The 144,179-nt window shown below is 45.0% G+C and overlaps 3 protein-coding genes, 1 long non-coding RNA gene and 1 pseudogene across 42 annotated transcripts; 1 reads left to right on the top strand and 4 right to left on the bottom strand.

Moving 5' to 3' along the window:
• Positions 1 to 22,778: 22,778 nt before the first annotated feature.
• Positions 22,779 to 31,150, bottom strand: CFAP298 (cilia and flagella associated protein 298). The gene is given in 7 exon segments (NM_001171500.1): positions 22,779 to 22,889; positions 23,045 to 23,140; positions 23,866 to 23,997; positions 24,539 to 24,697; positions 27,785 to 27,852; positions 29,299 to 29,466; positions 31,012 to 31,150. Coding segments are annotated over 7 exon segments (873 nt in total).
• A 349-nt stretch (positions 31,151 to 31,499) lies between these two features.
• Positions 31,500 to 32,812, top strand: LOC138849239 (uncharacterized). 2 transcript variants are annotated; one of them, XR_011387730.2, is made up of 2 exons: positions 31,500 to 31,709; positions 32,455 to 32,812. It is a non-coding gene; the product is annotated as an uncharacterized LOC138849239 (long non-coding RNA). The 2 variants fall into 2 exon arrangements; XR_016233052.1 differs by having other exon boundaries at positions 31,513 to 31,768.
• A 1,589-nt stretch (positions 32,813 to 34,401) lies between these two features.
• Positions 34,402 to 139,649, bottom strand: SYNJ1 (synaptojanin 1). Of its 38 annotated transcripts, none has more exons than XM_089330305.1 (33): positions 139,268 to 139,649; positions 138,198 to 138,343; positions 108,216 to 108,302; positions 106,199 to 106,466; positions 102,924 to 103,149; positions 102,290 to 102,373; positions 98,741 to 98,802; positions 96,653 to 96,749; positions 95,369 to 95,538; positions 87,174 to 87,255; positions 82,708 to 82,860; positions 79,836 to 80,001; positions 77,552 to 77,575; positions 73,253 to 73,444; positions 72,814 to 72,898; positions 69,379 to 69,519; positions 68,911 to 69,103; positions 68,422 to 68,580; positions 66,528 to 66,684; positions 64,452 to 64,569; positions 64,139 to 64,354; positions 60,566 to 60,644; positions 56,792 to 56,954; positions 53,019 to 53,228; positions 51,807 to 51,950; positions 51,160 to 51,198; positions 49,205 to 49,252; positions 47,607 to 47,645; positions 47,395 to 47,465; positions 44,902 to 45,010; positions 44,450 to 44,655; positions 40,936 to 40,959; positions 34,402 to 37,246 (listed from the first exon to the last, which is right to left on the bottom strand). In XM_089330305.1, the coding sequence occupies exons 1-32, from the start codon at positions 139,363 to 139,365 to the stop codon at positions 40,939 to 40,941; spliced, it is 4,053 nt and encodes a 1,350-aa protein (XP_089186431.1). In that variant the 5' UTR covers positions 139,366 to 139,649; the 3' UTR covers positions 34,402 to 37,246; positions 40,936 to 40,938.
• On the bottom strand, positions 54,122 to 54,598 carry LOC100339009 (ATP synthase peripheral stalk subunit F6, mitochondrial). Its single transcript, XM_002716808.6, has one exon. It carries the CDS (start codon positions 54,550 to 54,552, stop codon positions 54,226 to 54,228), a length of 327 nt encoding a protein of 108 aa, XP_002716854.4. The 5' UTR covers positions 54,553 to 54,598; the 3' UTR covers positions 54,122 to 54,225.
• On the bottom strand, positions 84,566 to 85,556 carry LOC149126910 (nucleophosmin pseudogene; annotated as a pseudogene).
• Positions 139,650 to 144,179: the final 4,530 nt, after the last annotated feature.

Raw genomic sequence — 144,179 nt, 5'->3', positions numbered from 1 at the left:
AGTCCCAGGTACGGCAACGTGGGAGCCCAGTCCCACTCTCCCCCTGCCTCTGCTCACCCTCCTGGGGCTGCACTCCGTGTATCTCCCCAGACCCCAAGCCCTGAAGTCCCAACGCACAGGCCCAGGGCCGGTGCTGCAGCCGCCCCTCTGTGGGTCCTGACACCCTGCAGAACTACAGCCCGGGGAGCTGCGTCCCCACTCCCCGACCCCCACGCCCACCCCTGCTCCCAGACCCCACACTGCCCGCAGCTCCCTTTGGCTCCTGGCCACTGGTCCTGCAGTAGCTGGGCCGCCATCATCGCTGCTCTGTGCATCCTGGTCGCTGCTGCTCATGCTGCTGCCTCTGCTCCCCGTGCCCCCTGGGAAGAGTGCGTGACCCCCAGGACCAGTCCAGGGAAACCTCAGCCGGACCCTTCTCACCATACACACTCCCCAGGGCACCCCCCCAGGCCCACCAGGCTCACACCTCCTGCCCTCCTCTCTCTCGCCTTCCCTTCCGGCCCTGCCGTGCCTTCCCTGAGCCCAGCAGTCGGCCTGTTTCTTTCTTTCTTTCTTTTTTTTTTTTTTTTAAGATTTATTTATTTATTTATTTCAAAGAGTTACATAGGAGAAGCAGAGAAAGAGAGGTCTTCCATCCACTGGTTCACTCCTTAAATGGCCCCAACAGCCAAAGCTAAGCTGATCCGAAGCCAGGAGCCAGGAGCTTCTTCCGGGTCTCCCACGTGGGTGCAGGGGCCCAAGGGCTTGGGCCATCTTCCACTGCTTTCCCAGGCCACAGCAGAGAGCTGGATCGGAAGAGGAGCAGCTGGGACTCGAACCGGCGCCCATATGGGATGCTGGCACTGCAGGCAGAGGCTTTACTTGCTATGTCACAGGTAAGACAACGTTCAGAACCAGTTGAGGGTTCACAGCCAAGATTGGGCTAGGCTGGCCTCAATCCTTGACCTTCTGTCTTGGGATACTAATTGCTCCTGATTTTTTTTTAATTATTTTTGAGAGCAAGAGATAGACAAAGCTCCCATCTCCAAATGCCCACAACCATCAGGGCTAGGCCAGGCCAGCACTGGGAGCTAGGAACCCAATCCAGGCCTCCACAGGAGTGGCAGGGACTCAACTACTTGAGCCATCGCCTGCTGCTTCCCGGCGTGTGTACTTAGCCGGGAGCTGACGGCAGGGGCTGGAGCTGGGCCAGACCCAGCCACTCCCGTGTGGGATGCAGGCTTCCTAAGTAGCATCTAAGGGCGTCTCCACTGCTGTGCCCAGTGCCCTCAGAGGGCTCCTGGCTGGAGGCTGCTGATCGCTGTCCTTAACCCTGGTATCCCGGAAATGACCATGTTACCCCTCAGTTCTGTCGGGGAATTAAAAGCATAAAGTTACAAGCTCTTAGGGAGCTATTCCGGTGACCGACTCCCACGGCTGCTGTAGGGTGCGGTTCCTAGCACGGCGTCAGGGCCTGGCAATTCTGTGTAGCGCAGCCCTGTTGCTGAAGGTTCCTGGTCCTTGCTTGGGAGATGGCTCCCCACCTAATTGCATCGCCTTCACACGGGCCCCACGGAAAATCCAATTGAGAATTTATCTGGAGGTGACAATGCCGCCTGCCTGCTTTTAGGCGGAGGGCCTGAGTTAACCCAGCTGTGGAACAAAGAGAGGAAAGCTGCTGGCTTCCGACTGGGGGCACAGATCAACCCCCCCCCTTCTCTGCCCTGCACACGCGTGCACGCGCACACACAGACTCTGTGGACTGAGTCCTTTCAAGGGAAAAAAACGGAGCTTGTCATTTCCTATTGTTTCGAGGACGGAACCAGCCTGGGAACGGCTAAGCAGGGGTCTCCTGCTCCGGTGACTAAGCGGCTGACCCGGGACAGAGTGCCGAGGAAGGGCGGGAGCACCGGTGACAGGCTTGCGGCAAATCCCGGCATGACCTCACTCACTGGGAGAGGAAGGCAGTCCCCACTCGCTAACAATGCACCGGCCAGAAAATGCATTACGAATCCACGGAGAATTTACAAACGCAGGGGAGTTGCCTCCCAGCTCTGAGCTCCTGAACTTCCTTCCCTAGAACTTGACCTTGGACCCTGGGAGAGTGAGGCGAGTGCCCACACCAGCCCAGGATCTTTCTGTCCCAGGCTGGCCTCTGGCACTGGGCTCACGCATGGGGCTTGGTTCTTATCGCAGGTGTCTGGGAAGAATTCCGGTACTCTAAAACAACGATGATAAGGAAGATGCGTTGTGTTGTGTTTTTAAATGAGGTACAGTGCTATGTACTGCATGAAAAGTTTTGAAATCATTAAATAAGCTCATGATGTAAAATAACACCTAGATTACGACACCATGGATGTTAAAAAAAGACTCACAACATAGCAATATTTTTCATATGTGTATATAGAAACCTGTAGGACTGCCCTTAACATTTGCAGGGTCTGAGAGAAGAGATGCAGGCTCACATACCACACAGCTAAGTATGAAAAAGTGACCCATAAACCCAAAAGTTACCTAAGAGGTGGGTGTTTGGCATAGAAGTTAAAACTCTAGGGGCTGGCACGGTGGCATAGCGGGTAAAGCTGCCACCTGCAGTGCCGGTATCCCACGTGGGTGCCGGTTTGAGTCCCAGCTGCTCTGCTTCCAATCCAGCTCTCTGCTATGGCCTGGGAAGGCAGTGGAAGATGGCCAAGTCCTTGGGCACCTGCACCCACGTGGGAGACCTGGAGGAGGTTCCTGGCTCCTGGCTTTGGATCGGCACAGTTCCAGCCGTTGTAGCCAACTGAGGAGTGAACCAGTGGATGGAAGACCTCTCTCTCTCTGCCTCTCCTTCTCTCTCTGTGTAACTCTTTCAAATAAATAAATAAATCTTGAAGAAAAAAAAAAAAACAACTCTGCTTGGGATGCCGTAGCCCACACCAGAATGCCTGGGTTCAAGTCCCGGCTCCACTTCCTATTCCAGCTTCCTGCTAATACCCACCCTGGGCGGCCACAGATGACACATCCCTGGCACCCACAACACAAGCAAAACCAGGATTGAGTTCTAGGCTCCTGGCTTTGGTCTGTCTGTTGTGGATATTTGGGGAATGAACCCAAGCATAGGGGATTGATCTCTCTCTCTTTAAAATAATGTTTTGTTTTTTTAAAAGAGATTTATTTATTTGAAAGTCAGAGTTACAGAGAGAGGGGAGAGAGAGAGAGAGCGAGAGAGAGAGAGAGAGAGAGTCTTCCATCCGCTGGTTCTTTCCCCAATTGGCTGCAATGATTGAGGCTGGGCCAAGCTGAAGCCAGGAGCCAGGAGCTTCTTTCGGGCCGCCCACGGGGGTGTGTCAGGTAGGGGGTTAAGAATCAGCCCCTGTGCCTGTGAGAGGGCCCGCAGCAACCAGCACCTGCCCTGGAGGCCCCGAGAGCCCAGCATCTTGCACTTCAACGCCCTGCCCAGACCCTGAAACCCTCCAGGTGCTCCCAGCACTGCCCCCAGGGAAAGCTCCTGGAGAACTCTCTCTCCTCAGGACCAAGTGAGTTACCTGACCTGATGACATGGGGCCATAAAACCTTCTCAGACGCCCTAAGGGAAGCCCCTCTGCTCTGCCAGGGCCAGCAAATCTGAGAAGGAATTTGCTAATTTTCACCCAACAAACTCTTCCACTAGGGCTCCCCCATCCTTGTTCTGGAGGAGAGTAGGGGGTAAAGGACTCCCTTAAAAACCTAGGGAGTCCAAACTCAGCTCCCTGCTCTGGGCTGAGCCGCCCGCCTGGCCTGCCCAGGTGAATTCTCTCCATTCAACCATGGACTCTCACTCTCCCCATGTAAGCTTGCTCTATGTGTCCCTTCTGTTCTGACGGATGCCCTATCCCTAATAAAACCTTATTACTTCACTCTCTGTCTCAAACCTGAATTCTTTCTTGCATGAAGACAAGAACCCCATGGATTCCACAGCTGTTTTCGTGGGTGACAGGTGCAGGGGCCCCAGCCCTTGAGCCATCTTCCACTGCTTTCCCAGGAGCACTGGCAGGGAGTTGGATCAGAAGTGGAGCAACTGGGACTTGAACCAGAACCCATATGGGATACCATTGCTGCAGGCCATGGCTTAACCTGCTACACCACAACACTGGCCCCACAAATAATATGTTTTAAAGTCACGTAAAATATGTTCTTTTCTCTTATCTTACAATATACCTCGAAGGCCAAGTTCACAGAATCCTTGGGCTTCTCAGCATTTGGGGTTCAAATCTGACTCTAGGAGGCAGGGAGGGAGGCAGCCTCAGCCTCTGGCCCCAGGCCTGTGCCTCCGGTGAATGGCCTCACGTACTCGTGTGTGGAGTGGGTGACATGGCCTGTGTGTCCACTCTTCCCCCCAGACACCTGCCACCCCTTTGCCACTGCTGGGACCCGGGACGTGCACACCAGCATCAAGGCTCACCCTTCGCTGGGAGGGGCCCAGGCTAGCCCAGGAAGCGATGCCCCAGACACCTGAGCACCTGCCCTCCCAGAACAGCAACGAACCCTTCTTTAAATCTATGCAGAGTTTTATTGGCCTCTGGAAGGAACCCAGGGGCAAAACCCATTGCTGAGCCCAATGGGGCCTGCAAATCGAAGCTCCTGGAAGACTGCTGGCTGGAAGCAGAGCCCTGAGTTCCGTCTCCCCCCATCCAGCTCTCACTACTGTGACCCTGGGGCAAGGTTTTTTTTTTTTTGACAGGCAGAGTGGACAGTGAGAGAGAGAGACAGAGAGAAAGGTCTTCCTTTGCCGTTGGTTCACCCTCCAATGGCCGCCGCAGCCGGCGCACCGCGCTGATCCGATGGCAGGAGCCAGGAGCCAGGTGCTTTTCCTGGTCTCCCATGGGGTGCAGGGCCCAAGCACCTGGGCCATCCTCCACTGCACTCCCTGGCCACAGCAGAGGGCTGGCCTGGAAGAGGGGCAACCGGGACAGAATCCGGCGTGGGGCAAGGTTTTAACCGCACACAGCTTCCCCACCAGTGAAATGAAGTCCATGACTGCACCTGCGTCTTAAGGTTGTTGGGAAGCATCAGAAATGAGAAGCTGTTGAAATTCAACATGAGACAGGGAAGGAAGGGAAGGGGGAGGAGGAGTTTTCAAAGAAGTTCAAGGTCAAGGATGTGGTCAAAGACAGAAGGAATAGAAATTAATGGGAAGTTTTTGAACAAGGTGTTCTCTCCCCAGCTGGAAGATCCCAGAGGTGTTTCTGCGTTGAGAAATTTTGAGCATTCTTTTTCCCTTGAACATTTCTGGGCATCATGTCCACATCCACCCTTCTTTTTCACCCGCAAATCTCCCATCCATCACTGCCAGACAGATGCCCACCAGCCCTGACCCCCTAGCGGGCCTGTGGTGTGTCCTCCTTGGAATTCTGACATGGGCTTCTCTGGATTTTTCATGGGGCAGCACCAGGGCACCAAGTCAGGCATTCGGAATTCAAAGAATAGGACAGATCGCTGCCCTCAGGGAGTTCACAGTCCCAGACACAGCAGGCAAGTGCATTAGAGTTGGGAAAACATGCAGTGGAAATCAACAAGAAAGGAGGAGGAGGAAGGAGGGGGAAGGTGGAAGGGGAAAAAGCAAAATCACCTTTGAGAAGCAGTCACTTGGAACAGCCCTTGTCTGCACTGCTGAGGGACACTCCTCTTAGTGTTCTCATTTCATTTTATTTTTTGTCTCTCTTTTTTTTCTTTCTTTTTCTTTTTCTTTCTCGGACTAAACGGGAAAGGGAATAGGAAGAGGGGTGGAAGGGTGGGTATGGTGAGAAGAATCACTATGTTCCAAATGATGTATTTAGGAGATACATGAAAATAATAATAATAATAAAAATAATAATAATAATAAAACATAGGGGACCCTTACTGGGCTCTGACAACGTGCCTGGAACTCTGCTCTCATTGCACCTCATTAGTCACCAGCAAAGCCCTCTGAGCCTGGGCTTTTCTTTGTAGACGCCTTTAAGCTACATAATTCAATGTCTTTACTTGGTATACGTCTATTCCAATTTTCTGTTTCTCTTTGCAAGAGTTTTGGTGCTTTGTATCTGTCCATAGACTCGGTCATTTCACCTGTGCTCTCTAATTGATTACCATATCAGGGGTCATTACATTCTCTTTTGATCTTTGTTGTTGTTGTCAGGTCATTCCTGATCCGTCATTTGAGTCTTCTGTCTTCTTGGTTGATCTACCTATTGGTTTCCCAATTCTGTTCATCTTGCCAAAGAATCAACTTTTGATTCTATTCATTTTATCTGTTGCTTTTCTATTATATATTTTATTTATTGATACTTTAATCCGTAGTATTTCTCTTTTTCTTATTGCTTTGGGTTAGCTTGTACTTCTCTTAGTAGATTCCTAAGGTTTAAGGTTAGGAATTTGAGATCTTTCTTTTCTTAATGTTTGCTTATTTATTTCCATCTACTTGAGAACGAGAGCGAGAGCGAGAGAGAAAGAGATCTATCTATCTTCCATCTCTCGCTTCACTCTCCAATTGTTCACAAAGCCAGGATCCGGGAACCCCATCCAGGTCTCCCACATGAGTGACAGGAATCCAATTACTGAGCCATGATACGCTGCCTCCAGGACGCATTAGCCGGAAACTGATTCGGAAGCAGAGTAGCTGGGACTAGAACCGGGCACTCTGATATGGGATGTAGGCATCCCGAGTGGTGGCTTAACCCACTGCACCACAATGCCCATCCCTGAGATCGATCGATCTATCTATCTATCTATCTATAAGTTTCCTTCTAAGCACTTTCAGCTGCACCCCACGGTTTTGAAATTTTTGCTTTGCTTTGCTCATATCAAGTATTTTCCTATTCCCCTTGTACTCTCCCCTTCAATCCATTGGTTATATAAGAATCTGCTGATAACCTTTACATATCTATGAACTTCCCAAAATTCCTTCTGCTGTAGACTTCTCATGAAGTTCCATTGTGCTCAGAGGATGTAGTTATATGATATAAATTCTCAGAAATTTATGAAGGCCTTTTTTATAGCTTACATATATTCTATTATGGGGAGTATTCCAACCACAGTTGAAAAAATACTAATGTGCATTCCATTCCATTGGTGAGTGAAGTGTTACACAGATGTCTGTTAAATCTCTTTGACTTACAGCAGTTTCAAGTCTCCCGCGTTCATGTGAATTTTCTGCCTACTTATTCTATGCATAATTGAAGGGGAGTAATAAAACTCCCAACTGGGCCGGCGCCGTGGCTCACTAGGCTAATCCTCCACCTTGTGGCGCCGGCACACCAGGTTCTAGTCCCTACTGGGGTGCCGGGTTCTGTCCCGGTTGCCCCTCTTCCAGTCCAGCTCTCTGCTGTGGCCCGGGAAGGCAGTGGAGGATGGCCCAAGAGCTTGGACCCTGCACCCGCATGGGAGACCAGGAGGAAGCACCTGGCTCCTGGCTTCAGATCAGCACAGCGCGCCGGCCATAGCAGCCATTTAGAGGGTGAACCAATGGAAAAGGAAGACCTTTCTCTCTGTCTCTCTGTCTCTCTCTCTCTCTTTCTGTCTCTTTAACTGCCTGCCAAAAAAAAAAAAAAAAACCTGCCAACTATTGGTGCTGAATTCTGTATTTCTCCCTTCAATTCTCTCAGATTTATCTCCATATTTTGGAGCTCTGTTTGCAGCTGCATGTATGTTTATAGTTACGCCTTCCTGCTCAGCTAACCCCTTTATCATTGCAAGGTTTCCCTCTTTACCCCTAGCAATAGTCTTTATCTTAAAGCCCGTTTTGTTTTATGTTGCTATTCTGTTTAAATCTTTATTTTTTTTTTCATGTATTTTGGGAACTGGAGAAAGCTCTCCTCTGCTGGTAGACTGCCCTAGAATGCCCACAACAGCCTAGACTTGTCTGGCTCGAATTTGGGACCTCAATGGCAGGGGTCCAATATTTGAGCCGCCACTGTTGCCTCGCAGGTCGTCGTTAGCAGATGGTCGGAGTCAGGAACGGACTGTTTGTTGCTCAGGCACTCTGATATGGGTGCAAGCAGGCTCCAGCCCCAACCCCATCCCCTCCGAGAGCCCCCTCTGTGAACACCATCGCAGTGCGGATCAGAGCTTCCACGCACGCTCTGGGGAGCAGGGGACATCACGCAGCCCACAGCAGTTCTCTCCCTTTCTCCCTGTGATTCCCATCAAGGCGCCATCATTGCTCGCTGCCGCCCGCCTCTGTTCCCCTCGTCTCCTTCGTGTTTCTGTTGGCAAATGTGTTCCTTGCATGAATGGTCTAGCCCCATGACACCATTTTACTGGTCTTCCTAAAATGTGCATTTATCTGAAAAGCAGAGCAACAGGTAGAGAGGGAGACACACAGAGAGAGAGATCCTCTACCCACTGGTTCACTCCCCAGATGGCTGCAAAACTCAGGCCTGGGCCACAGGTGAGCTGGGTTGAGAACATTCTGGACCTGTGACTGCGATAGACCCTTTGTTCCCTGAAAGGGAGGAGATGGGAGAAGGGGGCCCCAGGCCTCTCAGTCACACGTCCCCAGAATAGCACCATTCACGCTGGATGAGAGGTGCTGGCAGCCTGCCCTGCCTGGGGAGCCCGAGACCAGGGCGTGGGGCAGAAGGAGCCCCTGTCTTCTTGGCCTCAAACACCCAGAATAGAGCTTCAGTCCCCTGGCGTGGGGAGGGGCCGGGAGCCGGTGCTGCCCATTGAAATGTACACAGTCTCGCTGTCCACACTGATATCTGCAGTTTTTCTTAAAGAAGTATTTTTCCACCTGCTGTATGCCCTTAGAACAATTTCCAGAGACTGTAGCTGGAGGTTTTGTTTGCTTCTTATTTCACATAATTGTCAATAGGGTCCCCGGGGCTCTGTTGCTCTCCCCCTTCCGGAAACCCAGGCGCACTGAGCCGCACACAGCTGCCCCTGATGGAGCTCTGAGCAAGGTACTGCTTCACTTCCGATCCGCCCACGGAGCCAGCGCAGCTGGGGGCAAGCCTCCTCCCTGCACACCCCTGGGCCACGAGAAGCTGCATCGTCCACGTGTCCTCCCCGCACTGTGATGAACTCACAGACTTGCGGGCTCCACACCGACGCCCTCGTCTAAACTCAAGTGGAACCCACGTCTGCCATGGTTTGGACGTGTCTGTCCCCTGGAACTCACACAGATATTTAATCCCCAACGTCGTCTATTAGAGCATTAGGAGAGTGGAACTGAATCCGACCATGGTGTCCGGGGTGGAGACCTCAGGATTGAATCCTGGTGGCTTTATAAACAGAGGGTAAGACACACAGACACAGACACATTCTCCCGAGCCAGCAGGTGCATCCCCTTGACCTTGCACCTCCAGAACTATAACCCAAATCAACCTCTTTTCTTTATAAACTAGACTGCCTTGGGTATTTTGTTGTAGTAACCAAAAAAAAAAGGACCAATACCGTGTCCTATGAAATCCAGGGAGCTCATGGTGGCAGCTACCGAGAGGATGGAAGGGAAGAAAATGGAAATGTTTCTTTTTTTCTTTTTTTTTTAAGGATTTATTTATTTACTTGAAAGTCAGAGTTACATAAAGAGAGAAGGAGAGGCAGAGAGAGAGCGCTTCCATCTGCTGGTTCACTCCCCAGTTGGCCACAATGGCTGGAGCCAGGAGCTTCTTGCGGGTCTCCCACGTGGGTGCAGGGGCCCAAGCACTTGGGCCATCTTCCACTGCTTTCCCAGGCCACAGCAGAGAGCTGGATCGGAAGTGGAGCAGCCAGGACACCCATATGGGATGCCAGCACTGCAAGCAGTAGCTTTACCCGCTACACACAGAGCGCCGGCCCCCAGAAATATTTCTAATGTCTCTAACAAAGGAGCTTAGAGGTCGCTGGGCCCATTACGATTTTTCTGTCCAGCACATGCAATGTTGACAAGAACACAGGGGCAGGAGCTTTCTCTCTCCCCCACCCCTCCCCTCACAGCACTCAATCCCAGAAACCTAGGGGCCAAGCAAGGTGACAGACGGGGGAGTCCAAGGGTGTCGATGGCTTCTTGTGGGGGGTGTTGTCCACAGGTGACCTCCAGCTGTTTCCACACCACCCGGCAGAGACCCTGCACGTCAACCCATCGTAAGGCACAGCTTCTACGATCTCACCCTGGTATGAAGGGCCGGCAGGGAGCTACGGGTGTCCCCAGTTAACGGGCCCCATGAGCACTATGAAGACGTGGAATCTGTGTGCACGTGAGGACAGTACTCCGGGGCTCCTGGCAGTGAAGAGGTGGGCGCTGCAGCTGGTTTGGACGAATCCCGCCCCGGCACGCACCTGCCCACTCCTCCGTGACTTGCGCTCAGCTGCAGACGCTGGGATCAGAGCTCAGGTGCAAGTTGATTTAAACCAACAGGGGATTTGATCATGAGCCAGGACGCCCAGCCACTCCCAGATTCCACCGCAGCCTCCTGAATCCGCAGGAGACTGGCCCCTGCCCTCGCTGACTCGCCTTTGCCTGAGCCTGCGTCCGCCCATATTCTGTCAATTCATTCATTCGTTTACTCATTCATTTATTTCTGCTGCAGATTGGCACTGAGCCCACTCTGGCTAGACCCTGGGAATTCCCTGGAGAACAACGGGGCCTGAAACGTGGCTCCTGCCTTCCGGGAGCCTCAATGAAAGCAGGAAGACGCACAAGCAGCAGCGTGGGAAGTCTGTGAGGAAAGACACCAGACACCCCAAGAAGGCTGGGGAGGCGCCGGTGTTTTGCAGCAAGTAAAGCCACCGCCTGTGACACCTGCATCCCATAGGGGCACCAGTTCGAGTCCTGGCTGCTCCACTTCTGATCCAGCTCCCTGCGAATGCACCTGGGAAAGCAGCAGAAAATGGCCCAAGTGCTTGTTCCCGCTACCACCTGCTTGGGAGCCCCAGAAGAAGCTCCTGGATCCTCCTGTCTTGTGGCCATCTAGGGAGAGAACCAGTGGATAGAAGACTCTCTCTCTCCTCTCTCTCTCTCTCTAACTCTGACTTTCAAATAAATAACTCCTTAAAATTAAAAAATAAAGTTAGACAACCTTGACAACCACATTCATTTAAAACATACGCAAAGAATGCTTGGGAGAGGGTCCCACTGGGAGTGGTGTCCCCAGGGAGAACACCCCAATAGGTGATTTCAATGCACTCTATCCCAGCCCCCACCCACCACCTTGGCATTGGCTGTGGGAAGCCGGGGCCACCCCTGAGGTCGTGAAAGAACCATCACTCTGTGCTCTGAGCACAGCTCTTCTGCAGGAGGGACATGATTGGCTTGTTTGGGGGTCAGACCCAAGGTCATGGCCTTGGAACCTGACTCCTCATGAAGAAAGATGAAGGGGGTGTCATAGGGAATGGACACGTGGGAGACAGCCTGCCCTCCTAGGTGCCGGGAGAAGAAGGCAGCCCAGGAGAGAAGCTCTGCCTGCAGAACCGTGGGCCCACCCAGTGGCCTGGATGCCTTTGGCACTGTGGGGCTTGGGGTGGCATCTGGGAGCAGGTACCCTGACACCCTGCACGCGGCAGCTCAGCTCCCCCCCATGGCTGGAAGCTGGGCTCAGTTCTCTCAGCCCCGGCCAAGGCTCCCTGCCTGCCACGCTGCCCCTGTACCAGCCCCCAGACCAAAGGCTGGTGAGTGGGATAGGCGGAGCATGGGAGGCAGGCCCTGGGGGAGGGGGAAGGAGCCTGGTCCGGGCACAGGACCTCGAACTTGAGGACCCCCCCGCAGCTCCTCCGAGGCGGCTGCTGGGTGTGGCCCTGCCTGCCTCTGAGCTCTTGTCCCAGGGCCCTCTGCGTGTGCTCAGCCCAGCATCTCACAGGCTCCCTGTACAGACATCCACGGCCACCCTCTCTGGGTTAGCTCAGCTTTCTGATCTCCTCTGGGCCAAGGCCCCATCCTGGCCCCCAGCCAAGGCTACCTACAGCCCCCGCCCAGGTCTGTCCAACGCTGGTTCAAGATATCCACGAAGATGGGCTTCAGACCCCACCCAGAGGCGCTAGAACCTCAGGGCGTGGGACCCAGGAGGCTGCATTCCTCACGCAAGCTCCCTGGGGGTCCTGCCAGACAGGCAGCCGAGAGCCTGGCCTGGTCCCCACCTGGGCTGCTAGGACCCTGCCCACCGCCTGCTCCCTCTCCACAGGCCTACGGCTCCTGCCACTGGGTTATGGGACAGAAACACTCCCTGCACTGCCTGATCCACCCCGCCCCCTCCGCCAGGCCATCATGCCAGTCATGCCGTCTGCTTTCTCGCTGCTTTCCCCTCGGCTTCCCCTCCCGGGGGGCGTGACCTCTCAGGGCACCCCTGATGCCCTTCCAAACAGCAGTGAACCCCAGCGTCAGCTCTGGCAACACCCAGGGGCTTGGCGGATATATTCTTATCCTGGCAAGGCTGGAGGAGGTGAGTGGACAGCTCCGTGTCAGCAGCAGTCCCGCAGCTTCTGTGTAAGGTGACAGAGAAGAGGCCGACGGCAGAGGTGTGGGGCTGCCTAGAACACAGGGAGAAGGTGAAGGAGAGAGTCAGGGTCGGGGTGTGGGTGGGGAGCAGGGCTGCTGCTGTGTGCAAAGCAGTTGGAAAAAGGAAGTGACAAATGCACGCAGGTGGAACCCTCCTGCTCGCTGGCTGTGCCTGGCATCGGCCGCCCTCGGGGTTCTCGTTCACCGCCTTTGAGAACAGCAGTGCCTGCGGTGTTTGCCATGGGGTGCAGGGGCGGGTTGCATTGGCTCCACCAGAGCCTTGGAATGTGGCCTGGTCGGGAGATAGGGTCTTCGTAGACGAGAGAATGATCCATGAGGACCAGATCGGGTTCTGAGTGCGATGATTGGGGTCTGAGATCTGTTGTCGTTGGGAGAGGAAGAGGAAATTTTTACACACTCAGGAGAGGGCCATGGGGCGGCAGAGGCAGAGATGGGAGGCAGGAAGCTACAGGCACGAAGTGCCAGGGAAAGTCAGCAGCCACCAGGGCGGGCAGAGGCGGCAAGGTTCTCCCCAGAGCCTTCAGATAGAGCGGGGCACTCTCTCAATTCCAGACTTCTTTCCTTTTTTTTAAGATTGATTTTTATTTATTTGAAAGACAGAGTTAGAGAGAGGTCTTCCATCTGCTGGTTCACTCCCTAGATGGCCACAACAGCCAGGGCTGGGCCAGGCTGAAGCCAGGAGCCAGGAGCTTCTTCTGGGTCTCCCATGAGGGTGTAGGGGCCCAAGCACTTGCGCCATCCTGTGCTGCTTTCCCAGGCGCATTAGCAGGGAGCTGGATTGGAAGTGGAGCAGCCAGGACTCCAACCGGCACCCACATGGGGATGCTGGCATTGCAGGTAGAGGCTTTACCCACTACGCATGGCACCAGCCCTCATTTCAGACTTCTGGCCTCCAACGCTGTGAGACGATGAGTTTCTGTTGTTTTGAGCCACCCGGTTTGTGGTTGTTGGTTAGAGCAGCCACAGGAAGCTAACACAGATTCTTGTGGGTCATTCCCAGGAGCTGGAGCAGCAGGCCGTGAAGTGTGGACTGTCCCAGCGATCTTGGCAGGAAGCTGGATCAACTCGGAGAACTTTATCTACAAAGCGAGCTGAGCCTCGTTCCGTGCAGGACACCAGGCTGAGCTGAGGTCAGCGGTGCTGGGAACTGTGGGACCACCTACAAGCGGAGCGAGGAAGAAGTCCCGTCTGTAGCACCCGCTGGTTTCTGTGGTGTCAGCACCCTCCCCTGGGCCCAGGCCACCCACCAAGTGACGTCACAGGCTGCAGAGCAGGGAAGAGACGCCCTGTGGCATTCCATCCTAGAGTGCGTGTGCCTTCCAGATACAACCGGTGTCAACAACTCAAGAGCCCAGGGAACAGAAGTGAGAAGTAACTAGGCAGAGATGAGCTTGGAGCGTGTACTGCCTTTGTGTCTAATAGGACTAAGTGTGTTATTTAACTTCCAATGGGGACTGTGTTTCACACCTGGCTTGCAAAGCTCTCGCCAGCCAGTGCAGCACACAGCGGTCAAGAGGGGGAACTGTGGTGGAGAAGGTGGGCTCAGCAAATACATCAGCCTCCCGGCGACAGATAACTCAGGGGTCCAGCTCCTGGGACATCCGTGCCTCTGATGGCCGCTGCAACATCACCCAGGGCAAATGGGCCCCGTGGAGCAGCTTCTGCTTTCAGCTCTCCACTAGCCGGTCCAGCACGACCGTCAGGGGAAGAATGTTAACTGTGCTCGCCAGAACAGCCGAAATCTGTGATGCAGACCTGTTGATCAGCAAGTCCCTAGAGACGGCACGAGGGGGCAGGGAGAGGGTGGGTGCCCAGGCATGCACGAGCACACAGATGCACACACACGGCATACACACATGCACACACACATGTGTGCATCCACACTCCTGTGTGCATTTTCACCATGACCGCTCCCTCCAGTCCAGCAGCCACTCGTGGAGAACCCATCCGTGGCAGGCACTGGGAATACTGAGACAGAGAAGGCACAGCCCCTGCCTTCCAGAAGTTCACGATCAGGTGAGAGGCCCGCGGGCACCCACAGCGGCCTGTGTCTCCTCTGGGGGCTGATCTAACAGGTGCTCTGTCTCCTCGCGCCTTAGCCGCGGTCTCCACTGTCAGCTTCTCATTCCTCCAGGGGCTGAGAACTCTCGAGTGGGAAATGCTGAAGCCCTCGCAAATGCCTGCATCTCGCACTGCGCATGGTGACAGGTGCAATGTGACGTTGAGCTGGCCAGGAGTTCGGTCCCCCGGGGTGGCTTGAGCGGGGTTTTCTGAGTGCTTCTCACGAGGCTAGGACTCTCAGCTGGGGTTGGCCAAGCATCCGTGTTTACTCAGCACATCCAGGGCTACAAAGAAGAGGCCCATCCCGGGGCACACCCATTCTCGTCTCCCTCCTGACCTCCCAGCTTTGGAGACCCACCCTGGCAAGGACATTTATCTCACATTGCAATAAACAGCCTGCAGACTCTACATCTCCTTTTCCTCACATTCGTTTCTCTAAGAAATCTTATAGCGCTTGCGCCTTTTCATTTTCTGAGACATGTTGAAAAGTGGCCATTCACGTCCAAATCCCTCTTGTCAGCCACTTTTAATATTCCTTGAAAAAAAAAAAAAGAAAGAGAAACCACTCTGGGACTGAAACTTCACAGACTTGGACTAAACCCAAAGGCGCGTATTTATTTCAGCAAAATTCACTCAGGGGCTTGAGAGTCAAGTGCACGAACAGCCTGGGGTGCTGGGCTTTCCTGCGCTGGGATGGCTGCATGCGCAACGGCAGGCTGATGTCTCCTGTGCCCCCGGGAATGTAGCCCTGGAGAGAGGCAAGGGGCGTGGATGCCTGTGGAGACCGCTGGCCCCTGCCCAGGCTGCCCGGGCCCTCGCCAGCCTGGCTTCCGGCAGGGTTTGCCCGTCCGCTGCCACCTGACATCCCACCGTCACTCTTCCTGCTCGTGGCTCCTGGGGTGCACAGCCTGGGGAGGAGGGCTGGAGAGATTCTCCCTTGCTCGCCGGCTGTCCGGAGCTTCAGCCGCGGCCCCTCGAGCTGGGTCTGAGTCTCTCACAGGAAGCTTTCCCGGGGCGGGATGAGGAGGATCCCCGTGGACGCCTTCCGAGTCCAGCGCTTGTCTGGGCGGGATCAGGGCTGTAAAATCGGGGCTTTCATCCTCACTCACCTGTTGCTCCCATCAGCACCATCAGCTGTGCGTCCCTGTGTGTGCACACACATGTACATGCATGTGCACTTGTACATGTGTGTGTGCTCTTCCCTTCTGTCTTTTCTTAAAGACGTATTTATTTATTTGAAAACCAGAGAGAGAGAGACATCTTCCATCCACTGATTCACTCCCTGAATGGCCTCAACAGTAGGGCTTGAGCCCGGCCAAGACCAGGAGCCTGGAACTTCATCTGGGTCTCCCATGTGGGTGGCAAGGGCCCAAGCATTTTTCCAGGCCATTAGCAGGGAGCTGGATGGGAAGTGCAGCAGCTGGGACTCAAACCAGTGTCTTATGGGATGCTGGCACTGCAGGCGGCGGCTTAACCTGCAGCACCACAACACAGGCCCTTCCTTCAGTCCTGAAAGCCTCATTGCTGGGGTTGGCGCTGTGGCGGAGTGGGTAAAGCCACCACCTGCAGTGCTGGCATCCCATATGGGCGCCGGTTCAAGTCCCGGCTGCTCCACTTCTGATCCAGCTCTCTGCTAATGGGAAAGCAGAAGAAGATGGCCCAAGTGCTTGGGCCCCTGCACCCATGTGGGAGACCCGGAAGAAGCTCCTGGCTCCTGGCTTCAGGTCGGCCCAGCTCTGGCCATTGCGGCCATTTGGGGAGTGAACCAGCAGATGGAAGACCTCTCTCTCTTTCTTTCTATAACTCTGCTCTCTCAAATAGATAAATAAATCTAAAAAAATACCCCACATTTCCGGGATGTGGGGTGGTGCTGTCACTCCTCAGGTTGCTGCAGGTGGTGTGAATGGGCCAGAAGGGTGGGTGCCGGCTTCAGCCGCCCTGGGTTCCGGTCGTGGCCCCTCCGAGCCTCCATTTGCCCATCTGTGGCATGGACATCCCGGCAATGCTCCTGCAGTGGGATGTGAGGTCAGCAGTGTGGTGCTCACCCGGGGCCTGGGCCTCCCAGCACCTGGTTACTCCGAGAGGAGTCCCCGGTGGCCCCAGTCCAGACAGACGCCTCCCTGTCACACTCTCTACTTGCTGACAAAGGGGGGCTTTGCTTGACTGAGTGCAAGGTCTTCCTGTCTTGGGCCACCGGTAGGCGGCTCACTCATAGCATTCAAGGCAGTTTGCCAGCTGTAATGAAGGAAGCCAGGAAGCAGGTGGAAGATGGCAGGGGTAGAGGGAAGCAGCTCTGGGCACACCTGGCCAGGCCCTGGGCTCACGAGCCTCTCTCCCGGGAGAAGGCACAGCTCAGCTCGGGCGCCAAGAACGATTTGTCCAGGGTCCACACGGCAAGCAGAGAAGTCACACAGAGACAAGCCAGGAAGCAAGACTCGGCAGGGTGTATGCTGGCTCTTTCCTAACCCATCCTCACCAGAACCGACCCCCCTTGCAAGACCCAACACCCTCCAGGAAGCAGTAACCCCTTCGCAGTGGTGCCAGTGGCCTGGTTCTCTTCTGCTGTGTGTGGTCCCTGAAAGAACCTGCACTTCCTGATGCCACCACACGGGGGACCCAGCCCCCAGCACCTGACACTGTGGGTGGCCAACCACAGGCAAGCCGCAACAGATGGTCACTTTCGTGTTATGTGTCTTCTACGACAATCAATGAAGCAGGTGCACCCATATGTGCATAAACATTGATGTTCATACTTGCAAAGAGAACTGTTGACAGTGTGAACCCAAGCCCGTGTGTGAGGCTGCCCGGGGCTGGCCCAGGTCTGGCCCAGACGCCCTCAGCCCTACTGTGAGCGCATCCTGCAGGACGAAGCCTCTGTGTGAGAACCCACCGGGCCGAGACCTCCCGCGGGGAGCGGATGTGACTGAGCGAGGTGGGAGTTGCTGGCTGTGAGGGAACAGGGGGCCGCGTGCTGGGTGTGTGGACAGGACTTTGAGGCTAAAAAACCTGCACAAGGTCCTTGCAAAATCAAAAAGTGTCCTAGTTTATTAAATCATCTCCCATTATTATTCACTCAATACATATTTTTTATTTGTCATCTGTTTAACTTATTTGATGAGGTATCTATTTCATCGGGTTATTTTCTTATTTTTGAATTTCTGGGGCTCTTCAATTTTTTGTTTTCAGTTTTGATTTTTAAAGATTTATTTTATTTATTTGAAAGGCAGAGGGACAGAGCTCCATCCAGGTCTCCCACATGGGTGCAGGGCCCCCAGCGCTTGGGCCGTCCTCCGCTGCTTTCCCAGGCCGTTAGCAGGGAGCTGGATTGGAAGTGGAGCAGCTGGGTTTGAAGCCACCGCGCCACAACCCTGGCCCCTTTATAACCTCGGATCCCAGTGCTTTACTTGGTGTGGATTTCTGTCTCACTGGAGTTGTGCCCCATGCCAGGGGCAGCCCCAGGAAGTGAACAGAGGCACGGAGGGCATGAGAGTTCCTTTCTATAGGGATAGGTAGGCAAGGCCCTGATAGGACAGCAGTGTGCAGAAGGGAGCAAGCCGGGAGCCGAGGGGAGCGGGTCCAGGGAGAGGAACGGCGAGGGCAGAGGCCCCGGGCTGCCGTCAGGAGGCTGCTGGGGGGGCTTGGTGCCCTTGTGAACTCTGACCACGGGCTCTTGTCTTCCCGGGCTGCTGGGGTGACTGAGTGGTTTAACACAGAACTACAAGTGCGTCTTCCCGCAGTTCTGGACGCGAGCGTCTGAAGCACAGCTGGGAGCAGGCGGAGCTCCTTCCTCGCCTCTTCCTTCGCTGCGGCTCTGCGTCTCCCTTGGGTGCGGCTGCCTCACCCAGTCTTTGCCGACTTCTCCCTCTTCTCTGTGTGGCTCCCCCCGGGTGTCTCCTCCTCCTCTCCTTCTTAGGTTTATTTGAGAGAGAGAGAGAGAGAGAGCGAGAGAGAGAGAGAGATCAACCATCCACTGGTTCACTCCCCGGATGGCTGTGATGATGAGAGCTGGGCCAGGCTGAAGCCAGGCTCCTGGAACTCCATCTGGGTCTCCCACATGGGTGCAGGGCTCCAAGCGCTTGGGCCATCCTCTGCTGCTTTCCCAGGCCATTAGCAGGGAAAGTGGATTGGAAGTGGAATAGTCAGGACTTGAACTGGCGCCCATACGGGATGCCGGCGCTGCAGGCGGCAGCTTAACCTATTGTGCCACGGCAAGGCCCACTTAATCACATCTTCAAAGACTCTGTCTCCAAATGCACTCACATTCCCAGGCACAGGGATTACGGCTTCAACAATCGAGGAGGAAAACATTTCAGTCCGCAGCAGTTGGATAGCTGCTTCAGAGTGCGCCTCGGGACCCCGAAATCCCCCCACACCGGTAGCTTAGGCCGGCCAAAGGTCCCTTCCCTCTTCCGCCATCTCAGCTCGACGTGAACTGTCCAACAGAGATGGCTTCAGTCAAACATTCGCAGGCCCAACTCCACTTGCTAAGGCAGCTTACGGCACTCATTCTCCAGCCAAGTTCGCCCATTTGGCTTACACCAACTGGAACCTCACAACCGATAGCCCAAGTCAGATTGGCTTCCCCGGGAAACATCGAGAGCTACACGGCTCAAACACTCCCCCTGCAGGTGGATGCAAACCGCCTGCCGAAGCGCCAGGAGCGGAGCTGGACCTGTGCTCCAGTCCAGTGAGACCGCTTTGCGGTGTCCCGCGGTCAAGGTCAGAGCGGCTCTCAGCCTTATTTCCCGCGCTTTCAACTTCATAAGCGATTTCGCCACGGCACGGGATTCTGATGGCAAGAGCTGTGGGTGCATTCATGTTCTGCTTGTTCGTCATTCATGCGCACGACTGCCCTGAGCCTGTGAGATGCACCCCGCCATTGCAAACGGGACCAGAGAGATGAGGGCCCTCCAGGGTAAAGCCGCTGCTGCACCTGCCCGCTTCGTTTTGGACAGGGGACGGGGGCAGCGTGCAGGCTGAGTGGGGAAGGGGCGGGGGGCGCGGATGACATTCACACACCACAGTCACGCACCTGGGCCGCTCCCACCGTGTTGTGACGGAGGCAGGGGCAGAGCGAGAGGCACCTTGCACCCCGGGCACAGCACAGCCCCACCACTCAGCAAGCACCACTCCGACGGCTGCCTGATGGGGGGTTGGAGAATTCAGCAGAGCGCAGCCCCCCCACCCCCACCCCAGGGCCCGGCGCTGCACACGGGCGCTGGTGAATTTCAAGCTGAATGGCACGCTCTCCACGCAGCAGCTGCCAGAGAACAGGGTGGTCTTGTGCCAGAAGCACGGCCCGGTGCTGTCAGCGTCAAAGCTGTCGCCATGAAGTAACCCCAGGCGGAGAGAAGTTAGGTCAGGGCGCCGAGCACGCAGCAGCACTTCCGTTTCCTTTCCGTACTGATCTAACCGTGAACCGGTTTAAGCAAGAATACCCCAGGACCACGCACTGAAGCTGATCACAGCCTGCCCGGGAAGACGACTCCTGCTCATAAATGGAGTTCTTGGCAAGCCGTGGATGTGGGGCCCTGCGTCCCGCTCACCGCCTACAGGCTGGATGCCAAGTGAACCCACACACACGCTCGGTGAGCACAGCACACGCTGGCGGCTGCCCGTCTCCTTCCAGGCGCCGGACAGACAGCCCGCGGGGAGCTCCGGGACAGAGGAGGACGGGGTGTGGGGGGGCGACGATGCTTCCTCCCACAGGAGAACAGTGTGATTTCTCGACTCCACAGTGCATGACCTGCTAAGCCCTGCTGATGAGATGAAGCAATGAGAACTACCACAGGGCGGCGCTGTGGCGTACAAGGCTAAGCCTCTGTCTATAGCGCCGGCATCCCACACGGGCGCCAGTTCCAGTCCGGGCTGCTCCACTTCTGATCCAGCTCCCTGGGAAAGCAGCGGAGGGTGGTCCAAGTGCTTGGGCCCCTGCACCCACAAGGGAGGGCACTCACATGGGAGACCCAGATGAAGCTCCTGGCTCCTAGCTTTGGTCTGGCCCAGCCCTGGCTGTTAAGGCCATTTGGGAAGTGAACCAATGGATGGGAGATCTATCTCTGGCTTTGAAATAAATAAATAAATATTAAAAAAAAAAAAAAAAACACAAAAAAAAACTACCACAGCTCCACAGCCACTTAGAGTCCTCCTGCCCGACAGGGTCAGGAATTCCCAATGACACCAAGTGGTGCTGGGAAGCAGATCGGCTGTCGCCACCCGGCTGGACTAGCCTGTGCCCAAGTCTGAGCAGGAGTTCAGGGCACTGACAAGGGCAGAATGCTCCTCACACGCCGCCACGGCATCCTGTGGCTTCACGCCACCGAAGACCGGACTCTCCGTGAAGATGTTTGAAATTACAATCAAGGCGCCGGCACTGTGGCGCAGTGGGTAAAGCAGCTGCCTGCAGTGCTGGCATCCCATATGGGCGCCGGTTCGAGTCCCAGTTGCTCCACTTCTGATCCAGCTCTCTGCTATGGCCTGGGAAAGCAGTAGAAGATGGCCCAAGTGCTTGGGCCCCTGCACCCATGTGAGAGACCTGGAAGAAGCTCCTGGCTTTAGATTGGCACAGCTCTGGCCAGTGCAGCCATCTAGGGAGTGAACCAGCAGATGGAAGACCTCTCTCTCTGCCTCTCTGTAACTCTACCTTTCAAATAAAATAAATCTTTAAAACATATATAATCATTTTTCTTTAAAAGGAAACAGATGCAAATCCAGTTTTATAAAATTTGACAACCAACGCAGGGAATACCAAGGCACAGCTGAGATGCAGAGCCAGCTGCACCCCACGTGAGAAGAGTTTTGCGAGCTTCGTAATTCCCACAGCCATGGGGGCCGCGGCTGCCACCGCCGCTGCTTCTGCAGGAGCCCGTGTTGTTCCCCGGAGGCTGGAGCAGGGTCTCAGCAAGTCTTACTGCTGCGCCCCATTCTACCTCTGACCCCTGGGGCTGGGCCGGGGTGAGGGATCCCTCTTGGCAGGTGCACACTCACCCCAGGCACCCTCCACTGGCTCCCACAGTTCCTCGCCCTTGTGGTTCCTATAACCAGGAAACACCGTCCTTGAGGCTGGGAGAACCTTCTAGAACACCCGGGCGCCGCGGTGCAGGACTTGCAGGCGCCTTGCATGGCTGACGGGGATGCCGCCGTGCAGTATCTAAGACCAAAGGGGCCCAGGAAGCCCCGTCAGGGTGGTGGGTGACGAGGCATCTTGAGGCGGTCACAGCAGCAGTCCCGGCGCCATCGGTCCCCTAGCGCCCTCGGCAGGCAGCGCCGCCCTCTGGCGGCACCTGCACTCGTCTTCAGGATCTGTTCCGGTGCAGGAGGCTCGGGAATTAGAATTTAAGCGTCGAGGGTGGACTGGTGCAGCTACCCAGCTCCCGCGGGCGGCGGGGCAGCCTGTGCTCCCCGCGGTCAAGGCTGGAGGGCTCCAGCCATGAGGCTGCAGGTGCAGGCCGGCGGCCCACGCTTCAGCGGGATTACAGAATCTCAACTGAGATGAGAATTCCGCTTCCAATCGGACGGCACTTCAAAAAGCTCACGGGAAATGGGATTAAAAGATGAATTTGATAGAAAAACTGAAGTCCAGGCAGTTCTTTCACCCCAGGCATCGCCACAAACTTTCTGAAAATCCCTTGGATGACAGTACTTCAAAAAACACTCCTGTAAAATTAGAATCAAAAAACAACCTTGTGGAAGCATCTTCCCCCAGCTGAGGCTCAAAAGGAAGCGGGGCAGGGGCTGGCGCCCCCTAGCGGCCCCTGACGGTCAGGTTTCACATCAGACCAGACCCGGCCGGCCCTTTCCTCCCACGGGAATCAGAGGCGGGCGCCCTGTGCCTGGTTCCAGGCCCCGCGACTCTGCTTTGGCTCCAGCTTCCTGCTAATGCGTCCTGGGAGGCAGCAGACGGTTCAAACGCTTGGGCCCCTGCCGCCTGCGTGGAAGGCCCAGATGGGGCTCCTGGCTCCTGGCTCCGGCCTGGCCCAGCCCCAGGGCTGCCGCCCGCATTTGAGGAGTGAACACATCGGGGAGTATGTGTTCTGAGATGAAAACAAACAGAAAACCCAAAGAAATCAGGAAGATGCAGAAAGTCCCTACTTCCATCTTTAGTATTTTATTAACGAAAACCCCAAGAAACTAAATATTTGTCCTGGAACAAAATAATGTGTACACCTTCGTGTGAGGATGTATCTATTTGGTTCTAGAAGACCGAGTGGCTGCTACTGTAGGAATTCAAACCAAAGGAGAACCGGAACTCCGCCCTGCCCGGGGAGGACAGCGGGGAGCGAGCCCCTGCAGCTTCGTGCCGCGCTCACCGCGGCCTCCACTTGATGTCCTTCACCCCGTGGAAGTGTCTCTTCAAGGCAGTGCTGTCCGCCCAGGGGGAATTTAAACAGGAGTCGTCGTCGTCTTCTTCCAACCTCTGGAAAGCAAGTGTGTTTTCCTTAGGAAGGCGTCCCCAGCACACGGGGAGAGGGCCCCCGCCTGCCGCGCCCCGCCGCGGCGGACACAGCAGAGACGCCTCCCCCGCGCACCTGCCCCCGCGCCCGCGCCCGCGGCGCCCGCCCTGCCCGGTACCTTGAGCTCCTCCTGCCTTCTGTGATAATACAGCATGAGCTGCTTCTGCTCCTCACTGCTGATGATGGGCTCGCGGGCGGGGGCGCCCTGTCCCCTCTGCAAGACCAGGGCGGGAGCGCAGGCTGGGTTAGGGCACTGCTGGGGCAACCCAGGAAGTTACGGCCCCCGTTTCACCCCCGCCTTGGCTGGGCGCCAAAGCTGCGCAGGTCACTGCTCTCATCACGTGAGCTCAGTAGCGCCCGCACCCTGCATCAGGGGGCCGGGGGCCAGAGGCTGTGCAGCGTCACCTCTGTCCTGGCCACGCCTGCGGCGTGCAGAGCCACGGGCTCTGGCTACAGGAAACGGGGAGGGAACCGTCTCCCCCAAACTACGGAGAGATGCAGCAGCAGAGGAAGCCACGGCCGGTAGGTGACACTCGGAAGGCCCCTGAGCCCCCACGCACCGCGCCTCTGTCTGTCACCTGCGAGTCCCTTGTGGCGCTGCTGCCGCACCCGTATTTTCTTCCAACCGCGACTGTGCGCAGATACGTTCAGCCCGGGCCCGCGGGACTGCAGCAGCAGCCCAGGGCCAGCAGGGGGCGCAGCGGGCAAGCCACGCGTCAGTCACTGCCGCGTCCCGCACAGGGACACCAGCTTCCGCCGGCCCCCGCCCGCCACACGGGAGCCCTGGACGCGGCTCTGGCTCCTCGTTCGACCTGGCCCGGCCCCAGCTGTCGTGGCCACGCGGGGAGTGAGCCAGCGCGCGCAGTCTTTTAGGTCCATGGTGAATCTTCATCAGCTTGATGGCGAATCAAATACCCGCCACGTGAGCACGGCACGCACCTGCTGGATCTTGACGATGATTTTGGTTTTCTCGTTCTTCCCCACGTAGTCGGAAAGCTTCTTGCTCCTGCGGAGCTCCTTGGCCGCCCACCACAGCTGTGCCTCGGACTCCTTGATGACGTTCAGTCCCGCCTGGGGCCGATCAAAGACCAGCTTTAAGGGCTGCGGGAACTGTCCCGGATGTGGGTGCAGCGGGCAGGCTCCCAGCAGCTGGCCTGCCCCGACACCGCCAGGGGGCGCCCTCACTCAGCTAGCTTCCTGCTGGGGAGGGGCAGTGTCCTGCTCACGCACACCTCACCCACAAGGAAAGGCCTCCTTCCACGGGTCTGTGGCTACTTCCCTGGTTCTGAATGGAGGCCCAGTGGGCTCACAGTCCACCCATTTAAGGTGGCTCAGAGCAGCGTTCGATCCAAAGGGAAACGGGGCACACGGGTAAGAAAATAACACGCAGCGAGAGCGGAGGCCGTGCACCGGGTGGAAACGGGCGCAACGAGGCTCCGCTTCTCAGCAGCCCCGAGCCCGGGCTCTCATGTGTCCAGCTGCTCCCCAGGGCGCCTCACAAGCCTCCTCGCGGCACCACCCTCTCGGGGCCTGCCCGCACCCAGAACTCCGCTCGCGCAAAGCAGCCTGGGAAGCACCACCTCTGGGCCCGGGGCCGTGAGCGACCCCGTACCTGAGTTCCCGACAGGTCTTCCTTATCTTCGAACTCCATCCGGATGGGATCGTAGGGCGGCAACCCCATGGGGTACACAATCATCACGGCGCCGCGGAGCTGGTCCAAGGCGTCTTTCAGCATCTCCGTGGTCACGCAGACGCCGGCCTCCACCTGCCTCTGAGTGGACAGGCATCATGACCTCATCAGCTCCATAGCTACTAGAAGACGCTGCCGGACACTGCCGCGCCACAGGAGGCAGCCGGGCAGCTCCTGTTCCCGGAGGGACTGCCGGGGTTTCAGAGGCCGAGCCGAGTCCAGACGGCACAGCAGGCTCTGGGCAGCCCCGAGAGAGGTGCTTGCGGGGCAGGAACCCAGGGCGGCAGTGCAGCCGGGAGAGCCAGCACCAGAGGGGCGGCTCACGTGCGCCTCGAGGCCCTTCACCTGCAGGGCCTGTGTTAACCCTGCCTGCTTTCAGAATTGAGCCGAGCTGCAAACACCCGGTTGGTGTTGGGATGCAGAGGCTACAGGTGTATGGGGCCAGCACCATGGCACAGGATGTAAAGCCACTGCCTGCAGTGCCGGCATCCCATGTGGGCCCTGGTTCAAGTCCCGGCAGCTCCTCTTCCGATCCAGCTCTCTGCTGTGGCCTGGGAAAGCACCTGCATGGGAGACCCGGAAGAAGCTCCTGGCTTCAGACAGGCCCAGCTCTGGCCGTTGTGGCCATTTAGGGAGTCAACCAGAGGATGGAAGAAGATTTCTCTTTTTCTTCCTCTCAAATAAATTAATCTAATCTAAAAAAAAAAAAAAAAAAAAAAAGAAAAAGAAAAAAGGCGGCTGCAGGTGGAGCTTTAAATAAAGTGGCAGCTGTGGCCATGAGAGGAGGAGGTGGACTCCACGCTTCCACGCTGCATCTGAGGCGCCAGGAAATGGCAGGAGGCCCGCTGGCACTGAGGATGGCGGGGCCCACAGCCTACGGAAGGTCCCGGACAGGCCCCCCGGTGGGTCTGGTGGAAGGAAGCGTGCAGGATGTGCCGCATCCTGGGTACAGAACAGAGGCGGCGAGTGAGGGAACAGCGAGTTCAGTGGTCCAACCCCGTGTCTGAAGGGCTGGCTGGTGTGCAGGCAGAACCACCCGGAGCCAGCTGGGGGCGCCAGTTCCCAGTTAGAGAAGGTGCCAGGGTGGAGGAGAGGGGCTCTGCGTTATCTGCCGAAGGCTACAATCTGCACTGGACAGGAGATGACAAGCGGAGGGAAAACGAGGGCCAAGAGTGAAGCGCTGACAAGCACACGCTCCGAGAAGCCACGGAAGCAGCAGGAGGGTTCTTCAGAGAGGGCTGGGGTAAAGGGGGAGCAAGGGGACTCCAAAACGTCTGTGCCAAAATGGAATGCAACGCTAAGTTCACTGGGGCCAGCCCTGTGCTGCGTGGGTTAACCACTGCTTGGAACATGGCAGGGAGCTGGCTTGAGCCCCGGCTGCTCCACTTCCAATCCAGCGCCCTGCTAATGCACCTGGGAAAACAGCAGAAGATGGGCCCAAGTGCCTGGGCCCCTGCACCCGCACAGGAGACCCGGATGCAGGTCCAGCTCCTGGCTTCAGCCTAGCCCTGTCTCTCCTCCCGTCACTCTAGACTTCAAAGTAAATGAATAAATAAAATCTTTAAAAAAGATAATTTTGGTGCAGAAAATTTTGAAATCTATGCATAGTTTACAGTACACATTTCTATGAACTTTTGAAAAAGTTTATGAAAAGAATATGCATGGATTTTTAAATGTTTTGGCACCAAAACAAACATCTTTTAATTCCATTTTTCCGCAAATGTTTTGAAATCTCCCTCACAGAATGAGGCCCAGACCCCTGTGTTCTTACCATGTTCTGACACGTGCTAAAATGACTAGATGTGAGCCATTAACACTCCCCCAAAAAGGCCTTCCAGTCACGTACAGCGTGCAACGTGGACCCAAAGTCTCCCCGGAAAGACTTCACAGAGCCTTAAGTCAGGCACGGGGGTGGGGTGGCGTGGGGGGCTATCCTGAAGCTGTTAAGAGATTAGTGGAGAGAGCAAAGAGTTTGAGAGGCATTGGTTTAGAAATACGGTTAGCAGCAGAAAAAGTAGACAACCCTGGGAAGACCTGCACATGAAGGCAGTAGCAACTGGCGTCTATTTATTATGGATAAATACGATGGACAGAAATATCGATCATTTAAAGATTTATTATTTATTTGAAAAGCAGAGTGACAGAGAGACAGAGAGAGAGCACGCGCGATATCTTCCATATGCTGGTTCATTCCCCCAAATGGCCATAATGGCGGGACTGGGCTAGCTGAAGCCAGGAGCCAGGAACTCCATCCGGGTCTCCCACATGGGTGGCAGGGCCCAAGCACTCAGGCCATCCTCTGCTTCTTTCTCAGATGCATCAGCAGGGAGCTGGGTCAGAGCGGAGCAGCTGGGAGCTGAACCAGCTCTCCAATATGGGGCACTGCCAGAGACGGCTTAACCTGCCGCGCCACGATGCCCACGACCTGCGTATCAGTAGTATTGTTTACGCTCCTTCTTCTATGAAGTAGTTTTTGTATATTTAACTTTCAAAAACCAGTTTCTATTATATATGTACTATGTTGGTCAAGTATCTCAAGAGCTACTCCACGACCACAAATGCAAATCTCCGCCGTGGTGCTTGCCATAGGGTCAAAGAAACACAAGGAGCAGCCCTCGACCCCTATTTGTGCTGGGTATCAACCTGCACGTGCCCAGCCAGCACTGGGAGGGTTCTGGACACACGCCGTGGTTGTGACAAGGGAAAGCAAGGGTCCACCGCAAACACACTCCTTTCTCCACCTCTGGAAGGATTTCAACAGCGTGACCCTGGGTACCACAGTTATCGTACGTATTCCAAGGTCAACCTTTAGAGCAGCATTTTACAAAAGCCGATTGCTTGGTCTGGCAGGTGAGACACTGGTTAAAACGCCTGCTTCCCACACTGAGTGTGCATGTTCCAGTCCCAGCTCCCGACTCCAACTTCCTGATCACGCAGACCCTGCGAGGCGGTGGCGATGGCTTAAGTAACTGCGTTCCTGCCACCCACAGGGGAGGCCCAGGTGGAGCTCCTGGCTCCCAGCTTCCGCATGGGACAGCCCCTGCCACCGCAGGCACGGGGGGCTTGATTCAGTAGATGAGCGCTCTCCACCTGTCTCTCCACCTCTCAAATAATGATTTACAAGTTTAACAATTTAACTTAAAAAGAAGGAAAAAAGTAAAAGCTAACCTTAGATATTATTGCTTTGGCTTCTTCTATAGTCTTCTTTAAGACTTGCTTCATTTTTTCATTTGGGGCTACAAAAACAAAAGGAGAGAGAGAGAGAGAGAGAAGGGGGGGGGGGCATCAGACAGCTCTTCGAAGGTCCTCCCGCACTCCTCGGTCCCTACTGTGACTCGGGAGTAAGTAAAGTAAGAGGATGCACCTGCATGGCGCGCGGTGGCAGAGCCCCGTAGCAGGTGCTGCACGCCCCTGGGGAGCCAGGGGTGGCCACCCCAACCCAGCCGGGGCCACTGACGACGCGGGCCTTCAGCACGTTCATGGGAAATGCATAGCATGGGCTGCAAAGGAGTTTTGGCACCAAAAGTAAACTTTTCTTGTAATTCCATTCGCCATGACCTTCAGAGGCACCCTCATATTTAAACGAGTGGGTAGCTGCGTCCCAATAAAACTACAGAAATAGGCAATGGGCTGAATTTGACATGTGGTCCATCATCTGGTGACTGCCGAGACAAGAAAGAAAAAGTTTAGAAAAAAAAATCATCGGGGATGGAATCCCCAAACCCATGGCAGCGGGGACAAGTTCAAACTGTGCGTTCTTAACAGCAGATCCACTCGACGCTGACATTAGCAGAAATACCAAACCGCGTTAGGGTCGAAATGGCTCACTAAGGGCCACGCTGGTTTACAGACAAATAATCAACCGTCTGACTGCTTCTTATGGGATATTTGTCTCACTGCCGAAATTCCTTCCGAGAACCAAACAGTCTCTCCAGACTGAGCACAAGTTCAGGTGTGATAAGAGCAACAACCATTTTCCAGGTTAGAATTCTAAGGAAACCACACCTGGAATTCCGTCATCTACCTGTTTTTTAAAGATCGTGTTTTGGGGCGCGCAGGCCCTGCTGAAACACTCCTCTGTCTTCTGAAGAGTGTTCTGGGGACATGGGAGGTACTTAGGTGGCTGTTAAATGATCCATTATAGTTTTTTAAGTGGAGCTTCTTATGCAGGAAAAAATGGAGAAGCCATCCAGAAGGATTATCACCGTCCTCCTCCCAGTCGCTCACGGCCAGCCATGTGCTGTGCCACAAGCTGGTGGCCTGCGCACCACGGGGCGTGTCCTCCACGGAGCCCCTTACACAGAGATTCACGGCCTTCTCCCTACATAAACCCCGACACCTGCACACAGGCACAACGCACAACCACCACACATTTCCCCAGTTCATAGCTGCCGAAATTTGATCAGGCTGACCCGGGTGAGCTCGCCAGGGCTTGGCCGTTTGCGGCTCTGGACACGTTGTGCGGTTCATCTCGTCTGCGTAGGTGCAGCCAGAGCTCAGCAGACGACGGAAGCTGCCCTGTATCCCTGACACGGTGCGATCTGACCCCAAGGGCCTGCACAGAGCAGGATTCCCCACCCAGTGCGCACTGAAACACCGAGGTCCACCTTCCCCCCTCGGGACCTGCCTCCTTCCTCCCCGGTCTACTCAGGCCCACGCAGAGGACAGAAACGCGAAGTTACCTTGTCCGTTCCTTCGTCCAATGTCATCCTTTTTAAACACGGGGCCCCCGCTGGGGACACACTTGTCGCCCCATTCGTCCTTCAGTTTCAGCTCTTCGATCTGCTCATCAGTCAGTCCTTGCATATTCGGAGGGAGAAACACGCCATGTTCTGCTAATTCTTCCATTTCTTAAAAACAAGGCGGGGGGGGGGTCAGAAAACACATGCCACAACCATCCCCCTCCTACCTCTCCCCGCCCCGGAACGCCAACCCCGACACAGCAAGGGTCTTGTGCATCCGGCTGCCCCCGTTTGAGCTCACACACCGCTCGCTGTGAGCCACTCCGGTCCCCGCCCCTCGCAGCCAGGCCCCGGTGTGCATCCTCCATGCGCAGAGAGGCGCAGGGTGTGGGAACTGGCCGGGGCCAGGCAGGCTGGTTACAGACCCTGAGCTCTAATCCCCCGTGCTGGGCCGTGCCGTGCCGGAACGTGAATTCCCATGGAAAGCTGAGTTTATTCATACAAAGTGTTCCTGTTTTCCGCATGTGCTCACACAGGCAACCTCAGGGTTAAAAATAGTTGCCAACACCCCCACCTTCCTTAATTCACAGCTAATACTTTATCTAAGAATGTCACAACTGGGACCAGCACCATGGCACTGCAGGTTAAAGCTACGGCCTGCAGGGCTGGCATCCCATGTGGGTGCTGGTTTGGGTCCCGGTTGCTCTACTTCCAACCCAGCTCCCTGCTAATGCCTGGGAAAGCAGCAGAGGATCACCCAAGTGCTTGGGCTCCTACACCTGGCATGGGAGACCCGGATGAAGCTCCTGGCTCCTGGCTTTGGATTGGTCCAGCTCCGGCCGTTGCGACCATCTGGAGAGTGAACCAGCTGATGGAAGACCTCCCTGTCTCTCCTTCTAACTCTGCCTCTCAAATAAATGAATCAAAAAACCCTTCACAACTAACTTCTGTGATTCCAGCTGACTCACAGGCCTGGGAGGCCGGGGAGACAGCAGCACAGGGCCCCGGGTGCCCAGTACCAGGCTTACCGTGCTATGGCACGGCTGTATGTTTCTGGACATACCCGGCCTCCTGCCTAGCCGCTGACACGGGCCACTGCACAGTCCGTGAGCCGGCCCGAAGTTCACCAGCGGGACTCTTGTCTCTTCACCAGTGGGGCTCTTGTCTCTCAGCGCCACCACGAAAAGGCAACCCCGGGGCCTCTTCTCCCCAAATGCTTCCCTCTTAAAAAAATAACAACTTCACCCGGAGCAACTAAGAAACCATACAGATCCTCCCCGGGGCCCCCAGGAGACTCGGCGGTGGGGGGGGGGGTGGGTGGGTGGGACAAGCCATTTCTGTCGTTAGAGCCCGGCACAAGAGTATTACACAGCAACAGAGGTGCTGTGCGTGTGCGGAGTTGTCCCAACTCTCAGGCACATCGCAGACCACACCTGCTGTGTGGTCACCTGCTACGAGGTACACCGGACTGCTTAAAACTCCGGCCACGTGTCGAAGGCTCCACGGCCACGCGCGGGCCGCACAAACCCACCCGCTTAGCTGTCCCAGCGCCCCCTTCCCCGCGACCTGGCCAGCACCCGCAGATCCTGGCTCCCCTTCTTCATTCGCCTCTGGTTAACTCCGGGGGTCCCCCGTCCCCGCACACACTCGGCCCTGCGCGCCCCCCGGGGCCCTCCGAGCCGGGCCGCCCGGTTTCCCGGCCTCGTCCCGCACCTGAGCAGAGCCGCTGCACCTTGAGCCGCCCGTTGTAGACGCGGGTCACCTGCACCGTGAGCTCCTCCAGCTCGGTGCTCCCGGGCGTCTGCAGCAGAAACTGGCTCTCGTCGCCCCGCTTCACGTGCAGCACGACCATGGCGGCGCCGGCGGCCCGCGGGTCCCGCAGGCCGACGCTGGCCGGAGGCGCTAACGGCCGAGCGGAGGCCGGAACCCGGGCACCCGGCACCGGGCTGCGCGTCGCCGCCGCTCCCGGAAGTGGCTGTTGTCAGGGCAACGCAAACACAGCCCCGGCCGCGCGGGGGCAGCTCGGCCCGCCGCCCAGGGACTGGCCCCCGGCCCGCGACTCCGCCCGGGGAGGCGGGGGAGCCGAGTGGGCGGTGGCCGCGGCGGGAACAGGTAGCGGGGCTGGCCTCGGCCGCCCCAAACGCTAGCGTCGTTTCCGCCGCCGGCAGCCCCACTTCCGGAAACGCCTCCTGGCCGTTTCCGGTCACGCCTCCTGGCCGTTTCCGGTCCGGCCTCGATGGCCGCTCCCCGCGGGTCGCGCTGGCGGGTTCTGCGGGGCCGAGTGCCTGCGTTTGTCTGTATGTGCAGGGGCTGCTGCCGGAACGACCCTCGCCAGCACCCCCAGCCAGTCCTTACCGAACCGCCATGCCTGCTCGCAGGATTGTGTTGGACCCCAGGGAACACGTAAACAGGTGGAGGCCAACTCCGGAACTGGCACCCAGGAAACCCAGGAGGGGGCTCGGCCTGTGAGGTCAGCCGAGGGTCAGAGCAAGCCCCAGGGGGCGGGGGTAGCCTCCGCCCCGAGTCCTTAGTGACAAGGCCCTAGTCTCGTCATCAGAGCCGCCTGGACCGATCGGAACCGGATAGAGAGGGATGGAGCCCACGGGAGAGGGGACGACGTGTTCCCTCCAAGTGCCGGGACGCAGGATCACACGCACCCTCCCGCAGGCAGCCCTGGTCATTCCGATGGGCAAGTGTCTGACCTCCCACGTGGGTGCAGGGGCCCAAGGACTTGGGCCATCTTCCACTGCTTTCTCAGGCCACAGCAGAGAGCTGGATCGAAGTGGAGCAGCTGGGTCTTGAACCGGCACTGCATGTGGTAGCTTTACCCGCTATGCCACAGCGCCGGCACCTGTTCTACTTTTGACCCAGCTTCTTGTACATGTTTCCGGGAAGGCAGAAGATGGCCCAAGTACTTGGGCCCCTGCCACCCATGCAGGAGACCAGGATGGGGTTGTGGCTCCTAGCATCGGCCTGGCCCAGCCCAGACTGTTGTGGTCATGTGGGGGAAAGAACCAGCAGATGGAAGACCTCTATCCCTCCCCCTCTGTTTCCCTCTCTCCATCTGTCTCACATTGCCCTTCAAATAAATAAATCTTTTTTTAAAATTTTTTATTTTTTTTTTAAATTTTTAAATTTTTTTTTTTTTTTTGACAGGCAGAGTGGACAGTGAGAGAGAGAGCCAGAGAGAAAGGTCTTCCTTTGCTGTTGGTTCACCCTCCAATGGCCGCCGCGCTGCAGCCGGCCCACCGTGCTGATCCGATGGCAGGAGCCAGGTGCTTCTCCTGGTCTCCCATGGGGTGCAGGGCCCAAGCACTTGGGCCATCCTCCACTGCACTCCCTGGCCACAGCAGAGAGCTGGCCTGGAAGAGGGGCAACCGGGACAGAATCCGGCGCCCCGACCGGGACTAGAACCCGGTGAGCTGGCGCCGCAAGGCGGAGGATTAGCCTAGTGAGCCACGGCGCCGGCCTTAAATAAATCTTTAAAAAAAATAAAAGATAAATTGGTGTTTGAGTTTCCACATCAGTTTCTTGCAAGTTTGGATATCGTACGTCAGTCACCCTTGCTGCAGTTTCTGGGCCTGCAGAGCTTAGGATCTGGCTGTGGACCACGTGGAAAGCGTGGGAAGTAAGCTACACTCTAGAGAAGTATTTGCAAATCACGTATCCAGCAAAGGACAGGTAATATGGAGAAACTCAGCATTCGGAACAGTCCACTTAGAAAATAGGGAAAAGGATGCAAACACTCCACCGAAGAAGATCCAAGAGAGCAAGTAAGTCCAATGTCAATAACTATGGGGGAAATGCAAATTAAAAACACAATGAAATGCCTACTAGAATGGCTACAATTAAAAACAACAAGAAAACAGTGACGATGGCAAATGAGGGCAAAAGTGCAGAGAAGCTGGGTCACCCGACCTGGCTGATGGGACTGGGAAATGGAGGACCCTCTGGAAAAGTCTGGCAGTTTTCTTACAAACTGAAGCACGCCACCAGTGCAGTCACAGCCGAGTAGTCAGACTCCTCAGCATGTGTCCAAGCATAGAACCTCTGTTCCCATCAGCTGTATCTGTCACAGCCCCAAACTGCAGACAATCCTCACGTGCCCCAGCAGGTGAACTGTTGGCTGTGGGCTAGCCTACCGTGGAAGACACTCCTGATATGTATGACCTGGAGGGCTCTCCTGGGGATTACGCCACGTGAACACAGCCAATCCTGAAAGGTCAGAAATGGAGAACAGAGGAGCCTGCCAGAGGGGAAGGCAAAGGAGGGAATGGAGGACGGGATGGGCAAAGGCAACAAGGAGTTCCTTGCAGTGCTGGGAAAGTCCTGTATCAGCGGCAGTGTCGGGTGTGCTACTGGACCATGGCTTTGCAAGCTATGACCACCTGAGTGAACTGGGTGAGGGTACATGGGACCTGTATCATTTCTTACAATTACATGTCATTCCACAATTATCACGAAATGCTTTTGAAAAGCCTATTATTCTGTCTCTGTAACTTAAAGGTTAATGAACCTGTTCATTCAGCTATTTAAGAATTTAGGTAATTGTTTTGAATATCAATCATAGAGGATTACATTGAAAAAAGACAATACTGCTAAGAACTGCTAACTGGGCCTGGTCTCTGACTGTGGCTCTTTTTAGCCAGTCTTTCTGGCTGTTTGTGTCCACGGCCCCCCTCTCCCTGTCCCCCCATCCTCACCGTTTCTCTGTGGGTCAGAGCATCCTCATTCACGCTGCGTGTGTTGTTGTCAAGTCAACAAGAGTTTGAATGAGGGCCTCTCATGGGCTGAGTGCATGGGCTGCTTCGTGATGATGAGAGAGTGCAGGAAATCTCTGGCTTATTTTCAGAGTAAGCAGAATTTGGAGCAATATAATCAAGGAAAATAAGATCTTGAATTAAAATACCTGGTTGGCAGATGGAAGATACATCCCCCTCCATCCCTACCCCCCCCCCAACTCTGCCTTTTAAATAAATAAAAGTCTTTTAAAAAATAAAATACTGGTTTACCAGTAAGAATTGATCTATTTTCCCCAAATGCCAGTAAACTTCTGTAAGCACAAGGAAAATGAGAAAAACTCGTCCCTTTTGAGCAAAGTGGTCAGCATGGTAAATACAGGTGTATTTATTTCATGTGACAGCACATTGCACAGGATATGTACAGAATGTCTGTATACCATTGACTTTAATACTGTACTTCTATAAAGTATACAGTTATAAATATCGTATGCCACAGAAGCAATAAAATTCTTACATACATATAAACAGCAATCTACTACAGAGAACAAAGAATTCACAGAGATCCTCAGTGTCTAATTTCTGCTCTGCTTTTAACAGAACTGGTAAATATTTAATAATACACAGAATAATGACTAGTTATTTGCAGCATACTTTTAACTTTCCTAACTTTGTGCATTTTCAGCAACTTGCCAAATCTACTTTTCCTGAACAAGGCGGAGCTGCTGCTGCTGCTATGTGTGACCGAGACGGCGGCTGATAGTCAATAGGAAACACTGCTCACAGAACTGCACTCCCTACTAGCCACGTTTACCTAACAATGAATTATCTTGATAATGGAGAGCAAATACCATATACACTAATCACACAGATGTTAAAGCCACAGTTTCAAACAAGTTAATTCACATTTTGAAGCACACTGCTTATGGTAATACTGTTTAAAAGATACTACTGCTGAAATGATTAGAGCCCCCATAAAGCACAATATTAATTCCCAAGAGTTGTTTCTAACAGCAAATCCTGGCTGTTAGCAGAGAGAGAATTCTATAAATATAGTATTTTGATAACATTTGAGCATTTAGAAAAGCGCCTTTTCCTAGCAGATCTGCTTTAGATCAGAAGTGCAATGCAGTTTGCTGTGCTTTTACATTATAAGTATTCCTAACCATGAACTTTTCAATATTCTCCACACACACATCTTTAGAGGTTTAATGCGGACACAGAAATTTAGGTGGACATGTACAGCTCTTCATAGAAAAGGAACATTAACATATGGGTAAAGATGATTTTAAACTTAAAATGACAAGAAAACTATTGCTCAAGGAGTTCTCTGATTGGTTTACTTAATGATATCAAAATACTACATTCTGTAAAAATTCTGTATACGTCTTCATAAAATTAACAAAAGCAGAACCAACTGCATACTGGCAGTGCAGGAGACAAAATCCACAGCTAGTTTGAGGTACAGCCTCCAAGAACATAAAGCAGCACTGGACATAGATGTGTTATGTAGCCTCTTCATGGAGGGAGAAAGCATGGACGGTACATCCCCAATTCATAGCACTCAGGACAGCTGCTTGTCCCAGAGCAAACACGGCAACAGAAAAGTGCGGGAGGGGAACGGGCGACGCACACTGCAGTGCAGGAAGGCAGTGCGTTATCTCCAACGCTTCCCCTTGAACTTGGTGATGTGTGCCTTCCCTGCATTTTAGGCCCTAGTGCTGTTTTAAGAGCTAGACCATCTGTCCGTCTGACAGTGACCACAATGTACGCTGCTGCCAGCTCCAAGAACCTCCTCCCAGGGAAGGGCTAGAGTGTAAAGTAACAAGGGTGTGTGTATTCGGAAGGGAAGGTGGGGAACAGCAGACAACTCCTGCTCTACGGTGGGATTATTCCAATTTTAGAAATCAAGGAAACATTCAAATTACACTTGTGGCCATCTTTCTGGCGATAAGACATCGAGAAAGGGACCTGGTTAGAACTTTAGGGAGCTGGCAGCTCTGTGGTAGAATCTCATAAATGCCAACTGGCAGCAAGCCTGACAGCACCGGCAGTAAGGTCAGCAAAGTTGTGTGGGATTTCTGAGCTGCTTCCGAGAAGACCGACAAAGAATTTCTGAACACGGACTATTTTCTAAAGTAGTTTTAAGCACTTTTTATGGCTACTACTGTCTCCTGGTCACCTGGAGAGCAACACACCAAAACTCCAGTTAGAAGGATTCTTTTCCTTACGTCCAATATACACATATTCCAACTTTGTACATATCAAATAGTGGTATATCATAAAGATATCAGTGCACTTAACAATCACTTATTGCACGCAATAGTAACTAATGCCCAATTCTTTTGGCTTTCCCCTGCCAAAACTGAATGACGACTGTCTCCTAGTGTAGAACGTTATCTTTCCGTGAAGTCTAGTGTGGGAGACGCCTTAGACGCCAAGGCTGTGAAAGGATCCGCCGGAGGGTTGGTGCTGGGTTGGAGCGGTGGGACAGGAGGTGGAGGTGGCCTTCTCGATGGTAAGACACAAAAAGAAACATCTGTACCTTTGTTTTGGTGGTCAGTTGTCACGCCGGGGCCAGAAAACCAACCTGGCTGATGACCCAGGGAGGCTGTGTAACAAGCTGACTCCGACTTCCCTGCCACCCCAAAGTCGTCGTCGTCCTCAAAGGTCACCCACTCTTTCGGGTTGTTCATTTTTCCTGTAGACTGGCCCTGCAGATCAAAGCTGTCCTTGAAGCCGTCACGTGAAGAGGAAGGACTGCTTGTGTTATGACCGAGAGGCATCAGAGGCGGGAAAGGATTGTTGGGAACAGGCTCTTCCTTCGAGAACCATGGCGACGCCTCTGACTCCAGAGAGTGGGCTCTAAAGGGGTTTCCAGGGGCAGCAGTTCTGTCAGTGAAGGGGTTTGTGCTGGTCAAGCTGGTAATAAATGGGTTTGGAGAACTCCGCATATTTTCCTGGGATTTACTCCGGGCTGGAATTGGAGGCATCGTCGGCATGCAACTTACAGAACCCACAGTATTAACAGTACTTTGTGTTGCAGAAGGCAACTGAATCAACCTCTTTGGGTTTGTGGTTAGAACAGGTGATGTTTGAACACAGAGCTGAGCCTTTGATACAGCAAGCAGATTAAATGACAGATCTTCAAATGGGTCACTCTTTAATGTAGAGTCTTGTCTCACACCAGAGACTCCATTTGTTTTTATCTGGAATAGAGAGACAGAGACGATACTGAATATTCAGTTTACTTTTATTCTACCTCCTATTTCCCCTGTCTCAATTATTCTTCTTGTGGGGCAAGGATACAAATTTAGAAACTGCAAAACCGCTTTGAGTAGTCTGATACTCTGGTCATTTAAAATATAAGATGAAACAGAACAGTAGTCTCCGAAAACTCCTTACTAAAGAAATCTTTCTATTCAATCCATTTTTAATCCTTCCAAATAAGATAGAACTTCATCCACGCAAATTTTGAAATAGTAAAAACATAAATATACAGAATTAGCCAATTTGTTCCTACCCAGTTCTATCAAATTGTAACATGGACTTTAGAAACCCATATTCAAAACTTATACTAAATTATCTAAAAGTAAACTTCAAACACTCATCTAATGATGATGATGTGGTTTCACTGTTTTTAAAATAGACTGTCATTTAACATTAATATTATTCAAGTTCAATTTTATTAGCATATTTATATTCATAAGCTAAAGATTATACTTTCCTTTTCTATTTAGATAAATCTTTGAAGTTCTTTGCCTTTTAACATAAGTTCTCCTTTGCAAAATAAACTGTAAATAGTGTGACTACTTTTCTTAATTGAGCTTCCTTGTCAAAATATTCCTAAATAGAAATGCTACTAATTAATGAAACAATTATTTAAAACCAGGGGAGAGGGCCAGTGCTGTGGCGTACTGGGCTAAGCCTCTGCCTGCGGCACTGGCGTCCCATATGGGTGCTGATGCCTGTCTTGGCTGCTCCTCTTCAGATCCAGCTCTCTGCTTGTGACCTGGGAAAGCAGTGGAAGATGGCCCAAGTGCTTGGCCCCTGCACCCACTAGGGAGACCTGGAAGAAGCTCCTGGCTCCTGGCTTTGGATAGGTCCAGCTCAGGCCATTGTGGCCATTTGGGAAGTGAACCAGCGGATGGAAGACCTTTCTCTCTGCCTCTCAAATAAATAAAATCTTACAAAAAACAAAAACAAAAACAAACAAACAAAAAAAAAAACAAGGGGAGGAGCCAGTTTAAGCAACTAGCATCCTTTATTTATTTATTTATTTTTTGTTTTTGTTTTATTTTTCACAGGCAGAGTGGACAGTGAGAGAGAGACAGAGAGACAAAGGTCTTCCTTTACTGTTGGTTCACCCTCCAATGGCCGCTGTGGCCGGCGCACTGTGCTGATCTGAAGGCAGGAGCCAGGTGCTTTTCCTGGTCTCCCATAAGGGTGCAGGGCCCAAGCACTTGGGCCATCCTCCACTGCACTCCCGGGCCACAGCACAGCTGGCCTGGAAGAGGAGCAACTGGGATAGAATCCAGCACCCCGACCAGGACTAGAACCCGGTGTGCCAGCACCGCAAGGCAGAGGACTAGCCTAGTGAGCCGCGGCACTGGCCAGAAGCTAGCATCCTACATGGGACTGCTGATTCCGGTCCTGGCTACTCCACTTCTAGTCCAGCTCCCTGCTGACTGCCAGGGAAGGCAGCAGATGATGGTCCAAGTACTCGAGCTCCTGCCACCCACCTGGGAGACCAGACAGAGTCCCTGGATCCTAGTTTCAGGCTGGCCCAGCCCTGACTATTCCAGCAATTTGGGGAGCGAACCAGTGGGTAGAAGATATTTCTTTCCCTCCCTCTTTCTCTGATGTGCTTCCAAATAAATAAATCTTTTAAAAAAATGAAATCAGGATAAAAATAGTAAAATCAGGAAGAGAAAAATCTCATTTTCTACTTGGTATATTAATTTTAAAATTAAAATACAGTGTCAGAGTTGGCTGTGAATTGCTATCAACAGGAAGAAGTTCGGAATTACTTTACAGCCATAGAAAATTTATACCCTGTCCCTAAATCCCTTTGTACCTTGTTCACAAAGAAACTGGTGTGGGTAGAGCTCAGTCACAGGACTGATCAAAGCCACACACTGTTCTAGTCCCAGAAGTAAGTCAGCTCATCAAGTGTTTCATTAATAATTTTTTTAAAAAAGCTATAATTCCTAAAACTAGGGTAGATTACTTGGACACTTAAAATTTAGGATTAGAAAGGATAAGGAAGGGGCCAGTGCTGTGGAACAGTGGGTTAAGCTGCTGCCTACAGTGCCAGTTCAAGTCCTGGCTGCTCCACTTCCGATCAGCTCTCTGCTGTGGCCTGGGAAAGCAGCAGAGGATGGCCCGAGCGCTTGGGCCCCAGCACCCACATGAGAGACCCGGGTGAAGCTCCTGGCTCCTGGCTTCGGCCTCACCCGGCTCAGGCCATTGCAGCATGGCAACGCATCTGGGGAGTGAACCAGTAGATGGAAGATTTTTCTTTCTCTCTGTCTCTCCCTTGCTCCGCAACTCTTTCAAATAAATAAATAAACAGTTTTTCTTTTTTAAAAAGAGAAAGACTAGAGAAGGGAACATTTCAGCTGAAGACTTACAGTGTTAGAAAATGGAGCACTAACCCAGTGTCCTGAGATGGCTGCTGAGGGAAGCAACCACATTTCTATAAATTCCATTAGAAAAAGGATAGCAATTCCACTGGAGCTGTGTACTGAGAGACTGACTTACACCTGGAAACACAGAAGGCTGCTCACTCGCGAACAAACATTCAGTTATAGAGTATGTTCCAGAAAAACTGAATGAAACAAATATCTGAAAGTTACTCACTTAAGCAGCTATCCATTTCATTTTACAAACTTAATATGAAAATAAATTTGTACAAAATTTAAGGGTAAACATGTCACAGACTTTGAACTATATTCTAAACGTATTAAAGGTAAGCAGACCTATTATATGAAAATGTACTTGAGAGGAAAATGTATTATGGACATTATCAAACTGTACTACGTTACTACTCATCTCTGGGTTATTTACAATCAATGTAATAAGACAGAAACATCTGATACACCCGGGATCAAATTCCTCGACGGCAGACAGAGCAGTCCATGACACGGATGCTGCAGGAAGGAAGAACTTTCTGCTCTGCACAGTTCAGAACAGTAACCAAATAAATGCTGTATGTTCAAAAATATTTATTTATGAAGTTTTTTATCTCCATTAAGTTAATTTGATAGAAGCAAGATCTTTCCTAATTAAACTTGAAATTACAATGACAGCCACATCATCATTCATTACATTAGAATTAATTTATAATCTGAGCAAACTGGTGATAATATTAAAATTCATGGTGTTTTTATGGACAAAGGTGTTGGGAGGATCTTTAAATGACCTTACTAACTTTCATCTTTCTAAACTATCAATTCTTCCTTACCAAAGAATCCTGCCACTAAAATTACTGAACAAATATTTTTCAAAGGGAATCTAAAAAATAGTAATAATGAATTTTTGTTTATGCAATTTTGTCATTGTTAAAACCAAGAATCAATTTGGTTTTGCAAACAGGCTTCCATTTACCTAAACCTTACCTTCTTGAAGTTATACTTTTTAGTTTTGTTAATTTTCATAATAAAATGAAGCAAAAAAAAGGTAAAGCATTAGCAAGAACAACTAAAATGGCTCCTAAAAGTCCAAAATGCTGAGAAAAAGAAAAAGCAAGTTTTATGGTATGACAATACAATTTATTAAGGTAGACAGGTGGTTTTAGAAATGGGTGAAATCTTAGATGTATGAAGCAAAAGATTCATACATCTAATGTGCTAAGACAGATGAAAAGCACATGTAAGATTGATAAATAGTCAGATACCTGTTACCCTGATGGTTGCTCCTGCTTCGAGAAAGGGAACACAGACATTAAAGGAAAGAGTTAGGAGGATAATCTGAGACCAACAAGCAACCCTAACAGTTCAGTCATCAAATACTTTTAGATCCGCGTTGCATACAGAATCCAAGAGCATCAGTACTTGCAGGTTGTGACATGAACTCAAAAGACAATTCCTTTTGTAACTGTTGAATTAGTAACTACACTTTAACTCCGTCAGAGTTTGATGACCAGGCAGTTCAAATGGGTTTTGGGAGTTCTAGAATATTCTAGCCTTTTAAGGTCTGAACGTGTGTGTCCCTCCCAGAATTCGTATGCTGAAGCTCTAGTCCTCAAGGCGAATGCATTTGGAGGTAGGGCCTCTGAGAGGTGGCAGGTGCTCAGGGCTGAAAGGTGTCACGAAGGTGGTGCCCCCTGATGGGACCAGTGCCCTTGTTAGAAGAGGCACAGGAGAGGGTGCCATCTCCTTTCTCCCTCCCTGTCTCCCTCAGACACACACGGAGGAGTGGCCACGTGAGCACCAGTGAGGCGGCTGTCAGCCAGCCCCAGCCTAACCACGTGGGCGACTCAATCTGAAACTTTCGGCCTCCAAAACTAAGGAAAAATGAGTTTCTGTTGTTTAAGTCACTGAGTGACTCTATGGTATTTTTATGGCAACCCAAGCAGATTAAGACACAGCCTTACGATGATGGCCTATGGACATCATTATTAGAGAAAATGTACAAACTGCCACCATTTTGTAAAAGTATTACCACACTGAAAATTAGTATTCATTTTAGCAAAATGGTCCAGATCGAGTCTTGCATATTACTCAAGCTTTCTGAAGAATGATATCATTATTAATTTACCTGATAATTTATTAGACATAAAATTTTAAGTATGAAACTAAAACTTATTGTTGCTGATCAAAAATGAAATCATAATCTTTCTATAACTGTGTAGTATTTTTCAAATCTAGTATTTTCAAGAAATAGTTCCCCAAAACCTAAAGCTTACCTTACCTTTAAATAGCAAAACTGATTTTGACAATTTAGAGAGACACAATCTTTAAATATATTCAGTACTTTAGAGTTTCCTGCCTACTAATATGAAACTCCTGAATTAGGTTCATGCTGTTTTGATAATCTCAGTTATGTGTATGAGCTCTGGCACTGCATATCAGAATAGAAATGATTTATAAGATTGAGGCCAGTTCTGTGGCATAGTGGGTAAAGCCACCATCTGCAGTGCCAGCATCCCATATGGGCACCAGTTCAAGTCCTGGCTGCTCCACTTCCAATCCAGCTCTCTGCTATGGCCTGGGAAAGCAATGGAAGATGGCCCAAGTCTTTGGGGCCCTTTACCCGCATAGGAGACCCACAAGAAGCTCCTGGCTCCTGGTTTTGGATTGGTGCAGCTTTGGCTGTTGCAGCCATCTGGGGAGTGAACCAGTGGATGGAAGACCTTTCTGTCTTTGCCTCTGCCTTTCTGTAACTTTGCCTTTCAAATAAACAAATACATCTTAAATATATATATATATATATATAGGGTTGCTGTACCCTCCATTAGATGGATCTAGAATGTTGATATTTTCTACTTGAACATTCCCTGTATCTGTAAAAATAAATACAAACTATTGCTTATGAATATGCTTATGGAATGTCGCCAACATGTATGTATGTATGTAGTATTTCTGTATTTTAGATCTTTCCAAAGTTTAAAGGCAGAATTTTGAAACTTCACACATTTCTTTAGTCTTGATGGCATTTTCAAGCTAACACTTTATATATGGCTAGGCAACCCAAAAAATGAACTTATCACTAAATATAAATTTTACTTTAACATTTTTACTGGAATGTAAATATAACAAAACTAAGTAAAACAGAATCCAAATAAACCAATTTGACTTACATGATTATTCCTATATTAAAACACTTTGTCTACATATACACCAGGAGTCTTCCCATGTGGGAGAACAGGAGTCTCTGATCACATGATTTCAATACACCAAGGCAATCATACTGTTTTCTGTGAGACTCTAATGATGGGACTTATGACTTTGATGGTACAAGCCCAAATCACCTAACTGATTCAGTAATGACTGCAACTGTTTAAAATAACGAAGGAACCACAGTGCCACCTCCAGCATAGAAAAGAACTACTTCTTGCATGAAGCGGGATTAAAGGCTTATTCTGTTTATTGGCAATTATCCACATTGCCAGTGGTCCAGGAATTGGTCTGACCTGCCTTTCCAGGAACTGAAAGAAAAACTAATTTGTTACTGTGAGCAATAAGAAAAATTCATTATTGTTGTTCATCCAAATTCATTAGCTATCCAAAGTAAAGTATGCATAAAACAAAAAAAGAGATAAGCTTTTCACATTATCACAAGAAAACAAGCTGGGAACCACTTGAAAGTCCTCAAGAACCCTGGCCTAGGGCAGGGGTGGGGAGACTTTTCTGCCAAGGGCCATTTGGATATTTATAACATTATTTGTGGACCATATGAAATCATCAACTTAAAAATGGACCTGCTGTAGATTGAATTTTGAGTGCCACCTGTGGTTGCCTTGGCAGGGCCAGGCCAAATGATTTCACAGGCATTACATGGCCTACAGTCCAGACAGTCTCCAACCTGGGACTGCAGGATCACTCTTGGGGAATTTTCCATCTAAACCAAAGTTATAAAGAAACCCTAGGAGTGGATGTTTGAATGGAAGGTGCAGCAGGCTAAGCCACCACCTGGGAAACCAGCCTCCCATACGAGCGCCAAATGAAGTCCCTGCGGCTCCACTTCCCATCCAGCTCTCTGCTAATGCCCCTGGAAAAGCTGTGAAAAGTGGCCAAATGCTTGGGCTTGCCACCCATCTGGGAGACCTGGATGGCATTCCTGGCTGCTGGTTTCAGCCTGACCCAGCCCTAGCTGTTGCGGCCATTTGGGGAATGAACCTACAGATGGTTGTTGTTTTTCTCTTTCTCTCTCTCTCTTTTTGCCTTCCAAATGGAAAAAAATAAAACAGACTTCACTTGGGACATGAGACACCCATACTGAATGTCTGGGTTTGAGTTTGAGGCTCTTCGGCTTCCAATCCTGCTTCCTGCTGTTGCACACTCTAGGAGGCAAATATTTGGTTTGGTTTTGGTGTCATCCACATGGGAGACTCGGACTAAGTTCCTGGTTCCTGGCTCTGATCTAGCCCAAAATGTGGGCATTTAGGGAGTGAACCGGTAGATAAGAGATCTCTCTTTGTCTTCCTCTTTTTATCTTTCAGATAAAAAATGAAAATAAATAAAAATTAAAGAGACCCCAAAACCCTCAAATAGCCAAAGCATGCATCCGTTACGTGACTCATTTGAGATGTCATTTACTGAAGTTGTATCTCACAATGCTATTCACACCAAAAGGCAAAAAATAAAAATTAAAGCTCATATTTATTTCTTATAAAAACTAATAATGAAAATAAGTATGTTCAAAGACTATGCCATATGCATCGAAGACACTGTCTTCGTGAGACTTACCTGCAGTTGTGGCGAAGAGTCTGAAGGCAAGCTGTGGGACGACCTGCTCCGCGGTGGTGGCTGTGGAGGGGCTTCCAAGTTTGGCTGGGGGCCAGATGGAGGCATAGGTGCTGCCACAGGGATGAGAGGCTCCTGCAACTTCTGAGCAGGTGGGGGCACAGGAGAGGCAGCCTGTGGCTTCAGCGGTTCTGGAAGGAGAGAGGAACCTGAAAAGACAATGACTGTCAGATGGCACGTACATTCCAGAAAACCATGCTTTTTCCTTTTTTAGTGAAATATTACAAAGACTTTTGGTTGCTATGTTTCCCCAATAAGTAGCCTCACTTCTTGCAGCATAAGGGGCGCATATCCCTATTTGAATAAATTATAGAAGGTGGTAGATTACAGAAGGGAAAAGGAAAAGTGAATGGGGAAAATCAGAGTAAGTCTGGTATTTCTAATGCACTGCCTACCTTTTGGGGCTTCTGACGGCTTGCTTTGGCTTTCAGGAGTCAATCTTCCAGCTGCAGCCCGTGCATGGCTCTGGGGGGCACTGATGACTCCAGCACGAGGAGGAATTGTCTGAAGATGGGAAAGGTAACACGGAAACAGTTGCTTATTTTTAACAGTTAAGATTTTGTGAAAATACCCGCTTTTCTACCTCATTGACTCTCTTCTCTGGTATTATTCCCCATCTTGTCATTTTCATCTTCCTCTATAGCCATATACACGTATTTATTTTTTATTTCTTTGAGAGGTGCAGGGAGGGAGGGAAGGAGGGAGAGAGAAAGAGAGAGAGAGAGGGAGAAAGAGAGAGAAAGGACTCCCATCCACTGGTTTATTCCCAAATGCCTGCAACAGCCAGGAAAGGGAGAGGTCAAAGCTGGGAGCAGGAAACCCGATCCGCTGGGTGGCAGCAACTAAACTACGTGAGCTGTCACCTGCTGCTCTCAGGGTGTGCATTAGCAGGAGGCTGGGATCAGGAGCACCGCAGGACTGAAACCCAGCCACTTCACGTTGGGATACGGGCGTCCCAGTGCGCAGACTGACCGCTACACCGCACACCTCGTTCCCAACTAAAAGATTTTTGAGCCTTCTCTTTTTATTTCTGACTGTTTATTGTATGCCAGGCACTGTGTTAATTAAGCACTATATATGTATTTTAATTTCATCTTCAAAATATCCTTCAGAGGTGGGTATTATTTTATCATCTCTACTTTAATAATAAAAAATGAAGAAACGTATACACCTTGCAAGGCCACGGAGTTAGAACTGGCATCTAAACAAAGGCTTTGCTAGCTGCAGGGTTAGGATTCTTCCCCACTGGCAGTGTTGCTCTCAGAAGGCACTGAATGATCTGAAAGTCCACGAGGAGGTGGAGAGATACATACCCAGGGAACTAAGGTTTCAGAAAAAGCATACTGTCAGAAAAAATGTTTTTTAAGGAACAGAGGTAAAGCTCTTCAATGACTAACCCAGTACTCTGAATTAAATACACTGGAAGACACACCAGTGAAAAATAATTTTTGTCTTCATATATTTGCTAAAGGCTCAACGGTCTACAATAGCTATTCTAGGCTAAAGTTAATATAAATTTTAAACTCACAAAAACCCTGACTTTGCGTCTCTGCTCTTACAGAATTAGATAGAGTGAAGGAAGTTCTGGTGGGAAATGCGGTACAGAGTGAAGGGCGCTTTTCTCTCTCCTGGAAAATGGAGAGTGGTTAATATCTTTCAGTATATTCTAAAGACATTTTCATATAATATTACAGAAAAGAAAAATCTATCTTCTTGAGAAGTAGTTTGAGTTCTCAACACCTTAATTTTTTTTTTTTTTTTTTTTATTTAACAGGTAGAGTTATATAGACAGTGAGAGAGAGAGACAGAGAGAAAGGTCTTCCTTCCATTGGTTCACCCCCAGAAATGGCCACTACGGCCAGCATTGCGCCAATCCGAAGCCAAGAGCCAGGTGCTTCCTCCTGGTCTCCCATGTGGGTGCAGGGGCCCAAGCACTTGGGCCATCCTCCACTGCCCTCCTGGGCCACAGCAGAGAGTTAGACTGGAAGAGGAGCAACCGGGACTAGAACCCAGTGCCCATATGGGATGCCGGCGCCGCAGGCGGAGGATTAACTAAGTGAGCCACGGCACCAGCCCCATCTTAATTTCTAAGGATAGTAAAGTCCCCACTTCTTTGCTCCTCGGTTATGGGCCTCTTAGCAGTCCCAGGCTCTACATAGCCAGTCTACATCACTAAGTATTGGTTTCCACTTTCTCTTCCTCTTTTTGATTACCTGCTGTAGCCAGAGAATATTTTCACTGAGGTAAATAATGAACAAAATTCTGTATATGAGAGAACACATTATAAACACACAGAAAATGACAGACTGCTAAGGCGGGGAAAGCCTGCAGCACCATCTGCTCTCCTGTTTTTCACGCCTATAGAACCAGTGCAATGACTCTTTCACCATTTTTTTTTCTGAAATCTAGTTAAAATCTCTTTAATTGACGGATGACTATATATCCATATTTAAAAAGTTTATTTTGGTGCAAAAATGCTTTGAAATCACACATGTTTTTTATAATATGCATTTCCCATGAACTTTTGGAAGACCTCTCATATTTACAATTTCAAAATTTTTATATTAAAATAAACTTAGCTTTTAATTCCATTTTCCATGAATTTTTGAAGCACCCTTGTAAACCACCTGCTCCTATACTTAGACACATTAAGATCTTTATTTAGTTATCATAATTAAGAAAATCACCTTTACCCAAATAAGGTTTGCTTGGTTACTGTATGTCAAAACACCGTTCGAGTTGAAAGGCACTTTGTAGTTCCCTCACCTTAGAGTTGAGGAAACTGAGGTCTTAAAGGGTCACATGATTTCCCCAAAATAGCAAAACCGACCAGGAACACTGGGACCTAGCATCAAAGCCCCCTGGCTCCCAGGCTGGGTTTTACTTACCGGTCTGGCTGTACTGTACCCAGCAGGTGCTGGCCCTGGGGGTCCTGCTTGAGGGGAAGGCTGATTGCGTCCTAGAACAAAGATGTCACAGCACATATTTAAGTTTAAAGAACAAAAGTGAAAAGGAACAAGCAACCATGTACTTATATTCCAAGTGTCTATATTTCACGGTGCATTTTCAAGGGTAAGAAGCTACAAACAAGGGTTTTTACCTATATTATCCTTCCGTGTTGTCCCAGGGCTTTTGGGTGCTTTGAAGCAGGAAGGGAAAAGATTAGTCATAAGTAAACAATAAAGCAATATGGCATGACATCACTTTGTGGTTCTATTTTTTTACCAGCAGAAATGGGGGCAAGAGATGGTAACAAACAAAGTACTTTGCTTTGGATAGTGATGAAGGATATTATCAGCCCTAAAAGAAAAACTCCCAAGAGAGAAAACTCCGAATACTTAGATCTTAAAGGGAGACATGTGCAGCCTTTGGTCTGATGCTTCACGCAGGGAGTCACTTTTAAGGTGACATTTCCACAGAGCTCTCTCCCGGGAAGCACGAAAACACAGTCAGCTGCGTGACCGGTCACAGGGATGAGGTATTTGCCAGACAAACGGCTCCTGGGCAACAGGCAGAGCTGTGTTCTTCAAGTTAGCCACCAGGCCCCTAACACTACCGATTCAGGGCTTCAAGCTGCAGGTATCACTGTGAATAAAATTATCTTATTATGAGCTTTTTAGGTTTCTATACCAAAATTCTTTGATGAAGACAGAAGACAAGTGTATCTTATTACCAGATATCTAACTTATGGAAGACAGTGTTAAAATATGGTTGAACTGGGGCCAGCACTGTGGCATAGAGGGTAAAGCTGCCATCTGCAGTACCAGCATCCCATATGGGCACTGGTTTGAGTCCCGGCTGCTCCACTTCCAATCCAGCTCTCTGCTACGGCCTGGGAAAGCAGTGGAAGATGGCCCAAGTCCTTGGGCCCCTGCACCTGCGTGGGAGACCCGGAAGAAGCTCTTGGCTCCTGGCTTCAGATGGGCGCAGCTCTGGCCGTTGTGGCCAGTTGGGGAGTGAACCAGCAGATGGAGGACCTCTCTCTCTCTTTGCCTCTCCTCTGTGTAGCTCTGACTTTCAAATAATAAATAAATCTTAAAAAAAAAATATGGTTGAATTCTTTAGAAAAGCAGCTGAAGGATGAAATGAAATAAATTGCTGTTAGGGCCCAGATAAGTAGCAGGGACTATTATGGGACACCTGTTAGATCTATTCTCCTTTTTGAAGAGAAATTCAAGTACAGGTATTATAAAAATACATTTACTCTTCAATTGCTATAATCTTAACAAATGGCCACCAATCTTAATGTAATTTTAAACAAATCTAGCTCAGTACCAACATACAAAAACCTAACCGTGTTTCTGAAATCTACCACAAAATACTGCATAATTACTGAACTAAGAGTTTAATTATAATTACTAATTTTTAAAACTTTTAAGTTAGTAAAGTACATTTCTAAGCATTTGACTTCTTTTGAAAAGGCATTTTTTAAAATGTAATTTCACAATCTAGCTGTACATGAAAAATACATGAAATAGTACAAACAACATAAGAATTTCAGGAAAATTAGATGGATATTCATTACAAACTAGATACAACATAGAATGGAAAGGGGGAAAATACAAGATATTCACAAGAAGCAGGAGTGCACATCTGCAGTTGGACTAACAAAAGATTTAGTATGCTTTCAACACTGGAGGGGCTGACATTTAGATATAAAGCGAGAGAACCATTTCCACAATGCAGGAGTCTTGTTACCTTCCATCTCTCTCCTAGCCACCCCAGGACTGGGAGGGGCTCCAATACCTTTTCAGAGAAAGAACAGAAGCTATATATTGTTCAGCGCCCACATTACAGAATGCCAGGCAGGCACATAAAACAATCTCTGCATTAAACTCACATTTTCAAAATGGCTCTTTCATTTCTTTAAATTTCTTCAAAGATATCAATACAAGCCGAAGTGACTTGAAAGGCCCTCCAAACCTGAGCCCTCCCTTTCCTCAAACAGAAGAATAAAAATGGAATAACTTTCTTTTTATATCTGAGATTATGGCAGTAGAAATTTAAAAATGTTTAATGAAAGCCTCTGCTTTATGATGCCTCATTTCCTATATCTAGAATTTAATCATGAATAAAAATGCCAACATTTGACAGTCAAAAAGGAAAATAAGTCATAAATGAAGTCTTGATTTCATCTTAAATTTCTGTGACTACACAGGACTCTGAGAAGTTAGTTTCTAACGTGTTATTTTCAAAAACTCTAGAGTACAATAACAACTTCTAGGCTTACTGCCTTAATTATAGGTAACAGGAAAAATAAAATGTCACAGACACAGCCTACAAAAACATTCTGAAAAGAAGCAATCTGATTTGTTAAAACAGATTTCTAAGTAAGCCATTGGGTTGCTAATGTAACTTTCACAAATAATTATAAAGTTTACTTTCTACAGATTATTTTCCTAATCAAAGCAGATGACAGAACTTACTATAAAAACACAAACAAAAGCAGGAGCTTGAAATGGGAAAAGTTAAGATCTTCTGTAGATCAATGGAAAAATGATCACCTAGCAGTATATACAGAAGCTGTAATGCTAAGTTAATGATTCTTATTGTATGAAATCATTAAAAGCTGCACACAAAGCTAGTTTGTAGTAACACCTGAGCTGGTCAGCAGTGCCATTACATAGACAGAGTAGAAACAGACTAACTGCACGTGTACAGTGGGACTCCAAGACTCAAGGTAGACTTGCATCCACATCCCTACTGGTGTGCGTGGGAAGAAGCTGGCCTGACGGCTTGGGCCCCTGCCACTCACGCCGGAGACCTGCCTGGACTCCTTGCTCCTGGCTTCAGCACGGCCCAATCCCCGCTGCTGGAGTCATTTGGAGAGCAGATGGAACACCTTATTTTCTCTTTCTTCCCCTGTCACTGTATCTCCTCTCTCCCATGGCCCCTGTCTATCTTTAAAATAAGTCAATCTTTTAAAAAAAACAAAGTGGATTTGCAAAAGCTCTTCTGAGAAACTGTGACAGCTTGCCTCATTCTTTCTTGAGAACTAGACTAAATAAACTTGTCAAATGTGTATCTCCAACTGAGCTCTGTGCGTTTTCGTATAAACCAAATATACTTTAAACAAAAAGTGATACAATTCTGGATAAAAATCTTCTTATTGAAAAAAGTAAAGGAAAATCATATAGTTCTTATGTAAACAAATGAGGGCTGAAATTCATGACAACTTATAACAAGTGCAAAATGAAAGCTATATATCAGGTAACCATTACAATTTTAAAATGCATTCCACAAGCTTTTCCACTAAAAAAAGAAGTTCCAGGGAAACAGTAGTCAAACACTTGGGAAATGGTCTTTACTGACTGCACTTGAATCACTTCTGAAATTATTATGGCTTTTGGAATTAAATCTTTGTAACAAATTTATTTATCAAAACAAGGAAATCAGACCTTGAAGAGAAGTTCAACTGTGTCTACCTGGGAAATGGAATCTTTTATTAATTCTACTCACAAATAAAACCTAACCTCTAATATTTTACTTAACAGGAATATAATAGAAGTTTGGAGCTAGTTCAAATTTGGACTATAAATGTCATTCATTTGACTTTTGTCAAACAAACCCAACATGTCTTTCATTTTCAGGGATCTGACTCCAAAACATTAAGGAACCAAGATTCATATAGGATAATAAATGTAAATGGTTACCTCCAAATTCTTTTCTAGCAGGTGCAGGACTCCTAGCCCCTTATAGTTCATGAGAAATATGCAGCAGAAAGGAAATGACATTAAATAAAGAATTGACATGTCAAGGATTTACTGCAGCATTCATGATGTCAAGTATTATGTAGGAATTATGTATTATTATCTAGTACTATAAAAAAAGCCATTATTCAACATATACTAGAACTGAAATGACAATACTATTTTTAAAGTAACAAACTAATACATAAAAATTTGTATGAACATGTATGCTCTTCTGTTCTAGTCATAAATTTTATAGAAATCAATGATTTTAGACATATAAAAAACAAAAAATGAGGATTCTGAAGAAAAAACTTAAACCTAGATTTACCTAACAACAGTGTACACACCTAACTGCATCAAACTGGCAAAACAAACTAAACACCTCTTGTACCCTGGTAAGAAGGTAGCTATGAAAACATGTCAGAGAAGTCTACTCAAGAAACATTTTTAACTAGTCTGTTATCCCTACCATGATTTTTAAAGAAAAGCTAAAGAACACCAAAAACAGGAAAACAATAAAATCTAGAATCTACAGACTTGAAAACATTTGAACATACACTGGAAACAATTTTAATTGTAGTAAAAACAAAAATAAACCGGTTTGTTACCTGAAGGCGGAGGTGGTCTCTGTGGGGGCGCTGGTCTTTGTGGAGGAGCAACTGGGCGGGGAGGCGGGGGCCTCTTGGGCTCCAAGGCCTGGGAAGCCTCTTTCTGCTGCTGCTGTGGCGCTGGCTGAGTGTCCCCAGGAGAACCTGCAGCAAGTGCAGTAGGTAAGCCCAGGTCCCGGATGGGTGTCAGCAGAAAGGAACACACTTAATACATATTTAATGTATGTATTAGAGATCTTCAAAAAGTCCATGGAGAAAGAATGTTATGAAGAAACTATGCATGGATTTCAAATTTTTGTACCAAAATAAACTTATCTTCATTCCATATTTCCAGGAACTTTTTGAAGCAGCCTTATTTATATATAATGAAACGTCCTATTTTGCTCATTTTTAAAATTTGTACTACAGGGGCCTGTGGCATAGTGGTTTAAAGCCCTGACCTGAAATGCTGGCATTCCCTATGGGCACCGGGTTCTAGTCCTGGCTGCTCCTCTTCTGATCCAGCTCTCTGTTATGGCCTGGGAAAGCAATGGAAGATGGCCCAAGTCCTTGGGCCCTACACCCATGTGGGAGACCCGGAAGAAGCTCCTGGCTCCTGGCTTCGGATCGGCGCAGCTCCGGCCACTGCAGCCATCTGGGGAGTGAATAGCGGATGGAAGACCTCTCTCTCTCTACCTCTCTCTAAAACTCTTTCAAATAAATAAAATGAATCTTTAAAAAAAAATTTGTACTACAGTATAAGGAAATAGCACACATTTTCAGTCTGAATAACAAAAGCAATCTGTCCTCTGTACAATGGCAGCAATAATGTTACCTCTAGGGTGACTTCTTACCTAGTCCCCAGGTACTGAAAGCTCATTTACTTAGTGGCCCTATCAAGGCAGCACAAAATATTAAATACGTCTTTTACAGCTTGCTGGTCAGTAGAAAGAACAAAAAGATAGACACAAACAGTTGTGGATTCTTACCATATCAACAGAAAGTCATCAAGTTATAAGACAGGGATAACCCTAACCATATAGGAGAAAAAGATCAAGAAAAATTTTCATCTAGTGCTAATTTCTTTTCCATGGAGGGCTTATCATTTCCAAATTTCCTCCTTTTTTATGCAGAAAAACAAGGTACATTTTAGCATATGGGTACAACAATGGCTTTCCAAAAATCAACACATTGGCTAGACAAAGTCATAAGAAACTTCTAAATTAACTATACCCTGTGAACTTGGAGGCCCAGGAGTTCTTGATGGTGCTCGGCTTGGTCTGATGGGAAGGGAGGGGAGGGGACTCTCCGACATTGTAGGTGACTGGCAAGGGCTGGTCCGGGGTGAAGAGCTCGGGGAAGTGCCGAGGCCAGAACTTGAGGAGGGCTGGAGATGCTGAGGAAGCAGCTCCTCTACTTCTGCACTGTAGTCATCAACATCACCTGAGGAAGAGCAAGGATACCACTGTTTTAATTACTCAGGGATTTCTTTTTCACCTTAAGCTGTAAAGAGTTAAAATACACATCAAAAACATAATGCTAACATTATGACATTGCAAACATACACTGATTAAACATGCAAGTATGTATAAAAATTTGTACAGATCAAACTAGAATTCCTACAACTGCTCTTACATAAAAATCTGTATGAAGATAGCTGCATCTCGGAGCGAGGAGCTGCCAGGGTGACTAACCACTTGGAGCTCGGCTCTCACCGCGTTCTCTCTCTCACTGCAAGGCTGGCAGTGCTGGCCGACTCAACCCACCCATCATGCTCTCCCCAGTCACCACAGACGCTCTCAAGTTGAACTGAAGACCAGTTCTACCCTGAGGCACCTTCATCTCCACCAGCCTTCAAGGATGAATCACCTGGGTCAGTGTCTCCTTGCAACCTTATTCCAAGTCCAGAACATCAATCTCACAATCCTGAACAAACAAAAGTCCTGTTTTTTTTCGGGCTATGCCATCAGGAATTTCTGTAACACTCTCTACCCCCAACTTGGCTGGAGAAATCTCCAACCTCCATCCTTCAGTCTCTTGAATTCACTCATCAAGGACCAGAGAGCAAAGTCGTGAGTGGGGCCCCACCATCTTTCTGTGTGACATCCAAGTCCATGTGGATAACACATTCAACAATCTAAATAGCCCGGTCCTGTCCTTGAACTCACCTCCACTTCCAACACACACCCTTGAGAACTGCGTACCTTCTGAAATGTTCAATCAAACACTTCAGTCTGACCACCACCTCCCAGCTTCCCAGGTTCTCTCTCACTTACTCTTTCTTTTTTTGACTTCATCAGGACACAAGGTTTGCTCACGCTCATTTAACCCCTGACTTTTCTTTTTTTTTTTTAATTGTGAAATGTGTTTATTGTGATACTTTTGATTAACTGTACAAGTAATCCATGACAAATTACCAGATTAATTTTCCATTATTTCTTCAGGACTGGGGTTTTTCAATGGTTTCAAATTTGGGATCTTCAAATTTGAAGGTAGGGAACGTATTCATATCTGCTTTACCAAACATTTGCTTCAGCTTAAAAAGCTCTTTCTCCAGATCTTGCTGGTATGATGGGCCTGCATCAACAGGTCCTCCTGATGCCTGTCGCTTAGATTTGTATTCTCTAATCTTGTCCACGAAGAGTTTCTGTACAGGATCAAGCTCCTTATTAAATGCCACTGCTGTTACACCAATGTTCCTCCGCAGATGGACTGCAACTGCTGAGCGGACGACAGAGGAGAACCTGAAGAGCTTCTGCAGGATCATGGCTGACTTTATGTTACGGACAGGAAGCGTCTCGGAGGCAATCTGCCAACCCCTGACTTTTCTTGGAACCTCACTTCCGATTCTGCAGTTCTTCATCTCAACATCTCCTCAGTTTCGCTATCCTTCCATAGCACTTGCTTGACAACACTCCAATCCTGCATTGATCCCATGGGTTCTTTTTGTTGTGTTTTATCATCATCACACCGAGCCTGCTCACTGCGGCTGCTGAGGAAACTACAGTCCTGATGACCGCAGCCAGCTCACTTCTGTGGTTTCCAGTCTCTTCTGGGCTCCCCAAGATGCCTGACAAGTCCATGATCTCCTGGTTGGCTCTCCTCACTCCGGCTCCTCAGGAGCTTTATCGTGAAGCTTCTCACCTCTCCTGAAACTGAACACCGCACGCCTAAAGACCACTCCAGCACTTCACCTGGGAAAAGACCACCCTCCCTTCTCCCATGCTGGAGTCTGATCACAGAGCTGGCACTCGGGTCTCTGTGGATGCAACGAACGGGGTCCACCCTCCCCAGCTTTCCCAGTGACCTCACTCTACTATCCCGTCCTGCTGTCCCCCCACCATCAGGCTTTCCCTTCAATACTAAGTATTCTGAAGCTCCACTTAAAAACAGCCAGCAGCGGTCTCCAATCTCGCTGGACAACTGCCCTTTCTATCTCTCCCATCTCAGTCAAGCTTCCTTCAAACTTGTGGACATTCCCTCTGCTTCACCATCCATTCATATCAGATTACTCACCCGGCTTTATCATTCTAATCAAAGTCCTCTCACGGCTGACACTAACAGCTTCCCTCCCTGTTATTAAATCAGGACAAGCCCTGTCTTTTCTCCTCATCTCTCTGTGGTACAGACACCACTGACCACTCCTTCCTTGCTATGCTTTTGTTCCTTAATTATAAGCCAGCAGATTTTCCTAGCTTTTTTACATTTCTGATTCCTTGTCACTTTGCTTTGATGGGGCAGCAGTCTTCTGCCTGTCATTAAACTGATGCTCCATATCCAGTCCCAGGCCTCTGTGTTCCTCCATATTGGATTTGTTCTCTCCTGTCTGTACGATCTTACCAGCCAAAGTAATGGACGCCCAGGACTCACTGCCATATTAGAGTTGCCTGGGAGGTCCAGAGCACTCTTCTGAGCGGCAGACCCCTATCTCCAACATGACTTCTGGACTCAATGACTTCACCAACATCTCAAACCCAACATGTTCCATCCCACACCTGCTCCTCCCCTGGCCTTTTTTTCCTTCCTTCACTCCCTCACAAACACACTTGCACAATCAATTTTGATCTTCTCTCTCCCCCAGGGGCTTGTGCATACGACTTCTCCCTCAGTCTTCGGATTCTCAATGTGACTTTCAATTCCTCTGGGGAAAACCTAGCTACCTTTCCAAAGTCAGGTTAAGCAACTTTCTCCTGAAGCACCACAGTCCCATTCATTATTGCAACAGTGACACTTAATTCTAAGTGTCTGCTTACTTGTGTATAGCATTCACTAAGCTGTGTGTTCTGGGAGGGCAAGGATCACAGCTCTTGAATTTCCTGCACCTAACACACACCTGGGACATTAAAGGGTGCTATATAAATACATGTGACCTAGATAAATAATGAACATAGGGTGTGAAATGAGACATTCTTGCTAGATGTCCAACTCTTAAATGTGATACACAGCTGTACAGGGTAGCACAATATAATACATGACCACTCTATAAACTTAGGTGTGCATTTTAAGGAAAAATATGCTAGAATAAAATAGCATATAGCATCAGAAAGCAAGTACATTTTAAATAATGTTTAAAGAAATTATTGTATGTGGATGACTTGTCCCAAATTCTAAACTTCAAATGGTAACACTTACATGGATGGATTCAGTTTCAAATGTACATTCCTAGCCACTCTGAATATCCATAAATTATCATAAAACATATGTTTTTTTATAGAAATTATTTCAAATTCATTTCTGCTGTGAGAACATCCACTTGGAACTTTTTTTTCTAACCTTAATCGTAACTATTGGGACCAAACGTAACATGTATGAAGGTCTTTTAATATTTGAGTGACACAATTAAAATTATAATTAAGTGAAAGCAAAATAAAAACAATATGATGCAAAACCAAATTCTAATTAATACTGCTATGTGTGTCTCAAAAAGAAGGAGAAAGATAAACATGGATACTCAGACTTCACTGATGGGCAGTTATTACAGAAGTACATGTGTTTACTAAACAAACCTTCCATGTCGAAATCTGTTGTGACCTCTGCATCTTCACCAAGCAGGGTAGAACTTGTTGATGTTGGCAAAGCAATGCTAATTTTCTCTAGACTCATTTCTTCTTCCAAATTTTTGATCCAGTCTGGACTTTTTAAAGTAATAGTTATAGTCCGATTCAATAACTAGTTAAGTAAAAGACATATAAAATAAAAATTCATCAACAAGAAAATTAACTATTTTGAAATTAAAGAGCTTCCTTAGTCATAAAGGTATACAGACAGCTTTCTTAGTTGGACTTGATTCAATGTGATTCTTTCACATACACTAAATTTTTACATGGTTAGAAGACTGTTCCAAATTCCCCCCTAAAAGACTGTAGTATTACACAAAGGTTTTCTTTTCTAGAATGTACAGATTCAAATTCCCTTTACAATAGGCAGCATTTCTTCCTGGCCAGATGTAAATTTACCAACAACTTTGCTGCGTAATTTTACACTTCCTTTGACTTTATCCCACAGATTAAATAATTACTCCCACAGGAAACTACCATAGAAGAGCCAGTAGAAAATCTTTAAAATAAATGTCCTGTTCATTCAGTCCTTGTTGCTATACTGTCAGCTGCTACATGCTGACTATACAGTTTTGGCATTTCAAATGTCAGAAGAATATGGAGAGAATTGAAGACCATTTTACATTTTTTGTTTGTTTGTTTCTTTCTTTTTTTAACTTTTATTTAATGAATATAAATTTCCAAAGTACAGCTTATAGATTACAATGGCTTCCCCCCCCATAACGTCCCTCCCTCCTTCTGGTGAAGACCATTTTACATTTTAATCAATAATCATTCTGAAAACAGAATGACTGCTACCTGTAAAACTAGCACTCTGTCTTTCCTATAAATTTGTGTGACTTTTACATTGAAGTATAATCTAAAACAAACGACACAAAACTCCTTAGTTAAGGATAAAAAGATTATGTGCTAGGAGGAAGTTCTCATTTAAAATTTGGACTATGAAAACAATTATCCACTACCAATTAGGACAGTAGGTGGTAGACAACCCCAAGAATGGTATAACTTGGTAAAACCTTTCTGAAGAACAATCTGCAGGCCGGCGCCGCGGCTCACTAGGCTAATCCTCCGCCTTGCGGCGCTGGCACACCGGGTTCTAGTCCCGGTTGGGGCGCCGGAGTCTGTCCCTCTTCCAGGCCAGCTCTCTGCTGTGGCCAGGGAGTGCAGTGGAGGATGGCCCAAGTGCTTGGGCCCTGCATCCCATGGGAGACCAGGAGAAGCACCTGGCTCCTGCCTTTGGATCAGCACAGTGCACCGGTCGCAGCGCGCCAGCCACGGCGGCCATTGGAGGGTGAACCAACGGCAAAGGAAGACCTTTCTCTCTGTCTCTCTCTCACTGTCCACTCTGCCTGTCCAAAAAAAAAAAAAAAAAAAAAATCTGCTACAAGTATCAAAATGTAATATGACTATATTCTTTGACACACTAAATTTTCATTTAAGAATTTAACCTAAGGAATAATGAGACAACCCTGAAAAATATGGGTACACAGCAGTTCCCTGGGATATTGGTTTTAAGATAATTAAAAATTGGTGCTGGCAGCCCATATAGGCACCAGTATGCGTCCAATTCAGCTCCATGCTAACATTCCTGGGAAAGCAGGAGAAGATGGCCCAAGTGTTTGGGCCCCTGCACTCACTCGGGAGACCTAGAAGAAGCTCCTGGCTTCAGATCAGCCCAGCTCCAGCCATCACGGCCATTTTGGGGGTGAGCCAGTGAATGGAAGAACTTTCTCTCTGTCTCTCCCTCTCTAAGTCTGCCTCTCAAATAAATAAATCTTTTTTAAAAAAAAAGATAACTAAAAATTAAAAACAATCCAGATGTCTACAAATGAGTCTGGTTAAATAAATTATACATTATTCAGATAATGAAATTTATACAGCCATTAAAAATAATACATTTGTTTGCGTGGAAAGATGTCCATGATATACTACTCTCAAGTAAAGAGGTAGTAAGAAAACATTTTTCATGACTTGGCCTCATTTGTGTCTGTGAATGTAAGTGTGTACATGTATATCACATTTGTGATACATATTTGTGATATATATGTATGTATGCATACTCCCATTTGTATTAATATATGCATGTGCTTACACGAAGGTTCACAGAAATTACTTCATCACAGGATAGGGAGTGGTCTTTTTCTAAAAAATTTTTTTTCTGAAATTCTTGATTTATCTTTTTTTTTAAAGATTTCTTTTTTTAAAAAAAGATTGTTTATTTACTCAAAAGAGAATTCCAGAGAGAGAGAGACAGAGAGATCGATCTCCTGTGGCTGGTTCATTCCCCAAATGGCCACAACAGCCTAGGCAGGGCCAGCCAAAGCCAGGAGCCAGACACTCCACCTGGGTCTCACACACAGGTGGCCGGGTCCAAGTACTTGAGCTATCATCTACTGCCTCCCCAGGCAAGCTAGCAGGAAGCCGACTGGCAGCACAGCAGCCAGGATTTGACCCCGCACGCTGACACGGGATGCTAGTACTGCAAGTGGTGGCTTAACACAGGGCACAAAGCCGGCCCCTCCTGATTTACTTTTGAATGAGCATATGAGTATTACATTCAGGAAAACAAACAAAATGTATTTAAAAGCAATACCCTTGGGCCGGTGCCATGACTCACTAGGCTAATCCTCTGCCTGCGGCACCAGCACACCAGGTTCTAGTCCCGGTCGGGGCGCCGGATTCTGTCCTGGCTGCCCCTCTTCCAGGCCAGCTCTCTGCTGTGGCCTGGGAGGGCAGTGGAGGATGGCCCAAGTGCTTGGGCCCTGCACCCCATGGGAGACCAGGAGAAGCACCTGGCTCCTGCCTTTGGATCAGCGCAGTGCACCGGTTGCAGCGCGCCAGCCACGGCGGCCATTGGAGGGTGAACCAACGGCAAAGGAAGACCTTTCTCTGTCTCTAACTCTGCCTGTCAAAAAAAAAAAAAAAAAAAAACAATATCCATGTATAGATTTTTCTCCAAAAACCTGAAGTAACATGACAGAAGAGGAGGCTTAGGAAAATCCTCACAGAGTTGCCTACCATTGAAGAAATGAGGCTGAGTTGTAAAACAGCCTATCTATTAACCATATACTTAGAAATTTAGTATTCATTTAGAAGAATTTAGAAAAATAAATAGATGCAGAAAAAATGACACAAGAAGCACTATGAAGAATAAAAGTATTTACAGACGTAAATTTTTCCCATAAATATGATTTTAGGTCAGGAATAGTTCCAAGAATTAAAAAAATAACTCAATAGGCTGGACTTGTTATCTATGAGAATTATTTTATCTATGCTTGAAAAGGGTAACTGGTACCATGACCCAAGCCAATAAGACAAGTTCCTAAGAAAAGGAGCACCTCCTCCATTACTTTCTCATAAAGAAAGCTTTTTCCTCATTTGCTAGAAATCTGCCCTACTATCTACATTTGAGCCAGAATATCAACTCCAATTAAAAATGTAAAACTTTTTACATCATAATAGAAACCAAATTAGGTGGTAAACATGCTTTCTTCTTAATCTGCATCAATGGTTAATATCTCTAGGGAGGGATCAAAATAACTGTAGGCCAGTCAGAAATCTAGCTTAAATAAAAAATATTAAATAATTTCTCCAGCATACCAGAGGTTTTGTATCCTCTCTAACTGAAAATGCATTTAGATGATCTTGCTGCATGTCTAAAGATACATAATCACCAGAAATTTAATTTTAAAATGGTTTAGAACACAAAAAATGCTATTTTACCTCTTTCCCATTTAAGCTCAGAGCACTCAAGGCAGAACTTCCCTCCAGAAACGTAACCCACATCTTATCTTCTACAAATCTGAAGAGAGAAAAGTGGGAAAAAACAAAGACAGGATTACACGCTAGGCACAGCCAGTCCAGAGCTCAGTGATTAGCAAGGGCCTATGAAAGCCAGAAGTAGAAAGCAGAAGAGGGAGAGCGGCTGGACCAGTGGTGGCCTCGAGAGGGCACTCTTCCCGTAGCAGTGTTCCAATTCCAATTCTTTTCAAATACTATGCCAAGAAAACCAGAAGGAATGGGCCGGTGTATCTCCATTTGTGATCACTGTTAATCCAACCCAAGCCTACATTTCACTGGCAAGGGAACCCGGGCCAGAGGTTAAGTGACTTGCTCAAAGTGGCCTTAAAAGGAAAATAAGTTACAGGGCTAGGATACAAGTCTCCCTCCACTACTATGTATTCTCGCCATTTCAATGACTTCTCTGAAGGAAATGTCTTTTGATCAAGGAAAATAGGCCGGCGCCGCGGCTCAATAGGCTAATCCTCCACCTAGTGGCACCGGCACACTGGGTTCTAGTCCCGGTCGGGGCACCGGATTCTTTCCCGGTTGCCCCTCTTCCAGGCCAGCTCTCTGCTGTGGCCAGGGAGTGCAGTGGAGGACGGCCCAAGTGCTTGGGCCCTGCACCCCATGGGAGACCAGGAGAAGCACCTGGCTCCTGGCTTCGGATCAGCGCGGTGCGCCGGCCGCAGCGGCCATTGGAGTGTGAACCAACGGCAAAAAAAGGAAGACCTTTCTCTCTGTCTCTCTCACTATCCACTTTGCCTGTAAAAAAAAAAAAAAAAGAATAAGAAAAAAAAATCAAGGAAAATAACAAGGAGTTCTCAGTAAAAATGCCAGAGAGTAGTCAATGACAAGATATTTACTCTCTGGAGAGTTCAATGGTCTTTGGCATAATTCTAAGTTTATACTTCTGAAATAAGAGGTCCCCGGGGGGGGGGGGGGGATTAGAACAAGTTTTGAAGAACATGGTCTCTGATTTGTAATAAGGTCATCACACAGAAAGTAATAACAGATTAGAATGTTATCAGTTTTATTAACAGAAAAAATTTTGAATTTGAACCACTCACAACTGCATAGACAAGGTTAGAAATCACTGCTGGTTTTTCAAAGGTGATAAAGGGAAAACTTGCATACACACTCATTCTCATTCTCATCAGAATTCAGAAACAGCGATTATGGAAACAGAAAGGAAAAGTTTAAAAATCAAAATGTGTACAAGCATTTCACCTTGTTTAAATCAATGAAATCCATAATCACTCCAATGTAACCAAGATAACTCACTCTATTTCTTTGACATAATGTTATTAAGTTGCACAATGTTATATATCATTTGAAGTACACAGGGCATCACTCTTAACTAAATACCATAAAGGAATCTTTCTCAGTCCTCTCACCCAATTACCAATGTGCCCCTTATACATTTCTAACTTTAACAAGTGATTCTTGTCCTCACATCTGTAGATTTATGTAGGTCCTATTGGAAGCTGAATTTTCTTCCCACTTCCATTCACTAGAGCAAAAAGTTCTAGAGTTTTTTTCTTAATTAATATAAACATCTGTATTCATCTAAATCTGTCCCATCCACATTTCCAGTGGATTAGACTTCAGCCACGCCTTACCAGTGTCTTACTCTAGTAAGATAGTCATCTTATCCTTGTTTACTTTTTTTAAAAGATGTTTTACTTATTTGAAAGTCAGAGAGAGGGAGGAGAGGTAGGACAGGGGGAGAGATCCTCCATCTGCTGGCTCACTCCCAAATGGCCATAAAGGCCAGGCGCAAAGCCAGCAGCCCAGAACTCCATCTGGGTCTCCCATGCGGGTGGCAGGGCCCCAAGTCCTTGGGCCATCGTCTACTGTTTTCCCAGGAGTAATGAGCAGGAAGCTGAACTGGAAGTGGAGCAGCTGGGACTTGAACTGCCACTCAAATATGAGATACCAGCGTCACAGATAGAGGCAACTTAATCCACTGGGCCACAAAGGCTTCTTTTCCAAGTTGGAAAGTGTAAAACTGGAGAGTGTAAAACTAGAATATATCAGGTGTGGAAATAACACACAATTATAAACTTCTCTGTTAATTCCACTTTCTATGAAGTTAAAAAATTTTTTAACTTGTTTGAGAGAGAAAGAGAGAGACAGTTAGTTCCCAACTGCCGGCCCACGATGGCCTGGGCTAACGCTGGGAGGCAGGAAGACATTCTAGTCTCCCAGGTGGGTGGGCAGGAATCAGATTACTGGAGCCCACTGCCTCTGAGGAGTCTGCACAGGCAGGAAGCTGGAGCCAGGAATCCAACCCGGGTACTTCAACAAGATATGCTAGCATCCTGACCTGCCTGCTCCCTGGACAGTTTTATATTAGAGTAATGTCTTGTTTTCTTACCAATACTTACACTAGTAATGACAGGCATTTTGGCTCTACTTTAACCAAGTTCTTAAGAGACTGGGTTATAAAGAGACGGACAGGTCTCCTGGTTCTTCCTAGCTCAGTGCTGTATTTTCCATTTGCTCAAGAAGACACTTATCTGCCACCCTGCTGCCTACTCACACAGTCCCCATGATGTTTCTAATGGTTTGGCATTTCAGTATTTGGCAAAACTTACTGTCATCTGTAAGCCTGGAAATTTCATTATGTACTTCCTAGAGGCTTAAGATTTTGGAAATTTTTTGTTCTGTTTCATTTTAAAGCTTTGGGATAGATCGTGGTCAACAGAATCTGAGAGAAGTCCAAGTACAACTTCTCCATTTGCTCGCTTTCTGAAAGGACTGAAGGTGTCTTAGGCATGATGTTCACCCTACAGAAACCATACAATATGAATTCTGTGGACTGTGCTATTTAGGGTCTAGGGAAGCCATCAGACACATGTAGATTTTTCCACATAGATTATACACAGGAGTCACATCTTCAGCTTCTCCTCTACTCTTCTACAGTTCCCGGTACAGAGATTTTTCCAAATACTTAACAAAAGATATCCAAATAAGCAAAGGAATTGAATTGTACCTCTTTCCCTGGGAAATTCAAACACACACACATCATTCTCTCAAAATTATTGCACATATGGATCAGAACATTTTCAAAACAAGGGAAAAGGCATCTGGTTCTGCAAAAGGCAGATGGTGAAGTCAAAACTAGGATGGATGACTCCTGACTATTCATCACATTTCTGTTGGACAGATATTAAACATACTTGAAATTACTTAAAACATCGAGTTTCCTAAATCAACTGCAGAAAAATCACTTTACTTCTACCTCTCCCTAAAAAGAAAAAAAATAGCAAAACAGATTCTTCTTCTCGTAGGGTTTTGTTACATGTTATATTGTACAGGAATCTTGAAAGATCGAATCTAAATGTGCACATATTTGTCTTCAATTGTTCATATGGAGTTTTACTATCCAATTTATGATTTTTTTTCTTCAGATTGGAAATAAACTCATTCTATTTTAATGCTAAGTAAGGTGACTTCTAGTAATTTTATTGTTTTATGAGTCATGGCTTTTTTAGACAATATTTTACTTACCTTATGAGTATAACTTCACCAAAATTTGCAAACTGCTGCAGAAGTTCATCAATCAAAGCATCATCAAAGAAATTATTTTCTGGTGAAGAACTTTTGATTGAGACCAACACTGTACCATCTGGGGGACCTTGAACTGCAATGACTTCTTTATAAATGTTTTGCCTTTCTTCAGCTTCAACTTCAAATATATCTATATCAATCAGAGCAACAACAGGCCTTAAAGCATAAAGAAGACGGACATGTCAGAAACGTTTTTAAAAGAACACATTTCAACAAATTTAAGTACCATGAGAAATAGCAAGACTTGTTAAACCTGTGGTCAGAAGTCTTCAGCTCAGCTCTCCCATAGTGCAGCAAAGTACCAGGAGTCCACGTGTAGAGGATTTTGCTTTCATCTTGAAAACTAGCATTTAGAAGATCTAAGTCTTCAGCTGCAGTCAGAAAAAAAGAAAACACAAGAAAAGTCATATGAGCAGGACAGATTCTGTGGCACAAACAGGTGTCTCCCGGGGCTGGCAGTTACCCTAACGATACTCCCCCAAACACCCCACACTGGAGGACTTGGATTCCATTCCTGGCTCCAACTCTTATCTCCAGCTTCCTGTTAATGCAGAAGGCAGTGCTGATGGCTCAAGTAGTTTGGTTGCTGCCACTCACATGGGAGTTCTGGACAGTATTTGTGGCTCCTGGTTCCAGTGCCAGAACAGCCAGCTGTTGTAGACATGTGGGGAGTGAAGCAGTAGAAAAGTATGCTCTGTATCTGCCTCTCAAACAATTTTTTTCATTAAAAAAACAAAAAATAGGTAACAACTTCTTTCATTGGCTTCAGCTATCTGAGGCTAGTATACCAGGTATACTTGTTAACAGACGGGCAATTTAGTTTAAACTAAAAAGGGTTTTGGTAATTTTTTTACTTAGGAAAAACTATGGTGTGGTTTTACTTCTGAGATTATTTAAAGGCCTGTTACCAAATAGTGTTTTTTTGTTTTTGTTTTTGTTTTTTTTTTTTTTTTAAAGAAATTTTGTTTTCAGGGACCTGTGGCAATAGAGGGTTAAGTCTCTGTCTGCAGTGCTGACATCCCATATGGGTGTCAATTCCAATCCAGCTCCCTAATGAGCCTGGGATAGCAGCAGAGGATGGCCCCAGTGCTTGGGCCCCTGCACCCGCGTGGAAGACCCAGAAGAAGCTCCTGGCTCCTGGCTTCGGGTTGACTAAGCTCCAGCCATTTGGGGAGTGAACTAGTGGATGGAAGATTCTCTTTCTCTCTGTATCACTAATTTCACTTTCAAAATAGATAGATATTTTAAAAGAAAAAAATTTTTTAAAAATTTGTTTATTTGAAACAGACTGACAAGGGGAGAGGAAGGAATCCAGAGAAAAAGGAAGAAAGGGAGATCTTCCATCAGCTGGTTCACTCTCTAAATGGCCACAATGGCTAGGGCTGGGTCAGGGCTAAGCCGGAAAACTGGAACTCCATCTGGGTCTCCTATGTGGGTGCAGCAGAACAAGTATCTGGGCCATCTTCTGCTGTTTTCCCAGGTGCATCAGCAAGGAGCTGGATCATTAGTGGAGAAGACAGCACTTGAACTGGCACTCACATGGTATGCCACCATTGTAGGTGGCAGCCTATGGCTATGTCACAACATCGGCCCCCCAAATATTGTTTTTTTTTTTTAAAGATTTATTTTATTTATTTCAAAGTCAGAGCTACACAGAGAGAGGAGAGGTAGGGAGAGAGGGAGAACGAGAGAGGAGAGGGAGAGAGGGAGAGAGAGAGAGAGAGAGAGAGAGAGAGAGGTCTTCCATCCATTGGTTCATTCCCCAGATGGCCACAATGACCAGAGTCGCGCCTATCTGAAACCAGGAACCAGGAGCTTCTTCCAGGTCTCCCACGCGGGTGCAGGCGCCCAAGCACTTGGGCCATCCTCTACTGCTATCCCAGGCCATAGCAGAGAGATGGATTGAAAGAGGAGCAGCTGGGACTCGAACCGGCACCCAGATGGGATGCTGGCACTTCAGGCCAGGGCTTTAACCCACTGCGGCACAGCATCGGCCCAACCAAATAGTGTTTTATAAATAATTTCATAGGCCATGGTCGTCCAAAATATACATGAACCACTTCAGTTTTTCTAGTTAAAAGCCTGAATTAGCATTCAATTGAAAAGCTGATGAAAATGTTTCCTTGTTTCTCTATATGAAATTATATTACTGTCAATAGATTGAAAAATTAAGTTATTATGAAGATTTGAAAATATTTTAAAACTATTAAATTTATTTGTTCTATTCTAGTCACTATTTGTTGAAAGAAAAGTAGGTATCTTATTTGATGTTTATATCATTCCCTTCTTCATCATTAATTCACTAAAACAATGAAGTCTGTTTCCAAACCTGATCTATCAAAAGGCCACTTCCTCCTTCTCCAGAGGACACGATCTGTCCACGCAGGGGTACGGCACTTCTCACTGGTATCATAGTCATCAGAAAACAAATCATATTTGTACGTCGGAGCAAAGGTAACTTTTCCCTCTAAAAATCCTCTGAAAATCTAAAATAAACACACATAAAGTAAGTAATTTCAAAATCCAAAAAAGTTCTGTTTCCATTCAATGTCTATTAATGCTGGATGTTAGATAAAAGCTGCATGCATCTAAGGGACACTTCTTTTTTTTTTTTTAATTTATTTAATGAGCATAAATTTCCAAAGTACAGCTTATGGATTACAATAGCTTCCTCCCCCCCCATAACTTCCCTCCCACCCGCAACGCTCCCCTCTCCCACTCCCTCTCCCCTTCCTTTCACATCAAGATTCATTTTCAATTATCTTTATATACAGAAGATCAATTTAGCATATATTAAGTAAAAATTTCCACATTTTGCTCCCACACAGAAACACAAAATGTAAAATACTATTTGAGTACTAGTTATAGCATTAATTAAACACCTAAGAGTAACTGTGTATTAATTACAGAGTTCAACCAACAGTTTTAAGTAGAATATAAAATGCAACTTTTATATTGTTGTGGCTTCCCCCCACAACCTCCCTCCCTCCCGTGGCCCTCCCCTCTCCCACTCCCTCTCCCATCCCGCCCTTCATCACGTTTCATTTTCAATTACCTTCATATACTGAGGATCAACTTAGTATATACTAAGCAGGGATTTCAACAGGCTGCACTCACACAACCGAACCAGGTATAGGGTATTGTTCAATTAGTAGTGTTGTTTTTGAGTTTCATAGTTAAACATATTAAGGACAGAGATCCTATGTGGGGAGCATGAACCCAGTGACTCCTGTTGTTGATTTAACAATTGGCACTCTTATTTATGATGTCAGCAATCACCCGAGACTCTTGCTATGAGCTGTCTAGGCTATGGAAGCCCCTTGAGTTCACCAACTCTGAATTTGTTTAGTCAAGGCCGTATCACAGTGGAGGTTCCTTCCTCCCTTCAGAGAAAGGCGCCTCTCTCCTTGATGGCCTGATCCTTCTGCTGGGGTCTTGTTCACTAGGATCTTTCATTTAGATTGTTTTTTGCCACCGTGTCATGGCTTTCCATGCCTGTGAGACTCTCATGGACCTTTTAGTCAGATCCGAATGTCTAAGGGACACTTCTAATTGAATGAAATAAGGCTTAGAAAAAACCCAAGATGTAACCTTTATCATATCACTTATTGTCAATTAAACAAACTACAAAAACATGAATAAGGAAATTCTCCCTGAGCTTTGAGCTACATGAGACATTTAGAACTGTTTGAGATTTTGGATATCATGTAGCTTGGCATCTTATTCTCAAATAGGAGCTGAGATCTAAAAAGATTAAGTGGTGCTCAAAATATTAGATTTTAAGTTAGATGATCCCCAGGAATTGTACCAAGTGGCCTCCAATCACCTTCTAAAATATTTTTAAAGTCAATTCTCCCAAAATTTCAAGTCTTAAGTTTTAAGAAGTAAGTTTTTGAAAGGCAGATGATCTGAGAAACAAAACAAAAAAAGATTGCCACAGGATCTTAAACCAGACTCCAAACACCCCTCAAGACTGATTCTAAACTATCAGCCCCCTCCAAAATAAACAAAAGCTATTTGAAAGCGAATCTTATACAAACATTTTTCATGGGACTTGTTCTGTGTCTGCCTTTTTGATTTTAAGAAAAGGTAATTCCCTGTTAACCTTTATATTGTATATTTACATAAAAAAAGACTTCAGGAAAAAAAAAAAAACACATCTGCTTTATGTTTAACAACCAAAATCCTCTTCCAAGCAAGTATCTTCTCAAGTATGTATATACCTGCCCAGCATTTTTCTGATTGATAAGTTGATCTCCTGCTATCAGAGAATCCCAATTTTGCTGTCTTATGAGCTCTTTAACTTCTTCATTGGGGAGATCGATTCGATAGTTGAAATCACCACACCAAAACACGTAGTCATGGGAAAATAACATCCTTCCCTGGAAGTATTAAGATAGAATTTTAAATTCAAGGCAATTCATGCTTTACAACTATTTCTTTGCCTCACATACGCTTGCCTTCCCTCCACACCTGTTCATTTAACAACAGCAGTAACATACAAAATAACTACATAGGTGAATACTATTGCTATGTCTAGGAGATACCTTAAAATTTCAAAATCCCAGATTTAGAATTTGGGAGAAAATTAAAATAAAATAAAATTTATCATCAAGAACAAACAGCAAGAATTTACCATAGGAAAACGATCAAGAACAAACAGCAAGAATTTACCATAGGAAAACGATCAAGAACAAACAGCAAGAATTTACCATAGGAAAACTCAATTTTCGTGCTATTTCTATAAAATCTTCATTTCTTTCTTTGACTTGCGACTGCCCTGCAGCAAAGTGGCTACAGACAAAGCAAAGGCTGGTTGTATGGAACAGCATTCGGATTGCAACTGCTCCCTTATTTCCAGTTGCGCCTCCCATTCCAGTCTTCACAGTATCGACTGCAACATCCCTTTAAAACAAGTAATTCTAAATCAAAGACTATAAATTTCAACAGTTTCACCTATATGCTAATCAAGAATATACATTATATTATCACATACCTATATATTATATGGCACTTTTCATACAGCTCTATGAAGTCACCAGTGAAGCTACTGGTGACTCTTCAAGCACACGTTTTAAAGCAAGAACTAGAGTGAATGTCTCTCTTAATCAACAAACAGTCTAACCCTTCTTCTTCTTAATGGTAGGAAGCAGCCTTCAGAGAGCGCTGCGCTCACTGACCTGATAAACGGAGCGTGCTGTGGTCTGATGAAGACGAACAGGCAGACGCCCACCAACTGCTCGGACGCCAGCAGCACATACTTGTTGTCTCTGGAGATTGTCTTCTGAAGCTCCACAGCCCAGAGCTTCTGATTTGTTGTGCTGCCAGAACATAGTAGAAGGGGAATCTTTAAAAATATATAGACTACAATAGCCTATTTTATAAGACAATGTCAATGATACATTTATCAACTCAAATTTCCTAAGACTGTGAAATCTTCAGGCAGGCTGTTTTTGCCTGTTTCCTTTAAAAAGAAAAATCCAAAATTTATCTAAAAGAATACCACACTCCAAAATCTAACTTACTGGACCTTTAGAAAAAATATTGAGCAGAGCTGGCGCTGTGGCATAGCAGGTAAAGCTACCACCTGCAGTGCCGGCATCCCATATGGGCAACAGTTCGAGTCCCGGCTGCTCCACTTCCAATCCAACTCCCTGCTAATGTGCCTGGGAAGGCAGTAGAAGAAGGCCCAAGTCTTTGGGCCCCTGCACTCTTGTAGGAAACCTGGAAGAAGCTCCTGGCTCCTGGCTTCGGATTGGCACAGCTTCGGCTGTTGCGGCCAACTGGGGAGTGAACCAGAAGATGGAAGTCCTCTCTCTCTCTCTCTCTGCGTCTGCCTCTCTATAATTCTGCCTTTCAAACAAATAAATAAATCTTTAAAAAAAAAAAAGAAAATAACACTTTCATCACTTTCTTAAGGTGCTCTCTCAAGTCATTCCCTTGATCATTCCATTTAAAACTGTTATCGTCTTCCCACCTTCACAGCCTCATCCCTTTACGGCTATTTATTTTCCATTGTATTTTTCTAAAATATTCTATAATTTGCTTACTTTAGTTATTGCTAATTGTCTTTTTCCTTTTAAAATGACACAGAATACAGGCAACTGCTCAAATTTAAAAGCAAGCGTACTGGGCCGGCACCGCGGCTCACTAGGCTAATCCTCCACTTTGTGGCGCCGGCACACCGGGTTCTAGTCCCGGTCAGGGCGCCGGATTCTTTCCCGGTTGCCCCTCTTCCAGGCCAGCTCTCTGCTGTGGCCAGGGAGTGCAGTGGAGGATGGCCCAACTGCTTGGGCCCTGCACCCGATGGGAGACCAGGAGAAGCACCTGGCTCCTGCCTTCGGATCAGCGCAGCGCAGCGCACCGGCCGCGGCGGCCATTGGAGGGTGAACCAACGGCAAAAAAGGAAGACCTTTCTCTCTGTCTCTCTCTCTCACTGTCCACTCTGCCTGTCCAAAAAAAAAAAAAAAAAAAGCATACTTTGGTAGAATAAAACACACTTTAAAGATTTAAGTTTCATTCATATAATTTGTACTTGCAATATGGATTTAGAGAAATAGTTCTCCAAAATGATCTTAAGACATCCCTGAGGAAACCAAAACCTATGTGGTTGAAATTATTTTATATACTACTAAGACACTGATGTCTTCTTCATCGTGTTGACTGCCATTTGCACTGATGGCATAAAAGCTATAATGGATAAAGTGCTGGGGCCTTCACTTGAATTGAGGCAGCAAACCATACTCACTGTATTATTATACAGTTATTATACAGTTGTTATTATTAAAAAGTTATCATAATGTTACTGCCATATTCTTGGAGGAAAAAAATACCATTTTACTTAAGAATGTCCATGATGAAACAATAAACAAATTTTTATCAAAGCTCAACCCTTGAGTCAAATCCTTTTCTATTCTCTGATGAATGGGAAATATATACAAAGCACTTCTGTTGCAGACCAAAGTAGTATCATCTCAAGGAAAGCAAAACGTGTAATACTTTGAGTTGTGAGCTGAACTGGGACTTTTTCTATGGAATACAATTTTTCCTTGAAAGAAATAACGACCATAATTATTCAGTTAGGCTATTTTGTAGACATTTTTTCAACTGCGTCTATGTCTTAAAAAAAAAAAACAAGCAAACTAGTAACAAAACAGTCAAGAGTACTTGTTTCCCATAATAAATCTTGAGTTTTCAAGCAAAATATAGTGTTTTGGACAACTACAGTCTTCTAGCATGATCTTTACAGAGTCCAAATATAACTTTTTATGAGATGAGCAATGATATTAACCAATATGCTGTTCTGATATTGTGTAATATGATGTGCCAAAATTTGTAAGATCTACAAAACTCAGTGACAATTTCCAAATGACCAAAACATAATGTTACAAAATTGTGCAATGGCAAAAGACCAGTGAATTTTAGTATAACAGAGCACAAAAAGTTCACCAACATGGTTTCAGATTCCATCTTGCAACTAACCTTTAAACCACTATCATTTGTAGAGTTCTGTTGTAGTATCAGAAAAGAAATTATACTTAAAGCCTACTAAAATAGTTCCTTTTCCAATTATTTATTTATGTGACTTTTCTCCATATAGTTCAAAATAACACATTGCAACAAATAGACGCAGAAGCAGATGTAAGAATCCAGTTTTCGAGGTCAGCGTTATGGCACAACAGGTTAAGCTACTGCTTGAGAAACCGGCATTCCATATTGGAGTGTCAGTTCAAGACTTGGCTGCTCCACTTCCGATCCAGCTCCCTGCTAATTGTGCTTGGGAAGGTAGTGGAAGATGGTCCCAGTATTTGGGCCACTACCGCCCATGTGGAAGAACCAGATGGGAGTTCCTAGCTCCTGGCTTCAGCCTGGTCCAGCCCCAGCTGTTGTGGCCACTGGGGAGTGAACCAGCAGATGGAAGAGCCTTCTCTCCTTCTCTCACTCTACTTTTCAAATAAATAAATAAATCTTAAAAAAAAAAAATCCAGCTGTCTTAATCCAGACATTAAAGAAATTTATAAAACTAAGAAACAACGTCACCCTTTCAGTACATTTTTATTTTATAAAAATATTATGTTAACACATATTGGGTTTATTATTACTATTTTAAAATAAGTGCTTTCACAATTTTTACTTGCTTATTTGAGAGGTATAGAGACATAAAGAGAAAGACAAAAACAGATCTCTGAGAAGCCCAAATGCCCACAGTGGCCAGGGCTGGGCAGAGGCCAAAGCTGGGAGCCAGGACTTAATACAGGTCTCCCACATGGGTGACAGGAACTATTAATGCTGCCTCCCAAGCTCTGCATTAGCAGGAAACTAGAACCAGTCATCAGTGCTGGGAATGGACCCTACACACTCTGAGGCAGGATGAGAGGGTCTTTACCAAACTGTCTTTATCTCTAAGCTAAACACCCACTCCTGACATTACATGTTTAATTTCTAATTCAACAACTATCAAGAGATACAACTACATTAACAAAAGTTTTTGGAGAGTCTCAATATTTTTAATAGTGTAGAGAGAGAACTGTTGTTTTACAGTTGATAAGAACTAATAATTATCCTCCAAGTTTCTCAATGAGAATATTGTCTGGTGTATTACTGGGCCAACTTACCTTGCATTTACTATGTTTCCAGCATTCAACTCTACCATTTCTTCAAAACCAATTGCAAATATATCAGTTGGTTTACTTCTTTTATCTACAATTAAGGATCAAAGAAATACTTTTAAGTAAGCCTTCGTCAAATGGCGACCCCACCCAATACAACACTAGATCTCATAAAAATCCAGTTTTGTATTCTGCATTTAACTAAAGTCATATGAAAGGCAGAAACCTGTGAGATAAAATTACTTATAAATTTGCTTTCTTTAAGGTATCCTAAGTTTGCTTCTTTAAGATGGTTGTTCTTGAAGACCCTTTAGTTCATTCAGGAATCATTTTGAAAGAACTCTTTATAAAGTTTGTATCACAGACGGCCGATAAACAAATCACTTCTCACAGGCTAAGAGGTATCAATTGTGGAGAGGTAAAAGAATTATTCAGAAACACCAACCTTGAAACTCCTGGATGCCAGCTAGCTTGGGTGCATCAAGAAGCCAGTCAGTGAGTGTCTGATTCTTAAATGCTATGCTGCGAAACTGCTTCCCGCCATTTACATTCCAAGTTCCGACACACACTCGAATTTTCTTGGGCTTTGAATACTTATAGAAATTCTCACACATGCTCTTCAGTACTTTAGAAGATGCTAATAAAAAAACAAGACATAACACAATTTCAGTTGCATTAAACCACTTACAAAAATTGATTTTCGTAACTGAGATATGATGTCTAGAAAGCACAATTATTATCACAAGTATATACAAGATACATGCACAGGCACAAAAAAAGATCAGCCTGAATGCAAGGCTCAGCATGAGGCAATTAACCAACACACACACACACACACACACACACACAAGATGGCATTAAATATGATAGCCAAAGTAAAAAAACAAAATGACAACAGCAACATAAAACATGCAGATCAAACAGTCCTATTTCAAGGAAATAGTACATGTTATAATGTATGAGACCTAAGAAATGTATTTTTAGGAATATAGCAATTGACTGCCATACAACAGTCATTAAAAGGTTGAAAAAATATTTTTCCCCATAAACATTTGACACCATTTATATTTAAGATTCAGTGACAGGTGGCTTTGATGAATAATGGCTTCCTGACAAAAATATAAATTAAGAAAGATAATGACATGTCAGAAAATTAAATTACTACTAAACGCTTCTCATCTCAGATTAGAAGCCAATGTCCATAACAATGGCCTATACGGCCCTACACGGTTAATCTTGTCTCTCTCTCCTGTTATCCCCATTCACTCACTCTCAGCCACCGGCCTCCCTGCTTTCTCAAGATGCCAGGCCTACTCCCAACCCAGGGCCTTTGCACTGGCCACACTCTTCCATCACCTCCTTCAGATCTTATTTTCCTGTGAGCTTCTCTTGACCACCTTATTTAAAACTGCACTCCACCCTAATCTTCCATTATTCTCTCCTTGATAATTTTTCTCTATAGCAACCATCACATTTAAAAGCTTCCTCAAACCCAAAGTCTGAAATCCAAAATCCAAAATGCTTTGAGTGCCAACATGATGTCCAAAATGTTTCCAATTCTGGAGCATTTTTGATTTTAATGTTGTTGATTAGAAATTCTCAGTTGGTGAAGTCTGTGCACAATCCAAACTCTGGTAACTCCAGAATAGAAAGCCCCGCTGGCCCCAGCACTTCGAGGAAGGGCTACTCGATCTAGATTGTATTTAGTTATCTTGTAACTATATCCTTTCATGAGAATGAAAACTTTGAGGGCAGAAATGTTGGCCTGACAATATCCCTAGTAACTAAAAGACTATATAGTACACAATGGCTGATAATAAATGTTAAAAGAATGAATATTCAATACATTTTGAATTCTCAATCTCTGTCTTAAGTATTTTTTGTCTACCACCTATCTTATTCCCTTCTAAACAATGCTCCATCTTGATTAAATTAAATTCTTGGCACTTAGATTTGACAAAATCTGGGGGCCAGTGCTGTGGCACAGCTGGTTAAAGCCCTGGCCTGCAGCACCAGAATCCCATATGGGCACCGGCTCATGTCCTGGCTGCTCCACTTCCAATCCAGCTCCTTGTTAGTGCGCCTGGGAAAGCAGCAGAGGATGGCCCAAGTGCTTGGGTCCCTGCCCCTATGTGAGAGATTCGCAAGAAGCTCCTGGCTCCAGACTGGCTCAGCCCTGGCCGTTGCAGCCATTTGGGAAGTGAACCAGCAGATGAAAGACCTCTCTCTCTGTCTCTACCTCTCTCTGTAACTCTTTCAAATAAATAAAATAAATCTTAAAAAAAAATTAGAATCTTAACCAGACCTCAACCTAAAAGCCAGTTAACTGGTAAGAGAAAAAGGAAACCAAAACTACTTTCACTTTTTACCAGTCTTATTTTCTTCTGATATTATTAATTATTTTATGATGCCAAGATATAGCAGTCATGGCTGGCACCACAGCTCACTAGGCTAATCCTCCACCTGCGGCGCCAGCATCCTATATGGGCGCCGGTTCTGTCCCGGTTGCTCCTCTTCCAGTCCAGCTCTCTGCTGTGGCCCAGGAGGGCAGTGGAGGATGGCCCAATTGCTTGGGCCCTACACCCACATGGGAGACCAGGAGGAAGCACCTGGCTACTGGCTTCGGATCGGCGCAGTGCGCCGGCTGTAGCGGCCATTGTGGGGGTGAACCAACGGAAGGAAGACCTTCCTCTCATTGTCAAAAAAAAAAAAAAATATATATATATATAGCAGTCACTTGAGGGTGAAGTGGGCAAACAGCACCTTAGAATTGTTATGGATATTGTTTCGCCCTTTTCATCCCCTGAAAGAACTGATACAGATGACAAACACATCGTCAGGGCTCCCAGCAGGAGAAATCTAGATTCCTCACCCGCCCTGTTACTTGAGATGATTATTACCAGCATGAAAACAGCCCCCACAGTCCATTTTATACTCATATAAGGACAATGCAGCTTAAAAAATTCAGCAGACAATAATGAATGGTGTGAACAAAAGTATGTTGCCGTGTTGTAACAAGTCAGCTTTTACACAGAATAAGAAGGTTAAAAGATGATTCCTAGTTTATTCTTTTTTTTTTTTTTTTTCTCTGACAGGCAGAGTGGACAGTGAGAGAGAGAGACAGACAGAAAGGTCTTCCTTTGCCGTTGGTTCACCCCCTAAATGGCGACTGCGGCTGGCGCACCGCGCTGATCCGAAGCCAGGAGCCAAGTGCTTCTCCTGGTCTCCCATGGGGTGCAGGGCCCAAGAACTTGGGCCATCCTCCACTGCCCTCCCGGGCCACAGCAGAGAGCTGGACTGGAAGAGGAGCAACCGGGACAGAATCTGGCGCCCCAACCGGGACTAGAACCTGGGGTGCCGGCGCCGCAGGTGGAGGATTAGCCAAGTGAGCTGCGGCGCCGGCCCCTAGTTTATTCTTAATTGGTTGGCACCATAATATACTTAAGGAAATAATGAGGCTGTGCTCAAAGAACAGATGTTCATCCCTAAATACCACACCATTTTAGAAAATAGGTTTCATTATGTAACCCAAAAATATATCCAATTGCTCCCTTCCTCTGCTCTTCTCAAAGAAAAATCAATGGCTTCTCAAACTTTCAGAACAATAACTGAGCAAAATAAATCTTAAGTGACATCAAATATTAAGGGAAAGAAAAAATGCCATTTTAAGCTGAATTTCTACTTAGAGTTGAGCTGTTGTTCCTCTTGCCACAGATTTGTTTAAAGACATCACAAATTTTGGTCAGAGATTGAACACATGAGATTCAAATGAATACACAGGTCTTATACACATTTCCTCTAAGTTTGTTAGATATACACTTAATTTTTCTAAGTTTGTTAGAAATCTTGATGCTTTTTAAAGTTACTTCAGATCCAATTTTAGTGCATGTCTAGAGTTATAGGAAATACGTCAATCAAATGTAAGAAAATGATATACTGCTCCTTAAATATTGTGCGTGTGAAACACCGTTGAGTAGTTTTTTTTTGTTTGTTTGTTTTTGTTTTTTGACAGGCAGAGTGGATAGTAAGAGAGAGAGAGACAGAGAGAAAGGTCTTCCTTTTTGCCATTGGTTCACCCTCCAATGGCCACCACGGCTGGTGTACTGCGGCCGGCGCACCGCGCTGATCTGAAGCCAGGAGCCAGGTGCTTCTCCTGGTCTCCCATGGGGTGCAGGGCCCAAGCACTTGGGCCATCCTCCACTGCACTCCCGGGCCACAGCAGAGAGCTGGCCTGGAAGAGGGGCAACCGGGACAGAATCCGGTGCCCCGACTGGGACTAGAACCCGGTGTGCCGGCACCGCTAGGTGGAGGATTAGCCTATTGAGCCACGGCGCCGGCCTGAGTAGTCTTAAATACCACAGACAACACTCTGAAATTAATCCAAAATCTCACATCTCGATATTTTCCATTAGCCTATTAATAGTAAGGTATAACACTAATAATTGTTGGTCAATAAAATACAAAACCGAAATTAAAATTGGCTGAATATCATTAACTGGAATTAAGCACTTGATACAGGATGACAAAAACCAGTATACACTTCCTTCTGAGCGAAGTATTTAATTTTCTCAAATAAAATTTTTTCTCACATTAAAACAAGGTATCAATTTATTCTGCTAGAATCTTACAACAACATGAGAAAGTTTCTACTTACTGGCTTGTGTGTGTGTATGTGTGTGTGTACAATATCAACTTTAGAAAAAATTAAAAAGTTGCTTTTATTTATAGATTTTCTATACTGTACCTGACTGTAATGTCTGTTCAGAAACTATGGATGCATCAAGAAGAAAACAAAGAGTCATTAGTAAAACAACAAGTTACAGTTAAAATCTAGAGTGTTACAACAAAACATCCTTAGAGGGCCTCACTTTTTTAAGTCAATCTGATGACTTTTTTCTGATGGCTGTAGTATACCAATTATAAATAAATATTATAAATAAATGACAATAATTGATAAACACCTTCTACATCTAAGGAAAATCCTACAGTGACTCAGTTGTCTGACATCTCATAATTAGAAGGTCCCAGGTTTGTCTCTGGCTATTCCTGTTTGTGAATGGGGGCACATACATGTGTGGGAGTGGGTAAGCCTATAAATATGAAAACCTAAGAGGCTGGAGGATAGTGAAGACTGCAGATACACTACACAAATCTTTTAGTTTCTTTCTGGGGCTTGCCAACTGGTAAGGTCAGTTCAGCTATAACATGGCATGCATTCTAAAAACATTACTGTGCGATGCAAAACAGAGAAAATTCCCATAGCCACAAAACCTATGGGAAATGGGGAAAGGGACACCACACAAAAACTTCACACAAAGAGTGGTGCATCAGAAATAATAGGAGCTCAACAATATGCATGCTAAATGGATAACAAATGCATGAATACTACAATGAATAAGGCAATTCATCTTGAAAAACAGTGACATCGACTTATAGAAGTGGGCATCAAAAAAAGGGTGTACTTGTAATTATGAATTATGGAAGAAGGGTTATTTGGAAATAGATGGAAAACTGAAACACCAGATGTGGGTGGGAAAGACCCGCAATACACATGAAGGAAGGCAGGGAAGCCATTTCGGGTGTCTACCTGTGTACATGTGTGTGTTTGTATGTTTCTACCACTTCAGTTCTGTTGGGTACCATTTTCTGTGTTTAGTTAGTGTTGCTTCCTAGCAAAATCATGCAGAAGCTCATGCAACACTGGCATTATGTTCAAATCGTTCCCTGATACAACCACCATGATGAACAGATACCCATTCTCAGAACAAGCATTATAGCAGAACTGACTGTACTGTTTTTTTTAAAGGCATATTTTACAGATAGTAAAATGTGCAGGAAACTAAAAATAAGTGATGCTCAGGTCTGAGAATTACTTAGGTCCTTTGCATCTCCTCTTCTTTCCTTCAACCACTTACTTTCCATTGTTGCTTATTAATGCCTCCACATCAAAGTAGGCACAGGTAGAAAGAGGTGACAAAACACAGATCAGTCAAGTTTCTACTTGTGGAAGTCAGGAAGCAAGCCTGAAAGCAGTAGCTGAGATCAGATTTCATTAGTTTGGTAGGGCTCAGCCCCAGCCTACGACTTACTGAGGAACTGGCTGTCACTATCTATCTTGTGGAACTCTGCACCATGAGGAATTCTGAAAAGAATCCACGAAAACCTCTGTAACCAAATATTTACCCAAGAGTGCATTACTTGATGCAGGAACAATTTTCTCCTACTTGAACAGGGAACACTGAAAGATTAAGATTTGGTTTAGAACTAACATTTTAAACAAAAATGTTCAGAATTTGAAAATTAAAATGAAAAACGTGGAATTGAAGATGTCGAATTTATTTTGTCAATTATACCTGGACAAAGCTGGGAAGAGGAAAGAGGTCTCATCTATTAAGTTCTACAGTGAATGCTGAGCTTCTCCAAAGCATGACTTTTATATGGGCTCACTGTCAGGGGAAGTTCAAATTCTTTTGATTTTAATAAAAGACAAACAACGAAAGGTAAAAAAAAAAAAACTATCCTGAAAGTTATATGCTCATGTCAAATATTAAAATTGATAATAGTGGTTAGTGTTCAATCACATGCATTACTTGAATTATTAATACGACTTAATGCTTATTTAAGCAATTAACAATCAAAAGTCCAAATTAAACTTTTGGGGAAGTGATCAGAATAATAAATATAGGTATTGGTTTTTTCAATAAAGCATTTTTCTACATAATTAGATTACTGAATATTCTAAGTGCTAGCTGAATAGTCCATAAAATCTTGCCTTGTATAAAGTTAGCAATAGCAAAACTATTTACCCCCTCCATCACAATCTATGGAAGAAAACATGCAAGGGGCTCAGTTTATGGCTTACTAATGCTGCTGACAGTATAGACAAACTTCCTTTAATTCCTTCTACAACAATTTAAACAGCTGCAGTCTAAAAATTATTTATGTAAATAAGTTTGTTTTTCCCACTTGGACTTTTAAGTTTTGGACTATAAAAAATATAGAGCAAATAAAATGTAAATTATGCATACCACGCAAACTTCCAGTAGTTAAAAGTGCTCGTGCTTTGTCAGCTAAATCACTATTTAGAGTATTTCCCAACAGCAAAACATCAATAGCTTCTTGCTTGGAACTGTCAAAGAAGTTATTCTGAATTGTTCTGGAAACAGAACGAGCACCGTCTTTCAGCTTTCCAGCCTGTTGAAGGAGAAAGGAGCATGACTTTTCATTCTAAACGTTGTTGATTTTTGTTCAGTAGGTATTTTGAAATTCAAATTGTTTTGTATAATTTAATATTTAAAAAAGGACCTAACATCCTATTTTGAATATATATCATTGCATTAAAGTATGTCTAGATGTCACTGATTCATTTCCTTTTAGGAAATAGCACTGCACAAAGATAAGAAAAAGCCCACTGCCACAACTGCATTCATCTATGATATCCAGAACAGTAAAATTTTTAAAAATGTTTACTAAAAGGAAATAAACTGTACTGCGCTCATTTAAAACTGGAAACTCCTTTTCTACATTGCACCTTTTAGACTTGAGGAGGGATGGATGGGGAAAGGCAAGATGCTAAAGGAAGACGTACTGAGCTTGAAGGAAACCCTCGTTGTCCTGATAGTAAAAAAACACAACTGAAATTGCTCCAATCAAATAGCTTACACTAGCTGTAAAACTAACCTAAAATGAAGAGCTAGTCTAAAAAGAAATTCGTAATTATAGTTCATAAATATCACACATTAGCACCACTTTGTATATTTTAGATCATTTTATTGCCTAAGCAATATAAATCATAAAAATAATAAACTTATTCTGTCATTGAGAAAGTTGATTACAACTTTCAGTGAAATACACTTTACACAGGAATGCTAGCTGCCCACATAAAGATTTATTCTAGGGCCGGTAGTTGTGGTGCAGCAGGCTAAGCTTCTTTCCATAACACAGGTTCAGGTTGTGGCTGCTCTACTTCCAGTCCAGCTCCCTATTAATGCACGTGAGAAAGCAGCAGAGGACCCAAGTGCTTTGGCCCCTGCTACCCCCGTGGGAGATCCAGATGAAGCTCCTGGCTCCTACCTACAACCTGCCCCAGCCCTAGCTGTTGCAGCCATTTTGAGAGGGAACCAGCAGATAGAAGGCATCTCTGTCTTCTGTCTCTGTGTGTCTCCCCTCTCTGTAACTCTGCCTTTCAAATAAATAAATCTTTAAAAAAATGTACTCTAATCTCAGACTACGGAAATTGTCGAAAAGACTACATATCTTGCTTTCTAGAAAATAGTTTGCATTATTTAGTTTTTATTCCTTAAAGGAACAAAATTAGAGATTTATTTTCAGAATAAAGAAACAATTATTTTAAATGCCACTAAATGAATGCTACTGTAATTAGTTATTTCAATTTTGCATTAAATTGTTATTTCCTTATATATGAGGACGTACACAAATGACAGTATTTGAAAAGCACTCACCATTGACATTATCAGGCAATTAATCAAAAGGAATCCAGAGAAAGGAAAAGAAAGAGCAGTTCAGATGTTAGATTTTAGTTCATTTCAAACTAGTATACTTAATATATAAAATTTCGTATCTATACAATGACCACTGAAAATATATGTAGCTTCTGTACATATATTTTCTTAGTCATGGCAGAAACAAAGTGCAGAAGACTAAAAGAGTATCTTAAGCAACAGCTGCAGAGAATCAGTTTTTAATAGCAAGAATTATGCTATTTATTTAAAAGAACAAATGAAAGTTTACCAATTTCATGTTTCTAAAAATAGAGACCATTTAAGAAGTAAATATTTATAAAAGACAACAGAAATTATTCCTATGGGTTGAGCAAAAAGAACTGTGCAGGTAAGGCCAATACCTCTGGGTAGAGCCATGGCATTTTATGAGAGAACAAAGAGGAAGAAGATTTGGAAACTGAAAGACTTGGAGATGACGAATGGCCTCTAAAGAATTTCAGGTGCTATAATGAAGAAACTACATGAGAATTACAGAAGTGGTCACTACTTTCATTTCTAATCCTGAAATAACATGAGGAATTGTAGAGATTTAGGATGTTAATAAATTCAAGTAAGGCTGGGGTCCTTAAAAGGTTAAACAATATATAAATATATAAAACAATGAAAAATATCTCAAGCATCGTCCCAAAATCTCTCAGTAAGGGCCAAATACTAGAGGGGAAAGTAGTGTGTACATAATATTAGTAATTAAAAAGTAAGGATGAGACAGCTTATACTTCTTTGGCACATTTTCATAATCCCTTCTTCAAGGTAAGTTAAGTAAAAGGATAAAAACTCAACATTAAGCCTTATGAATTTTGGGTTCACAGTAAGCAATGCACAAATTGTTGCCTGATTTATCTGTCCATCCAACACTGGCACACATGAATTAAATAGTAGGCAGTGTGTCAAGTGCAAGGGGCACTAGGAGAAATGAGAAAGGACCTTTACTAAAAGGATTAAACAAAAAAATCACATGTTTTATAAAAATAAGTAATATAAAAAGTACAGTAGATATTAAAGGGAAAAGCACAAAAGACATAAGCAATACACAGTCTTAGTGGATTATCACTAAATGACTAATAATACAAAGGTTCTTCAAAAAGTTTACAGAAAAATAGAAATGAGGTTATTTTAGTGGAAAGCTTTTTGAAATCCACGCACAATTTTATCTAAGTACGCATTTTCCACAAACATTTTGAAGACCTATATTATCTTCCATGTAATCATCACGGCCACTATAGAAAGACGCATCAAAGGCACAAAAGCATGATACAACAGAATTCTGAAACGGACAGCTATTATTTTAAAAACCTATTAACTGTAAAAAGGCTAGTTAATGGCTTTCCTAAGGGGGAAGAAAGGCTCCTCCGTAGGATCACGGTAAACCTGGGCCTACCTTGGCCTTCCCTTCCAGCGCTCCAGTGCCCGCATATATCTTACTGATTGAGTCACCATTCACGGACCACATGGAGCGGAACACTTCTTGAAAGCGAGTCACCAACTGAGGCTTTTCAGCTAAGCCCAGGGCTTCCAACTGCTTAGTTAGCATCTGAAACAGCAAACAATAAACTTCCATGAGTACATTAACATGCAACTTCTAATGACTGCCTGATTCAAAACAAAAATGTCCAGTTACAGGATTCCATGAGACTGGATTCAGAAAACACAACCACTTACTAGGCTGTGTTATTTCTCATCATATGAATTTTTAAAATGTCACGTGAGCAAAAAAACCACAAGTTAGCATTCCATTATATTAATAAGAACTCTTTCCTGATCAAATGATAGAATTAAAGTATCATAAATGTGAGTGATTTATCTTGCTCATCAAAAATGAATAATTAGCAATATGAATTACAATACAGAAAATGTTTACCAAGTTTATCTAACAAATATGGAATAACTAAGCTTTTAAATGTTTGGGTTTGGTTTTATAAATTTAAGTAATTAAAATTAAGAGTTTATGAGAAAAGGAGAGCTGCTCTTAAATTGTCACAAAATTTAAGAAAATAGTTATAGCTCTAAATACTTTTTATCTCTAAGATTCATATTAGTAGTATATATAAAGGAGAATTAGGGGGAACACCAAACAAAAGGAATTCAAGGTCCTTTGGGCCACCACATTCCTCCACCCTATAAAACAGTAAAAGTGTTCAAAAAAGTTCTTCCTCTATGAATTCTAGCTTTGCAATCTGGAGAGTCAAAGCAGTTTGTTTCTCTCACTTGGAATCCAGTCACATTCTACACATTGCATTTTTACTTAACTCTTCCCCACTTAACACTTTCTTTTACCTTATTTGAAGTATGGTTACTTATAGAATAATCAGGGACTAAAACCCTAAACTGGATTTTTTTTATACTTTATTAAAATACTGAGTTTACTTCACATGCGTATTTGTCTCCCCACCATTTCCTCATCTGACCACCACTACTAGTGTGTCCTATCATAACATTCCATACATACTGAAAACCAAGCAAGGGGTGGAGTTCCTTCTTTAAAAACTAAACAGGCATTCTGGACAACACATTCTTGGCAATGGAACCTGGACAACATTTATCAAACACAGCAGGGAAAGTTCTCACTCTGCATTATAAAAAGGACGGCCAGATGTCATCTGTTACAGAAATGAAATAAGACGGAAAATTTTAATAAATGGTTTAAACTATTTTCTTAAAGAGACTTCCTCCATTGCCAAAGATCTTTTTTTTAAAGATTTATTTATTTATTTTAAAGTCAGAGTTACACACAGAGAGAAGGAGAGAGAGAAAGAGAGAGAGAGAGAGGGAGAGGTCTTCCATCTGCTGGTTCACTTCTCAATTGGCCACAATGGCTGGAGCCATGTCTATCTGAACCCAGGAACCAGGAGCTTCCTCTGGGTCTTCCCACATGGGTGCAGGGGCTCAAGCACTTGGGCCATCTTCTACTGCTTTCCCAGGCCATAGTAGAGAGCTGGATTGGCAGTGGAGCAGCCAGGACTTGAACCATTACCCATATGGGATGCCAGCACTGCAGGCGACGGCTTTACCCGCTACACCACAGCACCAGCCTCGCCAAAGGTCCTTTTGGTGTTTTAGGGTTTTTTTCCTATTTTTTGAAGGATTCTTGACCTTTTGATCTCAATGTTGACGGTTCTGAGTCTTTTCCATTCTTGATTTCTGTGCATTTTTGGCTGAGGTATCCCCTATAGATTTCTTCACTCAAGCTTTTTCTTCAGTTTCCTCATTATCAACATGATATCATCATCATCATCAACAGCAAGCTTTGCTTTTTTTTTAAGATTTATTTACTTGAAAGTCAGAGTTACACACAGAGAGAAGGAGAGGCAGAGAGAGAGAGAAAGAGGGCGGGAGAGAGAGAGAGAGGTCTTCCATCTGCTGGCTCACTTCCCAATTGGTCACAATGGCCAGAGCTGCGCCAATCCAAAGCCAGGAGCCAGGAGGTTCTTCCACGTGAGTGCAGGGGCCCTAGCACATGGGCCATCTTCTGCTGCCTTCCCAGGGCATAAGCAGAGAGCAGGCTCAGAAGAGGGACGTGAACCAGTGCCCACATGGGATGCCGGCACCGCAGGCGGCGGCTTTACCCGCTTTGCCCCAAGCTCTGCTTTTGTCTGTGGCACCCTGCTACCACCTCTAGCGGCAGACCGCTTTCCAGGTCTACTTACCAGCTGCACGTCCTCCGACTCTGCATCTTCCTCCACAGCAGCTAAGTGCAGTCCACTAATTTCACAGGCCCCGAACCACACTTCAACCTTACGGCCCCAGGGATAGTTATTTCAAAGCTGCACAGACATCTTCAAAGTTGCCAGCGTTACTGTAAAAGCTGCCCTCATGATTCATGGCCTCTGCTTCAACAGTGTGCAGGTCACCCTTTGCTCCAGCACCTACACTGACTGTTCTTAAAGATAACTGGTGTTCATGTTCGACACCGTCCACTTTAAAGTGATAATCTCTGTGGGCCTTTAGTTCACAAACCAAAACAGTTCTGGGCTTCAGGGGACTCATGTCCACACCCATCGAATCTTCCCTGGGGCAGAGAGACAAACTTCAGTAGGAGAGAAGGCGGACAGAGGTAAGACGCCCACTGCTGCAAAGAACAGCTGCGCGTGACGGAATCATGCCAGTGAACTGGATTCATTTTATTACCTAGGGACTCACACCAAAGCTGTTCCTTTCTAGCCTGCAGAATACACACATCAGGGACTCAGGATCTCTTTCACAGTTTAAACTGTCTCTCTTAAAGGAACTGGACAAACTGATCTTCATTACTAGTTTGGTTTTGCCTGTTTGAGCACTGAATTTTATAACCAGTCAAGCAAATGCTATACAGAGTGTTCTCACACCTACCTACCAACACCAGTGAAGAGTCAGGTAAGTCAGATCCTAAGAAAAACTCCTGTCATACTTTTTAAAAAAATCTATTTTTATGTGAAAGGCAGAGAGTCAGTAAGAGACAGACACACAGTTTCAGTATTTCAATAAGCTTCATCTCAGAATCAATATAAACGTATTCAGCATCTTAAAAATCAGAACTAGAAACCAACCCATGCCTTGTGATAAATTCCATCTAAATGAGCAATATGCCCACTTGAATTCTCTAGTATATTTTCTAAATATAGTGATAAACCTCAATGACAGATTTCAAAAAAAGTCAAAACAATAAAATTTAATTAGCCACATGAGAAATATATTTCTATAGCAGAGAATTTTAAATACGACTTTTATTTTTGAGAGACAGAATCTCAGCTGTGGAGTAACTAATTAACCAATATTCTGGTCAAACTTAAGATAATTAACCAGAAGATATAAGATGGTACTTCCTATTTCTGTTTTTTTTTTTTTTTTTTTTCTTTTAGATAGCATTCGGGAACTCTGTTAAGTTCCTACAGAACTTAGTTTTGGGGCTGGTGTTGTGGCACAGCATGTTAAGCAGCCAACTGAAAAGAATGCATCCCATATGGGTGCCAGTTTGAGCCCTGGCTGCTCCACTTCCAATCCAGCTTCCTGCTAATGCACCTGGGTAAAAAGTGACAGATGGTCCAAGTTCATGGGCCCTTGTACCATGGGCGAGACCCAGATAAGGCTCCAGGCTCTGCCTCGCCTAGTCACAGCCATTACCAGCCATTTGCAGAGTGAACCAGCAAATGGAAGATCTCTCTCTCTCTCTCTCTTTTTCTCTCTGTAACTCTGCCTTTCAAATAAAATAAATACATCCGTTTAAAAAAAAAAAGAACTAAAGGTTCACCACAGCTTTATGACCCTAATTTATATAACAGGGAACACTTACCAAGCTCAGCATTGTTCAATGTTTCAAAAAGCTGAGACTATTAGACTGAATTTGATAGATAAGTAGTCAGAAAAAGAAGAAAAGCTTATAAATAAACAACTTATCACAGAAACTGACTCACATTCATTCTCATCCTCTGTAACAATGGCATTTTCATCTAATCCTGTTTTTCACAGCCACTGACTTAAAAATGCCAAACTGATCTGGGTTACAAATTGTCAAAAAAGCAAACTTTTTTTTTGTGCATGTGTGTGTGCATGTGAAAACAGACCTTCCCTAAGACCTAGACATACATAAACACAGGTAAACAAAGTAATTATTGAAATCATATAGTTATTAAAAGGGAGAGTTAAGGAACAATAGACCTAGGTAGACAGACAGTTATCTAAAGAGAACAGATAAATGAAACATTTAAATCAAAGGGATTGGGATACCCACCAAACCAAAGACTAGAAGAAATGCAAAGTATTCTTTTAATGAAGCATAACTTTACTCGTACTTTCAAAAAGTAACTAATGAGAAAAATCACTATTACAAAAGCACTCAGAGTACAAGGTACATATACTTAATTTTATTACCTCCAAACCAAGGAATGCTTGCACACTATTTGTTCTATCAAGACAATCCAAGCAATTTGTTCGAACTGTACCACTCTGACATCTGTAACACATCCAATAAAGTTAAAACAGTTAGTTTTAGCAAAAAACTAAAAAACATTTAACAAAAACAAATGACATAATTGAAGAGATTAAAATGTAGTACACACTTGTCCCCCTCATCAGGCTAACACTATGTTTTTTGTTGTTGTTTTTTTGACAGGCAGAGTGGACAGTGAGAGAGAGAGACAGAGAGAAAGGTCTTCCTTTGCCGTTGGTTCACCCTCCAATGGCCGCCAGGGCCGGCGTGCTGCGGCCAGCCCACCGCGCTGATCCAATGGCAGGAGCCAGGTGCTTCTCCTGGTCTCCCATCGGGTGCAGGGACCAAGCACTTGGGCCATCCTCCACTGCACTCCCGGGCCACAGCAGAGAGCTGGCCTGGAAGAGGGGCAACCGGGACAGAATCCGGCGCCCCGACTGGGACTAGAACCTGGTGTGCTGGTGCCGCAAGGCGGAGGATTAGCCTATTGAGCCGTGGCACCAACCTAACACTATGATGTTTTTAAAAGATTTATTTATTTATTTGAAAGTCAAGAATAACACAGAAAGGGAAGGAGAGGCAGAGCGAGCGAGCGAGCGAGCGAGAGAGATATCTTCCATCTGCTGGTTCACTCCCCAGTTGGTTGCAAAGTCTGGAGCTACACCAAGCTGAAGCCAGGAGTCAGGAGTTTTGACCAGTCTCCCATGTGGGTGCAGGGTCCCAAGGACTTGGGCCATCTTTTACTATTTTCCCAGGCTATAGCAGAGTGCTGGGCTGGAAATGGAACAGCCGGGACTTGAACCAGTGCCTGTAAGGGTTGTCAGCACTGCAGGAGGCGGCTCTACCTGCTATGCCACAGCACCAGCCCCACAATTTTTAAACATACAAAAATGATGTATGAAGTATATTATAAACTGCCTAGATTCTACAACTGTAAAGATTTTGCCATATATTCTTCATCATTTATCTATCACACATGTATTTCAATTAGACTAGTAGTTAGGGACTAAACATACATTTATATATTACTATTTATAATCTTTTTTTTTTTTTTTTTGACAGGCAGAGTGGACAGTGAGAGAGAGAGACAGGGAGAAAGGTCTTCCTTTTGCCGTTGGTTCACCCTCCAATGGCCGCCACAGCCGGCGCGCCGCGGCCGGCGCACCGCGCTGATCCGATGGCAGGAGCCAGGTGCTTCTCCTGGTCTCCCATCGGGTGCAGGGTCCAAGCACTTGGGCCATCCTCCACTGCACTCCCGGGCCACAGCAGAGAGCTGGCCTGGAAGAGGGGCAACCGGACAGAATCCAGTGCCCCGACCAGGACTAGAACCCGGTGTGCCGGCGCTGCAAGGTGGAGGATTAGCCTATTGAGCTGTGGCGCCAACCACTATTTATAATCTTATAGTTGTTTACATGTAAAGAAAACCAAATATCTGTGGAATAATTTTAAAAACCCAATACCTGTTATCTCTACTACCTGTCCTATGAAATTTCTATGGCATTGATACTAAATTTTACACAAAATAAAAATAATTAAAATTTGGGCTTTATTCACTAAACTTTACCTGTATTCTGAACTTAAATCTTTCAATGTTTACTTTTCTCTATTTCATATGAAAACACCATAGCTTTAAATAATACTAAAGCAGACAATAAACAATCTCTCACTCCTGTTTGCATTTACTAGTCTTTCTGAGATCAAAAAATAAGAAAGCATTTGTCCTAAAAGAGAAGTGGAACAGTTTCACAGATAAACAGCATGAGATCTGAAGCCAGATGATCTCAGTTCTAGTTACGTAACTTGGGGCAGATTATAATGCAAATCAGCATACTAACAGAACCTACCCCTACAATTGTCAATACTAATACCTGTAAGACCAAGTTACACTGTCCCATAGGCTGGCATTGTGGCACATTGGGTTAAGCCACAAACTGCGCTGCTGGTATCCCATACGGGCAACAGTTCAAGTCCCGGTTGCTCCACTTCTGATCCAGCTCCCTGCTAATGCGCCTGGGAAAGCAGCACAGGATGGCCCAAGTGCTTGGGCCCATACACCCACATGGGAGACCCAGAAGAAGCTCCTGGATCTTGGCTTCAGACTGGCAAAACCCTGACCATTGTGGCTATTTGGGGAATGGGCCAGCAGATGGAAGATCTCTCTCTTTCTCGTTCTCTCTCTGTAACTCTGCCTTTCAAATAAAATAAATCTTTAAAAAAAAAAAGAATGTCTTACCTAGTGCCAAAAAAGTTTAAAAGAAATCAGTATAGGTGTATATAATGCTTTCCATGAGAGACCAAGAAACTTACACTGGTTTGACAGTGGTCAATTACATGCCCCCCCATATATATATATATATATATATATATGTATGTATATATGGAAGATCTTTGTCTCTTCTCGCTGTAACTCTGCCTTTCAAATAAAATAAAGCAGTTCTTTAAAAAATAATAATAAATACACTGTCCTATAATATGTGCTCAATAATATAACCTATTATTATTTGTTGCAGTCTATAAACAAAAGCACATAGCCACTGCCTATGATCTTGGCATCCCCTATAGATGCCAGTTCAAATTCTGGCTGCTCCACCTCCAATCCAGCTCCCTGCTAATGGCGTGGGAAGAGAAGCGGAAGATGGCCCAAGTGTTTGGGTCCCTGCCACCTGTGAGAAAGACTTGGAGGAAGCTCCTGGCTTCAGCCTGGCCCAGTCCTGGTAGTTGCATCATCTGGAGAGTGAGCCAACACAGAAATCTCTCTCTGTAACACTGATTTTCAAATAAATAAAAAAATCTTTAAAAAATCCAAAATCAAGTATAAAAATATACTTAATTATAAACTTCAATTTAAGAATGAAAACTTAAAAGTTGTATGTAAGGTAGAAAACCTAAATAGACCCATAACCAAGACGGAAAATGAATCAGTAATAAAGGCTCTGCCCACAAAAAAAAGCCCAGCACCAGATGGCTTTACTGATGAATTCTAACAGACATTTAAAAAAGAACTAACTCTTAATTCTTTTCAAGTTATTCTAAACAATTGAAAGAGAAGGAATCCTCCCAAATTCTTCCTATGAAGCCAGCATTAACTTAATTCCTAAACCTGACAAAGATGCAACAGAGAAAGGGAATTACAGACCAATTTCTCTGATGAATATTGATGTAAAAATCCTCAACAAAATTCTAGCCAATCGAATCCAACAAAACATCAGAAAGATCATCCACCCAGACCAAGTAGGATTTATCCCTTGTATGTAGGGATGGTTCAACATTCACAAATCAATCAATGTGATACACCACATTAACAGACTGAAGAATAAAAACCATATGATTATCTCAGTAGATGCAGAGAAACCATTTGATAAAATACAACACCCTTTCATGATGAAAACTCGAAGCAAATTGGGTATAGAAGGAACATTCCTCAACACTATCAAGGCAATTTATGACTAACTTACAGCCAGCATCCTACTGAATGGGGAAAAGCTGGAAGCATTCTCACTGAGATCCGGTACCAGACAGGTATGCCCACTCTCACCACGGCTACTGAATACAGTCCTAGAAGTTTTAGCCAGAGCCATTGGGAAAGAAAAAGAAATCAAAGGGATACAAACTGGGAAGGAGGGAGTCAAATTATCCCTATTTACAGATGACATGATTCTACAAATAGGGGATCAAAAAGACTCCACTAAGTGACTATTAGAACTCACAGAAGAGTTTGGTAAAGTAGCAGTATATAAAGTCAATACACAAAAATCAGCAGGCTTTTTATACACACAGACAATGCCAAGGCTGAAATTGAGCTTCTAAGATCAATCCCACTCATAACAGCTACAGAAAAAAAAAATCAAATACCTTGGCATAAATTTAACCAATAATGTCAAAGATCTCTATGATGAAAATTACAAAACATTAAACAAAGAAATAGAGGAAGATATAAAAAAAATGGAAAAATCTTCCATGTTCATGGATTGGAAGACTCAATACCATCAAAATGTCCATTCTTTCAAAATCAATTTACAGATTCAATGTGATACCAATCAAAATACCAAAGACATTCTTCTTGATCTAGAAAAAATGATGCTGAAATTCATTAGAGGTACAGGAGATCTCGAATAGCTAAAACAATCTTATACAACAAACACAAAGCCAGAGGCATCACAATACCAGATTTCAAGACATAAATACAAGGCAGTAATAACAAAGCAGCCTGGTACTAGTACAAAAACAGATGGATAGACCAATGGAACAGAATAGAAACACCAGAAGTCAATCCAAATATCTACAATCAACTAATATTTGACCAAGGAGTTAAAACCAATCTCTGGAGCAAGGACAGTCTCTTTAACAAATAGTACTATGAAAACTGGATTTCCACATGCAGGAGTATGAAGCAAGACCCCTACCTTACACCTTACATAAAAATCCACTCAATACAGATTAAAGATCTAAATCTACAACCAAACACCATCTAATTATTAGGGGGCATTAGGGAAACTCTGCAAGACATTGGCACACGCAGAGTTCTTGGAAAAGACCCCAGAGGCACAGGCAGTCTAAACCAAAGTTAACAAATGGGATTACAACAAATTGAGAAGTTTCTGTATGGCAAAAGAAACAGGAAAGTGAAGAGCCAACCCACAGAATGGGAAAAATTATTTGCAAATCATTCAACTGATAAAGGATTAATAACCAGAATCTACAAAGAGATCAAGAAACTCCGCAACATAACAACCCAGTTAAGAGATGGGCCAAGGACTTAAACAGATATTTTTCAAAAGAGAAAATCCGAATGGCCAAAAGACACATAAAAAATGCTCAAGATCACTAGCTGTCAGGGAAACGCAAATCAAAACCACAATGAGGTTTCACCTCACTCCTGTTAGAATGGCTCTCATACAGAAATAACAAACAACAAATGCTGGTGAGGATGTGGGGAAAAAGGTACCCTAATCAACTGTTGGTGGGAAAGTAAACTGGTAAAGCCACTAAGGAAGACAGTATGGAGATACCTCAAAAATATGAATATAGACCTACCATATGACCCAGCCATCCCACTCCTGGGAATTTACACAAGGGAAATCAGCATATGAAAGTTATCTGTACCCCCATGCTTTTTGTAGCTCAACTTACAACAGTTAAGGCATGGATAGAATCAGCCCAAATACCTGTCAACTGAAGATAGGATAAAAAAATTATGGGACATGTATACTACGGAATACTACACAGCGGTAAAAAAAAAAAAATGAAATCCAGTCATTTGCAACAAAATGGATGAATCTGGAAAACATCATACTTAGTGAAATAAACCAGTCCCAAAGGGAATACCGTATGTTCTCCCTGATCTGTGACAACCTAATAGAGCACCTAAAACAAAATCTGTAGAAGTGAAATTGACACTTTGAGAAGGGATGACTTGAGCTGCTCTTGTCTTGACTGTTGAGGAACAGCTGCGGTTTATGTCTGTTTTATTTTTTTCTTCATACTATTTGTTGAACTCTTTACTTAACATAGAGTTAATCATATGTGTATAAAGTCAACTGAAAATTCTCAGTAAAAAATAAGAGTGGGACTAAGAGAGGAGGAAGTTTATAACTGTAAAGCTATATGGTTCTGCATATATTCCTATGGACTTACTTCTTGTTTTGTTTTGTTTTAAAGATTTATTTTATTTATTTGAATGACAGAGTTACAAAGAGACGTAGAGACAGAGAGAGAGGTCTTCCATGTGCTGGTTCACTCCCCAGATGGCCACAATGGCCAGAGCTGTGCCAATCCGAAGCCAGGAGCCAGGAGCTTCTTCTGGGTCTCCCATGCAGGTACAGGGGCCCAAGGATTTGGACCATTTTCCACTGCTTTCCCAGACCATATCAGAGAGCTGGATCAGAAGAGGAGCAGCTTTCCACTGGGATCTCACTCATGGAGATCTTTCATTTAGGTCTTTCTTTTTTTTGACAGAGTGTCTTGGCTTTGCATGCCTGAAATACTCTCATGGGCTTTTCAGCCGGATCCGAATGCCTTAAGAGCTGATTCTGAGGCCAGAGTGCTGTTTAGGACATCTGCCATTCTATGAGTCTGCCGTGTATCCTGCTTCCCATGTTGGATCGTTCTCTCCCTTTTTTATTCTATTGGTTAGTATTTTCAGACACTAGTCTTGTTTATGTGATCCCTTTGACTCTTAGTCCTATCATTATGATAATTGTGAACAGAAATTGATCACTTGGACTAGTGAGATGGCACTGGTACATGCCACCTTGATGGGATTGAATTGAAATCCCCTGGTATGTTTCTAACTCTACCGTTTGGTACCTTTCTCTGAAGGGAGGAGAGAACTTCCACTTTGACTATGACCTTGTCTAAATATGATCAGAGTCGGTAAACTCAAAAGGCTTCCATAGCCTTGGCAACTCATGACAAGAGCCTAGGGTGATTACTGATACCATAAACAAGAGTGCCAATTTGTTAAGTCAACAACAGGAGTCACTGTGCAATTACTCCTCATATAGGATCTCTGTCCTTAATGTGCTGTACATTGTGATTTAATGCTATAACTAGTACTCAAACAGTATTTTTCACTTTGTGTTTCTATGTGGGTGCAAACTGTTGAAATCTTTACTTAATATATACTAAACTGATATTCTGTATATAAACAGAATTGAAAAAAGAAAAAAAAAAAAAAAGAAGAGGAGCAGCCAGGACTAGAACCAGTGCGCATATGGGATGCTGGCACTGCAGGCCAGGGCTTTAACCCACTGTGCCACAGTGCCGGCCCCTAGACTTACTTCTAAGGGTACAGTTTAAAAATTTGCCATGGGACTCCAAATCCCATTAAGCTTGGTGGTAAAAATGCCATCTTACTTGTTTGTTTGTTTGTTTGTTTGTTTTTTGACAGGCAGAGTGGACAGTGAGAGAGAGAGACAGAGAGAAAGGTCTTCCTTTGCCGTTGGTTCACCCTCCAATGGCCGCTGCGGCCGCGCGCCGGCCGGCACACCGGCTGGCGCACCGCGCTGATCCGATGGCAGGAGCCAGGAGCCAGGTGCTTTTCCTGGTCTCCCATGGGGTGCAGGGCCCAAGCACCTGGGCCATCCTCCACTGCACTCCCTAGCCACAGCAGAGAGCTGGCCTGGAAGAGGGGCAACCGGGACAGAATCCGGTGCCCCAACCAGGACTAGAACCCGGTGTGCCGGCGCCGCTAGGCGGAGGATTAGCCTGGTGAGCGGCGGCGCCGGCAAAATGCCATCTTACTTGTTAAAGTGATCATATTAAGATGCTCATATAGACAGGATTAAGTGTTAAAGTGATCATATAAATAGGATTAAGTGCCTGGTAATAATAATAGATAGAACTGAAAAGGATAGAAATGTTCCAACATGGGAAGCAATCCACTTAGCAGACTCATCGAATGACAATCGCTTTAAGTACCACTCTGACTTTAGAAGCAGCCCTTAAGGCTTCCTGTTCTGGCTGAAAAGCCCAAGAGAGTTATTTCAGGTGCGGAAGGCCAAGATACTGTGGCAAAAAATGTCCTATATGAAGGGTCTCTGTGAGTGAGACCCCAAAGGAAAGAAGTGGCCATCAAAGAAGGGTATACTTTTCTCAAAAGGGAGGAGAGAACTTCCACTTTGCTTATGGCCTTGTCCAAATGCTGATGGAGTTTGTGGACTCAAAAGGCTCTCATAGCCTAGGCAGCTCATGTCAAGAGCCTCGGTGGTCACTGATGTCATATATAAGAGTGTTAATTGTTAAACTAACAACAGGAGTCACTGTGCACTAACTCCCTTTGCAGGACTTCTGTCCTCAATGAGTTGTATTATAAAAGTTAACTGTAAAACTAGTTCTCAAACTGTGTGTGTGTGTGCAAACTGTTGAAATCTTGACTTTGTATACACTTGGTCTTCTGTGTACAAAGTTAACTGAAAACGAATCTTAATGGAGAATGGGACTGACAAGGGGAGGGAGGGCGGAGGGGTAGGAGTGTCGGTGGGAGGGCAGATATGGTGGGAATAATAACTACATTCCTAAAGTTGTACTTACGAAATTTGTATTCCTTAAAAAATAACTTTTAAAAAAAGTTGTATGTTATGAATAATTTTAAAATTATAGCAAAGTTCCAATTTAAAGACAGAGAAACAGAACAAACCTTTGAACTTCATTTCCATCAAAATAAAAAAATCCATAATCTATAAACTTTTGGACTTGAGGCTTAAGAATACTATGTAATTTTTCTGCTTTTCCTCCTTTGACCATTTGATGGTAATCAAAATTCACCATCTGGATTTCAGCAGCATGTTCAGAAGCTTTCAAATGACTCTGAAAGTAAAATAGTAAAGATTTAATATATGCTCACTAAATATGATCTTGTCAATGTTATGAATGAAAACTTATATTTTAAATTAAAATCTCAGCATGTTCCCTGGAAATTTTACTAATTCTTCAAAGATTTCATCAACACTGGAAGTAAAATGGAGTCACTTGCTGAAACTGATACCATCTTTTCCCTAAAATCTCAATACTACCCATGAGAAATTAGGTGACACAATTAATACCAGGGAACTTAAACAATACTGGCATCTGGTTTAAACAGTGAAAAATTCCTTCCAATAATCAGCATTTTATTTTTATAACGCAAATTTAGTAACTGTTTATACCTATTATAGAATCTCACAATAAAGTGTCTTGTTTTTTAAGACAAAACAAGGGTAGATCCCATTTTTATACCTTTATTCAATACATACAAATACTTTAAGTTTACCACAAAAAGTCATTCTCTAATACATAATCTGTTCACAAGCTACAAACATAGTTAAATAATTCAGCTGATTTTTAGATTTGAGAATCAACTTTTACAAAATGTTTTTTAAGTTTAAAATATGTAATATAACATACTATTCCATTTTTGATTTAATACTTACTAAAATATTGCTTCTTTAAAGGTCAGGTATTTCCTTGGGTTCCTAGTTACTGAAAATTCCCTAGCTTTCCCTCATAGGTAAAGAGGAGAAGACACAGTCTTACACCCACACAAATACACTATGCACTATTTCATAAGCATTTAAAGCAATGATTGCGGTTTCTAGGAAGTGGGCAGGGCGAAAAACAGATGAAGGAGGAAGCTGCCTGACATTTCTCCACTAGTGATAGGTGAATATTTTTGAAGAGGAAAGTTTATTTATTTGTTTTGGCTTCACCACTAAATGAACAGAAAACACTGTCAACTGTCTTTAAAGTTTTCCATAATTCCAACTTCAATATTAGCTTAAACTGTTTCCTAATAGCCCTAAAGAGTTAAAAGGTTCTGATAAGTACCCCATCTTTTTAAGGGAGTAATGTACTTCCAGGGAGATTTTGGTTACTGTATTATTTTACTTTTGTAATACCATTCTAAGCGTCCCTGGGCCAGAAAGAAAGAAGTGTCCATACTCACCTGGAATGCCTTACTTAGCATATGTTCACCTTCCTTAGATCCAAGCAAATTAACTATTATTTGTTTACCATATAAATTCTTAAGTGTTCTAAAATGCCTATTGAAGGAAGGAAAAAAGTTTATGTCAAATTATACCCTAAAACTTTTTTTCATAAACAAGAAATCATTATTAAATGGAACCTACGTGGCAATATTTAAACCATACAATTGGCAAAATTGGGTATAAATTCATTCCATCTGATCTCAATTTATGAAGACACAAGTTAATATACTTTCCGCTCTGACTTACGGGATATCAGTACTACTCTCACAATATGCTGGAACTGTGGGTCATCCAGCTGCCTTCCCACTCTGTGAGGCTGGCATCAGAGACAGAGCCTAAGCTCTGAGCTGGGCCACAAAGGCAGAAAAAGGATGGAGGCTGGCATACTCTAGGAGGGATCTCCCTTCTAGCTCTAGTCTTAAGAAAAGGCCCTAAATATGGCTCTTTCTTCTAGCTGTCGCTCCCCCTCTTCTTGGAGGAGCAACACAAGACCCTGCGCTGTTCTTTTCGTCTGCTCGGCCCTCCCCGGGTTTGCTGCTGGTTCTTCCCGGGTTGGCTACTATCCCTTCCACCTCCGTGGAAGGGCGGTTCCCCCTGGCCGCTTTCCCCACTTCCGCAGGGGAGCGGCACACCGCCGGCCGGCTCTTCTCGGGGGCTGCACAGGTGTTCCTTCAGCTAGATGTTCCCCTTAGATGTTCCTTCGTGCATGCCGTCTCTCTCCTCCTTTATAGTCCTCCTCCGCCAATCCTAACTCGGCTGCCCACACGCCGAGTACGCTGCTCTCCAATCAGGAGCAAGTCCTACAGTTTATTAGTTGAACTGGAGGCAGCTGTGCGGAAGCTGTTTACTTCTCTCCCAGCGCCATATTGTGGGAGAGCAGATGCATAGAATAAGTCTTAATTCCAGTAACTCAGTCCAGTCCGGATTGCTCCCCACACTAGCCTGTACCCATTCAAGAGGCTATAAAGAGCAAGGTCATACAAAGTAAATATAACATGAGTTACATCTATAACTTTAAATTTTTAAGAAGTTACATTTTAAAATGTAAAAAGAAACAAATGAAATATATATATTTAATACAGTTAAAATATAATTTCAAAATATAACCAATATAAAAAATTAATGAATTATTTTATAATCTTATTCTCCTTACTAAGTTTCTGAAATCCAGTGTGCATGTTACACTGGCAATACATCAATTTGTATTAGTCACATTTTAAGTGCCCATGTGGTTAGTAGCTACCACACTGGACAATGCACCTGAAGAGGAAGTTTTAAGGTCGAGAGATTAAGATCCACACTTCCAGTGTCACCACTTCTAGAAGTCCTAACTCTAGGTGTCATGGTCTCCCAACTAAATTAGAAGTCAGAAAGTCTGGGGCTGGCATTGTGGTATAAAGGGTTAAGCCACCACCTGCAGCACTAGCATCTATATGACAATGGTTCAAGTCCCAGCTTGTCCACTTCCAATGTAGCTCCCTGGTAAGGTGCATAGGAAAGCAGCAGAAAACAGCCCAAGTCTTTGGGCTCCTGCACCCATGTGGGAGACCCAGATGAAGCTCCTGGCTCCTGGCTTCCGCCTGGCCCAGCCCTGGCCATTGCGCCATTTGGGAAGTGAACCAACAGAGGAAAGACCTCTGCTGTCTCTCTAACTCTGCCTTTCGAATAAATAAAATAAATCTTAAAAAAAAAAAAGTCAGAAGGCCTTAGAGCCAAAAAAGCTTAAACAAATCAGTATAGGTGTATATAATGTTTTCCATGAGAAATAAAGAAAATTACACTATTTGACAGTGGTCAATGACATGTCCCCACAGTTCCAATGTGCCTGTTCCCACACCCTTCCTTTCCCTACCCCCTACTTAGCTGCTGTTTTAAAGTTTGCCCTTCTCCAAATTTGAATGTTTATTATAAATCTAAAGCTCTTTCAATCTCATACTGATTAAATCAATCAGCAATGCAGCATTTGATTTTAAAAAAATCGGTAAATAATCCTATTGCTCACCAATATCAAAACTTACTACAGTGTATAAAATAATCAGTCTTACCTGTCAAAAGCAGGTGCATTGGCTTCAAATCCCCTTGACATACGGACACGATGGGATCCCACCTTCAATAAGAAAAATACATACACTCATAACAAAAACTAACATGTAGAAAAGAGAAATATCATTGTGTACAATGTTATAGTTAATTTGCTGAACACACATTGCTATATAAAATAACTGATTTTAATTCATGATACTCTTTGTAAAAACATTCTAGGGGCCTCCTCTCCCTTTTATTCTTAAAAGAGCAACTTCATAAAAGAAATTAGCAGATATACTAATACAAAACACCTGTAAACCAATAGGAATTCTCATTGATGAAAGATATTTTTAAGAGTAATTTCATATATATTATCTTGTTTTAAGCCCAAACTATGTGCCCCGTGTTGAGCAATTTTTAAACATACCTGAAATACAGACAGGTGAAATAAGTTACCCTCTTAGAGCAACCTAACCAACTCCATGAGAGATTCAGATGTTTTAGTCCCTGGACCTAAATCCCTACTCTTCCAAGCAGCCTACTGATACAATGTCTGTGCAGCTGTTTCCTCTGCCATGCTGAAAACTCTAGTCACCTCTTCTTCACCAAAAGCTCCAACAAATTAAAACACATCACTGCTTCCAGGAGAAAAAAAAAACAAACAAACAAAAAAAAAAAAACAGACTTCCCAAGTTAACCTTTTCTTCTTGGTGTCAGACCTTTGCCCATTCAACCTCATCTCTCTTCCTCTCTGTGTGTAAGAAAAGAAAAATTATAATGGTCTACATGGGTAGATACGTGTTATCTCATTTATTTTTATTAGTCCAAAATTTCTGATTCTGCCCGCAGAAAGATGAGGATGAATGGACAAAGGTCTGATGCCAAGAAGAAGTATAAGACGAGAACAGATTACTTCCCTGCACTCCACTTCTAGACATTTCTCTCTGAGACTCTGGGATGAAAGTTCCCCAGAATTCATTCTCACTGACCTGTGACTTTAAAAACAGTATGCGAGGAAGAATGCCAAATAAATCATGCAGTCTAAGAAATGAAACTTAGAAAATGAGCTCTACTATGTTTATCTAATTCTGAAACTAAATTAATAGTATTATTTATCAAACATTTGCCCTTGCTGTCCTAAGTCAATCTAGTGACTATCCTAATAACCAGTGGATTCTTTGCTTCTTTTTTTAAAAAACATTTTATTTATTTATTTGAAAGTCAGAGTGAGAGAGAGTGAGAGAGAGTGAGAGAGAGAGAGATCTTTCATCTGCTGGTTCACTCCCCAAACGGCTGCAACAGCCAAAGCTGGGTCAAGCTGAAGCCAGGAGCCAGGAGCTTCTTCCTGGCCTCCCATGTGGGTACAGGAGCCCAAGCACTTTGGTCCATCTTGTGCTACTTTCCCAGGACACTGGCAGGGAGATGGATGAGAAGAGGAGCAGCCAAGATTTGAACTGATGCCCATATGGGATGCCAGCACTGCAGGCAGCAGCTTAATCCGCTAAGCCACAGTGCCAGCCCCTCTTTGTTCCTTTTGACAAGAAATTCTTTAGCCTAACTCACATCTAGATTCAGTTTCACTTTATAGTACTTAACAGTCTTCAAAAAAGAATTTTTAAAAAGATTTCATTTATTTATTTGAGAGGTAGAGTTACAGACAGTGAGAGGGAGAGAGAGAGAGAAGTCTTTGAACCGCTGGTTCACTCCCCAGATGGCCGCAATGGCCAGAGCTGCCCCGATCTGAGGCCAGGATCCAAGAGCTTCCTCCTGGTCTCACACACAGGTGCAGGGGCCCAAGGACTTGGGCCATCTTCTACTGCTTTCCCAGGCCACAGCAGAGAGCGGGATCGGAAGAGGAGCAGCCGGGACTAGAACCGGCGCCCACATGGATGCTGGTGCCACAGGCGGAGGATTAACCTACTGCGCTGCGGCCAGCCCCCAAAAAAGAATTTTTAAAAATTTCTTTACTTATTTAAAAGGCAGAACAGAGAGAGACTGAGAGACAGAGAGATCTTCTACCTACTGGTTCACTCCACAAATGGCTACAAAATCCAGGACTAGGCCAAGTCAAAGCCAGGAGCCATTTAGGTTGACCACATGATTGGCAGGGACCCATGGCCACTTTCTGTTGCCTTCTAGGCACATGAGCAGGAAGCTGGACCAGAAGCCGAGCAGCCAGGTCTCAAACCAGTACTCCAACAGACACAGGTGTTCCACGCCGCAGCTTAACCTGCTGTGCCAACACCAGCCCCCTTGGCCAGTCTTAAGTAAATTAACAAACCTCAAGAGATAAATAATTTTTCTCCATACTAACCAACCTAGAATGTAAGAGATCCAGCAGTAAACTAAAAAGAAGGCAAGAGGCCGGCGCCCAGGCTCAATAGGCTAATCCTCCGCCTTGCGGCACCAGCACACCGGGTTCTAGTCCCGGTTGGGGCGCCGGATTCTGTCCCGGTTGCCCCTCTTCCAGGCCAGCTCTCTGTTGTGGCCTGGCAGTGCAGTGGAGGATGGCCAAAGTCCTTGGGCCCTGCACCCCATGGGAGACCAGGAGAAGCACCTGGCTCCTGCCTTCGGATCAGTGCAGTGCGCCGGCCACAGTGCGCCGGCTGTGGTGGCCATTTGAGGGTGAACCAACGGCAAAGGAAGACCTTTCTCTCTGTCTCTCTCTCTCACTGTCCACTCTGCCTGGCAAAAAAAAAAAAGGCGGCGGCAAGATTTTCTGTCCTTTTTCTCCATACTATAGGCTGAGACACAAAACTTACTATACACATCCAGAAGCCTACAGTGAATATGATTTACACTTTTGGGACTATGGGTTTTTGAACAAAATACAAGATTATACGGTTAGGCATAATCCAATACTATGACCTAAAATTTTATAAATATTTTATTTTAAAAATTAGACATTTTTATTGTCAAAAGAAAGTTAAAAAATTATCAGAAAACATACTGAAGATAACAGTTCACCACAAATTACAATGTAAAATGTTAGTACCGAACATGCTATCAATAAAAACAATAGCTAAGCCTACTTGGTGCTGTGTGCCAAGCACTATTCTAAGTGCTTTTCACCTAATCCTGACAGTAGATACTATCACAATCATTTCCATTTCACAGAAGAGGAAACTGGGACACAGATAGGCTCAGTCATCTCCCAAAGACAACAGAGCAGGTGGTGGCAGAGTTGGGAGCCCAGCTGAGAGGCCAGTTCGAGAAGCTTTGCTTTAACTACAATCTTTTTCTACCTCAAGAGACTAAACTGTTGCACACTAAGATAATGACATAATCAGTATGGAAAAACTTTGAAAAATCAATGTAATATAATGCACCTCAAAAACTGAAAAACTAAACATAGCAATTGGATTTCCATGGATATTTATTCTGAAAGGACATTAAGGGGGAATAAAAAGAGAATTCTAGGAACATGGTATTCAAATCCCCATCTGCAAATATAACTAGTAATACTAGGTAGAATAATAGAACCATGAATGAATTAATGAACTATTCTAAAGGTTTAAAGAACAGGGAAAATTTTCAAGAGGAAAAGAAAAAAACTGTCAAACACATACTTGCAACCCTGGTTGCTCCCAGAACAATGGAACAGATCCCCGGATTTGTATGAACGAAGAAACAGAGTCATCTAAGTACACAACCTACAAAGAAAAATAGTACGTAAAGTGTCTCTTACTTCTGTATCAGATAAACAAATTTCATTTTAAATCTCAGTGTTTTATATGTATCTTATGTTTCACTCAATTTTGTTCTTTAGTTTTTAAAAATATTTTTCAAAATCTAAAAGACTTGCATTGGGCTCAGGACCTGGCCTAAAATTATAATTATACAGTTTTATAGTCACAAATATCATAACTTCTAATTTTCAGATAGTACACATGTCTATCATTAAGAGTTGGGTTTGATTCAATTTCACACATACATACAACCTTTCTTAAGTTCTCTAGATCTGAGGATTTCTAAGTTCCCTTGCAAATACACAGCACTGACTACTCCATGCTAACTACAGAGTATCTTGTTACCTATTTGAAGAGCAACACCAAAGTAGGCTTGTTTTAGGGAAGCTTTCCTTAAGGTCAGTAACTTTTTATAGGTGTAAAAACCGTTCTGATAAAATAAAAATCTGCTCTTCTAGTATTTTCTGTGCATCCCCTAGAATACATGAATTAAGCAATATAAATCATTATATACCTGTTCTGTTTCTACAAAATTGGCGACGTGACCATCATCATTTGTACCGCGGACATTAAACCTGGTCCCAGCTCGTTCACAGCTTAGTCTTGAAATGAGGCAAGCCTTTGCCTGCTTATGAGCAGCATAAATTGTTCTGATTTCTACTCCCCCACACATGAGGCGTAACAACCAGTCATCACAGTTCACACCATAGTGCTTGAGATGTAAATGCAAAGACTGATTCCTAAAAAAAAAAAAGACTTTTCTGCATTAGGTTACTGAGTACTAAATAACAAAGCACAGACTGCAAATGCTGCTCTCAGAACAATAATTTCCTGTTATCAAATTAAAATGCACCAAGAATAAATGAATTCATTTAAATTACCTATGCCACAGATCAGAAGATTAGGCTATAAAATGAGATCCTTGGGGGTCAGTGTTGTGGTACAATGGGTTAAGCTGCAGCCTGGGAAACCAGCACCCCATCTGAGTGCCACTTTGAGTCCCACTGCTCTGTCTCTGATCCAGCTCCCTGCTAATGCACCTGGGAAAGCAGCAGCAGATCGCTGGAGTGCTGAGGCCCCTGCTACCCGTGCTGGAGACCCATATGGTGTTCCAGGCTTCTGGCTTTGGCCTGGCCCAGCCCCAACTACTGTGGCCATCTGAGGAGTGCACCAGCAGATGGGAGCTCGCTCACGTGTGCAACTCTGCCTTTCAAATAAATATACTATTAAAAAAATAAGAACTTTGGACAGAGTGTGATCTATGATCCACAGGAAAGAATCATTTTTTAATTAGTATCTGTGTGTCTCATTTCTGTCATATTTTTATAAATAATTCTAGCTTGTTATAAAAAGTTGAATACACACATCCAATCCCACTTTATAAAACTATTTTTAAGACTTTACTTTTATAAGTCTCTATTTTAATTAATCTGACTGAAGTTGCCAAATGTGGCTATTGCATTAGACAATGCACGTATAGTTTTCCATCCCTCCAAATCTGTTTAGCATTCTATGTAATAGATGGTTTCCAAACATTTCAGAGGAAAAAAGTTTCATTTAAACACACACACAGATACCTAGTGACTGTAAAATAGATATACTCAAAGTCTCCACAACTGAAGCAGAGACAGGACTAGGCCTCTGCCAGACTTAACAAAAATACACTGTGAATCAAAAAATCTCTTATTAATTATGAAGTGAATTTCTACATTATTGAAATTGGTTCCGAGTTTAGAACTCTTTTCTCATTTTAAGTGGAAACCTAAATCTGAACTGGTGAGACTGCTACTAAGGTGACATTACACCTGATGATCATTACTTTATTTTAAAAATACAATGACTAAGCTTCCATCCTTTACTATCACCTACACTGATGTGAGTCAAAGCTCAAGCTGTGACCCAGTCTGTCCAAGTACCACTGCTGAAACCTGCTTCAAAGCAGAATTAAGAGGCTTAATTGTCCCCATTTAAATAGACCTCAGATGCTACACATTTTGTGCAGCAGTTTCTTCTGCTGTCAGTTTCACTTTTCTTTAACGCCAATGTGTTTCTCTTCTCATTCTTTACACACAACTCTTAACTGGCAGCAGCTTCAAATCTCTAATGGAATAAAACTACACAGGCACTATGATAGGCATCTGACATGGCACTCTGACTACAAAATTACTGCAGCTGGAATATATTTCTACTGAGCTGCAAGGGGATTCATAATGAATTCTAAAAGACTGCATTTTTCTTTGCAAAGTGAAATACAATACTTAGCAAAATTGGAAAAATTTGCAAAATGACTAAAATTCATCTTTGGCATTTTAATCATCCCTCTGTTCAAACCTGTCTCCTCTGGGCCCTCATCTCTACCCTTAACTGGGTGAAAAGACGAATTATTCTTACTGGTTAAGTTCAGTGAATGTATCTGCACCTGCTCAGACTTCTAATACGGCAGGAAAGCCTTTATCTCTCAACCTAAGGAATTGTGGGTGTGGATGAGGAGGGAAAAAATCTGTAAGGACAGCTGCCCTGAGCACACCTGTGGCACGTTTACCTTTTTCAAGGGGCTTCACTGGCTTCCACCAGAAAATGCATAAATGTGACAAGGTTTTCATTCTTGGAAGCCTATTTCTGAGTTTGATGAAAGCACATCCCATCCTCACTAGCTTTTTTGTGTCGCTAGGACTTTATGTCCACTCATCTGTGCTGTTAACCTCTCCACTACCACGACCGCCCCCCAATCTGTTCTTCCTCCGCCCCCATCGTCTCTTCCTCTGCTAAGTCTCTAATAAACCACACCCTAAAGCCTTTTTTCAATCTGCCTGTCCTTCTCCCCACTGCTCTGGTCAATACACTTCCTATGTGAGTGATCAAGATATTAGTCTAAAGATACTTTCCTATCCTACGCTGCTGTTGATTTTGAGTCCTCTGAGAGCCAGGAAAAATGGCACAAGCAAGACTGTGCTATCAAGGACCATACACACCAAAATGCGAGGGTGGGAACACTTCAAATCTGAACTACCCAAGGAAGCCAAGAGAAGACAGTCTGGGACTTTGGCCTCATAATGTATGTCAATATAATGAAATCTAATTGGTACATGGTATTAAGGAAAGTATAAACATTGATTCTGGTTGTAGACAACAGAACTACTATACAAGAAATTTGGTCTGCTACATTAAAGCAGTACTAATTATAGTCCTGTATGTTCTGCTCTTCATTCATGCCTACTTACAACAGCATATTATGTTACATATTTTATATATGTTATTATATATAACATACAATGCACAATCAATTAACTTCATAAGTTTTATTGGATATTGGACTATAGTACTGGACCTTATCCTAGATCATTTTTTCATAGTCCAATGCTCTTAAATCAAGATAACCTACTTACAACCTTAAAATTAAAAATAATAAAGGAATATTGACTTAGGAAAGTAATACTGCCAGAGAAAAGATCTCAAAACCAAGAATAGTAATTATGAGCAACACAATTTTATTATAACTGAGTTCATTCCAAAATTCAAGCCAGTATTTTCCATTGCTTTGTGAGACAAAAGGTCAGTCTAATCAGGGAGAGTAAAAGGGTTTCATGGGACACATCAACCTCAGCAAACTGGGAGTGGCCCCCGCCACGCTCGCTGGGGATTCTGGAGCAGCAAAGAGGAGGATGCTCAACCAGCAAGGCCCATCCCCTGTTGCCTTTGCAAATAGCAGCTGTTGAACCTATGATGCCCAAATTACCAAGCTACCGCATCGCATATGATTATAAAGGGAAAAAATAAAACAAGACTCACCAGAAAAACCTATTATCAGTTGTGTGCTCCTGCACACTACGATGTGCATTAAGACTCAGATCTAAACTGACTCCAGATGCAGACCACGCAAAATAAAAGTTTCCTGAATTCAAAACTTTTCGCACTTCTGAAATGCGATCCTCATCTGAAGAATCAATTCGAAGGGATATAAACTCAGTGGAAGTAACTCGGAAAACTTCAGATTCTTGAATTTTCCCAACAGACATACATCCAGTGACTAGGACCAGATAATGTAACATAGTATCACCTGCAAAAACCAAAGATTTTAGTGGATTAAAAATCCCAGTATTCTTTAGGCTACTTATTTGTTTCTTTGTGTTTCTACATCTTTTAAATCTGATACCATGATTATTTTAAACCTATCATGAACATGTTTAGATCCACAACTAGATTTCTTTTTAGCGGGAACAAAAAAGTTTCTTAAAGTTTAAATACATTTAATATAGAAAGCATTTCAACATTAACAGGATAATCTCATATTTAGGAAATTGTTCCCCCACTTAATATGAAGCTGCAAAAATTTATCAAATAAAACATATATGGGGGAGAGCATGGCAGGCGGCGTGGCACATGATGGTAAGCTGCCGCTTGCAATCCCTGCATCCTACATTGAGTTCGAGTCCCAGCACCTCTGCTTCTGATCCAGCTTCTTGCTAATACATCCATGGAAGTGGTGGATGATGGCTCAAGTGCTCGGGACCCTGATACCCATATGGGAGCCCCAGATGTGGTTCCAGGCTCCTGGATTCAGCCTGGCCCAGCTGTAGCTATTGCAGGCATTTGAGGAGTGAAGCAGCAGATGGAAGATCTCTGTCCATTTCTGTTTCTCTGCCCTTCAAGTAGATGAAAAAAAGTGTGTATGTGTATGTGTAGCCTTCACGATCTTCCCTTATGTTTGTTAGAAAGTTCAGTTAAGACAATGGATGTGAAAAATTTTTTAATAAAGTTGAAAAATGGTTTATTAGTGTTAGCTGCTCATGATACATGAGCAGAAAGTCCCTGAGAACAATTTATAAAGCAATTTCATTTGCAAAAACTCTCAGACATTTTTTCATCTAATTGTGACAAAAATTCTATGAAATCAGTATGAGGTTGGAATTGAGCAGTGGTGTATGCTAGCACAGGTTCTGACACAGGCAGAAGTCGCCCTGAATCCTGGCTCTACCAATTCTAGACCAACCTCAGTATGTCGGCATAACCAATCTGAGAAACCCTCTCTTATAAAGAGTCTATTATTTTAGTACCTTGGTAGACTGTGAGGATTACCTAAGACGTATTAGCAATAAATCACTTTGCATAGTGGTTTATACATGACAGATCCTTAACAAATGACAAATCTCCATGTTAACAGACCACTACCAAAGTATGTCGATGAACTGTTACTAGCACATAATGAGAAGAGGAACGACCACACCACTAAACTCACCCTTCCGTGTAGCTGATTCTTTCTCCCCCCCGTAGTTAGACTTTATCAAAGAAGGAAGCCATGTGTTGGATTTACCTGACAGAGCAAGCTCCTTACCTTATCACAGACCAATACAAAACAATTCATGGACCATCATCAGTCTTGGGGCCGCATGTGGAGTCACACCATTATAGATAAAGGTTAAAAGGCTCAAACAGACTTTCTCAATCCAATACAGATGTATTTTCTACTACAAACCAGAGAAATCAGTGTAGTTCCCAAGAAGACACCTTTTCCTAAATGCACTGAAGCAAAGAAAAAGGGCAATGTCCTGATTTTGTTGGACAAAATTTTGTTTGGACATTGCTTCTGGAACTTGAAATCACAGAAGTTTGAGTTTGCATGCTGCAAGTTTGTGTGTGTGTGTTTTCAGGCAATATGACAAATTAAGCTTAAAGTTTAGATGTTTAAATACTTCTAACTCAAATATGGAATCCTAAATTCTATGTAGGTAATCTCTCTCAAATCCTTGCATTACAAAAAAAGAAATATTTTTTAAAAGGGTTGAATTATACCGAATAGCAAACTCACCCAGATTTAATCGTAAAACACCTAGGAGTCCATATGCATCCAATACTTTTGAGTATGTACCCTTGATTGCCTCTTTTTCTGCAGATGCTGCAAATAAAGTTTTTGGTTAAGAAAAATGACATCAAACATTGGATTCTATTTACTCCAGAGTCTCAATAAAAAATTTTTGAATCTGATATTCTTAACATAAAAGTGCTATTTTTTCAAGATAGTAATTTAACCGTACTTCTCAGAGTTAGCAATTATTCCAGTACCATCTATTAATCAATCCATTCTCTCCTACTGATCTGAACTCAGTCTTATCATCTTTATAAAACTGATACTTTTAGTGCTTTAAACATAGAAAACTGGGGCTGGCGCTGTGGCTCACTTGGCTAATCCTTTGCCTGCGGTGCTGGCATCCCATATGGGCACCAGGTTCTAGTGCTGGCTGCTCCTCTTGCAGTCCAGCTCTCTGCTGTGGCCCGGGAAGGCAGTGGAGGACGGCCCAAGTGCTTGGGCCCTGCACCTGCATGGGAGACCAGGAGGAAGCACCTGGCTCCTGGCTTCGAACTGGTGCAGTGCCGGCCATAGTGACCATTTGGGTGATGAACCATTGGAAAGAATACCTTAAAATAAAATAAAATAAACATAGAAAACTAATCAAACTTTTAAATAATGAAAGCTAATGGTGCCATTAGTATAGGAATGAAGGAATAAGTCTAATCTTTGACTTAATTTATTTTTTCTGCTATAAAGTTAGTATTGTCACACTAATGAGAATAATCCACAAACTAATTTCCCTAGGAGAAGCTACTGTGGTTATTCTATTGACAGAAAAAGTAGCAACAAAAAACAAATCTTGAAACTTTATAGGAAAAACCTTCCTAGTGTTGTACTTAGAAAGCAGATTAAAAATTTGATCAAAAACCCAAGAAATGTAAGCCACAGCTAATATTTCACAGGATAATTACAAACAATTGCTATAGGCCACAAGTCAGAAAGGTCTGACCCTGTTTCTCATTTCTTCCCTTTCTCTTCCAGATTTCCTTCCTTCTCTACTGCCTTCCCTTTTCCATTCCCTACCTCACACCTGCTCACCTCCTGGTTCTCTGGTTCACTGCTTATTTACCTCTTAATCTTTTGTACCTGCCCAAATTTTCCTTACCTAATTTATCTACAATATAGAATTATAGCAGCACTTGCATGTGCCACATTAAAAAATCATGCAAGCAGATTCTTAGGACCTTTCCATTTCCTGTCTTTATTGCCTACAAGAGAGCTTTTCTTGGCCTATTGCTTTTCCTAATACATCTTGGCAGTTCGCAGTCTATAGAGATTTTTTTTCTTTGCCTAGAAGTTCTTTTCCAAGGTTCCACAGAACATCTCATTCCTCTGTTTCACCTCTTTATAGACCACCTTTTTTTTTTTTTTAAGATTTTATTTACAGAGAGTGGGAGAGACAGAGTGGGAGAGACACAGAGAAAGGTCTTCCATCCACTGGGTCACTCCCCAAATGATCACCAACAGCCAGAGCTGGGCGATCTGAAGCCAGGAGTCAGGAACTTCTGGGTCTCCCATGCAGGTGCAGAGGCCCAAGCACTTGCGCCTTCTTCCACTGCTTTCCCAGGCCATAGCAGAGAGCGATTAGAAGAGGAGCAGTGGAGACACAAATTGGCACCACAGGCAGAGGCTTAGCCCACCACACCACAGCGCCAGCCCCTAGACCACCTACTATTAATATTAAGCCTTCTTCCTGGTGACCTCACTTGGATCTTCTGATGAGTTTGTGCTGTTAGCTGGCAGCACAGGCTGACTAAACGACTCAATTACTCAATTAGCTGATAGCAGCCTTTGTTAAACCACCCACTATGAAACTAAGGAGTGGGGAAAAGTTCACCAGGCCATTAAGGTTATGGGGATTTGTATTTCATTCTGCATTGCCAGAGCGCCTAGTAGTAATACTGCATATATGTTTGTGGAACAGATTTTCCTAATATTCAATGACAAGCAATACAAATACAAAATATCATAGTATTAATTGTATTTTATAAAGTAAAACATGATTGTCTTCAAAACATGCACTAAGAGTACCACATGTATACAAAAGCAAACATGAGAAAGATCTGTTATAGCTCACATGACAGAGGGCAAGACATCCAGGAAAATATTATTCCAGACTTTCACAGGTTTCATGTTAAGATATAAACAATAATACCATCATTAATAGATAATATGGAAATTACTACATGGATCCTTTTCAGCAACAATTATCATTTGGGTTCAAATATCAGTAGATAGTAGGAGCTTAAAAGAAAATGTAATTTCAATATTAAGTCATCATCTTCCCTCAGAAAACATAAAAGGTCACTCTATAACTTATTTACCATGCAACAAAACATTCCCTCTTCAAATAACGCATAACATTAACTGTGCTCCAAATACATGAACAACATACCACATCTCTCAGGTTCAATGAAGGCTCATTGAATAGACTGTTTCCAGTTCAAATATGCAAACAAATGCCATGCTGATTAGTTATTTTGTATTATATTTGGAGACTCGGGAAACAAGATATTCCCTTGGACCTTAAACTAATGTACATACTCTTAGGCTAAAGCATGCTAAAGGAAAGGAAAAATAAATCAATGAGTAGATGAGATGTCATTTTCCTTATCAGTGTTTTGATTTCCTCCCAATGTTAAAAGAAATCTAAAAATAATGTTTCAGCTGAGGTATCTGTATATCATTTCTGTGATTATGAGGACAGTAACTAACACTACACTAGACATTTTCATGCATCTTTCAATTCTATTTCCATTGACATATGATGAAACAGGCTCAGAGAGGTTACTAATTTGTTAGTTACTAACTTGTCTAAACTTAAACAGCCAGAGTCACAGAATGAAGTCTGTAAGAGAAGGGACTTTGTCTAGTTCCTGTCCTATCCCAGCAGCAAATCCGTAATTGTTAAATTGATTTGATGAGTGAAATTTCAGAGCCATATGAACTCTTAACTCCAGGCACTTTCAATTTCATAAAGGAAAACATTCTTCCAAAATCTATTCTTTTATCCAAAGGACAATAGACATTTTCCAGTTCTTCCTTATATGCGTCAAAGGTTTGGAACAGAATAAACGGAGGTCCAGTGTAGGCTGTCAGAACCTGAGAAGAATAAGGATGGTCCTGCATGTGGAGCTGAAGCCAGGGAGGGAGGAGAGTGTAGCACCTGGGAGAAGGGAGGTGCTCAGGTCTGATTAGGGTGTGGAGGGTGGAGTCTACGGCAGGATGTTGGAGGAGCCCCGGCAAATGTCAGAGCTTGAGAGAGGTAAGCGGGGCAGGGTACACAGGAGGGAAGCACGGGCAGAGGGCTGGAGCTCCAGTGGGGTGAGGAGGGTACCCATGTGGCAGAGGAGGATGCATGGAACAGGAGAGTGGCTATATACACAAAATTATCAAGAGTAATGGCAGTCAGGTTTCTCACTGTCAGAGAAGGGAGTTACAGATACGGAGAAAGAAAACTAGGATGAGGACTATAGCACTGCTTGGAACTGGAACGACTGGTATGAACTCAGTTCTCTAGACAGAAAAAACACAGCTATGGGATATATACAGGTGCATATTGTACATAACATATACAAACACATTTATATATACTCCTTACTACTCTCCGTTGAGAGGAACTGGGATCAGCAACACTCCAGTTGCAACAAGCATACTGAATACCTAGATTTGGTTTCTAAACACCAATCTCCATTAAAAGAAACAAGGACTCCTTGACGAAGTGGCAGATGGCAGGGCAGAAACACAGACAAGATGAGTCTGAAACAATTCTTGTGCCACACAATAAGGACACAAAGAATAATGGAGACATATCACAAAAGCAAAGAAGCAACTCGAAGGGCCTGCCATTGGAAAAATCTGAGACAATTTGAAAAGCATCACAAAAACAGCAGGAGTAATGTATCAGAACCCAATGAATAAGCCCATGAATTCAGTCTGATGAGAAATGGTATGATTAGAGTTTCAAAGTACTTCACCTGGGGCTAACCTTGTGGTGTAGTGGAAAAAGCCAACACTGGCATCCCATACTGGCACCAGTTCATATCCCACCTCATCCACTTCCAAACCGGCTCCCCGCTAATGGCCTGGAAAAAGCAGCAGAAGATGACCCAGTGCTTGGACCCCTGCCATTCACATGGGAGACCAGGAAGAAACTCCTGGCTGCTGGGTTCAGACTGTTCTAGCCCTGACCATTGCAACTACCTGGAGAGTGAACCAGTGCACAGAGACCTCTTATTCTCTCCAACTCTTTCAAATAAATAAAATCTTAAAAAAATTAAAAAGTACCGCTTCAAAATACTTTATTAACAAGTGTGGCAACTGGTGTTTAAGTTAGCATTTAAGAGGCCAGTTACGAAGTCCACATTCCCTATTGGAGTACCTGAGTTCAATACCTAGCTCTGGCTCCTGACTCTAGCTTCCTGCTCATGGGCACCCTGGGAGCCAGTGGTAATGGTTCATGTGACTGAATTCCTGTCACCCACATGGGAAACCTGGATTGCATTTCTGGCTCCCAGATTCACTACGGCCAAGCCATTTGGAGAGTGAAATGGGATGGGAGAGAGCAGATGGGAGCTAGCTCTTTTTTTTCCCTCCCTTGCTTTCTCTTTCTCTCTTTCTCTCCATCTATCGGTACCACTCAAATACGTAAATAAATGTTTGAAGTCTGTCAAATATGCCTGGCAGACCATCACCTTAATCAAATAACCAAAGTGAACATTAACAGTGAGAGACAAGTCAAAAAATGTGGCACCACTTCTGTAATACTCCTGCTAAGGATGTATGACCTGAATCAAAGCGTAAGGAACCATCAGGCAAACCCCGAATGAGCATCAATTGTAAATAAGAAGTGGCCTTCATCCTCGACGTTTTTAAAATCATATTTGTTAAAGACAGGAATTTTTCCAGATTGAAGAAGGCAAAAGAGATCTGACAAGTAAACAAAATGCATAAATCTGAACTGGACTTTTTTCTTATTATAAAAGACATTGTTGGGACAATTGATGAAACCCAAATGGAGCCTGAGGATTGGACATTAGTAATGTATCAACGTTAATTTGATATGGCTGTGTCACAAACACAAGAACTTCCTTCTAGGAAACACATCATGGGATATCACATCAAATCAATAATGGGGTGTCAAGTCAGCAACTCTCAATTCAGAAAAGGTTTCTTGTACTGAATTTCAACTGTGTTGCATGTTTCAAACTGCTTCATAATTTAAAAAATGTAATGAGCAAAACTAAACTTTAAAAAGCACATATTCCTAAATTAAGAAGCTTTCATACCCTAATGGCTTTAATAAGATAAACTCTTATAATACTTAGTTGGCCTTGCCCCGCTTTTTCTTTTTACATGTTTGTTTATTTATTTGCATCTATTTGAAGGGCAGAGTGACACAGGGATAGCGAGAGTGCTGGTTCACTTCCCAAATGCCTGCAACAGCCAGAGCTGGGCCAGACTGGAGACCAGAGCCCAGACTCCATCTGTGTCTTCTATGTGGGCAGCAGGGACTCAAACACCTGAGCCATCATCGGCTGCCTCTCAAGCTGGAAAGGAGGCAGGCAGTGGCCAGAACTCAAATCAAAACTCCAATATGGGATGTAGGCGCAGCTTAACCTACTGTGCCACAGTACCTGTACCCTCCCTTACATTGTTTTTAAACATTTATTTATTTATTTGAAAGTCAGAGTTACTCAGAGAGTGAAGGAGAGGCAGAGAGAGAGAGAGAGAGAGAGAGAGATAGGTCTTCTATCTGCTGGTTCACTCCCCAAATGGCCACAACAGCCGGAGCTGCGCCACTCTGAAGCCAGGAGCCAGAAGCTTCTTCCAAGTCTCCCATGCAGGTGCAAAGGCCTAAGGATTTGGGCCATCTTCCACTGTTTTCCCAAGCCATAGCAGAGAGATGGATCAGAACTGGAACAGCCGGGATATGAACCAGCACCCATATGGGATGCAGGCACTGCAAGGTGGTGGCTTTATCCGCTACGCCACAGCACCAGCCCCCTGTACGGTTTTTTAAATGGGGAAAATAGGTTTCTTTATGAGGCTCTGTAAAATAAACAAAAATGCAAGATGTAATATGGATAAGCCTAAAAAGATTATTGTTCCACTTTTCTGTTAATTTAATTCTAGAAAATAATTTGAGAATTTTCTACTACAAATAATTTAAAATGAGAAAGCTTAAACTCTATTATATAGGATAACATGCATAATCTGTAAATACATATGGCATTTGTAAATACTTCACAAAGCCCATTTCTTTTCCCCTTAATGTTATCTTCTTGCAAATGCGTCAGCTAAAATGACCAATTTGTTGTCCTTCGACGAGTCCTACATTCTTTTTTCTCTGTGCATAGTGTTCTTTCTATCTGGAATAACCTTTAGCTACCTTTGTATTTTCAAACATTACTCACCCTTCCTGAAGTTGTCCCTGATCACTCTAGTTGGAAATAGGTCTCCTGTCTTATTTATACTAAAGTCACTTGTATACCAGCAATAGAAACCAGGTCTTCTTTAGGGCAACCTTACACAGTCTGAACACTGCCGCTGTTGAGCAAGTAGTCATCTAATACACAAAAATTACTCGAGAGGCTGTGGCAAAAAACAACTGCTTTGGGGGCCGGCATTGTGGCAAAGTGGGTAAAGGCACTGCCTGGGACGTCCCAGCGGCTCCATTCCCAATCCAGCTCCCTGCTAACGGCCTGAGAAAAGCAGTGGAAGATGGCCCAGGTGCCTGGGCCCCTGTCACTCCCGTGGGAGACCCAGAAGAAGCTCCTGGCTTCCGCCTGGCTGAGCGCTGGCCATTGAATCCAGCAGATGGAAGATCAAAAGATCTCTGTCTCTCTCTCTCCCTCTCTCACTCTAGCTAGCTCTGACTTTCAAACAGATAAAGATTAACATTCTACCTTACCATTGTTAGTATTTCAATGCCCTCGTTAATGACGTTTCCATTTAACAATTCCAGTAAGGTCTGGAAATTTTCATATGTGTATTTCTGTGGTAGGCAGTGAAGTAGGGGTGGGAGAAAACAGGCCTTGTTAAGTGATTGCCAACAGAGCTTAACTCAGTGGAGTTCTCCAGGTGGCAGGGTGTGTGGAGAGTTCAGTGGAAACAAACTGAAAGAATGGGCGGAAGTGAACGTTCAGGAGATATGAAGTTCAGGGAACTTTCCTGTTCGTGCAGTCTTTCAAGGTACCCATTGTGCTTTCAATGAGAGGAACAAACTGCCTTTTGTGGAGATGTTTGTATTTTTTTTCTTCCTAGTCATGGTGCCTTTTTTTTTTTTTTTTTTTTTTTTTTTGACAGGCAGGAGTGGACAGTGAGAGAGACAGAGAGAAAGGTCTTCCTTTGCTGTTGGTTCACCCTCCAATGGCCGCCACGGCCGGCGCGCTGCAACCAGCGCACCGCGCGGATCCGAAGGCAGGAGCCAGGTGCTTTTCCTGGTCTCCCATGGGGTGCAGGGCCCAAGGACTTGGGCCATCCTCCACTGCACTCCCTGGCCACAGCAGAGAGCTGGCCTGGAAGAGGGGCAATCGGGACAGAATCCGGTGCCCCGACCGGGACTAGAACCCGGTGTGCCGGCGCCGTAAGGCGGAGGATTAGCCTAGTGAGCCGCGGCGCCGGCCGTCATGGTGATTTTTAAACAAATAAGAAGCTAGGAAAAGCAAACCTTTCCTTTCACAAGTTGCTGATTTCTAACCACAAGTAGGTATAACAATCCAGTAAGTCCATTATTTTTGGAGTAAATGGAGGCAAACAAGATCTTCAGCAGTTCAGCTAAGGTAAAGAGGCCTCCCCCTCTCTAGTTCACGGGTTAAACACATAAGCTAAGGCAAATCCCAAGTTTCTGCTAACAAGCCTGTGTCCCATATCCAAGTACCTGGGTCTGATACCCAGCTCTGGCGCCTGACTCCAGCTTTGCGCTAATACACACCATGGGAGTCAGCAGTGATAGCTCAGGTTACTGGATTCCTGTCACCCATGTGGGACACCTGCATTGAGTTCTGGGCTCCCAGAACTGTCCTAGCGGCCTTGTGAGTACCTGGGGAGTAAACTAGCATTTTACTGGGTGGGCGCATTCTCTCCTTTCTCTCAGATTAAAAAAAAAAAAAGTTTTAAAGGTGAAAGGCCACAGAATAGACATCAGGGCAATTTGAACATAGACTAGATATCTGATATTTAAAAACTTAAATTTTCAGGGCCAGCACTGTGACATAGTGGGTAAGGCCTTCACCTGCAGTGCCAGCATCCCATATGGGCACTGGTTCAAGGCCTAGCTGCTCCACTTCTGATCCAGATCTGCTAAGGCTTAGGAAAGCAGCAGAGGATGGTCCAAGTGCTCCAGCCCCTGCACTTGCATGGAGACCTGGAAGAAGCTCCTCGCTCCTGGGTCAGATCAGCCCAGCTGGGGCCATGGAGACCATTTGGGGAGTGAACCAGGGAATGGAAGACCTCTTTCCATGCCTCTGCCTCTCTGCAATTCCGCCTTAAATAAACAAATAAATTTAAAAAAAAAAACAAATTTTCAGATGCGATGACAAAGAATTTGTAACTATGTTAAAGAAAAAAGGAGTCCTTATCATTTAGAAATACACGCTGAAATATTTATGATGTCCAGACTTATTTCAATTTAAATGGGGCTAGAGAGATTGCAGATAAGGATATAGAGAAACAAAAGTGTCCAGGAGTTGATAACTGCTGAGGCTTGGGTGACAAGATACCTGTGTGTTAATTACACTATTAACATATTACACTATTCTAATTTGAGGTAGGTTTTCTATGTCCTAAAATAAAAAGTCAAAAAATTTTTATTGTACCAACATTCTTTGTCATACTGGATAATTCAGAAGGGAGATAACAGTCAGTAAGAGAGCCAGAAGCTACTAGAATTCTAAGCGATCAAACAGATATAGTCTCCAGTTACCCTAGACTAGGACTGTATTAGCCAAAAGTTCAGCTGGACTGGAAGAGGAGCAACCGGGACAGAATCCGGCACCCTAACTGGGACTAGAACCCGGGGTTGGCGCCGGCCTGAACCTATTCTTGGAAAATAATAAGTGTACTTTACTCATCACTGAAGAAGCTAAGAGAAATTTTAAAGTACATAAGGCCATTGGTAGTAATATCCTACAAGTTAATTCAGATAACTTAACTCATTCCTATGTTAGCTCTGTGCATGTTTTCAAAGTTTTTTGACCTGAACAAGTTAACAGCTGAAGGCAGGCCTTACCTTACCTATAACTTTTACTATTTAAGCTACAGGAAGGGAACAAATACGGAAGCTGTAGAGATACCCTACTCATAAACTACAGAACAGAACATACTGAGAGCATAAGTGTATCAATTGTTCTCTATTACATTACTCACATTATCTTTTTTTCTTGTTTTTTTTTTTTTTTTTAAGCTGGAGAGGCTTACTTTCATAGTACTTGACCATATGACACAACTGGCATTATTATTATTATTATTATTTTTTTTTTTTGACAGGCAGAGTTAGACAGTGAGAGAGAGAGAGAGGGAGAGAAAGGTTTTCCTTTTTCTGTTGGTTCACCTCCCAAATGGCCACTATGGCCAGCATGCTGCGGCCAGCACACTAGGCTGATCTGAAGCCAGGAGCCAGGTGCTTCCTCCTGGCCTCCCACGCAGGTGCAGGGCTCAAGGACTTGGGCCATCCTCCACTGCCTTCCCGGGCCACAGCAGAGAGCTGGCCTGGAAGAGGGGAAACTGGGACAGAATCTGGCGCCCCAAATGGGACCAGAACCTGGAGTGCCGGCGCCGCAGGCAGAGGATTAGCCTAGTGAGCCGCGGCACCGGCCTCGACTGGCATTATTCAGAATTGTTGTTTTTGCACTCTGCCCTCTCAAATTAGAGTTTGAGGCAAGTAATGAGGTGTTAAGATCAAACTATAGAAATTTAGATGCAAACATAAGCATGTGCCTACTTCCTGATTTGCCTGAGTTGCAAACCTAAGGCAGAGATTTCTTAACCACAGAACGGTTGTCACACGATCAGACGCTGCCTTGCTGAATGGGAAAGAAGCAAAATTAATTTATCCTCCAAGATCTATACATAATTTAAAAGACACCTGTATGTAACTTACAAGGTATTAAAGGGTTTATTTTAAATGTAAATTCTTATAATGTCTGATGAGTTATAATTATTCAAACTAAACAAAGCCACTCAACGAGGGTCCTACTATCCAACATCAATATTCTGCTGTGGCGCAAACCTTCCAGGTTAGGAATAGATGGCCCCTGCCCCAGCTGATGCAAAGGACAAGCTAAACAAAGTCAGTCAGAACGTGAGAGCAAGTTAAAGTCAGGAAGACCGTGAGAACACTGCAAATCAGCACGCTCTTCCTAGAATCACAATTTGCCTGTGGTTACACGCAGGGCAGTTTGTGGCCAGCTTATTTGCATACAGCCAGCACTTTGGTATAGAACCAAAGAACCTCCAGTGCAGAGGATGCTGAAGACCTGATAGGCAAGCTTCTCATTTTCAGAAGAAAATGACAGGATGTTAGGAAATGTATCCAAAATCATAAAACTTCCTGGCAATAAAGCTTCTTTCCAAGTAATCATACATAACAGGAAAATATTTTAAAAGGTAAGTATTTTCCTTGTATAATTAAGATCCCACTAGAAAGGTAATGAACTATCCAAATTCATAGTCTATATAAACTATACATCTAATTTGGGTAGGATTTCTGAAAAAATAAGTTTTCAGTCTTTCACAGCAAGTATTTACTAAGTGTCTATCATGTACTAGAACCCTAGTAAGATTCTAGGAAAAAAAAACAGTCGGTAGCCTGACACCTTCTGAGGAGTCAGATGAGAAAGAAAAGCATTTTATAATCATACAAATACAGAAGTATAAATACAGTAAGTACTATGACAGAGTTCCAGTGAGCTGCAACAGGAGGACTTGATTAAAAGGGTTTGTTGGCGTAAGACTGCTGTGGTTAGAATAAGCCTGACTGAGGAAGCGCCCTTTACACTGAAACAGGAATCTGTCCAAAGGAAAAGTAGAGGTGGAGCTGGCACTATGGCAAAGCGGGTAAAGCCGCCGCCGGCACTTCCATATGGGTGCCAGTTCAAGTCCCACCTGCTCCACTTCTGATCCAGCCCCCTGCTGATGTGCCTGGAAAAGCAGTGGAAAATGGTACAAGTCCTTGGTCCCTGCACCCACAAAGGAGACCTAGAAGTTCCTGGCTTCTGGCTTCAGATCGGCCCATCTCTAGCTGTTGCGGTCATTTGGGGAGTGAACTAGTGGATAGAAGACCTCTCTCTCTCTGCCTCTTCCTCTCTGTAACTCTGTCTTTTGAATAAATAAATGCAAAATAAATAAATCTTGGGGAAAAAAAGTATAGATAAAAATATCAACATACATATACCAGATGACTCTGCAATTCCATTTTGACAGATCTATTTAACAGAAATGTGTACATATGTGCATCACAAGTCATGCACAAGGATATTAATACTGGTGTCAATCATAATAGCAAACACTGGAAATAAGCTGTTGTGCGAACACTTACTTTAATAGCAGGCTATAAATGTGATGGAATACCTACAGCAACAAAAATGAGAAAACTATAGGCATTTGCTAAAATATGGAAGATTTTCCATATTAATACTGAGTGAAAGAAGCTGAATACAAAAGAATACATACTGAATGATTCCATTTAGGTTAAACTGGAAAACAAAAAATACATCTATGATGTAAGAAACCAGGAAAGTGATTATTTTGTAGGTCACAATGGAGATAACTGGGAAGAAGTATGGGATCTGCTGGAGAGCTAGTTACAGTGTTCTATTTCTCAACCTAGGGCTGCCAATATGGACAGGCTCATCAAGCTAGGCATTTACAATTTATATGCTGTTTTACATGTGCTTTCATTAAGTTTATTATAAAAAAGTTAAAATTTAAGAAGGAATAGCATATGTGAAGACCATGAGAACAGAAAGAATTTGCTACATTCATAATTAAAAGGAGGCCAATGTGGCTGGAACACAGAAACTAAGAGGCAAAGTAGTATATAGGTAAAGACGAGGGCCAGTGCTGTGGCATAGTGGGTAAGCCACCACCTGCAGTGCCAGCATCCCATATGGGCTCCGGTTTGAGTCCAGGCTGCTCCACTTTCTATCCATCTCTCTGCTATGGCCTGGGAAAGCACTAGAAGATGACCCAAGTCCTTAGGCCCCTGCCCCCACGTGGGAGACCCAGACAAAGCTCCTAGCTCCTGACTTCAGATTGGCTCAGCTCCGGCCATTGCAGCCAACTGGGGAGTGAACCAGCGGATGGAGACCTCTCTGTCTCTCTGCCTCTCCTTTTCTCTCTGTGTAACTCTGACTTTCAAGTAAATAAATACATCTTTATTAAAAAAAAAAAAAAGTAAAGACATAGGCAGAGACTCTGACTTTATTGTAGACCATCTTAAAGAGTGTAGATTTACTGAAGAATATAAAGTAAGAGAACAACAATCTAAACTGTGTTTTTTTTTGTTTGTGGGGGCAGTGAGAACGGCTAGGGAATGCAGGGAGATTTAAGGAACCGAGTTTAATGGTCCATGTAAGAGATGACAGCAGCTTGAGTGGGAATGAACCAGCTAAAATGGTTTGAAGTGCATGGATTCTCAATGAAATTAAGAGATTAAAAGTTGACTGGAATTGGCAATGGAGCAAATATATGATAAAAGAGAGGACGAAGCCGGCGCCGTGGCTCAATAGGCTAATCCTCCACCTTGCGGCGCCGGCACACCAGGTTCTAGTCCCGGTTGGGGCGCCGGATTCTGTCCCGGTTGCCCCTCTTCCAGGCCAGCTCTCTGCTATGGCCAGGGAGTGCAGTGGAGGATGGCCCAGGTGCTTGGGCCCTGCACCCCATGGGAGACCAGGAAAAGCACCTGGCTCCTGGCTCCTGCCAGGATCAGCGCGGTGCGCCGGCTGCAGCGGCGGCCATTGGAGGGTGAACCAGCGGCAAAGGAAGACCTTTCTCTCTCTGTCTCTCTCTCTCACTGTCCACTCTGCCTGTAAAAAAAAAAAAAAAAAAAAAAAAAAAAAAAAAAAAAGAGAGGACGAAATACAGAGGATGATTCTTGAATTCTGGTTGAAACACTGTGTGCACAGAGTGCAATACATTAAGATAAGAAAGACCAAAGTGGGGCAGCGCTGTGGCGTAGCAGGTAAAGCTACCACCTACAGGGCCAGCATCCCATATGGGTGCGTTTGAGTCCTGGCTGCTCCACTTCTGATCCAGCTCTCTGCTATGGCCTGGGAAAGCAGTAGACGATGGCCCAAGTCCTTGGGCCCCTGCACCCTCATGGGAGACCCAGAAGAAGCTCCTGGCTCCTGGCTTCAGATCGGCACAGCTCTGGCTGTTGCAGCCGACTGGAGACTGAACCAGCGGATGGAAGACATCTCTCTCTCTCTCTCTCTCTTTCTCTCTGCCTCTCCTTCTCTCTGTGTAACTCTGACTTTCAAGTAAATAAATAAATCTTAAAAAAAAAAAAAAAGACCAAAGGAAGAGTCAGTTTGAGGTTAAGCAGTAGTCAACACAACCATCACGACACTATGCATTTTAACCTTTCTAAAAGAACTTAGATGATCATTAATTCCTACTTTCTTTTACCAGTGATCCATCTGACTCAAATGACATGATATGCGAACAGCCACAGCAGTTGGTTCAGGAATAAACAATTTATTCCAGTGCAAGAAGTACACTTTCATTTTGTGGATTCTAATCTATTATCTCAGACTGATACAGCTGAATCTCAATTGTGTTATCCAACATAATTATTCTATCCAGTTCTGTATCAATCCCACATAGCTTTGTAATAACTACAAATCAGAATACTATACTTTCTATCCCATTCCCAAACAGAGTGAAGAAACTGTTAAATAGAGTGGGCCAAAGACATCTGTCCAGGGTTCACCAAAGAGAGACAAAATAATAAATACTAATGTATAACCAGCTAGGAAGTCATTTAATTATAAGATTCAACCTGCCTATACTTTACACAAGATCAATAGGATATAAAAAGATTTTGCATACCTACATTTCAGGAAGGCATTCCACAAACTATAGCAATCCTACAGTCTACTACTGAACAGAATAAAACACAACCCATAATAAATATCTATTGGTAAATGCTAGTTAATATAAGCAAACATTTTCTATTTATAAAAATTTATGTAAGACCATAAAAATGGAAAAGAGAATAAACATATTTAAAAAACATGTTAGAGATAGTAAGTATTTTTATCTTTTCACTCATAGCCAGAAAAACATAAAACAAATACTAACTATTTAAAAAAACTCAGGACAGGCATTTGCACAGCAGGTAAGCTGCCGCTTGGGAAGCCCACATCCCATATTGCAGTGCCTGGTTCGAGTCCTGGCTTCTGCCAACCCTGCTTCCTGCTAATGTGCATCCTGGGAGGCAGCAGATGATGGCTCACACACCTGCGTTCCTGTCACCTGTTCCCGGCTTTGGCCTGGCCCAGTCTCAGCTATGACAGGCATCTAGGGAGTGAACCAGCAGACGGAAGATCTCTCTTTCAAATCAAATGAAAACAAGTAATTTTTAAGGATTAAAAAAACTCAAACAAATTAAAACTGTCACCAGTAAAAACATAACACTCAATTTTAAAAGCTATACCTTCTTTTGGCAGGGCAATTACAAGACAAACCAAATGTACTAATTCCATTCTATTTATTGCTTCTTTTACTCTTTGTTTCTTTTAAAATTTCACCAATTCAGGGGCCAGTGTTGTGGTGTAGCAGGTAAAGCTACTGTGTGATGCCAGCATCCTGTATGGGGACGAATTCGAAACCTGGCTGCTCCACTCCCTATTGAGCTTCCTGCTAATGGCCTCAGTGCTTGGGCCCCTGCTACCTACATGAAGACCCGGAGGAAGCTCCTGGCTCCTGGCTCCAGCCTGGCTTAGCCCTGCCCTTTGTGCAGCCATCTGAGGAATGAACCTGAGGATGGAAGATCTCGATCTCTCTCTTTCTGTAACTGACTTTCAAATAAATATATAAATCTTAAAAAACTTTTTCACTAATTCAGACTTTTATCACCCTACAATTTCTGAAAATGTTGGTGCTGGATCCAAAGAAGAGCAGTACTATTAACTACTACCTATTATAATTATCTCATATATTTTTCAGTTTTTTAATGTCTGAAAAGTCTTTGCACCTTCATTTGTGATTTAGTATATAACACCAGGTAGATGACAGGTTTTTTTCCTTTACAGTATAGATGTTGCCCCGTGTCCTCTGCTTGGATTTCTTCTAACAGAAAGTTTACTATCAGTCTTACCTTTACTTTGTACATATCTATCTCTTTTTCCATGACTCCCTTTTAAGATTTTCTCTACTGAGACCAGTGCTGTGGCACAGAAGGTTAAGATGCTGCCTGCAGTCCAGCAACCCAAATGGGCACCACTTCAAGTCCTGGATGCTCCACTTCTGATGCAGCTCCCTACTAATGCACCTGGGCAAGTAGGGGAAGATGGCCCAAGTGCTTGGGCCCCTGCACTCTTGTGGGAGACCACAAAGAAGCTCCCGGCTCCCATCTTCGGCCTGGTCCACCTTCAGCCTAGTCCAGTGGATGGAAGATCTCGCTCTCTCCTTCTCTCTCTGCATCTCTGCCTTTCAAATTAAAAAACAAATAAATAAATAAATCATAAATAAAAGTTTCCCCTACTCTATAACTGCCTTTCAAGGAAATAAGTCTTTTTAAAAAATCTATTTTCTCTGTATATAGGTCAACAGAATTTGGCTATGTATTTGTGTACAGCTTTTTTTTTTTTTTTTTGCATGTTTCCCCTGCATGGGGTTCATTTAGTTTCATGGATCTAAGGACATAAAATTTTCAGCAAGTTTGGAAAACTGTCAGGTATTATTTCTTCAAACATTTTTTTCTTCCTCACTTGCTTCCTCCTGGAATTCTATACATGAATATATAAATCACTTGAAATTGTTCCAAAATTCTCATGCTCTGTTTATTTATTTTAGCCTTTTTTTCCTCTGTATATTTCATTTTGGATAATTTCTATTACTAGATCTTCAAATTTGCCAATTATTTCTTCTGCAGTTCAAATCTAGTAATCCCTATTAGTGTAATTTTTTATTATAAACATTGTCATTTTCATTCCTAGTAATGTGATTTGGGTTCACATTTTTCACATCTCTTTAACCTGATCATTCTATCCTCTATATCTTAAACATCTGGAGAATTTTTATAACCACTATTTGAAAGTCCTTTATTAATTTTAGCATCTGTTTTTATAGATTGGCTTTTTCCTTCATTATAAGGTATATTTCCTGCTTCTTTGCATTTATGTTTTTTTGTCGTTGTTGGCTTTTCTGAGATAGAGGGAGGGACAGAGAGCTCTCATCTACTGGTTCACTCCCCCAAATGCCTACTATGGCTAGAGCTGGCCCTGATCAATGTTAGGAGCCAGGAACTCAATCCAAATCTCCCATATAGGTGGCTTTAAAAAAAAATTATTTATTTCAAAGGCAGACAGAGAGACAGACAGACACAGAGAGACATCTTCCATCTACTGGTTCACTCCCCAAATTACAGCAACAGCTCCAGGCTGAAGCCAGGAGCCTGGAATCCCTCTGGGTCTCCTACATGGGTGGCAGGGGCCCAAGCACTTGGGCCATCTTCCACTGTTTTCCCAGGTGCATTAGCAGGGAGCTGGATCAGAAGTGGAACAGCTGAACCTGAAATGGTTCCCAAATGGGAAGCCAGCGTCACAGGAGGTGGCTGACCCACTGTACAACACTGGCCCCATGGGCCCCATCATGTAAGCCATCACCTGCTGCCTCCCAGTCTTTATTAGCAGGTAACTACACCCAGGCAATCAGCAGCCCTACTGGTAACTGCTAGGCCAAATACACACCCCTACACACTATTTTTAAATTGAGAATTTTACAGTATTGAATGCACATGCACATACACACACACACACAAATACATCAAAAAAGTCTGAGCAAAAATGGAATGAAAAGATGTACATTTCCCACACACTTTCTGCCATTCCCATGTCTGTGTGTACAGACAGACGGATACTTGTATTCCTATTAATAACCTTAAGCTTTGTTCTGAGATACAGTTATCTGGAGACAAGATCCATTTGGGTCTCTCTTTCTTTTGTTTATTTACTTTAATATACTTGAAATGTAGAGAGAAAGAGAAATCGTCCATCTGTTGGTTCACTCCCCACCACAGCTAGACAGCCTGACCAAACAAAGCAGGAGCCAGGAACTCCATCCAGGTCCTCCATATGGTGGCAGTGGCTGAAGTACTTGAGCCATCTTCCATTGCCTCTCCAGGTGCCCTAGCAGGAAGTTGGATAGGAAGCCAAGTAGCTGGGACTCAAACTAGCACTCTGATGGGGAATGAGGACGCCCCAAGTGGCGGTTTAACTCACTGCAAAGCCGCCCCAGCCTCCCGCCTTGGGTCCTGAAACTTGGTTAGACGGGACCACAGAGGTATTTCCTCCAGGGCTGCTCTGCCCCGATACTGAAGTACTACACCCTTTTGATACTCAACCCAATCCTCCATTACAAGATCTTTCCACTCTGGCTATTTGGTCTGCTTCCAGTCCTGTGAGCTCCAGAAATTTTTCTAACTGCTCCTTTTTGGGTGATTCTTTCCTCACACACTGGCACTGAGCAGTACTCAGCTGATGTCTCAGGCAGAGCCCGTCATAAACCTCTGGAGCCGTCTGTGTATGTATCTCCGCTCTGGTACTCAGCCCTGAGGATGCCAGCTGCCTTGGGCTCTCAGCCTCCACTCTGTCTCCTGAACTCAAGGAGCCTGCTAGTCTTTGGGCACTTCTCTGCTGCACTGGTTTGGAAGCTCTCCAGTCAGTAAGCAATGGTAAGCCCACCTTGTTTGTTTCCCTTCTTCTCCTGGGTCAGCATCTTGTACTGCCTATAGTTCAATATCTGAAAACCATTCAATATATTTTATCCATTTTCTTGTTGTTATTATTGAAGGAGGGTGAATCAAGTTCCTGCTACTCCATCATGGTCAGAAGTAAAAATCTGGGCCAGTGCTGTGGCCTAATGAGTTAAGCTGCCACCAGCAATGCTGGCATCTCATATGGGTGCTGGTTCAAGTCCCAGCTGCTCTGCTTCCAATCCAGCTCCCTGCTAACATGCCTGGGAAAGCAGCAGAAGATGGCCTAATACTTTGGGCTCCTGAACCCATGTGGGAGGCCCAGAAGAAGCTCTTGGCTCCTGGCTTTAGCTTGGCCCAGCCCTGGCCATTGTGGCCATCTGGGGAGTGAACTAGTGGATGGATGATCTCTTTCTTTTTTGCTCTCTCTCTCTATCTCTGCCTTTCAAATAAATAAATCTTAAAAAAAAAAAAAAAAAAAAGAGGGGCCAGCGCTGTGGCATAGTTGGTTAAGCTTCCGCCTGTAGTGCCAGGATTCCATAGGGGTGCTGGTTCAAGTCCCTGATGCTCCACTTCCAATCCTGCTCCCTGCTGATATGCCTGAGAGAGCAGCCGAGATGGCCCAGGTGCTAGGGCCCCTGCACCCACGTGGGAGACCCCAAGGAAGCTCCTGGCTCCTGCCTTAGGACAGGCCTAGCTCCAACTGTTGTGGTCATTTTGGGAGTGAGCCAGCAGACGAAAGATCCCTCTCTGTCCCTGTGTCTGTCTGTAACTCTGCCTCTCAAATAAAATAAATCTTTAAAATAAATAAAGTAAAAATCCTGCCATAGTCCTAGACTAGGTACATTTTTATAAGACTAATTAGAACAATTGATAGAATGAAATCACATAAAAAAAATCACCTTTTAGAATTTTTTCTGATCACTGTGAGAATTTCTGCTTTTTCCTTTTATTTCCTCAAAGCAAAATAAACTGGTAAAAAAGTGAAAGCACTTAGGAACTACTGGTTTATTCCTATGTTAGGAAGGTATGACTACTACTGAGTAGAGAAGGTAGAAGAGCTGGGTTGATTAGATTTTTAAGAGAAATGAGAGGTTTAAATTGCTGTTGACTTTCTATTAAATATGTACATTCCAAAAATTAAAAAGAAAATGAATTTTCGCAACCCTAACATACAGTGATAGATAACAAGTCTGAATTTCATCATTTCTGTGCTGAAAAAGTCAACCATAGAAAGTCACTTCTTCCTTCAACTTGCGAATTTTTGTTAAAAAGAGACAGGATACTGCAATTTGTCTAAAGGGCAATCATACTGACAACATTTGGCAATTAAAAAAAAAAAAACTATCCACACTGGTTGTCATTACCACCTACTTCGCTTGGCATCTAAAATTCTAGAACCTGACATTTAATTTGATCCAGCAAAGAAATTTCATGTTTTTAATGACATTATTATAAATTAAGTTCTGTTTCTCCTATATTAATGCTTTGAAGGCAAAAACACAATTTTAACAGTTCCGTCATTAAAATATGCTACCAATTTTACTCTTTAAACTCTTCTGTTGGCTTTCCTTCCTTTTTGTTCTACATCTCTCACCTCCAAAAATAACAGCCACCACCCTCAAGAGCAAGAAAAATGTCAAACAGAAGGACTGCGTCACTGGAGCAGTTATTTAATCTTTCCAAGTCTCAATCTCCACATCAGCAAAATGTAGATATAAGCAGAAGCCACACAACTGAAAAAAGCAAGTCACATGCCACAGTCCGAACTGTATATTCAGATGCCCTGGGGCACTGCAGCGAATTCTCCGAGGAACCCAAATACTAAATTAAAGGAAACACAGGGATTCCCAATATAAGCTGGATGCTAGCCAAACTGATCCTGAGGTAGTTCAGAACTTTAACCTCAGATTGCAGCAGATTCCTCTGACAACACTTCTTTGTGAAGCTAGGCTTTTGGTGACTACTGCGATAAAAAGCAAATACAAGGCAGGTATTGTGACACACTGGGTTAAGTTGTCACTTGGGACCCCTGTGTCCCACATGCAAGTGCCTGGTTCGAGTCACAGCCTCTATGCATTTTTGAACCAGCTTCCTAATATGCCTGAGGCATCAATGATGGCCTAAGTACCTCGGTTCTTGCCACTCAGGTGGGAGACCCAGACGGAGCACCTGGCTCCTAGCTGTGGTCTGGCCTAGCTATGGCTATTGGAAGTATTTGACAGTGAATCAGTAGATGGAAGATATTTTGTCTCTCCTCTCTGTCACTCTGCCTTTCAAACTGATTAATTAGCATATTTTAATTAACTAAAAAAAATCACTCAAAAACCAATGTCAAACAGGGAATGAGGGTAGCAGTGTTCCATTTGATTCCAAGGTTTGAAAAGTTGCTCAGTACTCAACAATAACACACGTTCCTCTAATAAATAACTACGGTTAGTTAAAAAGGAAATGAATTACTTTATTTTTTGGGGGAATGCATTACTTTAAATTCATATGCATTACTTTTTCAAGCAGCTACTAAAATTGTTAGGACATAAATATTTATTGTTTAGACCTAACCGTGTAATTATCCGAGCTATTAGGTATTGGTTCATCAGCATACCAGGAAAAATTTAATGAGACACTAAGGGTGCCACAAAACAATAAAGTTTAGAAACCTCTGGCTTAATGACTGGCAGAGTAATCTTCCAGTTAATGGTAACTATTATTACTCCTTTACTGTGAAGATTCATAGAAAAGACTGGATACTTTACATTCCATGACAAAGATCTCCAGAATACTGTCCTACTGACATAATGACTCATATTTCCATGATAAAAAAAATTTAGCTAGACAAACTCAGATGGACAACCTGGGGTAGAGCCAGGTCTAGAGTTCAGTGATATGGTCTTGCTGTCTGCTAAGCACACGATTTGAGTTCTAAATCAACTCAGTTTTAAGAGGTAGGAATTTATATCACTACCCTATATCCCCCTCTTTCAAACAAGAGCTCTCTAACTTCGATTTTTAAAATCGCCCTCCATTCCCAGGTGTTGAACTTTCCTTACTTCACCTTGTATTAGTGTGTAATTATGAACTATTTACTGAAGCATGAAAAGGGCTGTTAACTCATAACCTGTGAACTCAATGCATGCACGTGAGACAGACAGCTTGTCCCTGCCGAGGGAGGTGCTGTATGCATAAAGCTGACCATCGCACTCGCTACTTCTCCTAGTCCAGGGCGGCACACTAGTCACAGAATCCACCTGTTCCATAAACCAACGCTCCACAGACATTAAATCTGTTTAATTGAATACTTTCTAGACTAATAATTTTAAAAACTAAGTAGCACTATTAGTACACTACTAAAAAATATTCACTATATCTAAGAATAAGAATTTTCATAAGTTCTGTTCTTTACCAAAAACGCAACACAAGCAGGCCTTTGGCCGAGCAGTTAAAACACTGTTAAGACTGCCCACATTACACATCACAGTGCCCGAGTCCCAGCTCTACTTCCAAATCCAGCTTCCTGCTAATGCACACTCTACAAGGTAGCAGGTGACAGCTCAAGTGGTTGGGTACTTGTCACCGATGTAGGAAGATCTGGATTGAGTTTTCAGTTCCTGGCTTTGGACTGGTCCAGCCCTACCTGTTGCAGGCATTTGGAGGGTGACTCAGCAGATGGAAGCTCTCTCTCTTTCTCTGTCTCTCTCAAATAAACGCGAATTATAAAAAAAAAAAGAATGAAATTATTTTAGTTTTAAAACAATTTGTTAACTGTATTTACAGAATAAGATTCTTCATAGAAATTTTTAATTGACATTTAAAAAAAATCTTGCTAATGTGGTTAATATGCTAATGTGGGGCCCACACTGTGGTGTAGTATTTTTTTTGTTTGTTTTTTGACAGGCAAAGTTAGACAGTGAGAGAGAGACAGAGACAAAGGTCTTCCTTCCATTGGTTCACCCCCCAAATGGCCACTACGGCCAGCGCGCTGAGCCGATCCAAAGCCAGGAGCCAGGTGCTTCCTCCTGGTCTCCCATGTGGGTGCAGGGCCCAAGCACTTGGGCCATCCTCCACTGCACTCCTGGGCCACAGCAGAGAGCTGGACTGGAAGAGGGGCAACCGAGACAGAATCTGGTGCCCCAACCGGGGTTAGAACCCGGGGTGCCGGCGCCGCAGGCGGAGGATTAGCCAAGTGAGCCACGGCACCGGCCGGGTGTAGCATGTTAGGCTTCTGCCTGCAGCACCAGCATCCCATATAGGCACTGGTTCTAGTCCCAGCTGCTCCTCTTCTGATCCAGCTCTCTGCTATGGCCTGAGAAAGCAGTAAAAGATGTCCCAAGTGCCTGGCCCCTGCACCCACAGAGGACACCTGGAAGAAGCTCCTGGCTCCTGATCAGTCCTGCTCTGGTCACTGCAGTCATTTGGGGAGCAAACTAACGGATGGACGGTCTCTCTCTCTCTGTCTCTCCCACTCTCTCTGTAACTCTTCCTTTAAAATAAAATATATGAACCTTGTAAGAAAAAGAGAGAGAGAAGGGAGGGAGGGAAGGAGGAAGGGAAGGAGGGTGGGAGGGAAGAGAGAGGGAGGAAGGGGGGGGGAGGAATGAATGGAGATTGTTTAGGCCATCTCCCAGTTTAGGGGCTCGCCCTGTGGCACAGCGGGTAAAGCTCCAGTGCCGGCATTCCATACGGGCTCCAGTTCTAGTCTCGGCTGCTCCAATTCTGATCCAGCTCCATGCTAATGTGCCTTGGAAGGCAGCAGAAAATGGCTCACGTGCTTGGGCCTCTGCACCTGTCTGGGAGACCCAGATGAAGCTCCTGGCTTCCAGCTTCTTCCAGGCCCAGCCTGGGCTGCTGCAGTCATTTGGAGGGTAAACAAGTGGATGAAAGATCTGTCTCTTTCTCCCCTCACTTCCATGACTCAGCCTTTAAATCTTTAAAAAAGTAAATAAAACTAAAAAAGATACTCTATCTTATAATAACCACATGCTGTCTACTTTATAATCTAGTTTAGATTACCCTTTCTGTAAGCATCATTCACTTACTAACCATTCGGTCTTCACACAGGAGTAGGATACTGTACTAAGCACTGGAGACAAAAACATCACTAAGACATGGACCTCAAGGAGCCCAGCACCCAGATACAGAAACCTGAGCACAGTTCCATACAACAGGAAAACATGATTCTAAAAAGGAATACTAACATTTGGTTCAGCCTGAGGATTTCAAGAAAACTATTTATTATCCCCATAATAGACAATAATAGCACTGAAATTCTGGAAATACATACATATAAAAGCAAAACAGCAAAAAAAAAAAAAAAAATCACCCTGATAATCATATCAACATCTCTGATGGGAGGAGTCCCGGTAACAGTGTCTGTGATCACAGTGTGCAGACAGGGCTGAAGCCATTTGCTTACTGAGTAAGTTAGGGAATTACGACTGAATTAAGCTTAGAATCCTGTCAACAGGACTTAAAGATGGAGTCCTGAGGCTGGACTAGCAGACACTCAGTTGCCAAGGGGATCCACGGTCAGAGACTATTTTCATTTTATGTTCCCTTTGCAATCTTTTTTTTTTGATATTTGCTAATAATATGAAAATTAAGGTTTTATCTATGTTATCTCACAGCACTCCTGGCATAAGCTAGGAAAATTAAGTGAACACAAACCTTCAACACTATGTGTTAACTAAAATGTCTAATATTTTTAAACTCAGGGCAACTAGAGACAGGTGAAATTATAAACTTTCAGTACATAAAGATCAAGTCCTGCCAAAGTCACATTACCATCTACTTTCAAGAAAAACACAAGTATTTAAAGCGCAACAAATCAGCAAATAAAAAGTGTTCATCTTGTGATACAGATGAAGTTCTACAGAAATGAATGAAAGGCAAAGACAAAAATGAGCTGGAGGAACCAGTGTTGTGGTACAGAAGGTAAAGCTGCCGCCTGCAATGCTGGCATCCAGATGGGCGCTGGTTCACGTTCCGACTGCTCCACTTCCGATCCAGCCCCCTACTGATGGCCTGGGAAGGATGGTGAAGGCGGCCCAGGTGTTTGGGCCTGTCACCTACGTGGGAGACCCGGATGGGGTTCCCAGCTCCTCTCCTGGATTTGGCCTGGCCCAGCGCTGGCTGTTGTGGCCATCTTGGAAGTAAACCAGTGGATGTTAGATCCCCCTCTCTATCTCACCCTCTATCTCTGTAACTCTCACTTTCAAAATGAACAAAATCTTTGAAAAAAAAAAAAAAAAAAGCAAGCTGGCACTGAGTGAGGCAGATTCTCGGGAAGACAGATGTGACTGGGACGCACAGGCTTGGACTGGCAAGACAGAGAAAAGCACCCGGCAGTCTCGGAGGGTGAGGGAAGAACAAGGAGCAGCACAGCAGAGGCTGCAGAGAGCCGAGGAAACACAGGCCTCCTTCCAGGAGATGAATACTAAGCCAGATGTGGAAGGTTCTGATCGGCAGGTGGAGGAGCGTGAACTTACTAATTTTAGTGAAAAACAAGTTATACTTCAGTTTAACATCAAAACTTATTTTAGAAGATTCTTCTAGTAGGTTAATATGCAAGATATATTAGAATTCAATGGACGGCACTGCAGCTCACTTGGCTAATCCTCCGCCTGCGGTGCCGGCACCCTGGGTTCTAGTCCCAGATGGGGCGCTGGATTCTGTCCCGGTTGCTCCTCTTCCAGTCCAGCTCTCTGCTGTGGCCCGGGAGTGCAATGGAGGATGGCCCAAGTCCTTGGGCCCTGCACTCGCATGGGAGACAAGGAGGAAGCACCTGGCTCCTGGCTTTGGTTCAGCGCAACACACCGGCCGTAGTGGCCATTTGGGGGGTGAACCAACAGAAAAAGGAAAACCTTTGTCTCTGTCTCTCTCTCTCACTGTCTAACTCTGCCTGTCCAAAAAAATAAAAAATAAAATAAAAATAAAAATAAAAATTCAAGTTGCTAGGATTGTTGAAGAGGATAAGAACATGTCAGTATTTTCCAAGCATAGGTCCTTGAATGAAACAGGTAAATAAAAATCATTAGTGGGGCCGGCACTGTGGTGTAGTGGGTTAAGCCTCTGCCTGCAGCGCCAGCATCCCATACGGGTACCAGTTCTAGTCCCAGCTCTCTGCTCTGGCCTGGGAAAGCACCAGAGGATGGCCCAAGTGCTTGGGGCCCTGCACCCGCATGGGAGACCCAGAAGAAGCTCCTGGATCCTGGCTTTGAATCAGCTCAGCTCCAGTCATTGCGGCCCTTTGGGGAGTAAACTAGCAGATGGAAGATATCTGTCTCTCCCTCTCTCTCTGTAACTCTACCTCTCAAATAAACAAATAAAATCTTTAAAAAAAAATTGATTAGAGGCAGAGTTAGAGGGGGGGTGGGAGGGAGAGGGAGAGAGAGACAGACAGACAGACAGAGACAGAGAAAGAGATCTTCCATCCGCTGGTTCACTCCCCAAATGGCTGCATGGGCCTGGGCTGGGCCAAGTCAAAGCCAGAATCCTCATACAGGTCTCCCATATGAGTGCAGGGGCCCAAAGACTTGGGTCACCTTATACTACTTTCCCAGGCACGTTAGCAGGGAGCTGGATCAGAGGTGGAGCAGCAGGCTGTCCCTGAGGCACAGCAGGTTAAACCTCTGCAGCACTGGCATCCCATACCAGTGCCTGTCTGAGTCCCAGCTGCTAAACTTCTGATCCAGCCCTCTGATAATGGCCTGGGAAAGTAGTGGAGGATGGCCCCAGTGCTTGGGCCCTGCACCCACGTGGGAGACCTAGGAGACCAGGAAGAAGCTCTATCCCTGGTCATGCTGGCCATTTGGGGAGTGAACCAACGAATGGAAGACCTCTCTCTCAGCCTCTCCTTCTCTGTAATTCTGCCTTTCAAATAAATAAAATAAATCTCAAAAAAATTACACAATAAACACTTTGGTATCACTTGAAACTAAATACTGGCCGGCGCCGTGGCTCACTAGGCTAATCCTCCGCCTTGCGGCGCCGGCACACCGGGTTCTAGTCCTGGTTGCCCCTCTTCCAGGCCAGCTCTCTGCTGTGGCCCGGGGAGTGCAGTGGAGGATGGCCCAAGTGCTTGGGCCCTGCACCCCATGGGAGACCAGGAGAAGCACCTGGCTCCTGCCATCGGATCAGCACAGTGCGCCGGCCGCAGCACGCCGGCCGCGGCGGCCATTGGAGGGTGAACCAACGGCAAAGGAAGACCTTGGTCTCTGTCTCTCTCTCACTGTCCACTCTGCCTGTCAAAAAAAAAAAAAAAAAAAGGAACTAAATACTAAATTAATCTTATAAGTAAAATGATTTAGTTAAAAACACCTTAAATAGTACTATTTTAAGAATTTTATAAAGATGATAATGTACCCAAAAGATTACACATTCTTTTTTTTTTAAATTATTTATTTATTTGACAGGTAGAGTTACAGAGACAGACCTTCCATCCACTGTTCACTCCGTAAATGATCCCAACAACCAGGGCTGGGCCAGATCAAAGCCAGGAGCCAGGAGCTTCTCCCAGGTCTCCCACATGGGTGCAGGGACCCAAGCACTTGGGCCATCCTCCACTGCTTGCCCAGGCACATTAGCAAGGAAATGAATGGGAAGTGGAGCATCCAGGACATGAACCAGCACCCATGTGGGTGCTGGCATTGCAGGCACTGGCTTAACCCCCTATACCACAAGGCCAGCCCTATACATTTATTCATGCTAGCTTTTCAGAGAGGCAATGTCCAAACATTTTTCTCATGAAAGAAATTACATATTCTGAATCTTAAGAAAACATAAAAAAATTAATAAATAGTTAAGATAAAACCTAGTTTTGGGGCCAGCGCTGTGGCACCACGGGTTAAAGCCCTGGCCTGAAGCACCAGCATGCTATATGAGCACCAGTTCTAGTCCCACCTGCTCCTCTTCTGATCCAGCTCTCTGCTATGGCCTGAGAAAGCAGTAGATATGGTCCAAGCCCTTGGGCCCCTGCACCCACGTGGGAGACCCAGAAGAAGCTCCTGGCTCCTGGCTTCAGATCCACACAGCTCCTGTCGTTGCAGCCATCTGAGGAGTGAACCAGCGGATGGAAGACCTCTCTCTCTATCTCTACCTCTCTCTGTAACTCTTTCAAATAAATGAAATAAATCTTTAAAACAAATAACAACAAAAACCTAGTGCTTTCTCCTTCAAAGGAATACCACAGGACAGGCATTGTGGAACAGCGAGCAGGTTAAGTCCCTCACTTGGGATACTCTGCTCCCACGGAGGAATGCCTGGGATCAAGTCCTGCCTCTGTGTCCAGTCCAGCTTCATGTGCACCTTGCAAGCCAGCAGGTGGTAGCTCAAGTACTTGGGCCCCTGCCATCCGCGTGGGAGACTCAGATAAAGTTCTTGGCTCCTGGCTTCAGCTTCGTTCAGCCCTTGCTGTTATAGGCATTTGGGGAGTGACCCGGTGGATGGAAAATCTCTCTCAATCTGTGTGTGTGCTTGGGGGGAAAGGGGGGCTGCGCCTTTAAAAAAATTAAATACTAAGGACAAAATGATTTTTTGGGATCTTTTTTTTAAAAAAAATTATTTGGCATAAAAGACAGTAAGACAGTTACTAGAGGTTTTGGAAATATGATTATTCTTAGGTTTCTGGACCATGGAGTAAAGTATGCCAATAATACTAAAAACTATAGGCAAAACATACATTGCAGCTGAAAATTAGACTTCACATTATAATTACTAATAACTACAATTAAAGAAATACATAGAATCTTGACAATATTAGGAAATCAGAAGCTACCAAAAGCCATGAGCAACTGGAAATGTTTCACATGCACAACCAAACGGTGTCCCCACCATGTTCCTCCACACTAGACGGTGCTCCAGCTTTTCAACTAATTAGTTCACTGAAAGGCAGAGTAGCAGACACACACATGCATGCAGGCACACATACACAGAGACAGAGAGAGGTTTTCCATCTACTGGTTCATTCCCCGAATGGCCACAACAGCTAGGGCTGGGCCAGGCTGAAGCCAGGACCATGGCACTCCATCCGGGTCTCCCGTGTTGATGACAAGAACTCAGGCACTTGGGCCATCATCCACATTAGCAGAGAGCTGAATCACAAGCAGTGTAGCCAGGAGTTAAACTGGCACTCTGATATGGCATGCTAGCATTGCAAGCAGGTGGCTTAACATCACAGTGTCACAACTCCCACCCACCCTTTTTTTTTTTTTTTTTTTGACAGGCAGAGTTAGACAGTGAGAGAGACAGACAGACAGAAAGGTCTTCTTTCCGTTGGTTCACCCCCCAAATGGCCGCTACAGCCGGTGCTGCACCGATCCGAAGCCAGGAGCCAGGTGTTTCCTTTTGGTCTCCCATGCAGGTGCAGGGCCCAAACACTTGGGCCATCCTCCACTGCCTTTCTGGGCCACAACAGAGAGCTGGACTGGAAGAGGAGCAACCAGGACAGAATCCGGCACCCATATGGGATACCAGCGCTGCAGGCGGAGGATTAACCAAGTGAGTCACGGCGCTGGCCCCCCACCCACCCTTTAAAAAAAAAAAAGATTTATTTATTTATTCAGATGGCAGAGTGTCCGAGACAGGGGACAGACAGTGAGAGATCTTCCATTGGCTGGTTATTCCCAAAATGCCTGTAACAGCCAGGGCTGCGTCAGGATGAAGTCTATTCAATCTGGTCTCTCCAGGGAGAGACAGGAACCGAAGTACTTGGGCCATCATCTGCTGCCTCCCACAAGCATCGGCCGAAAGCTTGGTTGGAGGAAGCAGAGGCGGGACTTGATCCCAGCACCACTACAGGACGCAGGCGTTCCAAGAAGTGGCTTCACCCACAACATCTGTTCAACTCTCTTATTTTTAATAAGATTTCATCGTTAGTATTATAATTGTAGAATGAAAAATTATGAATTGTGCCGTGCAAACTGACACTTCAACAAGATATATTTCTATTTATAAATATAAAAAACAATTTGAAGTAAGCTCATACTGATTATGACCACTACTGTATTTGTTTTTTAGAAGATAACTCCTCTTCCTTCATCCAATCCATGCTACTAAATATACCAAAATACATACACGCTTCTTATACACTGTTATCTATTAAGACTTTTCACTATGTCACTACCCTTTTCCCCATCAGCATGAAATTACACTAACTGATGTTAATATTCTTTATTTTATATGTAAACACTAGGGTCTTCGCTTACTGAGTCAGGAGAAAGTTTAAAGGAGAAAAATATTTAAGGGTAAGCATGCCTTTCAAACTATAATTTTTGATTTATTAAAGTATGATCAGTAACTAAACTGATCCTAACATAATGGAAAACATAATAACAACTAGTTATCACTAGAAAACCTCTAACACAACACTATCATATTTGAAATAACCCAAAACTGTAGTCAACTGCCTGAATCACGTATCAAGGAAGGAGCATAACATTCGCATTAGCCTTTTTACTTTTAATTTCATCTATCTGCTCACAAACTGATCGCAATCTCACTAACCTACTATTTTTCTTGTGCCACAGCAGCCCTTTAAAGCAGACTACAGAAAAAAAAAACTATTAAAATAATGCAAAATCAATCCCGCATCAACACGAACGTCTTGAAGTTGTTTACAATCCTCTTAATGAAAACATAAGGATCTGACGACCTCCGACGATACCCACTACTCTGAGTTAAGACGACCCATCAAAAGTGCAATATGCCGAGCAAACCATGTTACGGGTTTCTGTGCTATGAGACAGACTGGAACAACATTTCTTTGGGGGAAAAAAAAATTTACTTTAGGCAGCAGCCAAAGGATCCAAGCAAGCAAAGCCTTGTAACCAAACCCTGCACCACCTCCCAACAGAAACTTAACTGAGAAAGAGCGCACAGGGAAAACAGGTTTGCGTCAGAGGACAGAAAAGCACAAACCCGCTCGCTGCGCTACGAGAGGGTCTGCTCCTTAAAAAATAATAAAAAAATAAATTAAAAAAAAAAAAAAAAAAAACACGGTTGACCCGGCGGGAGCGGGGACTTACAGAGCACGGCCACCGCCCCGGACTCGAACATGAGACATTCCTCCTTGTGCCGAGTTTCCACGAGGAGGCTGAATGGCGGGGGGTCCAGCTTGTGATAGATCCGGAATCCTTTGCTGAACGCCATTCTCCCGTCTTCGGAGGCAGCCCTGCGGACAGCGGGCGAGGCGACGCCAATGAAGCCGGGCACCCACAAACCTCTCCCTGCAGCTCCCCCTGGGAGTGGGGGTGGTGGGGAAAGAGGGAGCTGGGGGGGGGGGGACCGTTTATTCCGAAAGACGGGTCGTCACCACGTTTACCAAGCAAGCCCAGGAGGAGCTCCCGGTTGGCTCTGGGCAAGGCATGCCAGGGTGTTGGCGACGGGAGTCCACGAACGGTCTGCTTAAGGGGCGCGTTTCCCGTTTAATGCGTTTCCCGAAAGGGAAATGTGTCTCTGAGCCTGTCTGTCGTTCGGAGTTGTTTATCAGCTTCCTGCTCCGAGGTCTGTCCCTACGCCGAAAGGGGAAAACGGCTCGGAAACTTCGAGCTCGCTCCTCGGCGCGGGGAGACGGAGAGGCGGCGGGAAGGGAGGCAGGCGAGCGAGGCTGGCTCCAAGCTCCCGGCGGGGCGGAGGAGCCAACGGAGGAGCGCAGCCAGGCTCTCTCCCGCGCGCGGCGGCGCAGGTGCCCGCCGCCGGCCGGCGGGGAACGGCCACCCGGCCGCAGTCGCGACTCGGGGCACGGACCCTGCCCGGGGTCCCTCGAGGGGTCCCGCCCAGGGGCGCGGGGACAGTGAGCAGCCCAACGCCTCCATGATGCGCCACAAGAGATGCCCCGGCGCCCAGACCGACCCTGTCCGCCTCCCGCCGGCAAGGCTGATGACAGCCGCTGTCACCCTAGCCCCGGCCCGACGAGGCGCCCGGCACAAGCCGCGGTCTCCTCGCGACCCCGCCCGCACCCGGTCACCTCGCACTGCGGCGGTGGAGGCGGCGGCGGCGGCGGAGACCGCCCGAGGAAGCGTCCACCCGCCGCCCGGCTGCCGGTGGGTCTGACCGCGGCCGCTCCCCGCCCCCGCCCCGCCGCCGGCGGGCTCACCTCTTCCTCCGGCTCCTCCTCCTCCTCCTCCCGCAGCCGCCGCCGCCACAGCCGCCCGAAACGTCACTTCCGCTCCAGCAGACCCATCTCTTCCGCATTGCGCCGCGGACGGGGGCGGAAGGCCCGCCCCCTGCGGGGGAAGGGGCGGGCCTTCAGGAAGGAGGCCCCGCCCACGCCGGGGCGCTCGGCGGGGCCCCGCGCCGGTGGACGGCCACCGCCTGCACCTGCAACGACCTTCGCCACCGGCGGCGTGACCTCGGAGGCAGCTGAAGGTCCCGCCGCCGGGGACGCCGGGAGAGGGCGGATTCGGCCTCCCTGGCCCCCCGCGCGTGGGCTCTCCAGCGCTCTCTGTCCCTCCCCGCGGGCGCCAGGGAGGGACTCTGGGGAGAGCTGCGGGGGCTGGGTATGGAGACGTGCCCAGGAAGGGCGTCGGGACCACCCCCTGGCGCCCCCGCCGAGCGCCGGGCGAGGGGGAGGGCTGGACCCGCCGGCTCGCCGGGCCAACCAGGTGGCGCCTGGAGAGCTGTCCATGGTGTCCGGCGGCCCTCGGCGCCCAGCGCCTCCTAAGCGACTGCCGGCCTGCTCTGGACCGGTTGTTGGCTGCCTTTTCTTCTCGTGTGTCCGGAGCTCAGAGAACTGTATGTGTGACGGAGAGAGGAAAAGGCACACGCCAGGCTCTCAGAGGCCGGGCCACAGACAGAATATGGCTGGACTGAGGCGGGGGTCACCGTGGCTGTCCCTGGCCGACAGCAGCTCTCGCCAACGCCAGGCACATGGAATCCTCCCCTGTCATCCGCATGTTTCAGCAGATCACGCTTCCTGGCTGAGAGCCCTGGGTCCCGCGGGTTTCTCACAGAATGAAGCCAAAACCCGCAGGGCCAGCAGGAATCGAAAACCCGGGGCACACACCGTTCTGAAAAACGGTTTTCACTTGCCTTTGCCTTTTCTTGACTTCTTCCCCCTTTTGCGTTTATGTAAACAGCGAAAGCAGAATTTAAACTTGGTATATTGCACAAAATCATTTCCCCTTCCAGACCCTGTCATGTGACTTAGCATTTCAGAAAAGCAGGAGCCACCCAGGTTTCAGAACCCTGACGTAGCATTTTCGAAAAGGAGCCCCTTCCAAGTGGAGAAGCACAACGCGAAGGAACTTGGGTGTAGCTCCGAGAATCATCAGCGTGGTGGGCTCCTCAGAAGCGGCTTGCTCTTTGCAGCAGCCTCAGAATTAAACTTATGGCACAATCATCAGCCTGCAGCCGGTCATTTTTGCTTCCCTAGACTCCATTGCAATTGAAGGATGCATTTGACAGGGATAACTAAATAGGAGAGAGAATGGCATTTTCCTTGCTTGTTTTTTCTGATATTATGCCTCTTTATAGCCTCAGTACACATTCGGGATGTGTCAATGCATTACCGCGATGACGGCTGGACTCAGTCTCAGTGGGTACTGGGACTGAACCCAGACGTGCTCGTCCCAAACCCAAGATCCTTGCACCATGGCTGTGTCTCTGCGCTAGAGAAAACCTTCCTTGCTCGGAGTGGGAAACAAGGGTTCTGCCCTTTCCTGACTCCTCCCCATCTGGGACAAAGCAGGTTGAAAAATTTCTGGGTTCCGAGTTGGAATTGCTTCTTCTCTTCAAATCAAGCTGAGGGTAGCAAGACTCTATTTCTAAAGTTGTTTGAAAGCCACAGCTTTGCCAAATCCTTTCAAAATAGATATTTTAGGCATGAAATGAGCACATGTCTGGGATTTGAACAAACTAAGGGTCATTTTACTAATGGCTTTTTAAAAAAATGTTATTTCTGGGGTCCAGCATTGTGGTACAGCATGTTAACATCCTGCCACCCATGTGGGAGACCAGGATGGAGCTCCTGGCTCCTGACTTGCCTGGCCCAGCCCTGGCTGTTGCAGCTATTTGGGGGTGAACCAATGCAGGGAAGAACTTGTCTCTGTCATTTTGCCTCTCAAACAAATAAATCTTTAAATTTTTTTTCTTGTCCGTTTCCTATTATTTATACTTCTGCTTTTGTCTGTTGCAACATTTGAAGACAGCTGGATTTCCACCAAACTTTAAGTGTCTTTGGAGTGGGCTGACCCCAAACACGGGTTTAGTTACACACAAAAGCTGCTCAGTGAGATTCTGATGGTCGACGGAGACTGACTGATGCCCTCTTGACAGGCAGAGGAAAGTGGACACACAGAAGGCAATGTGAAGACAGAAATGGAGTCTGGAGCAATGTGGCCAGAAGCTGGAAAGGAGGAAGGATTTGTAGTTTCTGGCTTCCACAACTGTGAGAGAATTAGTTTCTGTTGCTCTGAACCACTTAGTTTGGTAATTTGTTCCAGAAGCCCAGGAAACTAATACAAAGCTTAAATGACCATCTATTCATTGAGTCTGAGGTCAATACAAATCCTCACATTGGTGTTTAATTTTTAAAATGTTTTATTCTCATTTGATTTGGAAAGCAGAGGAGGGAGGGAGGGAGGAGAGAGAGAGAGAGAGAGAGAGAGAGAGAGAGAGAGACACCTTGCATACTCTGATTCACTCCCCAAATGCCTGCAATAACCTGGGCTGGGCCAAGCTGAAGCCAAGGGGCTGGAACTCTGTCCAGGTCTCCCATGTGAGTGGCGGGCTCCCAAGTACTTGAGCTATCATCTGCTGCCTCCCAGGACGCACATTAGCAGGAAGCTGGATCAAAAGCAGAGAAGCCAAGTCTTGAATCAGGCACTCCAGTGTGGGATATGGGGTGTCCCAAGCAGTGACCTGAGTTGCTATGCAAAACGCCTACCCCAGAGCAGTTTCAGCTGTCAGCTCCAGCTGAACGGATTGATAGCAAACACCCTGACTTTGAGATGCTGATCTGTGACCAAGTTTATTCCTGCAGCAAACTCTACTAGATGGAAACATGCAATTGCCATTTCTATAATTAAAATTATTCTCACGTGGGGACAGTATCTGCCTGAACCTAATAGTATGTCCTAGGCAAACTATAACAAGGATTATTTCCAGTCATATGTCACTTAATGACAGGGACATTTCTGAGAAATTTACAGGACTCCCAACATATATGTGGTCCATAATTCACTGGCAAAACATTGCTACACAATGAATGGTTGTTTTTAGAGATTAATGATTAGTTCAAAAAGTACTTTTAAAAACTAGAGCATAGGTACAAGGCTATTTTTAAAGATTTATTTCTTTTGAAAGGCACAGTGATGGAAAAGAGCAAGAAAATTTTCCACCTGTTGGTTCACTCCCCAAATACTGCATAGCCAGGGCTGGGCCAGGCTGAAGCCAGGAACCTGGAACTCCATGTGGGTTCTCTCACTGGGCCTGTTCTGCTTTCCCAGGCACGTTAGCAGGGAACCAGATGAGAGGCAGTGCAGCCAGGATTCAAACTGTTGCTCACAAAGCTGGCCCCAAGGTTATGCATTTTGACAGGTGTTTACCATATGAATTAGTAGTAAAGCCTACTTTAAAAATGCTAGAAAATATACGGCAAAACTGAGAAATATTAATAGTCTGATACCATTACCCTTAACAGCTTCTTTTCAGGTTACACAGATAGAGGTAATCTGCAGAGATCAGTTAGTAGGCTCCTTGTTAATTAACAGTGGTCTAGAAAGGCAACACTGGAGGTTACAAATAACATAGTTATTTGCTTTAGTAAGTTATGGTAAGTGAAGGATCAGCGTTTCAACTGGAAAAGTAGAAATCCTATAAACAGGAATAAAGTCTAGTAAGCATGAGTGCAAAATCATTGAGAGAATGAAATTTAAGAATTCCAAGACTGGGGGCCAATGTTGTGGTGCAGTGGGTTACGTCACTAAAACACCAGCATCCCATATCAGAGCGCCAGTTGGATTCCCGGCTCCTCTGCTTCTGATCCAGCTCCCTGCTTATGCACCTGGGAAGGCGGCAGCAGCTGGCCCGAGTGCTTGGGCTCCGGATACCCATGTGGGAGACCCACATGGAATTCCAGGCTCCCGGCTTCAGACTGGCCCAGCCCTGGCTGTAAAAGCCATTTGGGGAAACAGCGGATGAAAGACCTCTGTCTCTGTCTCTTCCTTTCAAATAAATAAATCTTAAAAAAAAAAAAAAAATCCAAGACTGAACACTCACACCTATCATAGGTAGGAAATTACCACTAGAGCAAAGCAGGAATGTGAGACAAAAATGGTGTTTTCATTTGGAACACGAGAAGCAAGCATGGACACAAGGATGCTCACACAGACCAAAGCATCGAGCCAGAAACAGGGCTTGGCCTTGCAGACGCTGAACCGCAGGGTGTTGGAGCCGAGGCAGCAGGGGTGTATGGAATTTCTCCAAGACTCAATGTCAAATGTAAGGTTACATGGTCAAAGTGTCTTTACAAACTGGCCTAAAATGATTCCTGCAGGATTTATCAAATCGTTTATAACTTACCACATATTCTGAGTCATTAAATGTGGGATATAATGCACATTTTTCTAAACATATTTTTAAATGGTATTCTTATTTTACTGGGTGATTGGAGCCTCTAAGACTGCTGGAGTTTGCCCATCTACACTGCACACCAGCACTCGCATGTTAACACAGTTAGCCTGTCTTTGCTAGGTGGTCTGAAGCTGCTGTCGGCAGATGGGAACTCTTGGCAGATCTCTGTCCAGGAGGGCAGCCTTCAAAACGTTTTCCACACTGACAGCCTTGTTGGAGCGTAAGACCTCCCAGCACTCACACGTAGTTCACTGTCCTCACTAAATGAAGTTTGAGTGTTTAATTGTTCCCATTCCCACTTACTTGTCACGAGAGACCAAACGCTCTGTCATTACCAGGAACTGACAACACTGTTTACTCTGTGGACAGCACCATGTTGGAGAAGACCTCTTATAACCAGAAGGAACCACTACAATGCAGCAACTTACATTTTC

The sequence above is a fragment of the Oryctolagus cuniculus genome, chromosome 4, assembly GCF_051225735.1.
Source record: "Oryctolagus cuniculus isolate XC-2025 breed Fujian yellow rabbit chromosome 4, ASM5122573v1, whole genome shotgun sequence".
NCBI lineage: Eukaryota > Metazoa > Chordata > Mammalia > Lagomorpha > Leporidae > Oryctolagus > Oryctolagus cuniculus.
Note: the sequence above shows the minus strand (reverse complement) of the source record. Positions and strands in the feature narration are given on the sequence as shown.

Excerpts from the sequence above, each read along its gene's own strand:
- SYNJ1 (XM_089330287.1), bottom strand. The coding sequence starts at position 139,365 with ATGCGGAAGAGATGGGTCTGCTGGAGCGGAAGTGACGTTTCGGGCGGC. Across the intron at positions 103,150-106,198 it reads ACTGATAATAGGTTTTTCTG|GAATCAGTCTTTGCATTTAC; the intron begins GTGAGTCTTGTT and ends TTTTTTTTTTAG. Across the intron at positions 68,581-68,910 it reads GAAAATTGAGTTTTCCTATG|GGAAGGATGTTATTTTCCCA; the intron begins GTAAATTCTTGC and ends TAATACTTCCAG.
- LOC100339009 (XM_002716808.6), bottom strand. The coding sequence starts at position 54,552 with ATGATCCTGCAGAAGCTCTTCAGGTTCTCCTCTGTCGTCCGCTCAGCA.